Below are 144179 nucleotides of genomic sequence, written 5' to 3'. Positions count from 1 at the left end.
CAGCTATAATCAAAAAACTCAATGAGGTAGAGAGAAAGATAGAGAAACAAGCCGAGTTCTGGAGTTACTTCACAAAAGAGATTGAAATCATAAAGAAGAATGAAACAGAATTACTTGAGATGAAAAACACAATTGACCAGATAAAACAGAATACGGATTCCCTGAATGCCCCTGTAGACAACATAGAGGAGAAAATTAGCATAATCGAAGATAGACAGGCTGAATGGCACCAGACAGAGGAAGAAAGAGAACTAAGAATTTAAAAAAATGAGGAAAATCTCCGAGAGACAATGGATTCAATGAGGAGTAAGAACATAAGGATCATAGGAATTCCCGAGAATATGGAAAAGGAAAATGGAGCAGAAAGTGTGCTTAACAAAATTATTGAAGAGAACTTCCCAAATCTAGGGATCGATGGAGAAATGTGTGTAGAGGAAGGTTTTAGATCTCCTAGATTTGTCAATGTAAAAAGACCTACTGCAAGGCACATAGTAGTAAAGTTGGCAAAAAGGGAAGATAAGGAAAGAATACTCAGGGAAGTAAGGGGAAAAAAAGAGAATAACCTATAAAGGAGCCCCTATCAGACTGTCAGCGGATTTCTCTGCAGAAACCCTACAAGCTAGGAGAGAATGGAGTGACATATTCAAAGCTTTAAAGGATAAAAATCTTCAGCCAAGAATACTCTATCCAGCAAGAATTTCCTTCAGATATGAGGGAGAAATTAAATCTTTTCCAGACAAACAAAAGTTAAGGTAATTTGTAACCAAAAGCCCTCCACTACAAGAAATCCTTAAGAAGGCTCTCATACCTGAAAAAAGAAAAAAGGGAGAAAGGAGACACAATCCACAGACTAGGGAGACTGATGGATAGAACCAGAACAGGATAGCAAATATTCAACAAGAGCATTAGGGTAAAGGTAAGGAAACTACCAAAACAAGGACGATCTTAGCACTCTAACTACCAATTAATAAGACGAGTTGGAATAAAAAATGAAAATAATTATTTAGGAGGGGAAGAGCAAAGGGTCTAAATCAGTATTGGTCAAGTAAGTAAGAGACCACCAGAGAATAGACTATATTATACACGAGATTCTAAATACAAACTTCAAGGTAGACTCTAAAATAAAGTACAGAACAGAGTCACAAATCATAAATAAGGAAAAATCTAAGAAACCCAGCATAAGAAATTGCAGTATTAAGTGGGTAGTCTAAAGCAAACAGGAAAAGAAATGCAGGAAAACAAGATAATGAGCGACAGATTAACAGCACTAAGTCCACATGCATCAATAATCACTCTCAATGTGAACGGATTGAACTCTCCAATAAGAAGACACAGAGTGGCAAAATGGATTAAAGAACACGATCCAACAATTTGTTGCCTCCAGGAAACACACCTCAGCCCCAAGGACAAACACAGACTCAGGGTGAAGAGGTGGAGGACAATACTTCAAGCAAATAGCAAGGAAAAAAAGGCAGGTGTTGCAATTCTCATATCAGACCAAGTGGACTTCAAAATAAGACAGGTAAAGAGAGACACAGAGGGACAATATATAATGATCAAAGGGACACTTCATCAAGAAGAAATAACGCTTATAAATATCTATGCACCCAACACAGGAGCACCAAGATTCATAAAGCAACTATTAACAGACCTAAAGGAAGATGTTAAAAACAACACAATAATAGTAGGGGACCTCAACACCCCACTCACATCAATGGACAGATCATCCAGACAGAAAATCAACAAGGAAATAGTGGAGCTGAATGAAAAACTAAAACAATTGGACTTAATAGACATATATAGATCACTCCACCCTGAAGGAGCTGAATACACATTCTTCTCAAGTGCACATGGAACATTCTCTAGGATAGACCATATGTTGGGAAACAAGGCAAGCCTCTACAAATTTAAAAAAATTGAAATAAAAACAAGCATCTTCTCAGATCATAGTTCTATAAGGCTAGAAATTAATTACAAGAAAAAAGTTGAGAAAGGCACAAAGATGTGGAGACTAAACAACACACTACTGAACAAGCAATGGATCATTGAACAAATTAAAGAAGAAATTAAAAAATACCTGGAAACAAATGAAAATGATAGCATGCCATACCAACTCATATGGGATACAGCAAAAGCTGTATTAAGAGGAAAATTCATTGCAATACAGGCACATCTTAACAAACAAGAAAAATCCCAAATAAGCAACCTTAAAGCACACCTAACTGAACTAGAGAAAAAAGAACAAATGAAGCCCAGAGTCAGCAGAAGGAGAGAAATAATAAAAATCAGAGCAGAAATAAATACTATTGAAACGAAAAAGGCAGTAGAAAGGATCAATGAGACAAAAAGCTGGTTTTTTGAGAAGATAAATAAAATTGACAAACCACTAGCCAGACTTACAAAGAAAAAAAGGGAGAAAGCTCAAATAAACAAAATCAGAAATGAGCGAGGAGAAATAACAAGAGACTGCAGAAATACAACAGATTATAAGAGAATACTACAAAAAACTATATGCCAACAGAATGGATAACCTAGAGGAAATGGATAAATTCTTGGACTCCTACAATCTCCCAAAGCTCACTCAAGAAGAGGCAGACAATTTGAACAGACCAATCACAAGGAAAGAGATTGAAACAGCAATCAAAAACATCCCAAAGAATAAAACCCCAGGACCAGATGGCTTTCCTGGTGAATTCTACCAAACTTTCAGAGAGGATTTAATACCTATCCTTTTCAAGCTATTCCAAAAAATTAGGGAAGATGGAACACTTCCTAACACATTCTATGAGGCCAACATCACGCTGATACCAAAACCTGAAAAGGACACCACGAAAAAAGAGAACTACAGGCCAATATCACTGATGGACATAGACGCAAAAATTCTAAACAAAATTTTGGCAACCAGAATTCAGCAATTCATCAAAAGAATCATACATCATGATTAGGTGGGATTCATACCAGGGACACAGGGATGGTTCAACATCCACAAATCAATCAATGTGATACACCACATCAACAAACTGAGGAATAAAAACCACATGATCATCTCAATAGATGCAGAGAAGGCATTTGACAAGATCCAACAGCCATTTATGATAAAAACTCTGAACAAAATGGGCATAGAAGGAAACTACCTCAACATAATAAAGGCCATATATGACAAACCCATAGCCAACATCATACTCAATGGGCAAAAACTGAACGCGATCCCCCTGAAAACAGGAACGAGACAAGGATGCCCTCTATCACCACTCTTATTTAACATAGTACTGGAGGTCCTGGCCAGAGCAACCAGGCAAGAAAAAGGAATAAATGGAATCCAAATAGGGAGGGAAGAAGTGAAACTCTCACTGTTTGCAGACGACATGATCTTATGTATAGAAAACCCCAAAGAATCCATTGGAAAACTGTTAGAAGTAATCAACAACTACAGCAAAGTTGCAGGGTATAAAATCAATTTGCATAAATCAGTAGCATTTCTATACTCCAGTAATGAACCAACAGAAAAAGAACTCAAGAATACAATACCATTCACAATCGCAACAAAAAGAATAAAATACCTTGGGGTAAATTTAACTAAGGAAGTGAAGGACCTGTATAATGAAAATTACAAGGCCTTTCTGAGAGAATTGGATGACGACATAAGGAGATGGAAAGACATTCCACGTACGTGGATTGGAAGAACAAACATAGTTAAAATGTCCATTCTACCTAAAGCAATCTACAGATTCAACACCATCCCAATCAGAATCCCAATGACATTCTTTACAGAATTAGAACAAAGAATCCTAAAATTCACATGGGGCAACAAAAGACCCCAAATTGCTAAAGCAATCCTGAGAAAAAAGAACAAAATGGGAGGCATCACAATCCCTGACTTCAAAACATACTACAAAGCTACAGTAATCAAAACAGCATGGTACTGGTACAAAAACAGGTCAAATGGAACAGAATTGAAAGCCCAGAAATAAAACCACACATCTATGGACAGCTTATCTTTGACAAAGGAGCTGAGGGCATACAATGGAGAAAAGAAAGTCTTTTCAACAAATGGTGCTGGGAAAACTGGAAAGCCACATGTAAAAGAATGAAAATTGACCATTCTTTTTCACCATTCACCAAAATAAACTCAAAATGGATCAAAGACCTAAAGGTGAGACCTGAAACCATAAGGCTTCTGGAAGAAAACGTAGGCAATACACTCTTTGACATCAGTATTAAAAGGATCTTTTTGGACACCATGCCTTCTCAGAGAAGGGAAACAATAGAAAGAATAAACAAATGGGACTTCATCAGATTAAAGAGCTTCTTCAAGGCAAATGAAAACAGGATTGAAACAAAAAAACAACCCACTAACTGGGAAAAAAATTTTGCAAGTCATATATCTGACAAAGGCTTAATATCCATAATATATAAAGAACTCTCGCAACTCAACAACAAAACATCAAACAACCCAATCAAAAAATGGGCTGAGACATGAACAGACATTTCTCCAAAGAAGATATACAGGTGGCCAATAGGCACATGAAAAGATGCTCATCATCGCTGATCATCAGGGAAATGCAAATCAAAACTACACTAAGATATCACCTTACACCCGTTAGAACGACAAAAATATCTAAAACTAATAGCAACAAATGTTGGAGAGGTTTCGGAGAAAAAGGAACCCTCATACACTGCTGGTGGGAATGCAAACTGGTGCAGCCACTATGGAAAACAGTATGGAGATTCCTCAAAAGATTAAAAATAGAACTACCATACGATCCAGCCATCCCACTACTGGGTATTTATCCAAAGAGCTTGAAGTCAGCAATCTCAAAAGTCCTATGCACCCCAATGTTCATTGCAGCACTGTTTACAATAGCCAAGACGTGGAAGCAACCTAAGTGTCCAGCAACAGACGAATGGATAAAGAAGATGTGGCACATATATACAATGGAATACTACTCAGCTGCAAAATAGAACAAAATCATTCCATTTGCAATAACATGGATGAACCTTGAGAGAATTATGTTAAGTGAAATAAGCCAGCGAGAGAAGGATAATCTGTGTATGACTCCACTCATATGAGGAATTTAAAATTATGGACTAAGAACAGTTTAATGGATACCAGGGGAAAGGTGGGGTGGGGGGTGGGCACAAAGGGTGAAGTGGTGCACCTACAACATGACTGACAAACATTAATGTACAGCTGAAATTTCACAAGATTGTAACCTATCAATAACTCAATAAAAAAAATCATCAAATCAAAAAGGAAGAGAGCAAGAAAGGAATAAAGGAATTACAAAACAGCCAGAAAACAATTAACAAAATGACAACAATAAGTCCACAGCTAGCAATAATTGCTTAAATATAAATAACTCAATCCTCCAATCAAAAGACATAGAGTGGCTGATATGGATAAAAAACTAAGACTCAAATGTATGCTGGCTACAAGAGACTCACTTCAGCTGTAAGGATACACACAGACTAGAAGTGAAGAGATGGGAAAAGATACTCCACGCAAATGGAAACCAAAAGAAAGCAGAAGTAGCTATACTTAGGCAAAATAGACTTTAAGTCAAAGACTGTAACAAAGACAAAGAAGGTCATCATATAACAATTAAGGGGCAATCCCAGAAGAGGATATAACATTTGCAAATATTTATGCACCCAACATAGACATACCTAAATATATAAAGCTAATAATAACAGATATGAAGAGAGAAACAGACAACAATACAACAATAGTAGAGGACTTCAATACCCCACTTTCAACAGTGGATAATCCACCATATAGAAAATCAATAAGGAAACATTGGACCTAAACTACACATTAGCCCAGATGGACTTAACAGACATTTATAGAACATTCCATCCAACAATAGTACAATACACATTCTTCTCAAGCACACATGAAACATTATCCATGATAGATCAGATATTAGGCCACAAAACAATTCTTAATAAATGTAAGAAGACTAAAATCATATCAAGCATCTTTTCCGACCACAATGATATTGAACTAGAAATCAAGTACAAAAAGAAAAGTGGAAATGCACAAATATGTGGAGATTAAACAACATGCTGTTGAACAAAAATTAGGTCAAAGAAAAAATCAAGAGAAACCAAAAAATACCTTGAGACAAATGAGAATGGAAATACACCATAACAAAACTTATGGGATTCAGGAAAAGCAGTTCTAGGAGGGAAGTTTATAGCAATAAACCCCTATCTTAAGAAAAAAGAAAGATCTCAAATAAACAACCTAGCTTTACACATCAAGGAACTAGAAAAAGAAGAACTAAGTAAGGACAAAGTTAGTATAAGGAAGGAAATAACAAAAATCAGAGTGAAATTAACAAAATAGAGACTAAAATGACAATAGAAAAGATCAACAAAACTAAAAGCTGTATTTTTTTGAAAAGATAAACAAACCTTTAGCTAGACTCACCGAGAAAAAAAGAGAGGATTCAAATTGAGTAGTTTAGTAAAAGCATGAGTTTGTTTAATCAGAAATGTAAAATAGAGGGTAATTACTACTGCTACAAGTGCATTGAAGCTAACAGAAGGTTTCAAGAACTGCAAAAATTGTGATTCTGGCTCACATCTTCCCACTCTGTCTATAAGGTAAAATATAGAGCAGGATGCCTCATGTATTTGCACCACACAAACATCAGGAAATCACTTAGAGAAACAGACTCTTATCACATACATGCTCCCCAACCTAGGAGAGCTTCATATGAGACCAAACAGCAGACATTTATTATCAGAAGGGAGAAGGATCTCCATGAGATACTCATAGGGATTCCACCATAGAATGGGATAAGAAGAAGTTAGCTAAAATATTAGGGAGAAAAAGGTCTACTGCCTACCACATCAGTTTAGAATAAGTGGGAGCTCCTGACACAAGGAGAGTTCATATTTGCTCACCAGCTCTTCTCCATGATCCCCTACTTGGTGCTCCTGAAAGAGATTGGGGACATGGCAGGAAACTGGAGAGAGCTCATTGGGGCAGATATGCAGGAGGTGATTGGCTGCTGTGAGGGGATAGGTGTAAAACACCACCCTATTCCTCAGATCTTTCACTCACACTAAGCAACAGCCATAAGCCACTGAAGGAGAAGCAGCAAACCTCGTCATCCCAAAGACCTAAATAAACATCCACTGTTTTTGGTAAAGGGGTAAAAATTTACTGTTTCTTGTAGCGAGGTGGAAGCAAAAGTCATCTTCCACAGGAGACGGCCAGGATCATCTACTAACGTAAAGCAGAGTTCTGCTACCACTGGAGGAGGGGGAGGTAAATCTCCTGCCCAAGACATGAGCGGAGTTTAGCCACCACCAAGGGAGGGGCAGGAATGCAGAGAAGGTCCAACCCAGAAGTTCAGGCACCCAGGCCCTGCCTAAGTTTGGACAAGAAGAACTGATAAGGAGCTGCACCCTACCATGAGCATTGCATCAAAGAATAGGAAACATCAGTTTACTGGTAGGGCAGGAGCAAGAGCATGAAGAGAGATTCTCTTTGTGTTGTAGGCATGTAAGGTTCTCTGAAAGCTGGGTTTGAGGGGATGTCCAGAACACTGAGAAAAACCCTCTAGCATCCCAGAATCCAAGCTAAGCACAAGGCAACAGCAGCCCACTGCTGGCAGAATTTGAAAACTTTCATGTGCCAAAGACAGGGATAGACACAAAAAAAAACAAATCCAGCTCAACTACCAACTATGCTCCCCTACTACTAACTATACTAACTAACCCCACTGACCTGACAGAAGAAAAGATGTGCCCATTTCTTGGTGTAAATATTTTTTACCTTGGGCTCTTCTGTTTTTCTACACACAATATTTAGCATTCAATCAGAAATTGCAAAACATGCAGAAAAGCAAGAAAAAAGATGACCCATTGTCAAGAGATAAAGCAATCAACAGAACAGACTCAGAGATGAGCCAGTTGTTGCAACCAGTAAATGAGGCTTTAAAATAATTATGATTAAGGGTATAGTTGAAAAAATGAACACCATGCATGAACAGATGGGGAATTTCAGTAGAAAAGTAGAAACTTTAAAAAGAATCAAAAGGAGACTATTAAAAACATATTATCATAGATGAATTTCTTTGACTGATTTATATGTAAACTGGACACAGCTGAAGAAAGAAATAGTGAAACCAAACATAGAGAATAGAAGTTGTTCAAATGAAACAAAAAAAAATTTAAAAGTTTAAAAATTTTGAAGTGCATAGCATCCAAGAGTTGTGGTCTAACATAAGTGCAATTAGAACCCCAAAAGGGGAAGAAAGAGAAGGGGACCAAAGAAACATCCAAAATAACAATAGCCAAGAATTTTCTAAAATGCTTTTGTAAAGGTAAATTTACAAATAATAGCTAACACAAAATTGAAAAAGTTCTAAGAGGAATATCATACCCTTCCAGATATCAGGAAGAAATCTAAAGCTATAATAATAAAGAGTAAGTTATGGTAGGAATCAATTTATTTATTTTTAGTGGTACAGAATAGCGATTTCTGGAGCCAAATCATGAAGATGGGAACTGACATACGATGGCTGTGACACTCTAAATCAGTAGAGAAGGGACAGAACAGTCAGTAAACACTGGGGGACAGATAGCTTTCCCAATATTTATACTTACTTTGTACCAATTATATGCAAAAAGCTCACATCGGATGGATTGTAAACTAAAACTTTCAAACTCTTAGACAAGTGTCTAAGCTTGAAATTGGGAAAATTTGCTTAAGCATAATACAATTCATACAAACAATAGAGGAGAAAAGTATGAATTCGGCTACATCAGAGATTAAAATTCACATATGACAAAACACCAAAAATAATTATAAAAGGGACACGAAAAACTGAATAAAATATTTGCTATATATAACCAAAATGGATTACTATGTAAAATATACAAAGATCTCTTATTAATCAATAAATTTAAAAATCAATAAAGAAGTAAATGCTATGACCAGGCAATTTATCCCATAATAAAAATAGCTGCATTACATCTTTTTTTTTCTTTTTTCTTCTTTTTTTCTTTCTTTTTATTTATTTTTTGTGTGTGTGTGTGAGGATTGTCCCTGAGCTAACATCTGTTGCCAATCTTTCCTCTTTCTGCTTGAGGAAGATTTTCACTGAGCTAACATCTGTGCCAATCTTCCTCTGTTTTATGTGGGATACTGCCACAGCGTGGTTTGACAAGCAGTACTAGATCCACACCAGGGATCCGAACCTGCAAACCCTGGGCTACCAAAGCAGAGTGCACAAACCTAACCACTACACCACCAGGCCAGCCGGCTTCGTTACATCTTGAGTGAGTACTATGTGCCATTACTGAAGAAATTAACCTCATTACAGTTAAATGTTGAGCAAAATGCCAACTGAGAAAAACAATCATATTGTCAGCAAACTATTTCTTTTATATTTTACTTGACATATATTTTTAATTCTTTCAAATGAATGCTACCTGCAAACATTACAGATATTCATTTGAATTTAGCTGAACTTTAAAATATTTTCCCTGCCTTGAGCATTTCAAGTTCCCCCACTCCCCTGATTATCACAGCACATTCCTTAGTTCTTACATGTCATCTTAGACTGTATCATGTGTTTAAAAAAATCCTGTAATTGAATGTGTTGAGAAACTGCAGAGCGTGGGTGCCATGCTAACTGACCTATGTGCCATTTTTTTCTTCCTGCAGTGTAGAGCTTAATTAACTAGAGAGTGGTATTTTCAAACTCTGAGCATGTCATCTTTTTACACTCAATATTGTGTATTCTATTGTATCAAACTCACTTAATCTCCACAATAACCATTGAGGCTGGTTACCCTCATTTTACAGATGAAGGAACCGAAGCACAAGATGGTGTAGTAACGCGATAAGCTCCCCCAATAGGTAAGTGAAGGAAATGGGACTTACTCCCGGCAGGTGGCCCCAGAGGCTGATCATGCAATAGAGACCACCTCTCAAAAGGAAATCTGAAAAGTTTCAAGGTCATGGAATACAAGGGAAAACCAAGAAACTGTCACAGATTGGCAAAGACTAAGGAGACATGACAACTAAATTTAATGTGGGATCTGGGACTGGATCCTGGAACAGAAAGAGGACATTAATGAAAAAAGCAGAGAAATCCAAATACATCTGAATAAAGTCTGCAGTTTACTTAATATTATTGTACCAATGTTAATTTCTCAGTTTTGATAAATGTACCTTGATCATGTAAGATGTTAATATTAGGGGAATCTGGGCCAAGAGTATACAGGAACTCTGTACTATCTATCAACTCTTTCATACATCCAAGTTATTTCAAAAAAAATTTAAGACAATCTAAATGCCAAAAAAACAGAATAGTTCAAAAGTTGCTGAACATCACCAAAAATCGTGTGGATGCAAATTAAAATTAAAATGAAATACTCTGTTTACCCATCAGATTAGCAATAATTAAAAATGCTGGCAACCACATTTTGACTTGGATGTGCAATCAGGTCTTTCCACTTACTGCTGGTGGCAATTCAAATGGGTTATTCACTCTGGAAGTTTCTATCAAAATTGATGACGAGGGGGCCAGCCCCATGGCCACTGGTTAAAGTCCTGCATGCTCTGTTTTGGCAATCCAGGTTTGCGGTTTTGGATCCCAGGCGCAGACGTCCTCCATTCATCAGCTGTGCTGTGGAGGCATCCCACATACAAAATAGAGGAAGACTGGTATGGATGTTAGCTCAGGGAAAATCTTCTTCAACAACAACAAAAAATTGATGATGAGAACGTCCTGTGACCAGCACTCTTCTTCTGAGTATTATTCCAAGAGAATCCTTCGCACTTGTGCTCAAAAGTAGAAGATGGTCTTTTCAACATTGTTTCTAATAGTTTGAACAAAGAATAACATTAGTACCCTCTTTGAAAAATAAAATATGAAATCAGAAATATGGAGTAACTACTTGTTTATAAAAATTCTTCATTTACTCAGGTGCTTGTTGTGAATTGATTTTCTCTATGTTGATAACAAGCAACTGAAAGTTGAATGTTTATGTCTCAGTAAGTTAAAGAAAGAGCTTTATTTTTTTTTTGACTAATCCTAGTGAGGTGAAGGATGAAAGTAAAATTGACTGTTTTATACGTTAAACACTTTCTCTGTTTTGTTTCCTGAACTTTATTGTAAAAAAGTCTCTATTGTTGTTAAATGACTTATCTTCAAATCCTGCTCTCACCTTCCTGAGCCCTGTGTTTTATGAATTTAATATTTTTGCAATGTGTCTTAAATTACTGGATGGAGTCATAAAAATCAGCCCCTACAGGAGTTAATGGAAGTTTATAAAATGTATCTATTATACATAATTTAACATACAAATGAACTCCCACTGGCATTTTTTTCCCATCTTGAAGCACATAGTTTGCTTTTCTTTTTCTTATGCTCTCTCCCCCTCTCTCTGACTTCTTACCCACCTGCAACACACACAGGCACACACACATTGTAAAATATTATAAAAAACTAGGGGAAAAGGCTGATCTACTCTGATCTACTTACAAATGTACCAATATGACTAAATCAGAAAAGCTTACTGTTAAGTGAAAATAATGAAGTGGTATAGGTAAATACATATCTGTGGGGAACTGCCTCATGGCTAACTGGTTAAGTTCATGCACTCCACTTGGGTGGCCCGAATTTCACCGAATCAGATCCTGAGCATGGACCTACACAGCACTCATCAAGCCATGCTGTGGAGGCATCCCACATAGAAGAACTAGAATGACCTACAACTAGGATATACAACTATATACTGGGGTTTTGGGGAGAAAAGAAAAGAGGAAGATTGGCAACAGATGCTAGCTCAGGGCCAATTTTTCTCACCAAAAAAAATACATCTATGTATATATACCCATAATATGTATGTGTGGGTAGGCAGATAGATAGATAGATAGATAGATAGATAGATAGATAGATAGATAGACACCATCCATGAAAGCAGAAATGGACATATAAACCAACATTATTTATTTCTCTGGGCGCATGTATACACAAAAATGGCATGTAGTAGTAAAATGAGATACTGTATGTGGCTCTCATGATTTTATTTGATTCTGGGAATGAGGTGGAAAAGGAAGAAAGTGACTGGAAATAATCAAAACTATTTTAGCTTTTTCTTTACAGTTATATTTCTCTTTTAAATGAAACTATATAACTACATTTTATAATTTTAAAAAATTATGACCTGTGAAAAATTTTAGCCGCATATCACAGTACATCAACAGTTATTCATTTTGAGTGATAGAGCTATTTAGTGTTTCCATATATGTCTTAAATTTCTCAAAATATAAAACTTAAAGCAAAGAAAGAATAAACTGAAGAAAAAATGTCAAGGAGTAAATACACCAAATTGTTAACAGTGATTTCTCTGGCTGATATGATTTTAATTTCAGTTTGTATTATTCTTCATTTTCAAAAATTTCTACAAAGGCTATATATGCTTCAAAGCAGTATAAGAGCTGTTAATGTAAATGTTAAACATTTTAATCTTCAAGGCAGCATATGTTGATGAGACAAGATGTTAACATCAATAATGTTAATGGGAATTATTGGCCTGCTTTTCCAAACTTCAGTTTCCACATCAAGAATTCAGACCAGCTTCCTAAAGGTTGTAGGCATGTGGACAGAGGGGTGGGTAACAGTTTTAATATTGCCTTTGGAGAATATTAACAAAATTCTCCTTAGACATCCCACACATACACACACACACACACACACACACACACAATCCAGTTCTAAAATCCTTTTGTAGAAAATTGTGGGTAAGGTTCCACATTGCTTTTGTATTAGCCTTATCACTTCCATCACAAATGAGACCTGTCTTCTCCCATTCTCATTCTGGTTAGCAGCCCATATTGCTGATGAAGTGTTTGATGCCGTGTATTGTTTGGAATAGGATTTTCTTTACAACTCTGAAGTTGGGCTTGTTATTTTTCTTGAGTTTGGAATTGGTTACATGAGTCCTCAATTTAATTACTCACCCTGAACAGCTAAAGTTTATAAACTTTCTCAATGAGTTGATTATGTTCCACAAAAAAAAAAATGAAGGGCTTTTGGTTTTTGTTTTTCTTGAAGACAAAATAGAGGGAAAACATTGTCAACAACGGTATTAAGCCAGAGCCCTTTTCAAGAGTGTAAAATCAATTCTCCAACATTCTTTTTAGAGTTTGGAGCATAGCAAGAACAAAATTCCCTATGAATTTCTTTAGCTGTAATTTGATAAAAATAAATGAAGTAGATTTTCCTTTAAGAGGGGAAAACTGATAGACCTACTTTTCGTGTGGTTATCCCTCAAAAGAAGTTCTCGTTTTGCAAGAGTTTAATTTATTCCTCGGTTCTTTTAACCTTTTTTGAAAATATCTTCGAAAGACCATATGTACTTTTAGTCGAAGTTCTCCACAAAAGAAACCATGTATGATCGTTGAAAAGTACATGGATGTAAGATGTTAGGCTTTTGACCATCCGCTAATATGGCTATCAAACCTTGAATAAATATCAAAAGCATTACCACATCCTTGAGACCCAATCTCTCACCTTGCTTGTAGACAGTCTGACCTTGATCCCTGTTCTCTTTGCTGTTACTGTGCTCTGCCTTAGTACTCGCCATTTTCTCTCATTGGAATGATCTACTCCAGATATACTCACGGCTCACTCTTCTATTCAGGTCTTTGCCCAAAAGGCCACTCTGGAAGAGTCTTTCTAAACAATTTACTCTAAAATATACCCATATATCACCATCATTTGTCCTACGTATGTGTGTGTGTGTATGTGTGTGTAATCCCGTCAAGAATTTAGGCTCTACAGGGGAAAGGACTTTGGTCACCATTTCATATCCCCAGCTCATAGAAGTCTGCCTGGCATATGATAGACAACTAGGAAACACTTGTGAATAAATATCTATGAGTACACTGAGCTGAATACATTCTTTCCTAGTTTTCACCATGAAATTGAAGCTAAGAGAGTTTAAGTAATTTTTTTCAGGGTCATACAAGATAGAAAGAGGTAGAAATGAGTTTAAAATCACTAAAAGAGAATTATTTGATGTACCCAATCTCAAAGACACATTTCCAGCAAAACCGAATTCTGCGATGCAAAAACTTGACTCTAATAACTTCAATAGGAATGGAAAGGAAGATTCATCTGGTGTAGGTGACAGAGGAGATTAAAAATGCAATGCAAACAAAAGTAATGTGGATTTGACCATGAATCATATGCTTTATTGGAGAAGCAAAAGAATAGACATATAGACATACCAAAGGGCTCACAGGATAGAGATCACCACCCAGATCACAGACAGACAGACGGCAAAGCGAGATCAGCTGATGATCCTGCTGCTCGTCTTCCAACAACGTGGTATCATTTTGAGGAACCAAGCCTTTTCTCTGCCAGCTGTCAACCTGGGCGAGAGGTTAGGGAAGATGCAGTCTGCTACCATGGCTAAAGAGAAGACGATGGAATCCTGGGACTAAGAAGAGCCTGAATCTTGTCATTTCATGGTCTTGATGAATTCTGGTGCAGTTACTTCCTCTTGGGTGGACACTTCTGCTGACAGGGCGGGTATGGTTGCACAGGAGGGCATTTCGGCTGGCATAGTGGAGGTGGACACTGCACCGGTGGGCATGGAGGAGGTGGACATGGTTCTGGGCACCTTGGAGGCGGACAAGGCTCAGGACACTTCAGAGGGGGGCAAGGCTTAAGACACTTCAGAGGTGGGCATGGTTCTGGGCACTTTGGTGGTGGGCAAGGCTCTGGGCACTTTGGTGGTGGGCAAGGCTCTGGGCACTTTGGTGGTGGGCAAGGCTGAGGACACTTAGGTGTGAACACAGGAGGTGGCTGGCAGGGCTGCTTGCACTGCTGCTGCTGGTAAGACATCTTTCCTGGGTCTCAAGGAAACTGAAATATAAACAGACAACAGTGTTCAAAGCAGAGACAGTCCTGTTGGTAGAATAATTAGCTGGGCCATCAACCCTCCAGTCTCCAAGGACCCTCTGTAATCCCTAATACAGTCTTTATGATTTTGTGTAGCTTCTTCATCCTTCCCTTTTAGCACTTCTTGCCCTCAGCTCTTCAGTCTTTTCTGGCTAATCTCTATTCTATCACTCTCCAAAGACAAAATTTCCAACACAGGTGCTGTGCGAATATGAACATTAGCTGGAGAATAAAAACTCAGATACTAAAATTCTAGCCAATCCCAAACCAAACCTCTACTCATGTCTCTGTTGAGGTACTGGTTGCTGGTCTAACTGACCTGACTGTGGCTCTTTTGTGGACTTTTGAGGAGGACGGCAAAGGCTCAAAGTCTGCACTCAAGGGGATTGAACTCTGAGAGGGAGACATGTGGAACTCATATGGAGCAGGTGGCAGGACAACATTTCATCTCTCTTACATTCCTTCTGTTTAAGACTATACCTCTGACTCCATTTTTCTCATCGCCTTCAAGCTCGTCTACCAAACACCAGCTAAATACCCCCAAAACCTCATTATCTTCTTTTCCCTACATGAGAATTAATTGGTTAAAATAAATAGTCATTTCTGCCCCCCGTTAAATCTTAACACTGTCCGAGTGCCAAGAAAGGCCTCTAAGATTTGTACTCACCTGAGCCTTCAAAGAAGGTCTAGGACTGAGTGTCAAGATGATGGCATCAGTGTGGTGGAGAGTCCTTTTATAAGGGCCAGGTGGCCCCACGCATGAGAAACAGCCCAGAACTGCAATGATGCACTAATTTCCCAACCAAAATACCATCTGCATGTAATTTCAAAAGTGACTTGCCACACTCACGCTGATAGCACGAAACTTCCTTGTCCACGATCCACCTCATCCCTCTCCGGGGAAGTGCACAGTGATTCACTTGGAACCTTGGCTCACACTTCGCATGCCATGTCAGGTGGCAATTAAGGAGTGTAAGAAATTCTTTGACAACCGTGATGCTTTTCCGTAGTCAGAGATGGTGCTTTCTCTACTCCTCAGCTTCCCAAGCATCCGGTATGTAAGACTTATTTCCTCATTCAATTTCATCTGCTCAGTTTTGTTCCCTTTGATAATGGAGACCAGGGTGTGCTAACCCTGCAGCCTGGCCATATCTCACCCTCACCCACAGTTTTACTTTACAACTAACTTCCCCTTTGATCATATCCTACTGGTCTCTAGGTTTTTCTTGACAATTGATTGACTTGAACTGAGCCACAGAGTCTTACCTTAGTTTCCTAGGTGCTGACAGTCCCATGCTGGGTGTGTTTTCACATGGCTCCATTAATGGGCTTAAACAGGACAGCATCATCCCTCAGTTTTCTAAGTCATAAGAGTCACAGGTTGGGGCTCCTCCCTAAAGCTCCACATTTGCAGATTTACACACTGACCTGGTCTCTGTGTCCCTCGTGACCATGAGTGACTCGTGGTCTACTAGAAACCCAAATTCATCTGCTCTCATTTTCTTCAAAACTGATTCAATGTCTGGGTTGCATCCATTTAGAAGCTTTCTCACTCATACTCCCCAAATATTGTGTGCTACCTTCTCCTACATATGTTAATTCAACTGACTCCTTATCAGGCCCTCTCTTTTAAAGGCACTTAGTGGGATTTTCAGTCTCTCTTAATGCAGTCAAAGAATGAAGTTCCATAAGCTATTTACCCCACCATTCAATTCATAGGTATTTTTACCTAAATAAATAAAATGTGGCTGACACAGAACCCATTGATAATTTCTTAGTACAATTTATTGAATCACAGTAACACTTCGGCTAGTATGATTCACTATGCCTAGTAGGGGGAAACTTGAGTGTCTTGGCTATGCAGACATCTATGGGCACCACTATTTTATGACATTAAATATTTCCTACCTTCCCTCGAGATCAGTTTACACATCTGTAAATTAAAAATAAGAACTATCCCTACCTCAAATTTTGCTGAAAAAACTCAAAGAAATGCATAACATAAAGGACACTACATGGTAGGTCTTCAAGAAAGATCAGCTCTCTATACATCCAATAAAAGGTTAATTTCCAAAATGTATAAGGAACTCCTACAACTCAATAGCAAAAAAAACTAATAACCTTAATTTTAAAATGGGCAAAGTTCTTGAATAGAATTTCTTCAAAGAAGATATACAAATGGCCAACAGATACATGAAAAGGTGCTCAACATCAATAATCATCAAGGAAATACAAAAGCCACAATGAGATGTTACTTTAACCTGTTAAGATGGTTATTATCAAAAAAACAAAAGACAACAAAAAGTGTTGGTTAGGTAGTAGAGAAAAGACACCCCTTATATATTGTTGGTGGGAATGCAAAAAGGCATAGCCACTGTGGAAAACAGTATGAAGGTTCCTCAAAAAATTAAAAATAGAACTTCCATGTGATCCAGCAATCCTACATCTTGGTATTTACCCAAAAGAATTTAAATCAGGATCTCAAGGAGGTATCTGCATCCCCATGTTTATTGCAGCATTATTCACAACAACCGAGATGTGGAAATAACCTAAATATCCATCCACAGATGAATGGATAAAGAAAATGTGGTAAAAAAACACATAGCATTGGAGATTGGACTGGTGGTTACCATTGGGGAAGGGGGGAGGGGGGAGGGGGGAAGGCAAAAGGGGTGATTAGGCTCACGTGTGAGGGGGTGCACTATAATTAGTGTTCATGTGGTGAACATGATGTAATGTATACAGAATTCGAAATATGATGTACATCCGAAAAAAATAAAAATTAAAAAAAAAGAAAATGTGGTATGCACATAGAATGGAATATTATTCAATCCTTAAAAAGAAGGAAATCTGCCTTTTGTGGCAACGTGGATCCTGAAGGACATTATGCCAAGAAAAACAAGCCAGTTACAGAGGGACAAACACTGCGTGATTCCACTTATATGTGGTATCTAAAACAGTCAAACTCATGGAAGTAAAGAATATAACTTCTTGCTTGGGGCTGGAGGGAGAGGAAAACAGAGAGTTGCTAATCAACAGGTGTAAAGTTTCAGTCATGCAAGATGAATAAGTTCTAGAGATCTGCCGTACAACATCATGCATATAGTTAACAATACTGTATTGTACACTTAAAAATCTGTGAAGGGGGTAGATCTCATGCTAAGTGTTCTTACCACAATTAAATTTTTTAGAAAAGAAAAGACATGTGAGCTCTGAAAGATAGAAAAACTACTGAGAATAATGAATAACTAATCAATAACTAATTAATAATGTCAACCATGTCAAAAAAATGTAATAAAGAATGGGATTGTGTAGCGTAAAGCCTATCTAGCTAAGATCCTTGCCCTGCTCCCCTTTCTTCCAGCTGATGTCACTGCTAAATAGAAGGTGACAGTCTGATAGCACCTTCAGTGTCCAAGCCTTCTTATTCAGGAGAAGGGCCCTCCTTACTGCCTGAGGGAGGATTTCATGCCCATGCTCTTTCCTGGAAGAATGCTGAGCAGCATCTGCAATTTTTCAAACTTGATTGGGCTGGTATGGTACGGAAAATAAATCAGTGGCCTAACCTGGGGAACTGAAGAAGTGGGAACTTCTTGGGTTTGAGCCCTGCTCCTGATCTCTTTCTCAGCATCTCAGAGGACCAACACCAGGCCGGTTGTTCCTTCCTTGCACTCTGAGATTAAACGCTGAAGTCATCCAGATCACTATGAGGAAACTGACATCTTTCAGGGATGCCAGAAGGAAGAGGGATGCTCTTGGGATGGGTGAGGTGCTTTCACCACATTCTATTCAGGTTGAAATCCTAGGAACTAGAAGTGGTGCCTGCCAGTATAAAGGAATTATCCAAGGATCACGTGACTTAGAGCAGTTCTACTGACAAAATGTTACACTTACTTTTCTTTGCCTTGTGAATTACTAATTGGCTCCAAAGTTATTTTTACCAATAAGTTATTTGGGTTATCATTTATGTTTGCTAAACTGAAGGAGGATCAGGCTTTCTTAAGAAAAGAATGCTTAATGAGGTTTGTCAACTTTAGAAAGAGAGATAATTATCTCTTGACGTACAGAGAAAATGACTAAAGAATTTCTCACAAATATTGGGTACTTGAAGCATCCTGTGAAAATTATATCTCTGCAAATCATGTAATATCTACATGAGAGTTTACTAGATTTTACTTAGAAGCTAGTAACAGTGGTTATCTAGGAGAGGAGTTGAGTATCTGGAGGATACGAGTGGGAGGGAGACTAACTTTTCACTGTATGACTTTTTTCTTTACCTTTTGAATTCTTATATCATGTGTACTTTTTACCTATTTAAAATGTTTAAATATTTAAACATCTTTAAACAAAATATATAACAATAATTATATAGAATTAATTAATGACAAATAAAATATATAAAGAAATCCGTGAGCAAATACTGTGTTAGTAAATTGGCATGGTATAAACGCAATGAGTGAGTGTTAATCCAGGCTATTTGTCTTATTAAGTGTGTAACTTTGACCAATATTCTCAACATTTCTACGGTTCTCAGTCTCCTCATTGGGAAAATGGGAATAACAGTGTCTCTCTGACAGAGGTTTTTGTAAGGTGCGAATAAGATCATTTAAATAACAAACCTAGGGGGCTAAATGTGTACGGTGATGGAGATGGCTGGTAATTAGTTTTTGGGTGATGAACATGATGTATCGGCACAGAAATCAAAATATAATGATGTACACCTGAATTTTATATAGTGTGATAAGCCAAAGTTACCTTAAGAAATAAATAAAATGTTCTAAAAAAATAAAATTAAACTTAAGAAAACAAGCAAACAAATAAGTAAATAACAAGCCTAGTAAAACAGTTGTTGGAGGCTGGAAATCAGGAGGCTGAATGACTTCATGCCTAAGTTCCTAGTTTGCCAAAAGATTTAAACAGAGTTATTTTATGGGAATCAGAGAAACGAAGAAAGGAAGGAAGGTCGTGAGGGAGGAGGATAAGGGAGCAGGAAAAAGAGGAAAGAGAGATGGTTCTATTTCCCAAGGGCCATTTTGATTCTATTCAAGTGAACATTTATAGCCTAGATCTTTATGTTCCCAATAAAACTATTTCCATTTTGAATAATAATAAATTAAAACGTGCTGGTACTAAAAATACATCTTTAAGTTCCAGAGAATATAGCATCACAAAATAATAGAATTCAAAATGAGCAGAGCCTCAGAGATAACAGAGTCCAACTCTGCCTTATTTTATTAATGAGGGAAGTGGAGCCCAAAAAATGAGAAGTCCAGTGTTCTACAGAGTCACATCTAGGAGCCAGATCTTACAAATCTAAGTGCATTGGATTGTTTTCTATTATCTTTTTTTAATTAAATGATAATCATTAAGAAATTGGTCCTTCTCTGGGACACTGACAAGAATATTCTTATTTCCCTGATTATGAGAACATATGTCTGAGTCCTTGCCCCACTTGTTCCACTAATAATGTGATTTTGGATAAAATTCTTATCATCTGGGGGTCATATTCCTCATAAGTACCACAAAGGGATTTGATGGCACAGTTCTAAGACACATCCAGATTGGTACTTTGTTTTCAGATTGGGCTGAGATTTAAATTTGTTGAAGAAGAGCCTGAGTCTATGTCTCCCCCTCTCCCCTGCACACCTAACACTGCAGTGACCCTCATCCTCATCTATGTCGTCTCTGGGGACGGTCATGTTTCCCTCTCAGACTCTGTCATTCTGACGTGGTTCTCATTTGCTCTACTGTGAATATTCAGCAGAAACAGGTGGTGGACATACAGCAATGAACTAACATTATGGCTGAAGAAAATGACCTGAACCTGAGGTTAAATCTACCTTTACTCAAGTGAAGTTGAGGTGGAAATCCAAGCCAGTGTTCAAGGCCAATTGCGCTTCCTGGGGTACAGAGTGAATACTCTGCTTGAAACAGTCCTGGTCAGATTTTTCTTACCACCCCTCAGTGAAACCCAGCATGTTAAAATATTATACTAGCTTACCCAGAAACAAAATTAGCAGAAAAGCAATAACAGGAAGAATGGACAAAAATGGGCCCAGAATAGCAAAATACAATTGCCAAATATTTTTGTTGATACAACTCCTGAATGAGAAAGTTAGGGGTGGAAATAACTTACATATCCCTTCAAGACTAAACAAGCCATGGGTCAAAAAGAACTCATCAGCAGCTCTGTATGCTGGAAGACCAGGGAGCAATGCTTTCAAAATTCAATGGGAAAATGTTTTTGAACCTACAATTTTACATGCAATCAAACTATTAATCAAATACGAATGAAAAATAATATAATTTCCAGAAATACAAAGATCCAGTTTTCTCTTTTCTGATGTAGCTTCTTGAGGTTTTGCTCCAACAAAATAAAGGCAAAAATCAAAAAAGGGAAAGATCTGAAATGCAAAAAACTATAGAATAATTGAGAGTAATTAGGACAATAAAAGCCCTAGGATTACAACCATTTGGGAGACCTACAGATCAAGCAGATTCTACTGAAACACATTTTTTGAGGACTCCATGAAGCATATTTCTAATTAAAAACTGATCTAGTGACCAGCACCATGGCCAAGTGGTTAAAGTTCTGTGCGTTCCGCTTTAGTGGCCTAGGTTCAGATACCGGGTGCAGACCTACTCCACTCGCCAGCCACACTATGGAGGTATCCCATGTACAAGAAGATAGAGGAAGATTGTCATGGATGTTAACTCAGCGCTAATCTTCCTCAGGAAAAAAAAAAAGCTGATCTCGTACAAGAGAGAACGAACAAGCAAGAGGCTAGTTAATTTTAAGATGCAGTCAGTAGTGTGCTGGTCAATGATTACCAACCAGTTCTCTAGGGGAAAAAAAAACTGTATGTATCAACACTGCTATTCACAACGTAAGAGCTACAGACACCATAAGCTTTTAAATTCACTCTTAGTTATTAACATTTTCTTTGTCACTTTCTTAAGTCCAGACAATCAGCCAAACAATAAATCAAGTTCTAATCTGTAGCATTTGCCAACAATTGGCTCTCATGAGCTGGAAAGGGTGCACCACTTGATTTAGGGAAAGGGTATGTTAATTTCCCAAAAGAAAGAGGAAAAGAGGAGGAGAAGGTAGGGGCAACTTAAGAGGGCCAAAACAAAAATCTAATACAGAAAAGGCATAGGTTAACTACAAAGCAAACTATGGGATTATCACGACCCTAATGGGAAAAATGTTTTTCCTTTAACGGTTTTCTTTTCATAGTTTAAAAAAGTAATAATACTAACAAGCTGCTTAGTTATACAGGGAACAGCGCTTCTGTACTTACAATAATATCTGATATTCGTTGTACTTTCTGTGAGCCAGGCACCATTCTAAATGCTTTATATGCACTTATGAATTTAATGCTCAAAAGAGAACTATAAGTACTATTATTATTCCCATTTCAAACATGGAATCGAGGAAATCGAGACAAAGAGAAGTTAAGTAAATTATCCAAAGTCACACAGTTATGAAACAGCAGAACCGTGGAGTGAACTCAACAAGGCTGGCAACAGAATCGGGGATCTCAAAAACTGCTGTGGGTATCAGTAATGGAATTGCCTTTCACAGGTGTCCAAATTTTTAAATCAACATATGGATAAATTATATAGAATTTGATTATAGATACAGAGTAGAAGGCAAATGTTATTAATCTTAACAACATAAGAGTAAAAATATAGTTGCTGAAATTTGGGAGATGGTAGAGGAAAGAACAGAAGCACTAATATCCTCATCTCATATGGTAGGAAATCAGATAAACTGTCTAAATTTTGTAGAACAAGAAATACACTGCAATATTTAAATCTATAAGGATAAATGATATAAGAACTAAAAATGTAACTGCAAAAATTTGGAGAAGGAAAGTGAAGATATGGTAAGGGAAACAAGTGCTCAATTTCATTTTCATAGCAGTGAGGAAATAGGTTTTATATAAATTTGATAAAACAAAAAAATTACAAATCACAAAGAAATTACTTCAGTTACCACTGAAGACTGGAAGTGGGATGGGGAGAGGACAAGAGGGAAACTGGTACTTTTCATTATAACACTTTTATACCATTTGATTCATTTTTTAACCATGAACACTTTTAAACACAAACACCCAAGCACGCTCACAAACGTCGTCACACAGGCTGACCCATCCACCTGTGCCAGTAGCCTCATCTCCAACCACTCCAGAGCTTTTCTCTCTTAGCCCTCTGAATTTACCCAACTTTTCCTCTCTGGGTGGCACATCACCATCATCCTGTAAGCAAGCGTAAAGTCTCTCCCACTCGAAAATCCCTCTCTTGGGCCTGAGATGCTATGTGGTTACAATCCAATATCTCTCATCTCTTCGTGTAAGTGTCATCTACGCTGGCTGCCTTGTCTATTCCACATGTCGTTTACACCTCTGCCCATGGCAATCTGGCTTCACCCCACCCTTCTACTGAAATTACTCTTTCTAACATCTATAACATCTAACTGTCAGATAAATTATTTCCCAGTTGTTGCCTGAGCCTCTCCCATGTATACATGTTATAAAGTTTTGTTTAATTTTCTCCTGCTATTCTATCTCATGTGAGTTTAATTTGTTCTCTGGCCAGACGAACCCAGAGACGGTAGAGGAAATGTCTTCCTCCCCTACATCCGCACCCGGGATCCAAACTGGCGAATCCCGCCATGCGCACTTAACCACTGTGCCACCTGGCCGGCCCCAATTTCCCAGTTTTTATCTTTCTAGATTTCTTTTCTGCATTTCACAACATCAATCATTCCATCTTTCTTTAAACTTTCTACTTGTTGATTTCTGTGACATCCATTTAACTGTTTCACTACCCCTGTGCTTGGTCTTTCTTCTCTTTGATCTGAACCTCTTCCTGTAAATGTCAAATAGAGCCCCTGGCCCATGGATCTTACTAGTTTCTGTCTTCTCCAGTCATAATCCCAATGACTCCTATGGATTCAACAATCACAAATCTGCTAACTCACACATCTACAGAACTCACTTTGAAATTAAAAATCCCCTTGCTCTCTGGACATCTCAATCCACATATCCTCCAAGTATCAACAAACTGATCGTATCCCCACAAATATCTTGAACCTCTAGTATTTTCCATCTTATACACTTCACGCTTCCCATCACCTAGTAACTGGAGTTATCTTGACTTTTTTTTCCCTCTACTATATACTACCCATCTAATCAAACACCAAGTTATGCCAAATTTGACAGCCTAAATATTTCTGGCATCCATTTACATCCCTCCATGCTAACCACTATGGCCTTAGTTCACGGCCTTCTCATCTCTTGTTTGATTATTACCACATCTTCCTAATATGTCTCCCTTGCCAGTCTTGTCTGACTCAAACCTATCTCCCACATTGCAGTCAGAGCAATCCATTAAAACATCAAGGCTGACTATGCCAGTTGCGTGCTTAAAACTCTTTAGTTTACAAGGGTAAGCCCCAGGTCTGATGCACAGCCCTTCCCTCCCATTCAGCCTCATTCTTTATTGTTGCATGCCTTGAACTGTATGCTGTTGCAATATCAAACTGCTTGTAATTTTTCTCACTCACCATTGTTTTCTCTCCTCGGTGCATTTATTCACTATTTTTACCTGGCTAGTTTCTACGCAGTTTTCAACAAGGGTGTCAATTCAATGAGAAGCCTTTCTGGATCCCTTCCACTAGGACATGCGCCCCACCTGAGAGTTCCCTGACACACTCTGAGCTTCAGTTATTAAATCCATCTCCATTTGGTGGACTTTCCACTCACCTGCTTCTCCCTCAAGTCCGCAAGCTCTTTGCACAGTGGGGCAGCCTCTTCACCACTTCATCTTTGGGGCACATGACCCCAGACCTGGAACATATTATATGCTGATTAAATATTTGTTGAATAAATACATTATTTTAGGTTCCTAAATTTTATTATCTTACATAAGCTTCACAACAATCTTGTGAGCAAGAAAATTGTATTACCTCTGTAACGGGAAAAAAATAACATTTAACTAGGCACTGCTTTCTCTATCCTTCCTCATTCCCACACCCCACCGCTCGCTGCCCACTGCTGACTGAATTCTTTTGTGTTATTGAAATGGATAGTGGATAAAGAAGATGACTAAAAGAATACCATAAATCCAAGGTCGATTAACACTAAGAAGGACAGAAAACCACTTGGAGAAGAAATAGTTGAACCGGAAATGTTGACGGATGGGGCAGGGAGAGAGAAACAAAGCAAACAGTGAGTCATTCTGAAAAGTTTAAAGGAGCAATTGAGGGAGGAGAAATAGAGGAGAGAGAGAATAGAAGAAAAAGGGAAGGCGGGCGTGGGGGCAGAAAGAGGAGGGAGAGGAGGATTGAAGAGGAGAGAGGAGGGGCAGGGATGGGAAGGCAGGGGAGAGGTCAGGAGGGGAGAGGAGGAAAAGTCAGAGGGAAGTTAAGGGCAATTACTATGCAGAGATGAATACAAATTTGGGGACATAGGTAAAGAGGATTTTAAGCTATTTTGTTGCAACATAATTCCAGTTTGCCGTTTTTTAAAGAAATGTCAGCATGTATTTAAACTGATTTTTAATTTTTTGGTTTTTAGAACTCAGTTTGGTATTTGTTTTGAAGGCAACCCTGTGCTAAGGCCAGAACACGATTGTTCAGCTTTATTCAAAGTATATTTTATGAATTATTGCTCTGCTTTTAGAACCTAAGGTGCAAGTTTCATGTATATCTTGAATTAAGTCATTACCCCAGGACTCAGCTAGAAGCCCCTGCTACCTTTAGCTGGGCCGCTGGATTTATGGAGCAAAGGAGTGAGACTGACCATACACTAACTGAATATTCTTAGAAATCAGATGGACAGAAGTTATAAAGACTACTCAAAAAGTAGAAATATATCCTCAGGGAATATGCAGGCTTTGCAAATCCTCACATCAAAAGGAGAATGGGGGGGTATGGCCTCATGGCCTAGTGATTAAGTTTGGCATGCTCTGCTTCAGTGGCCTGGGTTTGGTTTCCGGGCACGGACCTGCACCACAGTGCGGCAGCCATGCTGTCATGGAGACTCACATCAAAATAGAGGAAGATTGGCAAAGATGTTAGCTCAGGACAAATCTTCCTGAGCAAAAAAAAAATGGAGAATGGGCCCCAGTGTTAAGTGACGTTTCTATATAGACAAGGTCTAAAATCTCCCTCATGACATTAGAGGATAGGAAATTGCATTTCACCCAGTGTCGACAGATATCAATAGTCTTAAGGAATGAGTGTCCCTTGTGGAATGGAGAGAGGACCTGCCTAAAGAAATCCAAGCTCTTTGCCCTCCAGCTATAGCTGAGCCAGGACACTCTGGACCCTCTGCTGCTGCTATAGGGCTTACCATGAACCGGTGAGATCCTGCGCCAGGGACAAGGGAGGAGATGGAATTGTGGTTAGCTCAGCGCACTGAAATAGTCCGAGCCCAAGGCCCTGGCCTTAGAGTAGCTCGATGACCATAGAGAAGGTGAGGGACTGCAGGGTCTTCCACAGGACACATTCGTGGAATGGGAGCCTCAGACTCCTCAGCCTGACCACCCCAGGCTTCTGACTCAGATCAGAGATTAAGTCTTCCAGGAATCCTCTCCTGACCACAGCCAACCTGTGTTGGATTAAATGCCTTTATTGGTGAACTGTGCATCTTTATCATTGTACTTGCCAATGTTATATTTCAATTTTCTATGTGTCTTTATATTTTTCATAAAACACTGCGAGCCCCTTAGGACAGGGATTGTGTTTTACTCAGCCTTGGGCCTCCAATGTCTACCACAGGGATTGGTACAAAATAAGGATCAAATAAGTAAATAATCATTGGCTGTAATGTCTGAATGACTACAGAAAATCTTCCCTCATGACTGGTAGGTTCAACGATAATAACGATGGGAGGCAGAACTGGGTTTTAATTATCCGTTCAATCAATAATTGTACTATATGGAAAATACAGTACAAAATGGCCAGGATGCCGAGATGAAATCTTCATAGCCCTGATCTTGAAAAAAGTGCAGTCTAGTGGGAAAGCAGACTTTCCTGTGGAAGATCAAAGCACTTGGGGACTGGCATCAGAATGAAAGCATGAAAAGAATGATGCATGGGGTAAGCATGGCTGTGTTCACATGTAATGTATGAAAATGTAACTGAGGGAGGAATTAACAGACAAACTGTCTCATGGATGAGATTGTTTTCCCAAAAAATAGAATGCAATGTGTTATACTTCCCAAAAAGGAGGCCACCTATGCCAAAGGCATATGGCTTTTCAGACATCTCGTCTTTCTACTACATTAGCCCTCCCCAAAAAAGTACCCACCTATAGCTATTGAAATTACAGTGGATGGAGACTTGACTCTTTTTGAGGCTCACATATGTGGATACTCCATGGCAATTTTTCCCAATGCATATGATTGCTGAATAATTTTGTATACAGCATGTATCTTGCCCGTGGATAAAGGACGGAATTGTCTGGAGACTTTTGAAAGGCACTGATATTGCAGGAATTCTTCAGTTCATATCAGTGGACTTATATACACAGGACACGAGGGAGAAGAAGACCATACCAAAATGTTAGTGCTGGAGGAGCCACATAGGAAGGAAGTCCTCAAAATGTTACCTGGATAGCAGTATTTACCTATCCCAAAGCAAATAGCACATGGAGAGGAGTGTCCCAGCCTCTTCAGAGCCTAAAATAAAGCCCTCAAATCCCCTGAACCTTGGCGTTTGTCCTCAGCTCAGTCTTTTGTACTCGCCTAGTCCCTTTAATTGTCCACCTCCTTTCTTCACCTCATCTGTGCACTTTCCCTGACCTGGATTTGTGTCTCAACCCTGTGGAGGGATCAGAGCTCCAAGTCACATTTCTAAATACTCAATTGACATCTCCACCTAGATTCTCATGCGCTTCAACACAGTGTATTCACAAAAAATTCATCCCCCTCCCTCATAACCCTGCCCTCTTCTGGGAGACCAAAACTCTGTGTCAACATCGTCTATTCTGTCTCCAAGAGTCTAAATTTTAGAGTCATCTGAAATATCCCCACATTTCTCAATCCTCACAAATACTGTCAATACCATTTCATACTAATATAAAATAATATCAATAGTATCAATACTGTTAGAAAGGAAACCTTCTAATCTCACTCAGAGAGTTTGTTCAATCTCTCCTTATTTAATTTATCCTACACTCTGGGTTATGAAATATTTTCATTATCAACTGCATTTTCAAATAGCAATTACTTTTTACATAATTTTAATATAACGGAAAATGTTTGATAAACAAAGTTTGATGAACAAAATCATTCACAACCCAAAGGATGGTGATAAAGATAATTTAAGCACCCTTGGAGATGAAGAAGCAGAGGTCCCTTCTGACGGGCTGACTCCAGCAATGGGCTGCTGGACTATGAGGAAAGGGAGCGGGAACGAGCTAGGTGCAGTACTCCTGGAAGTTTTGCCCAATCAGCAACTACATCCCTGAGAATAGTCAATGAGTCTAGAAGTCCTAATCCAATGCTACTGGGTGGGCAGAGGCTCCGAAAAGAAGTCTGAAGAGAGGAGGGGAGAAAAAAGTGAGTGTCTCTGTTGTTTAAACATGACTTAAGCACCAAGTACAAATAGCGGATCTATAAGATCCCCTCAAGCTAGAGAAGGAAAGTTGAAGGATAAGATTTACTCCCTCTACACAATATCTCTTCATTGCTCCCTGATGCAAATCTTTTAGGAAATTCTTTTTGTTTCCGTCAATCAAGTTGATCCAAGATAAAAGTTACTTGAGTCCTCTGAGAACATGAGCAACTTGAAGAGAATAATGAATAAAACGATTCTGCCCGGCAGGAGGAGCATTCATCCCACAGATCTTTGATAGATTCCGCTTGAGCCTAAAAAGGAAATCCAGTACATTTTAACCCAGTCAGCTTCCAGGGTAGGATTCAGAAGGAAAATATGAAAGGATGGATGGATGGATGGATGGATGGATGGATAGATGGATGGGTAAATGGATGATGAAAATATGGGTAGATCTTAAATATTGATAGATATTGAAATAATAGTATAAGTAAGATATTCTAAGTGGAAGAAATTTCAAAATTCATTAGTCCAAACACAGAGGGAGCCTACTACACAGCATGAAACTGAAGCCCAGAGCAGATAACTGACTTCACAACAACTATCTCACACCTAGATTATGAAAAAGACAGAACTCCCCATGTTCCAGAGCTTGGCTCCTTTTTCTGCATTTTCTGACTCATTTGCCCAGCTTGCAATATAAGTCCCTGGCTCCTCAGAAGCATCAAATAGAGATTCAGGGGCCATTATCCTAACACCAAACTGCACATGGATGCAGCTGGGACACATTCCTAGTGTTATGTTTTCTCCTCTCTGGGGCTCCTTTGGTCCAGGGATTAAAAGGATAATATACAAAAAGTCTTGAGAATGCAGCGTGTACCACGGCAGGCAAGTACCAGAAACAAGTGACAAATCTAGGGCAAGATGTTATATGACACAGTCCTGGAAATATAGTTTGGGAGGTAAATCGGAGTCCTACAGCTGATGAGTAACACCCTCCAGGCCTGTTGAGTATCTTTGTGACTGCATATAAAACCTTGTTTAGAGATTAAAAACTCAATTCTAACTTTAAAGCCCTTCTTGAGTGTGAGGCAGAGGCTTTACGTCTCCACCAGTGACAGTCCCAGCCTTGGGGGCAGCTCTGACTCAGAAATGTCTTTCTTGTTCTGTGTTGCAATCTCCTGGAACCTCTCTCCCTGGGGCTGCAGAGGGTGACATCTCTGCTCTCTGTTCAAGGCTCAGCTGTTTGGATGGTGCTGCTAATGCCCTTACTCACCTGAGTCACCCCTTTCCCAGTCAAGCACCTCCAGGGCCTCACATGACAAAATTTCTAGCTCCTTCCCTGCCTGGTCTCCCTCCTTGGACTTGCATGTTGAGTAGATTGATAGGGCAGATCCAGCGAACCATTCCTAACCTGTGTGCAGGCAGAGACTGTCCATGGACATCCTCAGGGAGAACAGGCTTTCTGTTTCTCCTGGTACATGGAGGTTCCTATGCTGTAGTTTTAGTCCTGGTTACGGTAGAGGGACATGGAAAGTTTTTAGTCAATGACACTGAAGAAGGTATTGAGTGTTTGTTAGCCTCTCCTCTTTGGGTATTTAAGTTAGGCACCTAGGCTTTTGTTGTTTAACTGAGAAAGAGCCATATTTGAAAAGCCTGTTTCTACAGCCTTTCTGTTGTTGTTGTTGCTGTTTTTCTCTTAGTCCCAAGGAAGTCTTCCTAATGTCAGCAGCAACAAAAAAAAATGCTGCCCCCTTCTTTGATACCTAAGCCCTGACTGCATCCTCAAATAAACAAAACTGGTCCTCTGGACAGCACAGGACAGCTCAACAGACTAGAAGTAATACATTTGCTGTCTCCCTTCTCACAATCTCCTTCATGGGGCTGAAGACCCCCAAGAACAGATCCGTCATTTCAGTCATCGGTCACTCCCATATTAGCCCATAGTATCAAGATCTGTAAGAACAAAGATGGCCTTCGAATCTGTAAAAGAACAGTCCTACTCAAACTCCCCTGGGACACTGATGCCATCCACAAAGGGACAGGAAATATCCTGATATGCTCAGCACTATAGGAAGTTCAGGAGTGCTGGACTCTATTGTGAGAGCAGTTAGAGAACTACCATAAAAATCCATTTGAGAATTGACAGAAATCTACAAATGCAATGTAAGTGGGACTCCACAACCATGGCATAAATAATCAAAGTGGACTCTGAGACAGTCCACTTTGATTCCACTAACACCACCACAATCCTTTCAAAATGCATGAGATGTATAGACTCTTAAAAACCTTGGCGTGTCTTGCTATAACCAATGATGTGAGGAGATAAATAAGAGGTTCTTTTACAAAAGACAAAAAATCCCTAAACTATGCAGGGTAAATTACAGTAAGTTATTTTGATATGTTTACTCTCTCAGTACCATGTAGTTTGGTTTTACAATTGTGTTGCAACTAGAGATTAGGAGGGTGGAACTTAATGTTACTGTGCTGCTGATAGTATAATTTATTGTACCTTAATTTGCTGGCGTTGAGAACAGAATTTCTGAATTGCATCTTCTACTCACCATATTGTTTTGGGGTGCTTACTATGTGCCAGACACTGTGTTGGATGTTGGGTATACAATGGAGGATAAACCAGGAAATATTCCTGTCCTCAGAGCTGATATTCTCATGGAAGATATAAGCCAAAATACATAAACTTACAAGTAAATAAAACGATATCAAAGTTTAATAACGTTTTTCGGATCTTGTTTATTGCATTATTATGTGGGCCAAAAGCCATATGTACACTGCACTATAATAATATAGTAATTTTTTTAATAAGATCCAACAAAAACTGCATCCTATCCAATTGTAAGTTTGCTAATGATGCTATGACAACTGTTTTAATACATTAGCCTAATATCTTCCAACCCACCTTCCACAGAATACTAAAACCTGAGCACAAATGGTTCCATGATCCTATGAGTAGGAGAAATTCTGCATTCTGGATCACCATCTTGGAGCTCTGAGTAGTGCCTCAATAAAAAAAGAATCTGCTTTACTTTGAAATTTCAAAAACAATATTATTAGGAGAGAAGAAATCTTTATCTGACACCAATTAGGGAAGCAGGATGCTAGCCTGTTGAACAGACACTGTCAGTACTATCAGGAACACTCAGCTCCTCAGAAGGACCTCTTAGGCCAAAGGGCTCAGCGCAGTGCCTGGGCCACACCGGTCTAGCTTTGTCTATTTTCAAAAGGCAATCTGGGACTGGTTCTCGCAAAGCTCCACCCCATTGTGTCTTGACAGATCTGCCCCTTCATCTTACATCACGTGGGAGAACATGCGGAACTTAGTACAGCACAGAGCTTCAGTTTTGCAGCAAGACATGGGTAGGAATCCCAGAGTTACCATTCACTAAGTGTCTTTAAAGGAAGCTATTTAGCCTCTCTGAGCTTCAGTTCCCTTACCTATAAAATGTGGACAATAATGCTACCTACTGCAGTAAATTGTTAAGAGAAATAAATCAATGAGTGCCTAGTGCAGCACCCAGCTCATAAACCCTCAACAATGTTAGCTATTTTTTAATAGCATCAGGTATGGATGAACTGACTCGAATCTTCTCTGTTTTATGTTTGGGCAACTGTCATCCTCATCATCTGGCTTCTAGCTCCAGGTTTGAAAAAGATCATGGGGAACCAAAAGGATAAAGAAAACTTGGCTGAGTTGGCAAGATTGTTGATGCCATTAAATAAGAAAGTGCTATGAAATGCCACTGATACTGATAGGTGGGGAGATACCATATCAAACACAACATTTGAGACCATATTAAGGATTTTAAGCAAGGACAGACCATGATGAAATTTACCATTTGAAGAGCTCCCTCTGAGTGGCAAAGGGTGTGTTGGTGGGGCCAGAGAGGAAGCAGGGAGATGCTATGTGACACTGTGAAGGGAGTTCAGGTGAGAGAAGACGGTGAGTTGGATTAGAGTGGAGGCCATAAAGAGAGTGAAAAAGTAAGAAGAGTTCACGCATATTTTGGAGGTAGCATCAACAACATTTACTGAGGGGATGGATGAGTTGATAGAAGGGAAGAAGTCAAGAATGACTTTCACATACTTGGCAAAACAATTTTATATATGGTGATGAGAGAGATGGAAAAGCATGTTTTGGGGGGAAATTAAGGTTTCAATTTTAGACTAGTTGGATTTGAGATACCTGAAAAGCTAGCAAGTAGAAATATAAGATAAACAGTTGAGATTATATTGTTTATAAAATTCTGTACCCTAATTTTTTTTTTGAGGAAGACTGGCCCTGAGCTAACATCTATGCCCGTCTTCCTCTATTTTATATGTGGGATGCCTACCACAGCATGGCTTGATGAGCGGTGCGTAGGTCCATGCCCAGGATCCAAACCGGTGAGCCCTGGGTCACTGAAGCAGAGTGCATGAACCCAACTGCTATGCCCCTCTGTACCCTAATTTTTATATAAAATTGTATCATAACCATTTCTTCATGCCATCATATAATTGTCATCGATACTACTATTCGCTACATGATATTAAATTGAAAGAATGAACCATAATTTATCCAATCCTTCAACTCTTGTCATATATTTATGTGAGTACTTCATTATTTAGATAGCATTTGTGGTAGGCAGAATACCGGCCCCTCTCAAGGTGTCCACATCCTAATCTCTGGAAACTATGAATATGGCAAAGGGGAAGTAAGGTTGCAGATGGAATTAAGTTGCTAATCAGTTGACTTTGAGATGGGGAGATTGGCCTGGACTATTCCAGTGGGCCCTATGTAATCACAAGGGTCCTTATAAGTGGTAGAGGGAAGCAGAAGAGACAGGAGCAGGGAGATAACATAATGAAAAGGACTGGGCCCAACCTTGCTGTCTCTGATGATGGAGGAATGGGGCCATTAGCCAAGGAATGTAGGCAGCCTCTGGAAGCTGGAGGAGACAGAAATCTAGGATTCTTCCCTAGAGCCGTCAGAAGGAATGCATGTTTGCTGATATCTTGATTTTAGCCCTGTGAGACCCATTTCAGACTTCTTAGCTCCAGAATGGAAGATAGTAAATTTGTTTTGTTTCAAGCTACTGAGTTTACAGTCATTCGTTAGAGCTGCAGTAGGAAATTAATACAACTCTGTAATATTCCTCTTTTTTTTTTTTTTAAAAGATTTTATTTTTTCCTTTTTCTCCCCAAAGCCCCCCGGTACATAGTTGTGTATTCTTCGTTGTGGGTTCCTCTAGTTGTGGCATGTGGGACGCTGCCTCAGCGTGGTCTGACGAGCAGTGCCATGTCCGCGCCCAGGATTCGAACCGACGAAACACTGGGCCACCTGCAGCGGAGCGCGCGAACTTAACCACTCGGCCACGGGGCCAGCCCCTGTAATATTCCTCTTTAAGCCCTTGTTATCATTGCAGATTGTTTAAATGATATTCACATTGTGAAATGGTATTTTTGAGTCAAAAACAGAAGTATATTTAAAATACATAACATTAATTTCCAAAATGTCTTAATCAAATGACATGCCACCAATAATACATGATAGTGCCTATTTCACTTTCTTTTTAATAAATTTAAGGTGTGGTTCTATCAGTCCAAAATTTTACACATGGTTAGTAAGCAAGCCTCAGATCTGTCTGTTCTTGATAACTGTTTCACGCTCTATCACAGTATGGAAAAATCTGCAGCAAGCAATTCAAAACTGCCAGCAGCTCCTATTTAGCCTTTCAGTCTGTGTTATCAGGTGTGAGTATTGGCCTCATATTACAAGAGTATTACGAGAACATTGTATTACACTCTTTTGAGTGTTACAAGTGAGTATTACAATACTCAAATGTGTATTACAAGAGTATTGGCCTCATATAAAGACTCTTAGCTATTTGACTCTTAGAAAATCTGCACTTTGACACTTCCTCAAGAATTGGCAGTACAGAATAATACTCACGGGTGGTGAATGCAAGACATCTTTAGAAAAAATCCTCCCAATCCTTTTTTAGTTATATCTAAAACATTTGAAATCACTCGAAAATGAACTGAATGTATGTCTCCATGTAAATATTTGCCCATACCCTAATGGCATGTTTTTACAAACAGGCACAAGGGGATGTCCCAATAGGTGGTATCTGGCTCACTACTAACTCAGAAACATGTCTTTGACACGTACTCTCTAGAGTCCATTCGGCTTGGATTAAATTACTCCGGATATGACGGTGCCTAGCAGTGATCTGGAGTCCTTTCAGCGCTCCAAAGTAGTCTACTTTTTTAAAACCTCACTATAATATCTTGCTACGAATTTCTCATAGAATATTACGAAGAGGCCCTGCTTAGGATCAGATAACCCAAAGAAGCATTGTTCTGCTTCTTGTCCTGGCTGTGCAATTGAGGGATAGCGTCTGCTTTGAAAACTTCCCAGTCCAAGCTCGTGTCTGCCGTGCTTTACAGAGCGAGCTCCTCTGGGCTCAACTGGCACCTGGTAATACATAGTTCTGGACCCATTTGTCAAGGAAATGCAGGCTTTGCCTACAGGTACCCTAGAGACACACCTCCAAGCAGAGGAAGTCAACCCTCCTTCTAGATGTGAATGTAAACACAAGTGCCCCATTTTTGCAGGAGAAGACCACCTCTGCCAGAGGCTCACCTGATTTCACTTAAACTCACCCTCCATTAAAAATATAGGATACCATGGGGCCGGCCCCATGACCAAGTGGTTAAGTTCACATGCTCTGCTTTGGTGGCCCAGGGTTTTCCGGGTTCGGATCCTGGGTGGGGACCTAGCACCACTCATTAAGCCATGCTGAGGCAGCCTCCCACATAGCACAACCAGAAGGACCTGCAACTAGAATACACAACTATGTATTGGGGGACTTTGAGGAGAAGAAGAAGAAGAAGAAAAGAAAAAGAAGATTGGCAACAGATATTAGTTCAGGTGCCAATCTTTAAAAATATAGAGAGAGAATTCCAGATTACAGTTTCAAATTGGCTGATAGCTGTCTGATTTCTAGTCCCTTTTGAAGATGTGTAAGAGAAGTTGTAGCAAGATAAATTTGTCTAAACTAGGACATGCAATCAATTTACTCTCCTAAATACTATAAATATCCATGATTTAAGTTATACCACAAGAAACCTGCATGCTCAGGCAGCATTAACTCCACAGATAACCATCTCCACTATGTTGTTTTTTCACGTTATGCTTCTGGTTTTCTTTTGTTTTAAACAAAAGTTACTATAAGAAATAATCATATGAAAACTGTCACTGAGTGTGCTATAGTAGTGCTGTTAATAACATCCATGAAAATTCAACATGATCAATTTAAATCTAAGTAATTACACTCCTCTGTTTGGGGTTCACTGACAGGAAGTTAAGAGACAAATTTATTTATTTATTTATTTATTTTTTTGGTGAGGATGATTGGCCCTGAGCTAACATCTGTTGCCAAGCTCCCTCTACTTTATATGTCAGATGCTGCCACAGCATGGCTGTTGAGTGGCATGTGGGACATGCCCAGGATCCAGCCCTGCGAACCCCAGGCCGCCAAAGTGGAGCACACAAACCCACTACACCACCAGGCAGGCCCCAGTTGAGAGACAATTTTAAAGCCTGACCAAAACAAGTTGTTAGCCCTTTTGTCTAGAATATTTGTTTTCTTCTTTTTCAAGACACTGATTCTCAGTTTTCGTTGTGTTATAGCATTGTATACGTCTCATTGTGGGGTATTTTACACCCTTTGTGGATGGCAGGCTATAAAATGGTTAATACGAATTAAATCCTGGCCTCTTTTCTCTCCCATTCATCCTCCTCACTGCCAGACATGAATCACATTGCTGTTCTCAGAAATTCTCCATGGCACTCCAACACATAAATATGTGACAATTGCAGTGTCATTTCTGAGTCCTGAGTCTGGCATTCAGGACTTCCATTAGTTGCCTCTCCAGTTCACCCTGTAATTACTCTTCTGGCTCCACAAGCTTCCTGGCAGTGCCTCTGCCCAGACACGCTCCTTTCTCTGGAATGTCCAGGCCACTCTTCAGCCTCCCCATCTTTCAAGGCGCATCTTAAATGAGACTTAATGTACAAAACACTACAATGGGAATTAATTTCTCACACATTCCCATGCAATTCTGCACCTATATTTTGCTATTTATAATAGTCTGATTTTGATTATTTTAATTCTTATGATAGCAGAATCATAACAGTTAATTGGTAATATAATTAATCATTGGTATATTAAAAGCTTAGTATCTGCTAGGGACTGTACTAATTGCTTTTACTTTATATTATCTCATCTAAACTTCTTGCATTTCAAAAAGATTTTAAAGGGATTACATAAGAGTGTGAATGATCCAGTGGAACGGCATTGATATGTTCTTAGAGCCAGGGGAAGACAACATTAAAGTATACTAGAAGACTCAGAGAAATGAAGAATCCGAATAAGTAGTGAAAGGAGTTTAGATAGAACCTGGGGAGGAAGATACAGATTTTGGTAAGACAGAATTCTTGGTTAATATGCAGTTTGAAACAGGAAGGCATAGGTTATGAGAACTTCCATTTGGGCGCCAATCCGTGTTGGCTTGGTCACTATATTCTCTCTTTCTCTTTCCATCTCTCCCTCTAGATGGATAGATACGTACACATACACATACATATCTCTCCATCTCTATCTCTGTGTGTGGGTTTATGTGTGTGTTTGGTACTTCAAATATTTATGAAGTTCGGCATGTTAGATTAGTGTCACAGTTTACATTAAAGTGCAACTGATTAATTTATAAGTGACTTTAAGTTGCAAGGTATAATAAAATTTAGCTAGGCTTCTAAACGGTATTGAAATATTTAAGAAAGCATGAGAATCAAAATATATACAGATTTTTTCAAGTATGTGTTTGGGATGTATTTGTCAGAGAGTTAATGTACTTTAAAATTGGGTGTATCATCTTTGCAGCTAGTTTAAGTATTTACGAAAGGTTAATGAACTCAAGTTGGTAAATGGGCCAAGCATTGCTCCAAGGCCCTCTTGAAGAAAAAAATTATTAAAGTTTCTAGAATCTGATGAGGAAGGACTTCATTCACAAGCATCTGGTCAAGGTACCAGGTAGGTGGCGGTTGCCCACTGAGCATTCCTGGGCTGGCAGTGGGAGGCTCTGCAGTGCTGTCCAGTGGCTGTTGCTTTGGACATCCAGGCTGGAACAGGGTCTCCTCTTGCAACTCAGTGAGTCACATGGAGTCTAGTTAGTGCCTGTCCAAGTTGACTCTGACTCTCCAAATGTGAGTGCTCTACCCCCAAATCTGGCTTCCAGATTGCTGACTTACTCATCCAGTTCCTGATTATTTCAAGGGATGTTGTTCCTACGTATGCGAATCTGCTCCACCTCACTCATTCTTTCTGATACCTGTAACTCGGATTCTCAAACACACCCAAAGACTCACCCCCTCCACTTTTATTGTCTCAATCAATCCTCTTCCATTCACTGAGTGCCCAATCCGTGCCAGGAAGGGGATGAGAGGATTCACAGTGCCTGGCTTGGGGCATTTACAGTCTTTTAGAGGGATGTACCTCATTCCCCACCCCACCCCTTATACAAACACACATACACACCCATGCACAATAGATGGGGAGTCTCCCAGAGTAACACACGAAAGCTGACCCACTGCATTCCCAGGTTAAAAACTGTTTGCTTCACACATAGTATGGCAGGAACTACAGGAAGTGAAGGCTGGAAAGCACACCACCCCATCTTCCTGGAGTATAAAAATGTTATAATGAAATGAAACATCATAGAGTTGTCAACTGCACATTCATATATTTGTGCATATATTTATATTTATATAAAAAATATGTTTCTTTTTTACGTTACTGGGAGACAAAGCAAACTTTCCTGCAGCAGTATAAAAAGAGATGTCTTTTCCTTAAATTGTGAAACGAAATAATGAAAAAACCATGAGCATTTGGTATAACTCCAGCAATTTTGATACATTTGATCATAACATTTTTACCTGATTGCATTCCATAGAATTATAAAGTCTATTTGAAAAATGTTTTACCCTAAAAGTCTTATGATCCTAAATGTCTTTTTGTTTAATTGGTAGACAGGTATACTGTCATATCCATGTAAACAGTGCCTCCTAACACCAAAACCAACTAACCAAGCAAACAAATAGAAAAAAATGTATTCTACTCATGCTGTGTTTATTAGTCAACATAGCCTAGCTACTATAACAAACACCCCCTAAACTGTTGTGTCTCAACCCAGTGGAAGTTATTTCTTGCTCATATCCAAGTCTTGTGTGGGTTGACAAGGTCCTTGCTCCACGCAGCCATAAAAGAAGCCAGATTCCTTCCCTCATATAGTCTCACCATCCTTGAGTGCCTTGTCCTCTTCTGAATTCAGGTACAAGAACAGGGAAACAAATTGAGTTTAGAGAAGACGCCCCTGCACTACCTGGAATCAAAGATGACCTACATGCCTTCTGTTCTTTTGGCTTGAGTAGAACTTGGTTACATGGCCCTATCTACCTTACAAAGTCAAGAAATGTAGTTTACCAGTGAGCCCTTCAAGCGTCTGCCACAGTCTACCCTTCTGATCCTCAAACATCCAGTTACTCCTTTTGTCTTGTAAGCAGAACACAATCCCCCAAGGAAGAAATCCCATAGTCTGAACCAGCTCAAAATATAGGGTCTCCAAGTAACATGTAATTCTCTCTATCATGTCTTCCTATGGCTCCTATTTGTTCAGCAAACTATGAGATAAACATATGACCATTTCTTCCTGTTACCCAGCATCCAACGGTCACTCAGGTGCAGGAAAACTAATAGAAACTACCATCTGCAAGGGAAAATAATGGGCGAAAAATGGCAGTCACTAGGCCTTAGTTTTCTGAGATCAGCTGGGCAAGCACTATGAAGTCATATTCTTCCCCACTCCAACATCCAGAAGTGATACAAGTTCTGTGTTAAGGTCTTGATTCAGCTTTCTGGAAAGAACTCCTTTTTCCTTTGTTACTCATCATTCTGCCATTGGTAGTATTATTCCCTTCGTAGATTGTGCCCTCTTTGATAAGGTAACTTTTGCAACTCACTTTCTAACCAAGTGTAGTTTTAGGGTCTTGGAAAGAGTCTTGTTTTGTTTTGTTTTGTTTGGGGTTTTGCCTGTGGTTACCTTGGGGATATGATTCCTCAAAAACGTCATAGACTTCTACATGCTTCCAGTCAGTTCTACATGCCAGTACCCATACCCAGATTTCTTTCCCAGCAAACATTCTTATGTTTATCTTATTTATTTGCTTCACTTTCTCAAGGTCTTTCTTGCTCAACTGTAGCTTCTTTGACACTTTTTGGAAAAAATAAACTTACACGGGAAGGCATTAGACCTTAATTTAATCTTGACTGAAAACCTCAGTCTGAATTCTTTCCAAACCATTCTCGATTTTATCTTTTTCTATTTATTATCTAGAAGTTAACCAAGTTTCTCAGTCCTGCGGTTCTCCAGCTTCCTGGTTTCCCTCTGTTCCCTTGCATTTCTGCCTGCAAAAGAGGCAATTTTTTTAACAGCTTTATTGAGATAGAATTCACATACCAAAAGTTCACCCTTTTAAAATGTGCATTTTGGTAGTTATTAGTACAATCACAGAGATATATAAGTATTACCACTTTCTAGTTCCCGAATACTTTAATGACTTCGAAAAGGAGCTCCATATGGATGAGCTGTCACTCCCCATTCCCCCTTCCCCTAGGCTCTGGCAAACATTAGTCCACTTTCTGTGTCTATGGATTTGCCTAATCTGGACACTGCACATAAATGGTATCAAACAATATGTGGCCTTTTGTGCCTTATTCTTTAACCTAGTATAATGTTTTAAATGTTGATCTGTGCTGTCGCATATATTACTATTTCACTCCTTTTTATTGCCAAATAATATTGCAGTAGATGGATATACCACATTCATCAGCTGATGCACATTTGGGTCGTTTACATATATTGGCTATTATGAATAATGCTTCTAGGAACATTCTCATACAAGTTTGACATGAACATTTGATTTCAATTCTCTTGGGTATATAGCTAGAAGTGGAACTGTTGTGTCCTATGGTAACTCTATGTTTCACTTTTTGAGGAAACAAAGAAATGTTTTCCAAAGTAGCTGCACCATTTTACATTCCAACCAGTGATGTACAAAGGTTCTAATTTCTCCTCATACTGAATGAGACTTGTTATTGTCTGTCTTTTCTTATAGCCACCCTGGTGGATGCAAAGTGGTATCTCATTATGGTTTTTGTTTACATTTCCTGAGTGAGTACTGATGGCAAACATCTTTTCACATGCTTATTGCCCATTTGTATAGAGAAATGCTTATTCAAATCCTTTGTGCATTGTTAATTGGGTTATTTTTCATTTTATTGTTAAGTTGTAAGAGTTCTTTACCTACTCTGGATAAAAGTCCTTAATCAGATACATGATTCATAAGTAATCTCCCATTCTGTGGGTTATATTTTCATTCTCTTAATGGTGTCCTTTGAAATACAAAAGTTTTTAAATTTTGATAAGGTCTCTTCTTGTTTCCTATACCAGTTATTACTGAGGCACTTTCCTGCTGCAACAAACATGGTCGTGATGTTGGTGAGGGTGATGACTGAGCGTGATGGACACAAGGGTGATCTGCTGCCTTACTGAGTGCTAAGCTGTGTCAGGCACTGAGGCAACTAAATTACACATATTCACTCATTTTTATGCCTAAGACAACTTGGTAACATAAATATGATTTTTCCCATGTTGTAATAGAAAGATTGAAATCCTGACAAATTAAATAATTTGTTCCTCATATCAAAAAGTAATTAGGGAAAATAACATGGATTTGAAATGATATAGAAATAGTGTTTAGTATGGCCCAAAATTCAGACAACACTGATTGTGAGAGCCTGAGCCTCAGGATCAAAGAAGGACAGAAATAAACTAAAATGATGATATGATATTGCTAACAAGCAGATTTTAAAAGGAAGAAAACATATATCCCATCACAAAAAAAAATGTCACTTTATTCAGGAAATGGAAGAAAAGAAACAATTGCCCAGGTGATAGAAACCCCTGCCCAGGGGACAGACAGACACAGAAGACATCAAGAGCCTCCCCTGCTGGCACCCAGGAAGAGAGCTGCTGCTCTTCCTCCTGAAGCTCTGGGATGCTGGCACAGCTGAGGATGCCCTTCCTCAGCTCCCTCCCGGAGAGGAGCAGTGTGACAGCCTCAGGAAGGAAGGCTTTTGCTGTCAGGAGTCACACAGGCATTTTACAGGCTGAAGGATGGAAAAGCCACTTCTGTATCCATGATAGGCTCAGAAGAGCAGGTGAAGGTGGAGCTGTGGAAGCAGGCGAGCCAATGGTCCTTCTCTTTTCCAGATCCTGATGCTGCTGAAGCTGTTACTTGCTCTTGGGTGGGCACTTCTGCTGGCATGGTGGAGGAGGTTGCACAGGAGGGCATTTCTGCTGGCACTGTGGGGGTGGGCACGGCTCAGGGCATTTTGGGGGTGGGCATGGCTCTGGGCACTTTGGGGGTGGGCACGGCTCTGGGCACTTAGGTGGGCACACAGGAGGGGGCTGGCAGGGCTGCTTGCACTGCTGCTGTTGAGAAGACATCTTTCTGGAGTCTTAGGAGCTGAAAGAAATTAGAGATAGTGTTCACAAGAAGGGACTCCTCCAGAGAGAGAAACCAGGGCTTATAGAATACCATGAGATGTTCCCCCTCCCATTCCCAAGATTGTGCTTTAATCTCTTAACTCACTTTTTAATAAATTTATGGCTTCTCCCTTCCTCTTTAGCAAAATGCTCCATCAGCATTGGGAAAAAAACCCTCTTTTCTCCTAGCACTTTTCTAAAAAAAATCTGTTTGAAAGAACCAAGTCATGTTATTTGTATGAAAATAACATCTTCAAGAAAGGCCATCAAGAATTCTGAAACAACCTCACAAGCAATTGTTATCATCATGATCTCTCCTGAGATCCCAGTAGGCTGACTTAGGTACAGAGCAAACAGCCATCAGGAAGAATGCAAGGCCTCACACCTACTAAGACATAAGCTTTTGAAATCCCAGCAGAAGGAAAAGGACCTCAAAAAGATAGACAAAAGTACTTTGGTCTTTCCTCTTCTTCACATCAAACCTTTCCTATGAATTTCTTGTCCATACAGGACGTCAAACTAGCTACCAAAACACAAGTCAGAACAAGATATCATAGTGCCCCAAGGCTAAGCTTCCATCACCTAAGCAGCATCAAACCCACCATAGTATCTATGGACCCACCAAACTTGCTGTCTCCAGACCAAATTCAACATCTGAGAGCACCAAAAAACAGATGAATGGAAGAAATCAGACTCACCACGTTCTCCAAAGGAGGACGGGACTCGAGTACCAGGAGGATGACAGTCGTGCAGCAGAGCACCTCTTTATAGGGCTTGGCGCTCCCCCCTCCCATGGGGAAGTGCAGCTTCCAAAAACTGGCCTATCCAAGAATTTCCCAACCAAAATGCAAATCCATCCATAACTGGCTTGACAGGGATACTGGAAACAGGAAATATCCTGCTCCAGGATCTCCTCACTGGATTAGGTGCTCATGACTCATGAAGGTCCCACCTTAGCTCTCAGTGTCAGTGACTTATGACGGGGAGACTTTGGAGATTCTCTAACTGGTGGTCAAAGGCTTTCTTTGATTGGTGAAGATGACCCTTTCCTATCTTTCACCTTCCTTGAATCATAAAACTGCCTGCTCTGTGCCACTTTAGCTGACTGCCATTTTGCTATACTTGCTGGGTTGAAAAGAGACTGGCTACCTGATGACACCTTTCTCTTTAGCCCAAGTCCTTCTGACAATGCATTTTCCCTGGATCCATGGCTTGCTAATCTACTCTCCTTTCTTCTTCTAAAACGAACTGATGTAAGGCTGCAGATCAGCTTAATAGCCTTCCCACGATAATACTTAGAAATATTCAGTAAAATGGTGACTTCTAGGGTCCTATTTTCACTGCTTTGGTCCTTCAAATAGAGGACATAAAGCTGATTCCGGTGGCTTTTATAAATCTGTACGAACCTGGGCCACATGGAATCCACAGGACCACAACATCACCTATTGTAATTCAGATGTTCTGGTAGCTCTGTCCCTGGACCTACAACAGAAAGCAAACTCTGCTCATAATTCACCAACATGACATACTACCTGCTCCTGCACAATTTCTCCCAACTGACCTCTTTCTACTTCTTCAACTTTTGAAGATAAGTTGGGGGATTGTTCAAATTTCCTTGCTTCCTATGTCTTTGAAATCACTGGAAATTCAATCCAATAAGCAATGCCTTTCAAACAGCTAATTTTATGTGTATTTTACATTTATTATTTAAATACATTTTGTTTGACATAGAATCTATTGGTAAGTTCAAGACAAAGTTAAATCACGTTATTAATAATTCACTCACTGAAGTTAATTGCCAGTCATTTACAACTTCTTAATCATTAACAGTAATTTCATTATAATTTTTACTTATTTTTAGGATTTTCCACATTGATCACAGAAATCTATTGCCATCTCTGCTTTTTTCGTATAATTTGTCAGTGTAGTAGAAGGAAGATGTGATGGTTAATTTATGTGTCAACTTGACTGGCCATAGGGTGCCCAGGTATTTGGTCGAACATTATTCTGAGTGTTTTGTGAGAGTGTTTTGGGTGAGATTAATATTTAAGTCAGTAGACTGAGTAAAGAAGATTATCCTCTATAAAGTAGGTGAGCCTCATCCAATCATTTGAAGACCTGAATTGAACAAAAGGCTGGCCCTCCCCAGAGCAAGAGATAATTCCCTTCCTTGATAGTATTCAAACTGGAACATTGGCTCTGCAGATTTTGGACTTGCCAGCCTTCATAATCATGTGAGCTAATTCTTATATAAATCTCTCTCTCCATCCCTCCCACCCTCCCTCCTTCTCTCTCTCTCTCTCTCAGCCCTGGTGGTCTAGTGCTTAAGATTCAACACTCTCATCACTGTAGCCCAGGTTAGTTTCCTGGTCACAGAATCACACCACTCATTTGTTGGCTGTCACACTGTGGCAGCTGCATGTTGCTATGATGCTGAAAGCTAAGCCACCGGCATTTCAAATACCAGCAGGTTCACTCATGAAGGACAGCTTTCAGCGGAGCTTCCAGACTACACAGAGTAGGAAGAAAGACCTGGTCACCTACTTCCAAAAAATTGGCCATGAAAATCCTATGAATAGCAGTGAACATTGTCTGATACAATGCCAGAAGATGAGAGGATGGTGCCAAAAGACCAGGCAGGATTGTGCTCTGCTGTAGACAGGTTCACTAGGAGTCAAAATCCACTCAATGACTAACAAAAATGTACAACTGAAATCTCACAAGGTTGTAATCTATCATAACATTAATAAAAAAAAAAATCCACTCAATGACACTAACAACATATGTATATATATATCTCCTATCTCCTGTATGTTTTGTTTCTCTGGAGAACCCTGACTAATACAGAAGGAGAGACCTGAAAAAGAACGGAGTATGTCTGGTCCCATTTCTATCTTTGACAAGCCATGTGACTATGGGCAGGTCACTTCTCCTGTCTGGCTTTGAATCTTTCCCTACACATAGGGGCAAATAATACCTGCCTCTTGGGGTGGGGGCTAATGGCATTGGGCCTTATCTTGACTCTGTTCAAGCCTGAAATTCTCTCCTCCTCCTCTTTCTTTCCTCCCATAGAACCACAAATTTGACCTATATTCCCTGCTTCTTTGAAGCTGTCTTCTCCACCCCGTTCCTAAAGGCACCTCTCTCCCAGGACAGATTTCAGAGTGGGATCCAGTCTCCTCAGCACTTTTCCTCCTTGCTGCCCTCAAAGATGTACACTTGAGCTCTTTTATGCTTAAAACATGTGCTCTTAGTCACCACTTTAAGAAAATGGAAAGAAGTGCACCAAAGTCAGAAGCATTTATTCAAAATCTGTTTATTGAACCACATCTGTGTGGTTCCCTCTGATATTTCTCTTCAAGGAAGACACCCTCCCAGGCAAGGCTACTCATGTTGTCAGAGGCTACTTGGTCACACCTGCCTTAAATGCCAGCATGACTGAAGTGTTGAAGCTCCTCCATCTACATTTTAACCTTAATTTCCCCAGGCAATTAGTTCCCCAGAATATTAGCAAGTAAACACTCTTCCCCACCCTTTACTCAGCAGTCCTGGGACTACCTGAAATACACACGAATCTTACCATACACAAACACTAAACTCCAGAAAAAAGTAAATAACAGCTAGAGCTGCTGTGGAGTTGATAGAATGCATGAGAACATTGAAGACTCCTGGACTGCAAGAGCCTTTAGAACCCATTCACCTCCCCGTGATCACTCTGCTGTGCCCATTCCTCAAGCTGACATTGAAAAACTTGGGGCAAACTGACTTTTGTGATCATGCTACACATCTGTTCAGCACCTGAAACTCCACTGCACATGCAACTTTCCTCCTGCTTGCCACTCCCACCCCACCAAGCCTACTGCCACTCTGGGTGTTCCTTCAATAGGTAATGGCTTACTTTTTCTACTGGCTCAGGCTCAGGTATCATGCACCAAAATGCTGGAAATTAACTGGAAACCCTTGATCTCTAGTGAACCACCTCTCAACTTCCCAGTTGCCAATAGATGGTAGTCCCATTTCCCTGGCACATACACTGAAACATTTCTTTCTTTCCACCTGTTTACAGGCCTATAAGTACAGCTTTTCCTACCAGGCAACACAGCAAGGCAAACACATCACCCAGTGTGTAGTGGTTGTCTCAGCAACACCGAAGGACCACCATTGTCCTCTCTAGCTGTACCCAGTGCCTTCTTCCCTCCCCTGACAGGTCCCCTGACTCTCCACCCTATACTCCAACTATCAGTATCTACCTCTGTCCCTTGACTATGTCCTACAGCTTCAAGTGACATACTATACTCCAACATCCTCCTGAATCCTGAATCCATTGAATGATTGACAGCCAAACAATGCTCCATGAGAGAAAACTGGGAATTGGTTCTCACTGAACTTTACTTCCCACTTTCCAGGGTCTGTTAAGACTCCCTGACTGACAAAACATTTTTAAAATCATAACTGTGAAAGTCATGGTCTACTTCACCAAATGGTCTCATTTAGCTTTTTCTAATAGCCTTTTTATCCATCAAATCCACACAATTCTTTCCTGGCAGTGCCTACCACGATACGTGGTCTGGACTCATGGGGTTTACACTTTCTATAGCATTAAAACATGATAAATTCAAGTCTTCGGCTATTTACCTACCACTCAAAGGCCTTGCGTCCCACGGTCCATTCATTACACCACCCCATGGCTGCCCACCACTCACTGAGAGCCCCAGAGGCACTGTGGGAAATGGCCCCTGTGTTCCATTCCTCCCAGGGTGCCCTTCCCAAGGAGATGAAAACCTTGTTAGTCACTCAGTACCAGCCAAACTGGAGATCTCTATACAAAGAAGCAGTTACACAAGTCATCTTAGAACCTGGAGTGAGACGCCCAAGGAAGAGGAAACTGGGAAAAATCCCTTTGCTTTATTTAGGTCTGACTGAGCTTGGAATCAAAAGTGCAAGATTGAGGCCTTCTTTATGCCACTTGGATCCTCTGAAGGGGGAAGCAGCCTGGAGAGATAGGTGATTGAGATATCTCTGAAAAGATGGAAGAATTCCCTTAAGGTTTGGGATAGCCTCCGCCTGAGCTGGAAGATCGTCACGTGGCTGCACCTATAGTGAAGTTTCCTTCTAGGTGGAGTTTCAGAGAAATAGGATAGCTAGGTACATAGACATACATGTAGATAGACATCATGTTAATTCTAGGATTAACTTTGGAAATCATCAAATCAAAAATCTTTCATATAAGAAATGAAGAAATTAGGTCATGGAGATATTGAGTGATTTGACAAAGATCGTAGAGCTGGTTAAGGTCAGAATAAAGCTAACAACCAGATCTCCTCGTTTCCATCTCATGTTCCTTCTGCAATACCAAGAGACTTTGTTTCACTTGGATTTGAGGCCAAAGCCCAGCTGTCCAGAAACAACAACGAACAGTCTTCAAGTAAGGTCACAGATCCAAGAATTTGAGCTAAGCCTTGGGACAAAGTGTGAGTAACACTTCTGGAAACCCCAGACTTATGATATTCTATTACCACCTGGCTCCCCTTCAGGGCCAGTGGTGTGGACAATGAGATGGGAGAGAGAACTTTATAAAACATCCTGAGAGTGAGTAGATGGAGGTTGTCCTGCAGAGAGGGAGAAATTAATAGAAGAAGATGGATACCGTAAAAGGAAGCCAGAAACAAAAAATAAGAAGTCTAAGATAAGAATAGGAATCCGGAATCAGAAGTATGTTTTGAACAAACATCTGCTCTAAAATACTTCCTGAGGAATCATCTTCCCTCCTTTTCTTGAACTCTGCCAGCAATAGGAGGTGCAGTACATTGTAGGCAACCAGTCTTAGTAAAATGGAATTACTCAAAAATGATCTCCTTTATTGGACTAAAATGTGCTTCCCAATAACTTCTGTTCCTTAATGAGACTTCTGCTCTGGAATGCAGAATAATTCTACTTTCTCTCTGTTGTTTACATATAATTCTCATATCGGCTCAAATTTTTTGTTCCCCAAGTTAAGCATCCTCTTTTTGCTCTCTCAATCCTAGGAGTAGCACACACACACTGGAAGCTCTAGTCAGTGTTGGCTGAAAAAGCAGCACAATTCCTAGACCTTTTCCCTTCTAGTCCCAAGGACAACTCTTGGCCTGGGGATCAATGTTCTCATGAGAGTGAGGAGACAGATCAGAGCACCAGTATTCTGATGGATCTGACATAATCAGAAAAAGGGAACACTTCCAACTCAAAGCTACACAAGGAACCACAACTGAGCAGCTTAAAGAACATCCTTTCTCCAGATAGCCCCACAGGTGATTCCCGAGGTGCTGGGGGTTATCATCTTCCAGAGAAACCTGGTCAATGGGTAATAGTTAAGGGCACTGGCTCTGGGGTCAGGGAGTATAAACCTGGTTCCCCCAGTTACTAGTTTTTACACTTTAGGTAAGTCATCTAACCTTTCTGCACCTTCTCTACATATAAAATGGAGGCAATAATTGTTCCATCTCATAGGATTGTGATAAGGATTAACAAAGAAAATCGTTGACATACTTAGCATAGCACTAGCTATATAAACACTCACTAAATGTTAGAAATTATTTTTTTATCATTAAATGAAACTAGGAAAATCTGAGTCATAGAATAGGATGATGGAAGCTATAGGTAAAAGGGATTTTCTCTACTCTAGAGGTTAGAATTCTTTATGGCAATTGCTCTACTATTTTAAACTTTATGGATGCCAAATCTGAAAATATTTCTCTCCTGTTTATCCAGTGTTTCCTTAAACCTGGGAAGGATGTCCTCTCTGCAGCAGCAACAGTGCTAAGCCCCACCCCAAGGCAGTGAGCCCTGAGCCCTGCTCTTACCATGGCCAGCGGAAGTACTGCCTATGTTGAGTGCCCCCATGTCAGCAGGAATACCTCTGTATTCCTCTGTGACAGCCTCTGGCACCGACCTCTTTTCTCAACCTGAATAGAGATTCTCTCCCCAGTTCCCAACAGACACTGCTTCCATCAACGCCACGGGGCCCCAGAAGGGGCCACTGGTTATCAAACATAAGGAAATACAATATTCAAATCTGAGTGGAGCCCTCAGGTCATCTCCCAGAAGACAGGAGGGATTGGACAGAAGTGACCCGTTTAAGACCAGACACGCCTGTCCTGCTGCTGCTATCATCTGCTCAGGAAAGAATAAGCCTAGGTCCGCCACTGCCACCTCGACCACCATCTCCTCTTCCTCGCCACTTCTACAAATTTCTCCCTCTAAAAGCTGGAGAAGGTTACCAAGGAGGACAGAAGTTTTCGTCTTCTCTATTTTGCAAAAGCTCCAGTTCTCGAGGAACAAACTAAGGAGGGTTGACAAAGGGTCTTTTTTTGATGAGCTTAGAACTATCTAGACTTTAGGGATACCTTTTCTCCAAACAAACAGATCCTCAGGGAGACTGCAATAGCTCTCCTGGCTGACTTGGCCTGGGGAACTTCAAGACTGACAGGACCAGGGATTCTCACCTATAAAAAAAGGAAGTTTATTTCAAAATTGGGGAGATGTGATTTCTGAATATTTTTACCTCTTGTATTTCACAGGTTTACTTAGATCCAAGAAAGACATCCTTTCAACAGCAGTGACAAAACAAGGTCCCCTTTCAGTCATTTCCCCAGATCCCTGAGCCTGGTAGACCCAAGGGCCCTAAACTCTGCCCCGATCTCATAGCCAGGTGACGTACACCCCATATCAGGAGGACTACCTATCTTAGCAGAAGTGATATCCTCAGAATTAATTACAAAGCAAACCAAATCATAGTTTATAATTTTTCTTGGGAGTATCTCCCATAAGAAATAAAAATAACATACTTTCAAGATCTTCCCTCATGGCCAGACACAGCTGCCTTTATCTTATCATCTTCTGTGGTCAACACAGTCAGTTCTTCTAGCTGCTGGATGGGGAAAATCTTCAGGAGAGAGGTTTAATTCTTTCCTTTAGATCTCATCCCATTTGAACAAAAGTGCCCCAAGATATGGACAACTCAATAAAAGGCTGTGCATATTAGGTCCCTTCCCCACCTTCATAGAGAGCTAAATCTATCCTTTGCATACTCCCCATCACCTCAACCAGCTGTCCAGAGACCCCAGAGCTGGCTCCTCTCTGCTTTCTCCAATAAAACATGGTTCCCTGAGAGGCCCAGCCTCCTGTTCACTTGGCATCCATTCTCAGCACATTCTCTTGTGGGAGAGTGGAATTTAAGACTAGGAAGGGGAGACCCTAATGGAAAGAGGAGGGAGTGCCCAGAGAAGGAAGAGAGGTGAAGAAGTGACAGAGGGAAGACCATAGGAGACTCTGGAGACCCAGACTGTTAAAAAAAAAGGAGAAGGAGCAGAAGAAGGAGGAGGAGGAGGAGGAGATGTGGAGATAGAGTGGAGACCTTGATGGCAGCACTTCTGCTGACTGCGAGATGCAGCAGGACTCACGTTTTGAGTGGACAGATTCCAGGATGTGGGGACTCTGTACTGCTGCTGCTCCAACTGAAGCGGCCTTCCCCAGGATTAAGAAACCTGCCAGAAATGGGAGAGCCTCTTTTTTTTCAGTTAGTACTTTTCTCATTTAAGCTTGAATGTAAGGGCACTTCATCCTCTCATCTCCTTTTTCAGCCTCAGGGACCAAAACTTCTATCACCACCATCAGCCACTAAGAGCTATCACAAGCTGGGAATAACACCAATAAAATAACTATCATTTTTTGAGCACTTCCTGTGAGCCACATCTTTACTTGTGTTAGATAATTGAATCCTCACGATCACCCATGACTGACCTTTTAAATTATTTATGGCTCAGTATTAAGTAATATGAGACAAACTGTACATTTAGAAAAGATAGACTCAAGATATGAATTAGATTACTTTACTGGGAGCATATTGCCTTTCTAATAAATGCGATTATCTCTGAGATTAGGTAACTTGCCTCAGGTTAGTCTGTCTGATTCCAACCCTGTCTACTGTCTGTGTAGGAGAGGAGAAAGGCCAACAGATTGGGTCATATGTGGAAATACAGAGGCAACAGAATTGCTTAACCTGGAGAAGAGAAGATTTTGATGGGAAAGAGAGCAGAGATCGATGCCTATAGGTCCTGCAGGAGTATGCACAAGTTCTTTATTTACGAGCTACCAGTGGTAGATGGAGGGACAGCAAGCACAAGTTATAGGAGGCAGATTCCACCTTGGTATAAGACAGGCATTTCCTATAAGCAGATCTTCTCCCATTGGGGTGGCTTTCTTGAAAAGCAGTTACCTCCTTAGAGATGTTGTAGCAGAGCTACCAGTCCTGAGTCTGGGACTCTCCAGTGGGCTCCTTGCCTGGGGTGGAGGTGGCTGGACTGAAGTCTCCCCTTAGCTTCCAGAATTATTTCTTTCTTTTTTTTTTTTTTTTAAAGATTTTTTTATTTTTTTCCTTTTTCTCCCCAAAGCCCCCCAGTACATAGTTGTATATTCTTCGTTGTGGGTCCTTCCAGTTGTGGCACGTGGGACGCTGCCTCAGCGTGGTCTGATGAGCAGTGCCATGTCCGCGCCCAGGATTCGAACCAACGAAACACTGGGCCGCCTGCAGCGGAGCGCGCGAACTTAACCACTCGGCCACGGGGCCAGCCCCTTCCAGAATTATTTCTACCTTGGATCTTCCCCACCAGGGCCTCTCTCCTATGTGTTCACGACTTTCTCAGGAAATTTCAGAGATCTTTCCTCACCTCGAAAATATGAGGCAGGAAAGATTCACTCAGTAGTTCAGAGGCATGCACACTTTTTATTTTGCTGTTTTTGGATTTTTGCAGATGAGCTCAGAAATTCTATGTGATAATCTAGTGAAATAGTTTCTTTGGAATATTATAGAGATATACATTTCTCTTATTTGTTGATAAATGTTTGTCATAACCCCTAGGTAGGCCAAGTACGAACAGAAGCTTTGATCAGACCTACTTTTCCTATTCAGCCATACTTCCAAGGATCCCAGTTTCATGATGTCATTTTAATGAAATTTAAAGATCAGCTTAATACTGTGTAATTAATAAAGTACTGTTTTATATCAGCTGGGGATATTAACTACAAGCAACAGAAGCCCACTTTGGCTGACTAAGCAGAAAAAAAGCTTATTGAAAAGCTGTTGGGTGGATTACAGAACTGCTGGGAGGGCTGAAGAACCAGGCTTGAGACTAAGTATCGAGGAACAATGCCCAAAACCACACCACAGAACTGGCCTGGTGAAGAAGGTGCTGCCACTGCCACGCCACCAATGCAACATCTGTGCCAGGAACACACCCTTGCATTCTTGGCCAATGGAAAAGAGAGCCACCACCCTTGCCAGTAAAATGTATTCTACAAAGAATGCTCTCTTCTGGAGCAAGTTCTAATTGATAGAGCCCAGGTCACATGGTTGTGCCCCGGCTGCAAAGGAGACTCTGAGACTTATTTTCTGGGCTCTACTTTGGGCAGAAGGCACGCATAAGTCTATAATAGCCCATACATAGTGAAGGTGTTAAAAGCGTATTGGAACTTAAGGAAAAAGATTACCTATATTTGCCACAGCACAAATTAGAATTGGATTTACGTCCAGGCAAGCTGAGATAACATCTGGCAATGTCAGTCAAATACATGAAACATCTGTCAGGGGGTCCAGTTTTGCTAGCTGGAAATTGCCTGAATGTTCCTTTTTTTTTTTTTCAGTGGAACACTGAATTTCTCAGGCAGGCTGCAACTGAGTAAGGTAGACCTAACTGAATTTATTAGTTGTGCTATAATTTTGACTGCGGGGATGTTATTATGGGTACCAGACCCAGGGAATTATTAGATTGCTCAGAGCTAATACTGTGAGCTTAACAGTTCCACCTAATTATTGCCTCTATTTCTCCCATTTACCTTTCTCCATCTCACTCATGCTACCTTCACCCAAGTACCACCAGTTCTCACCTGGCCTAATTGTAAGAGCCTCTTAACTGGGCTTCTTCAACATCTGAGGCCCCATAAGCCATTCATCATGCCTCAGCCAGAAGGCTCTTTCAAAATGCAAGTGGGATTGTGTTATTTCTCTGCTTGATATCTTTCCAAGGCCTCCCGCTGTTCTGAGAGAAATACCTGACCTCCTCAGCATTGGCCTGTAAGACTTGGATTGTTAGGCTGTCCCAATGTATCCAGCCCCATGCAGACTCCTCTCCCCTGGCTTCTAGTCACACCAGCCTCTCTGTGCCTTGTGAGTGCCAGCTTCCTTCCCTCTGATCCTCCACACACGCTGGTCTCTCAGCCAGCAGCTATCTTTCCCTGGCTGACTTTCATGCCTTGTCCAGGGTTCAGGCTAACTCTCATTGCTTCTTCCCGATGAGGTTACTTCTTCCTGTTTTATGCTCTTTTTAACTTGAATCACTCCTTCATACCACACATAATCATGGTAATTAAATAATTATTGATGTAACCACTTGCTTTATCTCTGTTGTCCTTGCTGGATTTAAGTTCCATGTATTACTCACTGTTGTATGCCCAGCACCTAACCGTTCCCGGGACATAGGAGGAACTCAATAAATATTTGTGGAATGACTCTTACAATCTGGTCAACTTCTCTTTCCTCTGGAAACCAAGGTTTGGCCATGCATGACAAGAGAGCTGATAGTGCCACAGAAAGAACAGGGCACTCTCAACCAGGTTACTGGGTCCCAATATTCACTGTGTGACCCTAGACACATTATTTTACATTTCTAGACCTTGATTCAGCCATTGGAACACAGAACATACAAACTTAAAATCTTGCTTGAACTCCCTCTGTACTCTATTGGCTTATCACCCACACATACGTTTACCCCTCCATCCATGTCTTCTTGTCAGTCTCAGTTACCTCCAGCCCCACACCTTGCCCCTAGAATCACCCCATCTGTCGTTCTGTCCAAGCTGTCCTCAGAAGATCCCAATGGCAAGAAGAGGATGGGCTTGGGACCTTTTATCCTAGACTCAACTGGTCTGGAGCAAGTATCAAGTCTTTCCCCAACAATTCTGATTCACATCAGTTCCTGAAAACTAACTCCTGCCTTTCAAAGAAAACTCCACTATGGCAAATATACAGGTACTAACATTTTTCTCTCACCTGGAAGAATAGCCACAGAGGAGAAAGATGTCTGTATGGGTATGAGAAAGATTACTTTTTCTAGCACCTCTGGAGCTTTCAGAGAAGGTATTTATTGAGGGACAAGAAGAAAGCAGACTTAGATTTTATGTAGCAGTTCTTGTAGCTGCGGTGAGTAAAAATGAAAAAGTAAAGTAATAGTACATCATTTCATTAAAGTTCATGCAGATAATATGATTCAAGTATGCAGACTTCTGGTAGAATAACTTTACCTCAACAAAGAACTTAGAGAACAAGAGAAATGGATAGACACCATGATCTTAACATAACAGGTAGCCCCTGTAACATCCGAGCACAGGAGGATATAAAAGATTTCCAGTATCCCTTTCTAGTAAATCACCTATCAAAGGTATCCACTTTTCAGATTCCTAAAACCATGTTAGTTTTGCTTATTCTAGAACTTCACACAAATGGAATCATGCAGAACATACTCTGCTGTGTTTAACTTCTTTGGCTAAATAAATTTTTGATATTCATCATGTTATTGCTTTTGTCAGTAGCTTGTTTAGGTTTTTTATTGCTATTCCAGTGTGTGAATTATCCACAATTTGTTCATCCTTTCTGTGTTGATGGACATCTGGGGTGTTTCAATTTGGGGCTACCTGAACATTGTTACAATGAATATTTATGCATGAGTGTTTTGTAAACATATGTTTTATTTCTCTTAAATAAATATATGAGTAGAGCTTCTTGGTCACAGCACAGATGTATGTTTAACTGTATAAGAAACTGCCAAATTGTTTTCTAAATTGGTTATGCCATTTTGCACTCCCACCAGCATTGTGTGAGAGTTCCAAACGTTCTACATCCTTGTCACACTTCTTGAGTCATTTATTATCATCTTAGCCATTTTTGCAGATCTGAAATGGTATCTCATGGGGCTTCTTAACTTCATTTTCCTGAGTTGTAATATTGTTTAGTATTTTTTCATATACTTTTCAGTCATTTATACATTTTACTTGACCATAAATGTGGGATCTATTTCTGAATTCTTTATACTGTTCCATTAATCTATGTGTATATCCATATAACAAAACCACACTTTTTTTTTCAGATTATGTGTAGTTTAACTGTTTTATTGAGATCCTATTGGCTTACAACATTGTATAAATTTCAGGTGTGCATTATTATATTTCAGTTTCTGTATAGACTGCATCATGTTCACCACCAATAGTCTAGTTTTATCTGTCACCATACACATGTGCCCCTTTACCCGTCTCTCCACCCCCTTCCCTCTCTCAAACACCAATCTGTTCTCTTTATCTATGTATTTGTTTGGCAAACCACACATTCTTGATTGATGAACCTTCATAGTACGTCTTAAATCAGATAATGTGAGGCCCACAGCTTTGTTCTTTTCCAAGATTGTTTGGACTACTCTAAATTCTTTACATTTATGTAAAAATTTTAAATTTGGGCTGTTAATTTCTCCAAAAAAGCCAGCTGGGATTTTTATTGAGATTTCAAGGAATCAATAGATCAATATAAGAGGACTGATATCTTTTAAATAACGTGTTTTCTAATATGTGAACACTGTATATCTCTTCATTTATTTATATCTTCTTTTGTTTTTCTCTAGATTGTTTTATAGTTTCCAGCATAAAAGTCTTGCACATTTTTGTTAATTATGCTGCTAATACTTTATTATTTTTACGCTGTTATGATTTTATTTTTATTTCATTTCCAATTGTTTAGTGATGGTATACAGAAATGTAATTGATTTCTACATAGTGACCTTGTATTCTGAGGCATTGCTGAAGTCACTTAGTTCCAGCGTATATTTTTGCAGATTCCTCAGGAATTTCTACATAGGCAATTATATCATCTGTGAATAAAGACATCTGTGCTTCCTCTTTTCCAATTCATGCCTTTATTTCTTTTTCTTGCCTTATTGCAGTGACTGGAACTTCCAGTAAATGTTGAATAGAAGTAGTGAGTTGGGATATATTTGCCTTGTTCCAGACATTAGGGGGAAAATATTTCACAGTTAATATAACATTAGTTGTAGGTTTTTCATAGATGACCTTCATTGGAGAGAGAAAAATTCCACTCTATTCCTAGTTTTCAGAATTTTACCTTAAGTGAATAATGAATTTTGTCAAATGCTTTCTCTACATCTATTGAGATGATAATATAATTTTTCTCCTTTGTTCAATTAATGTTGGTGAATTACATTGACTTATTTTAGAATATTAAATAAATCTTGTATTCTTGTGATAAATCCTCGTGATATATTGCAGGACTCAGTTTACTAATATTTTGTTAAGGACTTTTGCTTCTATGTTCATGAGGGATACTGGTCTGTAATTTTCCCTTGTGTAATGTCCTCGTCAAGTTTCGAAATCAGAGCTATGCTACCTTCAAAAAGATTTGATGAGTATTCCCTCTTTCTTTGTTTTCTGAAAGAGATTATGTATGATTAATATTTTTTCTTCCTTAAGTATTTGATATAACTCACGAGTTAAGCCATTTGGGCCTGGAGATTTCTATATGGGAAGACTTTAAATTATGAGTTAAATTTCTGTAACAATTATAAAGGTTGTTTCATTCAGGGCTCAACCAGAGGAACAGCATCAGTAGGAGATATACACTAAGAGATTTATTGCAAGAACTTGGCTTACATGATTATGAGGCTGGGTAGACAAGTCCAAAATCTGTAAGGCAGGACATCAGGAAGGGCAGGCTGAAACCCTCTGGCATGGGCTGAAGCTACTGTATATACAAAGAATTTCTTCTTCAGTGAAGCGTCTGCTCTGCTCTTAAGGCCTTCCAACTGATTGAATCAGACCAACTCAGGTTTTCTATGATATTCTCTCTTACTTAAAGCCAACTGACTATGGACTTTAATCAGATCTACCTTCACAGCAGCACCTAGACTAGGTTTGAATAGCTAGGGAGTGTGGCCTAGGCAAGCTGACACATCAAAAGTTCATCACAGGGCTATCTAAGTTTTCTTTTACATGTTACTTTTTGTTAGTTGTATTTTCAAGGAATTTGTCTTTTTCATCTAAGTTGTAGATTTATTGTTATGAAGTTATTCATAATATGTGCTCATTATCCTTTTTATGTAATAATGTCATGTCTACCTTTTGTGGAATATTTTCTCTCTACTTCTTTTTTAATTGAGATATAACTGACATATAACATTATATTAGTTTCAAGTGTACAATATAATGATTCAGTATATATTGCAAAATGACCACCACAGTAAGTCTAGTTAACATCTGTCACCATACATACTTACAAAACATTTTTTTTCTTGTGATGAGAACTTTTAAGATATAGATCTTAGCAACTTTCAAATATGCAGCATTTTCAAATATGCAGTACAGTATTATTAACTGTAGTCACCATGCTGTACATTATATCCTCATGACTTATTTATTTTATAACTGGAAGTTTGTACCTTTGGAACCCCTTCACCCATTTCACTCATTCCGCACCCCTCATCTCTGGCAACCAATATGTTCTCTGTGTTTATGAGCTCAGGTTTTTTGTTTTGTTTTTCAGATTCCACATATAAGTGAAATCACGTGGTATTTGTTTTTCTCTGCCTGACTTATTTCCCTTAGCATAATGCCCTCAAAGTTCATCCATGTTGTCACAAATGGGGGGATTTCCTTCTTTTTTATGGCTGAATAATATACCACATCTTCTTTATCCATTCATCCATTGATGGACACTTAGGTTGTTTCCATATCTTGACTATTGTCAATAATACTTTCTATCCACTTTTAATATACACAACAATGTCGCCTTGTGTGTAAATGTGCTCAAGCCACAAACAATAATAATAATAATTTTAAAGTAATAAGGATAATAATTTTAAAGTAATAACAATTTTAAAGTAATAATAACTTTAAAAGCCTAGGATTTATCTCTGATTCCTCTTTTTCTTACCTCATACATAAAATTTCTCCCAAAGTCCTAAAGTTCTGTCTTAAGAATAGAACCACTTCTCACCTTCTCATCTCCAATGTTCTGACCCCAATTAGAGCCACTGTTATCCTTTGTCCGAACCACTGCAAAAGTCTCCTGTCTTGTTTCCTCTTCCAATTTTGTACCACAACAATCCCTTATCAGAGCAACTGCAGCAATAATATAAAAACATAAATAACATTGTACCTTGTCTTTATTGAAATTATTGAATATCTTCCCATTGCAACTAGAATAAAATCCAAAGTCTTTACTGTCCTACAAAACATTCCTGTGATGGTACTATTTTGCTGACCTGATCATAGGTCTCTTTGTTCACTCTATTGCAGGAAAACTAGCATTCTTTTCTTTAAAGTAACCTTTCAATTGAACTAAATTTGAAGTATAAATTGAGAACACAACTGAATACAGCTCAATAAAGTTTCACTAGCTTAACAACCATGTAACCAATACACAGATGAAGAAAGAGCATGTTACCAGCATCCCAGTAGTCCACCTAGTGGACAGGCCCTCAAACATCACCATTATCCTGACATCTAACACCATAGGTTTGCTTTTCTTGTTCTTGAAATTTATATAAAGGGAATTATACAGTAGGAATTCTTTGTTGCCTGGATTTTTTTCCCCCAAAATTGTGTTTGTGAGATTCATTCCTTTTCTAGCATGTAGCTGTAGTTTGTCTCTTTGCAGTATAGTCTTTCTTTGTGGGAATATACCATTCTTTCATTACATTTTCCATTAACAAGGAATCCCTTCTAAAATTTGGGATATAGGATATGCCAAATTACTTGGGGATTTAGACCCTTTGTTCTACCCACACCATCAAGACTTTCTCAGTACCGTAAGAAATCCTGAGCTACCAGCTGGGAAGAAGAGGTGCCCAGGACTCTGAGCGCATTGGCCTGTATGCAGAAAAGGAGCCCCAAGGATGAAAGGACAAATAAGGAGGGTCAGTGACCAAGGGGGAGGTTCACATTTTATTCCTTGGAAATAGAGGATACAATATAAGGTCCTTGTATATCAATTGGTTCTAAAGAAGGGGAGAAGAGAGTGGATGATAGTTGGGAGCAGGATGATATGAAGCTGGTAGAGGAGGGTTAAGTCAACCTCCAGAGTTCAGGACAATCTCTAGAAGGAGAAAGAATGCCTGGTATAGGAGAGTCCCCTTCCACATAAAGTCCCAGTTGGCAGACCTGTAGTACGCTGATCAACTGTCTGCCATATTGCACTGTCCCTTCACTCTGCATATTCACATCTGTCTCCTACTAGACTATGAACATTTCTTGGGCCTGGGTGGGGTCTTATTCATTATTCTTTCCTCCCCTACTCACAGACCTGGCCCCTAGTAGGTACTCAATGGTCTTTGGGTAAATGATCTTAATTTTATTTGACCCCAAACATCAGTGCTAATGGTGGAGTATATGTGGTGTGGATGGTAATGTCATTCACTCTATATAAAATGTGGGGAGGAGACACTAGGATGGAATATGAAGTGCGTTAAGATCCAGCCCTGGCATTCCTGGAAAAGACTCTCTCTCTGCACATTTCAGCCCAGAGACTTTTTTCCTCCTGTCTCCTCATATCCATCCCAACTCCACTGAAGGACCCAGGTACACTTGAAGAAAATGCATGTATCCCTATATCCCTCTGCCGCACCCATTACACACCATACTAAATCCTCCCAGAAGAAATGCAAATGCTATTATTCATGCAAAAGCTGCCAAACTGGAGTTTTTCATGCATAGAAGGAGTTTAGCAAGTGTTTTCAAGAACTGAATGAGACATCGGGACACCAGGAAATAGTGGGGAAACTCCTTTAGTTTCCTCCTGCGCAGGCTGAGCCCAGGATAAAAGGACCCTGTTCTGGGCTTCTCCACACACTTGAATCCCTGAAGCCTGGAACAGCCTGGAAAGGCAGGTGAGTGGGGAGGCTCTGTTCTGTGGGAGAGGAAGCCCTCTAAGGGGCCATCAGTAGGTTCCCACTAAAGGGAATGAGGAGATTGTGTAGAGTTATGGGCTAGGGTGGGATGCAGAAAAGGAAAGACGGATGCCCAGAAACAGCAATAGGAACAGACAAGCAAAACAGACCAGAAAACAAAGACCAGGAGGGAAAGACAGCAAGCAGGGAGAAGTGAGATGAGTGTGATGCAGAAAGTCGGGGGTCTAAAGCAGGTAACGGTACACTAAGGTCCACAGGCCGAGTCCAGCCCACCACCATTCTTATAAATAACAGTCATGCCCATCTGTTTACATACTGTCTATGCCTTTTTTACACAGCAATGGCAGAGTTGAATAGTTGTGACAGAGACTGGTTGGCCTGAAAAGTCTAAAATATTTACTATCTGGCCCTTTACAGAAAAGGTTTACCTACCTCTGTTCTAAAATAGAAGGTAATTTGAGATTCATGTGATTAAAGGTAGAGATGATAAAGCTCCAGGTCAGCCAAATGGATATTGGTAAAGCTGAGGCCAGAATTTAGCTTTCATAACCTCCATCTTTGTTCTTTCCTGTGCTCCTCCTCAAATATCTCTCTCTTTTCATGGTCAGGCTTCTGACCCTGGGTTAGGGCATGATGAGCCATCCAGTGGGGCTCTGAGCCGGATGCCTGGCTGGGGTTTCCTGCTGACTCTGACTCTGCTCCTGGTTCCAACTCTTAAGACAGCCATCACGAAGGGACATTCATTATCCTTGAAGAAGTAGTGACTAGGTTTAAAGTAGTCAGGAATGACACAGAGGACCAGAGAAGTTGCCTAAGAGGGCAAAGAGGAAGAAATGCCTCAGCAGTGAAGAGGGCACAGTCCTAGAGGAAGGAAATATTTCATGGTATCTGGAAGAAATATAGTCCAATCTCTCCAAATTGGACCCTGCATCAACAGGTCCTACAGAATTTAGCAGGTGCTCTCTTGCCTCCCAGTCCTCTTTTCTTCAAGGTGATGATTCTAAAGACATTTTACCTTTAATTTTCAGGGACATTTCCCAGATGCTTTCCAAATCTTCTCTTTCTCCTGTCTCCCTGTAGAGTGAGCATGCTCTCTTTAAAGGACAGAGCACAGTCTGGGCACCAACTCTCCGGGTGGGACAGACAGAGCAGACACTGAGCATCGGCAGGGCGGGCCCCAAGAAAATCCTCTTTGTTGACCACTGTGATCCATGGAGGCTTCTGTGGGTTGGGTGGTCTCGGGAGAGAGTAAAATAGGATGGTCATAGCACCGACATGAAAGAAAGAAGTTATAGGAGAGAAGGCTTCCCCCTTGTGCTCCTTTGGAAATAATCTCCCCCACTGATCTTGTCTCATTCTAAAGTGCTTTTCTTCTTTCTTTCAGTTGATCTACAATCTAAAGAAAATGTCCTATCAGCAGCAGCAACAATGCAAAGTTCCCTGCCAGCCCCCTCCCCAGGTCCCTGAGCCCTGCCCTCCCAAGGTGCCTGTGCCTTGCCCTCCCAAGGTGCCTGAGCCGTGTCCCCCACCTCCTGGCCAGCAGGAGTATCCCCCTGTTAAGTGCCCCCCTGGCCAGCAAAAATACCCGCCGAAGTAGAAGTGACACCTCTGAAGCCACCCTCTCCGACCTGGTCATGAAGCACCCCCTTGCTCACTCCTGCCCCATCACTTCCAGCAACAACAGGGAGCACACACAACCTAGAAGATGCTGCCTCTCTTGAGACTCAAGAAGAAAGATATTGTCATAGTCTACTGGATTTTCCTCCTCCAATCAACGACTCCTCCCAGCTCCTCTCCCAGGAAGCCACACGATTTAGACAGAAGTGCCATGTTCTCAGACCCTTCCCTAGAGGCCATATGTGTTCTTGCCCTTCTCCATCCACTGTCCTGGTCGGGACCAGGCCAGACTTTCCAGCTGCCATCTCCTCTACCACATTGCCTTCTGCTGGTTGTACAAGCTCACTACAAGGACACAGATTTCCTTGCTCAGCAATCTGCCTCCGTGGGTTTCAACTCCATGAAAGTTTCTAGGAGCAAACATGATTGAAAAATTAAAACAAGGGAACTGTTTAAATCAATTGAAAGTTTCCTAGAGTTCTTCACAGCACAACTGCACACTCTTTAGCGAAGAGAACGAGGTCTTCTGTTTGTTATTTCCCACAACCCCTAAGAAAGCTCACCCCTCCCTCTGGACTCTGACTCCATTAAAATGACTCCATGCTCTATGATGCTCCTTCCTCCCTGCTTCTCAATAAAAAATATTCATCCCTGATTGGCCAAGTCTCTGCTCTCTTGCTGGGATTGGGCGTAAGCCACAGAAGGAGAAATCAGGGCCCACGAAAGGAAGCAAAGACTAAGTGGGAAATCCTTGGAGGAGATCAGGGGCCACAAGAGAAGGAGATGGGCACCCTGCGCAAGACAGCAGGTCTCCTTTTCCTTTCTGGTCACCCATTCTCAGTGCCCCAAAGGGCCACATGTCTCCCAAGCCCACCTCTACACCCAGCACCTATCTTTTCCACAGAAGGACTTACCATGCAGGGGAAGTGGAGAGGGTTGACAATGGAGCCACCAATCAGGTCAGGGCTGCAGGATGGGCTGAGCATGAGATGGGCTCTGCAAGGTCCAGGGAGGTCCATGGGACCAGTACTTGGGACAAGAATTGCCAACCAGGCCCTGTGTGGAGACTGTCCTGGAGGGGATGGACCCCAGAGAGTGTTACCTACTGCAGCGGTTCTTAAGCTGCTTGGTCCTTGGGAAAGATTTACACTCTTAAAATTATTGAAGAATAATTTAGCACTTTAGTTATTGTGAATTTTATCAATTGATATTTCTCTTATTGGAAATTAAAACTGAGAATATTTTAAAACACACTATACACAAGTAGGCATTGCACTAGCTGTCAGAGTGATAATATCACCACATGTCATGTTGTCTCTTCTGTCATTTCTACCGTAGACTTATAGATAAAAGAGAGTGAAAAAGTCAAACAACATCTGAACATCATTATGAAAATAGTTTTAACCCACGGACCTCACTGAAAGCACCTTGAGAACCCCCAGGGTGTTCACACCACACTTTGAGGACTGCTGGCTTAGACAGTCACTGTGGGGTGGGCCTCCAGTGTCCCTGAGCCTGAGCCTGAGACAGGTGTGGAAGGACTAAGGAAGTCCTGCTTGCATTTCAGCCTCAGCTTACAGGTAGGGTTATTTATGTCTGTCCTTTACTCTGATAAATCAAGTTCTGTACTCTAACTCAACAATCATTGATTAGCACCAATGAAATGTCTGGAACTGATAAAACCCAGAGATAAAGAAAAGAAGATAATGAGACTCTCTAGAGAAGCCTCCTCAGTGGTCTGCTGAGATGGTGGGGACTGATACATGCCTCGTGGACCATTAGATCATATCTGACAAGGGCAGAGGGTGTGCTGGGGTGATGTGTGGAATATGGAAGGTGAAGAAGAAGGAAGAGCAGATGATGACTCCTTGGTTTCTTGCCTGGACTTCTCCCTTGGGCTCTTAAGTGCCACAGGCAAGACCTTTCTTGAGAGCTAATCATATCCAGTGATGATGGAAGTTTGAGTTTAATCACATTCCATGTTTTCCCCAATTCTCCTCCCACCAGCCTCATAGTAGCCTCTCTCTTACTTCCATGGAGGTAAAATTAGGTCACAGTCAATTGAAAAATATATGTGCAAAGTAAGAAATTTCAAGAACAATTGAGAGAAAGTGTAGAAGAGAGAGGCTAAGGACTAATTTTACCTACAGTAGGACTGAGAAGAGTTGTGAGTCTTTCCCCCAAACTCCACCCATTCCCCTTCCTCCCAGTTGATTGCAGGTTCCTGGGTCCATTCATTGTGCCCAGGAATATCCGTGGTGGTTAATTTCAGATTCCGAAACAGAGAGAGACCAGAAGAAGCTCTGGTTCTGGTTCTAAGTCTTGTTACTGATCTCTTCCACTGGCCCTAAATTGTTCTCATGCCGGCTCTGCTTTGTAGGTGTATAGAATGCATTTTCTCCACAGTTTTCAAAGCTTGGAGTCCTTTTTAAAGATCAACAGGAAGAATTTCTTAAATAACTTTAGGCTAAAACTATTACTTGGGTAAGTAAGGATGTCCATTCATCCACTGGCCTGCCCAAACCCCTAAGGTGTTTCAGCAGCTGGGAACTGGCAGTATGGAAAGACCAGAGACTCCTGGGCTGTGCCCAGGTACGGAGCACAAGGTGAGTGCCTTTGTGGGGAGCAGACTGAGCAGGATGAGGTTTCCATTTCTTTATTTTGAGAGATTAAGCATGACAAACCTTCTCCTGGCCCGCTGACCAGTCCAGGAATCCGTCTCTTCCTGGTGAAGAAAGCAAAGCGTGCAGTATCCATCCATGAAGATAGCTGAAGAATGGAAGACTGGATAAACTGCCAATGGAAGGTCAATGGATAGGAAAGTTCTGGAATGAGACATCATCCCCCGAGGTGACACCTCCCCAGGAAGGTTTCTGTGATCAACCAACTTCCTCCTACTGGGCTTCCACAGCATGGTGATGAGACTTCTGTCATGCTTCTGTACTTTCACTCTGTCTAAACATCTGTAACACACTCACCCTGCCCCACACAGACTGTGAGGTCCTCCAGGGCTCTCTGCATCTTCACACCCCGACACTGCCCCCTGACACACACATGCACACATGAGGGCCTGGTCTCTGGTTGGAGCTCAAGGACTGTTTAACTAAACTATTTAAACTCCATTTGATCCTAAAGCTCGGAGCTGGAGGTGGTATTGTTGATGTTGATAGTAATTTCATTTCAAGAATCTGAAAGAGATAGTGGGATTGTACTGGGGGTTAGGAAAGATGCTGAGTCCCAGCCCTGGGATCCCTGCAGAATGCCTGTTTCCTGGGGATGTGGAGCTCAGCGAGTCCTTTCTGCTCATCTCCTTGCAGACGCCAGGATCTCCTGAATGCCTCAGTGAAGCTGCCAAGTAGGGGTCCCCCTGGGGCTTAGAGCAACAATATCTCTGCAGGGCTGTGAGCACTGCACAGACAACAGAGCCTCCTGTCACACCACGTGGGCACCATGCTCACACTGGCAGCTGTAGATAAGGGAACCAGGGCCCCAGACCACAGACAGTGTTCTGGTAGACCTGGACTAGAACTTAATTTCCTTGGAGACTGTACTTTTCTCCTCCTTCTGCAATCATCTTCAGCTTGTGCTCAGGCTAATGTAACAAAAGCCTGTGGTTTTACTGACTGTTTTTTCTGATGTTCAATTTTGACTTTTAATTGGCCAATTCAAATTGGCTTGTATTAACTTCACTGAAGAAACAGAGGTCAGGTGTTAAAGTAACCAGGGATAGCATAGATGGAGAAGAGAAATAGCCAATAAGTCTAGGGGGAAAGACAAAATATCTTCATAACTGGCACAGATCAAAAGACAGGAAAATTTGCATGACAGACTAAAACCATCAGTCCCGCATCCCACCAAACTAAATATTCTTAATTGAACTTAATTAAACAGTTTTGGGCCAGAGAACTCACTAACTTAGGAAGTGCTGCTAAATTTGGGTAAGAATAGGGTGGCAGGGACTTCATCTTTACCTCCTAGCACTTCCCTCCACTCATCCTGTTCCCACTCTCTGGAACATTCGGGAGCATGTCTCTATGAGGAATAGCTGTGAACTATGCGCAGTCTTAACCCCTCAAACCTTTGCTTCCTCAGACTAAAAACCCCCCACTCATTTTTTCCCGTTTCTTAACAGGCACTACGTTTCGGTGTCCCCCAAAAGTTTTGCTTTTTCTCTGAGTCATTGCGATGCGAGCATGATCCTCTTACAGGGCAGAACCCTCGAGGGCTGGGGTAGCTGTGGGCAGACATGGGGCATCTTAGTGCAGCCCCAGAGGACTCCCCTTGGTTGAGAACCTGCTCCTTGGAGGCTACAGTGGGCTGGGAGTGAGTGGGAAAGATGAGACGATCTTCGTCCCAGAGAATGAGGAAGCGGGTGGAGGAAAGGGAGCTTCTCCCATGTGAATACTCAGGATTAAGTTCTTCCACTGTTGTTGCTGCAGATTAGAAGTTTATCTCCTGTTTCTTGCAGGTTCTCATCAACCCAGGAACGCTGTCCTGCAGCAGCAACAACAGCACACAATCGCCTGCAGCTCCCTCCCAGGGCCCAGAGCCCTGCTCCCCACCCCCAGTTGGCAGAAGTGCACCCCCTCCCCATGCTAACAGGAAGACCACCAAAGTGGAAATGGCTCTTCCACAGTACCCCATCTTCAAATAGCTTGGAATTTGTTGCTCCCCCGCCCCTCTCCAGTCCCTTTCTTCCAGCACCAAGAGAGAATGCCACACAGCCCAGAAGTTACTTCTCATCTACTTGAAGAGAAAGTTCTTCACAGATCACTAATTTGACTGCATTTCATCAACAGCTCCCCCCAGCAACTTTCTAGGAAACAGTGAGGATTGGACAAGGGGGCCACGTTTTAGGTGTCTTTCCTGGACGCAAGACCTGTTCTCCATTCTCTATTTTGACCCTGCTGTGGTCAGGACCAGTTAGTTCTTCTAGCTGCTGCTTCCACCCTCTCTGTTGCCCCCTGCTGGCTCATGAGGACACTTCAAGGTACAGAATAGTGCTTCCTTAGCTCTCTGCACACCTGGGTTTCACCATTTTGGGGAATCTTGAATAACAAGATTAAAATTTTTTTTAAGTAAAACTACCTTAAACAATGGAAAATTCTTCAGAATTTCTTTACGTTCCAATTCTTCACCCTCAATCAAGACAGTGTTATATTTCCTATTAATCACCTCCTCCTCTGCTAAGACAGCTGACTCCTCACTCTGCCCCTGAGGCCGTTCTGGACCTTTACGTCCCCCCGTTCATGCTCCCTTCAATGAAAGCAACATCTCTGAACAAACCTGACTCTCCTCTCTTGCTGGGCCCAGGGAAGAATGTTTCCTTCCAGGAAGGAGTGACCTGGGCAGGCAACAGATCCTTAAGGGAGGTCCTTAAAAGACTCTAGAGACGGTCATGGGCCACTGAAGAGTGAAGTAGAGATGCAGCTAAATTAGGAACACCCCATTGGCCCACAGAGACTCCCTTCAATATCCCACAAGAGGACCAGCTGCCTCCCTCCCAAGTCCCCATTTCCTGAGGAAGGACCTGGCAGGCAGGGACAGTGGGAAGTGCTGACATTGGAACTACTAACCCCAGGGCTGTAGGGATGCTGGGCAAGAGGAAGGCTTTGCAGACTCAGTGGGTGGGAGCTACAGGTCTGAGCCAAGACCCTGAAGTGTGAACTGATCCTGCCTGGAACCTACCCTGGAGGAGACTGTCAACTGAGCAATCCCTTCAGCTACGTTTCTAGGCTGTCCAAACCTAAGAAAGGCATAGAATCCAGGAAGTCCAATTCTGCAGGGAGATTTCAGAGAACAGGCTCATTAATGAGGCTCCTCTGATTTCATAAATTAACACTTGTATCTTCCGGGCATTTCACTATTTTTGTCTTTTGATTTCACTGTTAAGTTGTGTCTGGTCCACTCAAATGACAGCAATTTATTGAACATCTACTATGCTCATCCTGAGCCGGGTGCTGGGAGTGTAGAGAAAAATAGACGAGCATCACATAAAAAAAGTCACTAATCTTTTAGGTCAAGGGAATAATCCTGCACTGGCTATTACAGGGCAGTCAGTCCAGAGAGTGAAATGAGGGTGACAAGTGTGATGAGACTGATGGGGGCAGTGTAGATTTTGTGGAGGAGCCAGGACCAGTGAGATACTAAAAAGGATTCTGCAGGGTGAACCAAATGTTGATGGTCAGAGAAGGATGGAAGGGCATTCCATGCAGAGGAAACAACCCATGAAAACTAAATCAATCATCATTTCCTACATTCATTCAGAATTGATCCTATGACTTCATCCAATAAGTATCAACTAAAGGCCAAGTTTTTCCTGACTCTGTTCTCAGAACTGGATACTGAGCATCACTGTGAAATTGGATGTGAGGTGACAAGAAAAGGAGGGAGCTGACAGCTTGAATGCTTCAGTACAGCAGCCAGATGCCCAGCCAAACCAATACCAGAGTCAAGCGATAATTGGAATTTTGACCTGTGCTTATCCAGTGGTACTGAAATCAATCCTAGGTTTATTCCCCCACGTCCTGAATGACTTGTTGGAACAGAGAACCTCAACAATTGGAAGAATTTGCAAATTGGATCCTTCACTTTGGGTAAGGGCTATTATGGAAAAAAAAGACAAAGGAAGTCCCTGGAACTCAACCTCCCCATCAAAATTATAAGCCAAAACCAAAATTTCATGCCTGGAGAGACTGCAGAGATTGGCCAGCCTTAAAATGCTTGAAAGGCACAGGGATAGCCATCCCTGTTATGTCTCCATTGAATCCCCAGGCTAGGCCAGGCCAAATGTGTAGCTCTTGGAGACTGATAGCAAATTATCTTGAACCCACTGTCCCCACTGTGGCCTCTTTGCTGGGGCAAATCAACACAGCCCTAGATCCTGGGATAGCATGTTGGAGAGTAGCCTGGTCAGCTACAGGTGGATTAGAGAAGAGGCGCAAAATTGCTGGAGAAGCTGAAGTTATGTCTCAGCTCTGAACTGGGGTCACAGACATGAAAGGATGGGTTGAAGAGCCCAGAGACAATGGGATCTAATGTGTCACCAGATTAGAATCTCTTCAACAAGGCTTTAATCTGTCACAAACTGCTGTCTGAACACTTCCTGGGCCAGGATGTTCAACTTTAGGTAGGGATCCTGGCAATGGTGGTCACAGTAAACAGTCTCTTTAGGTAATTATGGGTCTTCTTTCCCACACTCACCAAATTCTGCCCCAGGAACTGTACAAAACAGTCCGGCTCCCTGCAAGGGGTGGCCCCCCAGGGCTGTACAGACAGTCTGGGGCTGGACTTTCCTCCACCTGTTCCACCATCTTTACCTCCCCTATTGTCTGCTGTTGGCCAGACAAATTCCTTAGGACAAGGACTAAAGTCCTAAAGTTGCAACAATCCATGTCATAACAATTGTTAGTGTCTTGAAGATCAAAGAAGAGTGAGTTAATAGAATGGAACAGTGGCTAAACAAAGTAAACCATGGATGTGTTTATCTGGCAACCTGTACAGTCAGGACCAGGTTCTGGGAAGACAGTCCTGGCTCTTCCCTGGGAATCAGCAGCACCTTCCCCTATGTGCCTTCTCCCACTCTCTGCTCCCTGACACAAAGCCCTGACTAACGGCTCTGTACACCCATATGCTTATCTGCCCTCCTTGCAGATCAGTGGGCCACACTGAACAAGCTGGCCTGCCCTTCTTTGTGTCTTCATGGTGAGGTCTGGGGCCCAGAACATAGCAGGTGCTCAGTAGATGGTTACTGATTACCCAGAAATTTTAGAGAAGAATAGAAATAGATCCACATATAATGCCCATCTATGAAGCCCATCTATGAAGTAATATGACAAGCCCATCTATGAAGTAATATGACACAGTCCTCATATTTCTTATTGAAAATCTCAGGGCTGTGGACTCCTGGCATGATGGAGTCTGTTCCCAGCACAGAGACCTCAGAGACCGGGGTCCATGATGCCTCCTTGGACAGAGAGGGTCAGGCTCACAATTATGAATCTAGCCCCAAAACCAGACTTCCATGAACCCTGAAAACTCCACTTCTTGCTCAGTTCAGTAGCACCCTGACACTGCCACCTACAACACCAATACTCCCCATCTTTCCTGCCTGGTGCACCTGCCCTGAGGAAAGGAGGAAGGTCTCTGGGGCTATTAGTGGACCTGCGGCCAGCTGCCAAGCAGTGCGGACCCAGACAGAGTGCAGATGGGGGTCTGGATGCCCCAGTTCCAGGAAACCCCTGTATCTCCTTCCTGTGGCCTCCTGGTTGCCCCCTGGTGGCCTTTCCAAGCACCCACACACTCCCTGGCTCTGCTTCCAGGCCCAGGATGCTCCTCTTCCACCAGTGACCTTCTCCCCTTCCCTTCCCAGCACCAGCCAGTGCGCAGAGTCAGACCCAGCCAGAAACAACTGAATTTATTGAAGGAAGTGGGAAGAAGGAAGTCACAGCATCACAGGGTTGGGAATGTCCAGGCTCAGGGACAGAGCAAGAGTCAGCTGTCTTTGGAGATGAAGAAGTAAGCAGGGAGGTGATAGGAAACAGAAGACCTCATCGCCATAACTGAAGAGTGTAGGAAGAGAGGGAACTAGGGGTAATTTTCCATTTACTTAAATCAGTTACTTAAAAGATATCAGCTTCTCAAAACCTCAAAAACTTTGGAAAAAGGCAGGAGGCAGTGGCAAAGGAGGACACTTCCATCATTCTGATGATCTCAGGCCAACAGAGGCAGCAGAGGCACAGAGGCAGCAGCTAAAGGAACTGGCCTGCCCTGGCCACAGCAGATATAAACATATGGTTCCAGGGAAGGCCTTTGTAACTCCGGTCCAATCCCTGCTGGTTTCTGGATGTTGACGCTGAGAGGAATCAGTTGAACAATCACTCGAAAACCTGTGAACGCAGCTGTCATTCTCCTTTGAGTCAGTTGAGAGGTAGATTCTCCTGGGGCTGTGTGGTGTTTCCTATAGTTGCTGGAACGAAGGAGTCTGAGGTGGGCAGAGAAAGGATACAGCAGCTCCGTGCCCAAAGTTAAGGTGTGGTGGTTTAAGAGGTGTCACTTCTGCTTTGACATGCATTCCTGCTGGCAAGAGGGATGCTGCACAGGGGGGCATTTCTGCTGGCTTGGGGGTGGAGGGCAGGGCTCAGGTCCCTTGGGAGGGCAAGGCTCAGGCACCCTGGGAGGGCAGGGCACAGAGACTTGTGGAGGCCAGGGCACAGGGACCTGGGGAGGTAGCTGGCAGGGCACTTTGCATTGTTGCTGCTGCTGATAGGACATCCTTTCTGGATTGATGAAAGCCTGCAAGAAACAGGAGATGAGCACTTTTAGCTGGCAGAAAACTATGCAAGTTCTCCCAGGGATGACCTCTATCTCTCCCTACTCCTGTGTAACTCTCAGACCCAGGCCTTCCCACCTTGCTTACTGCCATGATAGTCAGTCCCAGGGGCCTCTCCACTGATCACGCTGACTACAAAATATTCACCCTGCGGCTGCCCAAAGTGAGCTTGTTGCAGAGGATAGAGGTCCACCTCAGGCTCAGTCCTCAAGAAGGACATGCTCACAGTGGATCAAGTCATGGAAAGGCCAGTAGGAATGGCCTAGAACCAAAATATTGTGCCACGAAAGAAAACATAAAGAAGCTGGGGTTGTTCATCCTGGAAAAAAAAAATTGGTTTGAGAGGCAACAATGCAGCCTGCATTTACCCCAAGAGCTGCCCCTCATGGGAAACAAGACCCATCTGCGGGTCTGCAGTGGGCATAACAGCATGGAGTGAGGGGTCGGGAAAGAGTTCCCTCTCACTCTGGACTGGCCCAAGGCTGGAACACCTGTGCAGGGTTCCCGAAGCCCTGTTGATGCAGAGATTCTGATTCAGTGGGGCTTGCAACATGCCATGAAATTCTCCTGCCATTGGGTGTACACCTGTAATTGATGGAGGCATTTCTCTCTTCTTCTGCTCTATCTCGTCTCCCCACCATACTCTCCAGACTGAATCATGGTGACTCCTGGCGGGGGAGGACCCATGTTCATGGTCCAAATAAAGAGTCAGAAACAAAATCAAAGGTAGTTATCCATGGAAAATCTCAGCCACTGTTTATCCAAGAACCAGAATATGGTTCAGTCCTTCAGCTCAGTCATGCGTCTGATGGCATGTCATACTTGGGACAGGGGCAAGAAGCTCTACCCAAAGAAATAATCATGGTGATCAAGAAAAATAATGATGGAAAGGGAGCTATGAAAGAGAAGTTCCGGAGGCAACCCTGGTAGCCTAGTGGTTAAAGTTTAGCGTGTTCCACTTGAGTGGCCCAGGTTTGGTTCCTGGGTGCAGAAACCACAACACTTTTCTGTCAGTAGCCATGCTATGGTGGTGGCTCACATAGAAGAACCAGAAGGACCTAGAACTAGAATATACAACTATGTACTGAGGCTTTGGGGAGGAAAGAAAAAGAGAGCGAGATTGGCAATAGATGTTAGCTTAGGGCAGCTTTTTCCCAGCAAAGAAAAAAAGAGAAGTTCCAGGGCCAGTCTCACCACAAACCACTGGTATGACGCAGGACATAACTCTACTCATCTAGAACTTTCATCACATTGAAAACCAGGACCTCACATTCCATCCCTCGCCGTGGTTTGCTCACCGCTCCCCCCCCCCTCCCATTTAGCAATTCTCTTTCTTTCTGCAACTGTTTTCCTGATGGTTCTCTGGGTTTTCTCTTCTCTCTCTCTCCCTCTCCCTCTCTCTCTGTCTAACACTCTGTATCTATAAATTCACACAGTGTTGCATGTCAATCTCAATAAAATTAGAAAAATAAATTCACTCTTGCAGCAAATCCTAATCAATTAACTGATTAATTAAAATATCTTTAACAAGGAAAAAATAAAATAAATAAATTCTCCTCATTACCAAAAAAGAATGCCAACCCACAGGCCACTGCAGGGCCTCACCCCAGAGGGCAGAGCTCTCTCACTCACCTGCCTCCCACTGCTCCAGGACTCAGGGATCCAAGTGGCACCAACAGGGCCACACCAGGACCCTTTTATCCTGGGCGCAGCAGGACAAGGAGGAAACGGGATTTCCCAACAGATTTCTTATTCTCAGGTCCCTGAAAACAGTTGTCAAACTCCCACATTGCTCTAAAAACTCCAGTTTGGCAGCTTCCTGATGATTATGCACATTGTCAAGCATTCTAGAAGGATTTCCTCTAGAGTGCGAGAGCATTGGACTCAGATCGTCAGCCTTCGGGGGGAGGCTGTGAGAGAGAGAAGGACAAGACTCCTGGATCCCGCTCCCCGGGGAACAGGCCATCTTTAAACATCTTGGGGCTGGGTTTTACACTATTTTTATCATCACCCATTTCTCTCTGTCTCCTCATTCTCATCCTGGAGGATCAGGAACCCTCCCGGGGCCTGTGGCAGACTGCCATGTCCCTCCCTATCTCTCCAGGATGTTCCAAGCCTCAGAGATTTTAAGTCATGAAGAGAGGAACGATCTTCATTTTTCCCAGTTTCAGTCAGGAATATGTCAAGAGACAGTCCACAAATATTCATTAATTCTTCAAATATTTATTAAGGGGAAAAGGGAACGGTGCTGTTGGGCAATCCCCACACAGATTACCCTGTGACTCCATGTCCTCCTCTGGTTCCTCCCGAAGACCTCTCCCCTGGTCTCCACGTGTTCCCATTCTCATTCACTCTTAAAGTGACATGGTGACGTACCCCCCTTCTAAGCTGCAATCTGGGTCTCTTAGATCTCAATTTGGGTTTTGGTTTCGAGGAAGCCAGTAGGAATGACAGCTCCACATGTGGCTGAGTTTGTCCTGAACTGGCTCAGGGACAGAGGGAGGAACTTGCCTTCTCACTGGTGGGGAGGTGATGCTGGAAGATGTTAAGCAGGAGAACTGTGGACCAGTGATGAAGATTTTCTTAGTGGGCAGTATGAAAACCCTGAAGAGTTTTTATGTAACTAAGGAAAGCTCTATGCTTTAATTCCACAGTCAGTTTGCTCCTCAGGTCTATAATATAGAAAGCCGAGAGCTAGGGAATGAGGTCTCTTTTTAACGAACTTCTCTGGCTGCCAGAGGCACACGTGCTGGTGAGGAGCCCGGTGGGCAGCAAACGGCCCTGTGTGCACACACCTGCTAGAGGGGAGCAGCTCTGTCAGGAGCAGCTCCAGGAGAAGGTCAGGTCAGTGCTTGAAGAGACAGGTGTAGGCTCACTCCTCCCTTTGGGAAACCACTTAGTTTGACTCAAGTGCCAGAAACCACTTGGTGACCTGGGGATTCAGTTTCAGAAACTAACTTTGCTCCCATTAAATAGAGGCTCTCAAGTGTCTGCCTCAGTCCACACACTGTCTGTTTGGCTCATTCGGTCTCTCTCACCTTTACACCCTGTCACTGTTCTTTCTCCATTTCTGTTAGTCTCTGGTTATGGTCACACCACCACCCGTTTCTCCCTATCCTCTCCTGTCTCCTCCCTCCCTCTCTCTCCCTGTCCTTCTTGATTCATCATTCTCATGTTGGATAATCAGGAACCCTCCTCAGCCATGTCCAACCATGGGTAGAGTACCATCTCCCTCCTTATATCTCCAGGCTATTCCAGGCCTCAGAGATTTTAGATCTCATGAAGAGAGGACCAATGCTTGTTTTCACCAGTTTTCTGTTTTAGCAAGAGGAAGTCAGCAGTCAGTCTGCAAATACTGATTAAGTCTCCATGGTGTGCCAGTTACTGCTCCAGGCACTGGAACACACAGAGTCCCTGTCCTCAAGACATTTATATTCCAAAGCAGAAGGAAGGACATAGACATGTAATATGTAAAGAATGAACAATGTAATGTTAAGAGGTTTCTTACTACTTCCTGGTTGTGGAATATTCACCTCCAATACCTGAAAACACTGACAAAATCTGGCTATGCTCCAAAACACCAAATCTGACATCCCCAATGGCAACATTTGCATTTCCCTTGGAAGGTCTTTCTGTAGCACGCCTCAGGCCTTCAGGGCAGTTGGACAGGTGTGAAGAGACAAAAAGAGTGGGGTCTCCTGAGAGTCTGGGCTTCCTGGGCTGGGACTAAGACTCTTTCTCTTCCCCTACTCTCTTCTCCAAGGGTTTTAAGCAGAAAGAAAGAGGTCGCAGAGACATGAATCACTGCGCCCACGACTCTGACAGTAGGTATCAGGTGCTCCTGCGGGCCACTTTAGACGCAGTCATGATGTGCCTACAATGTGCCAGGCTGTGAACCACGAGCAAGGACAGGGCTGTGCCAGAAACACATCTCTGCCCTAGAACTCACAGTCCAGGAGAGAGGACACGTATAAATAGACAATGAGATGAGATATATGTGAACAGCGAAATTACGCTCAGGGCGCCGTGGAAGCACAGAGCCCAATTTGAGGCAAGGGGCTACTCCTGGGGCAGATTTGCCCTGAGGCTGGGAGGAAAGCCTGAACAGGCTGAGACAGCAGGCATGGCCTCCCGATGTGACACTGCCACTACCTGTGCTTTCCCCTCAGTGGAATAATCCCCTGCAAAGCTGGCCTGTGCTCCAGAACCAGCCACTCCCCTTCCCAGAGCTCCACATGTCTCTCACCTTCTCCATGGGCATCCTCAAGCTGACTTGCCCCTTTGACCCCTCTTTCTGCAAGTCTCTCTGGGTCAGTCCAAGGAGCTGGGATGACTCCTCTCATGTCTGCAAGGGCATGGAGAAAAACACAAGACCAACCCTTTCCCCCCCCTTTCCCCTGTGCCTTATAAGGCCTTACAACTTCTTTCTTGTGTGCTGGGGGGCAGTTCCTCTCTTGCGCTCCTTTTCTCAGAACAGTACAGGGGTCTGAGCCTGGGGACCACTAGTTCACAGTTGCCGGCTCAGAGCATCTTACTGAGCTGTGAAGACATCACAGGCATGCAGAAGAAGGGTTAAGAGGACAGTTCGTGCCTGCCCCGAGCAATATCTTGAGCCAAAAGTGCATCAGAAACTCTGGACTCCCAAGCTCCATAAGTAACTCTTAACCATTGAATATTCAAAGGAAAATCTAAACCATTACTTTGCAATGGAAGGTCAAAATCTGGGATTAATGATAAGCGTGATAAAGAGAGAGAGAGAAGTAATAGCAGCTTATTTCTGTATTTGTCTGTGTTGTCAGATCATGAAACCAAAGATCAGAGCCATTCCTGGACCTAAGAGGCCCCGAATGCTGATGCTTGGGCAGTGTCTTGAGGGAAAGCAAGAAGTACAGGGCAGAACACTGAATCACTTTCGAAAATTATGAATTTTATTCAAGGGTCTTCAACTTCCACCTTCTATCACACTAGGCTTTGCCCTGGAATTTATAGTGTGTGTGTGGGTGGGAGTGCGCATGTGTGTATGAATGTGTGTGTGAGTGTATGTGTTTCTCAAGTCACTAGTGGGATTGAGGATTGCCTGATTTCACCTGCTGTGACGCTTAATTTTCGTGTCAACTTAGCTGGACCACAATACCCAGATATTTAGTCAAACATTATTCTAGATATTTCTGAGAAGGTATTTTTTAGGTGAGATTAATATATAAATCAGTGGTGTTTGAGTAAAACAGATCATGCCCCGTAATGTGGGTGTGCCTCATCCTGTTAGGTAAACATTGTAATAGAAAAAAGACCGACCAAATTCTATGAGCAGACTGCCTTTGGACTTTGAACTGCAGCTATCCCTAGGTCTCCAGCCTGCCTGCCTACTCTGCAGATTTTGGATTTGCTAAGCCTTCACAATCACATGGGCCAATTCCTTAAAAAATACATATGCACATCATATTGGTTCTTTTTCTCTGGAGACTCCTGATTAATAGACCTTCTCAAAATGCAAGGTGGAGAGGCAGGTGTTCAGCAAGGGATTTAAAAGGAATCTTGATCATGGCACAAAAGAAGAAGCATGGAGAGTGGAGGATTGAGTGAAATTGGATGATATGGCCCAGCCTCCAAGAATCCAGCCCCATGAAGACCCTTCACCTTGGCTTTCCACACTCAAGTGAACTGCCCTCTTGAAACCTGAGGAGATGACCATGGGCTGATACACACATGAAACATCCATCTCATCTTGGGCTATCCTTCCTGCAGAGAAGGAAATGCCATTACTCACTGGGTAATACCAAAGTAGGGTTTCCTCTTCAGAGAAGGAGTTTGGCAAGTGTTTTCAGGAACTGGAGAGCTACATCTGGAACCAGGAAGTCAGGAGGGAATCCCGGGTGTTCCCTCAGCTCAGGCTGAATCCACAATAAAAGGGCGAGGGTCGGAGCCTCCTCAGCTCACTTGGGTCCATCCTCCCAAGACAGGCACACTTGGAGAGGCAGGTGAGTGAAATGGCTCAGCCAGTTAGGGAGAGCTGCTGGGGAGCCCAGGCTGCTCTGGGGCTGCAGACAGGGGATGCTGAACGTGGACCTTGACTCTGGTTTTTCATTGTGTTTGATGGGAACTGGAAAGGTTGGTATTGATAAAGATGGGTGAGTTAATGGATAGACTTGCAGGCATCTCATGAATGGAACTTATAGAATAATTTTCTTTAAGAAATTTGGAGATTGTTCATTATATTGTAACAAGTTTCAGGTGAAACAAAATGCATGCTAGAAATATTAAGTGGCTTATCCAAAGTTCCAAAGGGAATACGTGGAAACTCAGGACAAACTAGACAACAGATGACCCCATTTTTACTCCAGGTCTCCTTCATTTTCCTTAGTTTGCATGCAGTCACAGGCTAGACAAGAAAGTGGGCTTGGGTAGGACCATTAAGTTAAAAAGAAAAAAAACTAAGATAGTGTTCTAATATTCTTATATTCTAGAATTTGGGATGTTTAGAGGTAAGATGGCCCTTGCTTTCTTGCTTACAGCTTGCTTGATTTGGACACTGAAGTCAGGGGGAGAGTTTATAATACCCCCCTCATAAATTGTTACTGAGTGAGCTAAGAAATGGGGTAACAGGAAAGAGAGGAAAGGTTAGAGACTGGCCACAGGGCAGGCATGTGAGCAGGAGGAATGGCCATCCTGAGGCAGGAAGGACCAGATCCTTCATCTTGTCCACGGTCAGAGACTACCTGCTGGGGAGAAGCCCTGGAGAGAGAGAGTGCAGCCTCCGTCCTCGGCAGAGTGAGGCTGAAAGCATCTAGATGAAGGACGTGTGGACCTCCAAAAGTATCTGAGGAGGGCAAATCAGGCTAGGGGAGCCTTCCTCTGTCATCAACCCATCGAGGACGTTTCTGATCATGTCTAATGTGAATTGCTCTGCTATCTCTGCTGGAAAGTTCTACACCCACACCCCTCAGTGGGGTGGCCTTTCAGGTATTGACAGGAAGCTCTCTTGTCCCTCGTGTCCTCCACTCCTCTCTACCCCAGGATGAGCATGACCCTTTATTCCCCACAAACACCATGATATGATTTCTGGGGTTTTTCTCCTTGTCTTCTTCTCTTGAACTAGCAGCAGAGCACTCACAGAGTACCTGCCTCTCTATCAAATTTATCTCTCTAATTCCTACAACAGTCTTAGGATGTGGTCAGTATTAGCCCCATTTCAAGGGGGAGGCTGAGGAAAAGTGAAGGGAGTTGGTTTGCTCCTCTTCACACAGCAAGTAGGTGACGATACAGGGGCCAACAGCCAAGTCTCTCTGACCTAAGTCCTCTTGTTCCTCATCTCTACACTTGGCTATGCCAATGCTGGACCTGCTGGTCCCCCTCCCCTGAACAGGGCACCACCTAGATGTCAGAGCCTGAGGTGTGCCATACATCCCAGGAGTGGTCACCTCAGGCCACATAGAGGAGCTGGCCACAGAAAAACCCTCCTAAAGCCCCAAATTGTTTCCTTATTTGGCAGCTGCTAGTGCTGAGTCCTGTGACATGGCAGATGTGCCAGAAAGTCTGATGGAAGGTCACCCCTGAGGGTGATGGTAGGGCTGCGATGGTTTAGTTGAGAAGTACCAACAACAAAATAAAAAGTATCTCCTATTTCTTACAGAATCTCTTCAACCAAGAAAGATGTCTTATCAGCAACAGCAACAATGCAAAGTCCCCTGCCAGCCCCCTCCCCAGATCCCTGTGCCCCGCCCTCCCCAGGTCCCTGTGCCCTGCCCTCCCAAGGGACCTGAGCCTTGCTCTCCACCCCTCAGCCAGCAAAAATGCCCCCCTGTGCAGCATCCCCCATGCCAGCAGGAGTATCTGCCAAAGCAGAAGTGATCCTTCTGAAGCCACCCTCCCCAACCTGCTCACGAGGTAACTGGATTCTCTTCTCTCTTCATCCAATAACATGAACCACATTTAGCCCCAGAAAAGACTACTTCCCCAAACTCATGGTGAATCATGAAGCCTCCACAGTTAATCCCCAACCTCTGCGATCTACACCCAACAGACAGCAGAGGTTGGCCGGCTGTGACATGTGCTCAGGGAGCTCCTTGGAGCCTGGACAGGTGTGTTCTCTTCTAGCTACCATCACCTGAAGTGGTCAAAACAAGGTCATTCTTCCACCACTGCACCTCTACCCACAACACTGTTGGTCTCTCTCTGACAACTTCTACCTCTGGAGCCTGAAGAAGAATCCCATAAAGGAAAGAAAACATTAGTTTTTCCTCATATTTCACAAAGAAAAATGGAATTCTCCAAAATGATCTTAAAATTTATTTGAGAAGCCATTCTCCTCTCCTCCATGCCTCAGAGAAGTTTTGAAGCCAGTTGCCTTCCTTACCCCTTGAGCTCCCCGCAGCCCGCCATTTCTTACTGCTAGTTGGACCCTTCCCAGGACTGACACTGGCTCTGAGCCCCTCCCCCAATCCTGCTGGCATCATGCTGCAGCCTCTCTGTTTGACTCATTAAAAATATTACTACTAGGGAAACTGGACTTTCATTCAGTTAATGCCCAGACCATTGTGGATGTAAAGGGCTGGGTTTGGGGGGCTTGGGAATGGCAGGAGTTATAGGAAAGAGAGTATTGGCTTAGCCAAGGAAACAGGGCATGGGTAAATGAATTGAAACTCCTTCCCTCTGGGGCCCCCTTCCCTAGTCTCCAAACCCAGCCAACTAGCCCCCAAAACAAGCTCTACCCTCAGCTCCTCAGCCTCCTTTCCAGAGGAAAGACACACCAGGGAGAGAAGGCAAGCTCGTTGGTGAGGGAGTTACTGAAGGTCCGTGAAGAGATAGACGCTGGGTCTGCAGGACACTGAGGGGAGGGGAGAGTAAATACTTCCTGTGAATTATATTTAGATTATTATATCACACTTCAGCTACAATGCCAAATGAAAAGAAGAGATTCAAAGCAATCTTAGACCTCTATTGTGTACAGTTATAAGGTATGTATTTCTAACTCAAAGACCAAACCCCACTCCTACATTGGATATTCTAAGGTTCATTCTGATACAAGGAATGGGACTTCTAACGCAAGGAATAGCTAAAAGAAAAGAAACAAAATAATTTCAAAACTGCTCCTGAAGCACTGAGGGGTGGGCACCCTCAATGAGTGATACTTACGTAAGTTCTGTTTCTTACTAAATTTTTATGGAGATGCTAATATAAGGCACAAAACTTTGTAGAGGAGACCAGCAAATATAAGAGCCATCAGAACTCTAAGTCATGTATATTTGTGATGGCTATAACCTTGTGGTAGGATAAACAACGGCCCCCAAAGATGTCCACATCCTAATCCCCAGATTTGTGAATATGTTACCATACCTGGTAAAAGTGACTTTGTAGATGGGATTAAGTTAAGGATTGTGAGATGGGGAGAGTGTCCTGGATTATCTAGGGCCCAATGTACTCACAAGGGTTCTTATAAGAGAGGCAGGAGGATCAGCTTGAGTGGTAGTACAGGTGATGATGGAAGAAAGAGGTTGGAGCAATATGAACAAGGCGCCATAGGCCGAGGAATGCAGGCAGCCTCTAAAAGCTAGAAAAGGCAAGGAAACAGATTCTCCCTTGAAGGGTCCAGAAGGAACACAGCCTTGCCAATACCTTGATTTTAGACTTCTGACCTCTAAAACTGTAAGAGAATAAAACTGTGTTGTTTTAAACCAAGTTTATGGTAATTTGTTATAATTAATAGAAAACTTAAAGACACTTCATTCCTTCTGCTTAATGTTCCTGAAGGAGACACAGATGGGAGGACTGGCAGGGGGAGGGGGCATAAAAGACACTTAGTTTGTCAGCCTTCGAGCCCTCGGTCTAAGCCCAGTGGCGTGGTGGAGATGACACCCATGAGAGCTGACTGCTCAATATCCAGAATTTTGGAAGCCAGTTGTTCAATCATTAGTAGCTTGAAATTCTCCATGGTTGGAGGATTTATACTCAGAAAAGCAGCAAATGTTCCATACACACCAGGGCTTTCCCACCCCTCCCCCAGCAGGTTTACCAGACACTATTGGTTAGACCCAGACTGGGGGGCTGATGAATTCAGCAATACCACTGTGTGAACCACCTATGGAGAGGGCCAGGTGGCAGGGGACTGTGGGTGGCTTCTCGGGGCTGAGGACTTCAATCCTACAACTGCAAGGAACTGGATCCTGCCAGTGACCAAGTCAGCTTGGAAGAGGACCCTGGCTCCAGAAAGGAACACAGGAGCCAACACCTTGATTGCAGCCTCCAGAGACCCCGAGCAGAGGGTCCAGCTAAGCTGTGCCCAGACCCCAGACCTGTGGAAACCAGGAGATAATAAATGTGTGTGTTTAAGCTGCTGAGTTGTATGATTTGTTATGCAGCAATAGAAAACTAATCAGCTTCTATAAAGTTTCTTGCCCTCCCAAACATTGTCTTCCCCAGGTTAACCATCCCAATCCTTCTTTTTTTTAAGTGTTTTTTACATGGCCTGATTTCCTGCTTCTTCATCTCTGTCATCTTGAGTCATTCCAGAATGACAATATTCCTCTTACTCTAAGGAGTTTTGCAAAATAAGTGGACCTGACAGGACAAACACAATGATAAATGTCTCTAGGAAGTGAACACAGGACCCACATTCTGAACTGGATTTGGGGCAGCTGTGGCCATGGTGTCTCCTGTGACTGTGGTGAAATCCAATGGAAAGATCATAATCACAGAGGGTGAAGGGACAGTGTGCCACTCCCTGCCCTTCCCCGCCCCCCATGCTTGGGTTTACTCTCCCTCATGGATGTTGTTAAATTGTGAGATCTTGGCCTACAAATGAAAGACTCCTGTTTCTTGCAGAGTTCCCATAGAGCTGAGAGAGAGGTCTTATCACAAAGGACAAGTCAGCAAGAAAGGAAAGTCCCCTACCAGCCTCCTCCCCAGGTCTCTGAGCACTGCCCACCCTTCCCAGCCAGCATGGACACTCTGCGTGCAATGCCCATCACACCAGCAGGAATGCCCACCAAAGCAGACATGACAGCCTCTGAAGCCACCAGCACCCAAATCCAGACTTGAGGCTCACCACATGCACCTCCTTCCCCTACCCCAACCCTGAGCACCCCGTAACACCACAAAATCCCAACTCTCATGAACTCCAAGGATAAAATATTCACAGCCCACTGGTGAATTTCCACCGGTGGTTAAGTGACTCTTCCTAGATTCTTCCCAGAAAACAGCAGAGATTAGACACAAATTCTCTCAGGATTGTCCCTGGAGCCGGATGTGCCCGTCCTTCCCATTCCCCTTTCCTCTGCTACATCAGACAGGGCTGGTTCTTCCAGCCTCTGCTGTCCCATTAGGAAAACAGAGTTCTCTGCCTCCTCCCATTTTATCAAAAACTATGAAGACGCTGTAAAGCACAGTTGGTTCAGAAACTAAAAAGCACTGTCTTAAATCACCTGAAAATTCCCCCAGAATTTCCTGACTTTGCAGTACCACATTCCACAAAGGAAATTGGTCCTGAGTCTTTGACTAGGTGCACGGATTTCTCCCTCTGCACTCTGAGCCTGCAGAAGGTACTTCCAACACTCTGAGGGGGTTTCTCTTCAACTCTGCTCTCTCCATTAAAACATCTGTCCCGGTCTGATCCCAGTTTATGCCCTCTTGCAGGGAGCTGAGAAGGTGACAGAGCCACAGGAGCAGGCAGGAAAGAGAAGCTGGTTGGGAAAAGCCTTAGGAAATGCCCTGAGGAGAGTATAGGTCACAGAGGAGGGAACCGGGGGCTTCACTCAAGAGAATGACTCCCATCTACCCACTGCCTCACAGACCCCACACCCAGCTGCCGCCCTTCCGAGCCCACCCCATCCCCTGTCTTCCCGTTACTTCTGAAGAAGTCCTCACCAGGCAGGAAATTTGAGTGTGTACTGGGGGCCAGGGGCAGTTCAGGGCAAGGGAGACACTAGCTCCAGGGAAGGGGAGATGGAGACTCAAGGCTGGAGCCTGATGTGTGAGCCCATCTCTGCTTGGCACCCGACCCAGATGGGAGCTGCATCCTGGACAAATTGAGTGGTCTGGGACTTCCAGTGCATAACACCCAAAGGTGCCTGCCTCCTGGAGTCTCTGGACTGATACAGATATATTGATGATGGAAGCTGACCCCTGAAGACAGACCTCCTCATTGTAACCTCCACCTGCACGAAGTCAGATCTCCCTCCTCTGACAGATAGTTCATTTTATTCTTAACTCCCCTGCTAGATTTTTCTTGTATATCTATTTGTTTATTCCCCAAACATTCATGGAGCATCTGTTACATATCAGACCCTGGGCCAGCCCTAAAGATGCAAAGAAGAATAAGAAGGCCCCTCCCTGGAGCTGGCCCCTGTGTGAGGCAGGAGATGGAATGGACAGGGCCATCACCTGCCAGCAGAACAGGTGATGGCATCCAGCTGTAGGGAATACATGGGAGATGTTCAGAGATGGCATATTTTGACCACAGCAGGGTGGGGACCAGGGAGGTCTGCATGGAAGGCAGGGTTCTCAAGATGAGTTTAGAAGGTGGAAACAAATAAATATCAATCAGACAAGGGGGAAGACATTCCAGTTTGACAGAAAAGCAATGTCAAAGTGATTGAGATAATATTATTGCATCTCTTCCTTGACAATAAGCATTAATTATTGAGTGACTAAGACGTGCTGGGCCATGTCCTGGGCACTAGAGGTACAGAGATAAAAATAAGTGGTTCCTGACCTTCTAGACTAGCCCATCACATGAGGAAGAAAAATTGGGAAATAAATAACTACAAAATATGAGGATAAAATCTCAGAACGAGCTTGGCTCAGGCAACTAACAGCCTGGGATGGTCAGACAAATCATGCCCAGGGCAAACTCCCTATGAGTTCAAGGTTGGAGGAAGGAAGAAGGAGGAGATGACTGGCAGAGAAAAAAGCACATGAAAAATCCCAGCACATTTTGACAACCACAAGTAGTTTAGCCCCAGAATCTATGGTAAAGAGAGAAGACTGAGCTAAAAGAATCTTGTAGACCCAACTAACAACCTTGGGCCTCATCTTAAATTCAATGGTAAATTAGGCTTTGCGTGTGTGTGTGTGAGTGTGTGTGTGTGTGTGAGGAACATTGGTCCTAAGCTAACATCTGTTGCCAATCATCCTCTTTTTGCTTGAGGAAGATTGTCACTGAGCCAACATCTGTACCAATCTGCCTCTATTTTGTATGTGGGACACCACCACAGCATGGCTTGGTGAACAGTGTGTAGGTCCTTGTCTGGAATCTGAACCCATGAACCCGGGACCAACAAAGCAGAGCATGCAAACTTAACCACTATGCCACCAGCGGGCCCCAAATTAGACTTTTGTCTTATAAAATTCACTGTCACGGTGCTGTGGAGTATGAGGTAGAGCTGGGCACTGTGGGAGACCTGTGACAATGACAACAGCGGTGGCTGTGAGGGTGATGGGCAATTGACTCGACTGACTCGAGAGAGACATCCAAACACCAGCCTGGGTGGGGAGCCTGTGGTTTAGGAAATAGAACTGGAAGATCCTAGGAGCACATTTTGTGTGGGGGTGAGTGGCGGGCAGGAGGTTTGGAGGTTCCTGGGTTTCTGGCTGAGAGGTCTTGGTGAATGGGGACCCTACTGACAGAGCTGGAGTACACAAGAGGGGCACGTTAGAAAAGATGTGGAAAGGGATGAATTCTGATTTTCTGAAATCAGTTTGAGGTACCAGAGTACATGTGATGGATGTTAATATCTGGACCTAAAGAAGAGGCAGAGTGTGGGCTTGGGATTCTTTGGCATAGAGTTGGTAGTTAGAGCAACAGCGGAGAAAGAGATCGGCAGCAAGTGTGTAAACTGAAAGGAGCCAGGTGAAGTCGAAAGGATTCAGCAAAGGAGGAAGAGATCATGGAGGAGAGTAGATGAGGCCAGAGAAAGAAAGAGACACTATTCAGGCAGTAGAGGAAGCCAAGGAGAAAGGGGTAAAAAAGAGGACACAACAGTGCCAAATACTATGGTAAAGACAAATTGGATAAATACCGAACCATGTTCATGAAGCTATCATAGAACTTCCCTTGCCTAATACATAAAGAATGAACAGAAATACATAAACATCAGGAAAACATCACCAACAGTAACTGATGAACTATGAAAGGGGAAAATTGTGAGTTTTCCCCTTGGGCCAGATACAGCCCCCAGGAGAGGGAGAGCTGGCTCTCTGGGCTGCGTAAAACCACATTCAAGAGGGACACCTGGAAGTGAGGTAATCCCAGCAGAGAGAGGCTGGAGGAGGGCTGCTAACGCCTGGGCACTGCGGGAGCCATTCACAGCCAGCGAGAAGAGTAGACCAATGTTGAAGAACTACCATCAAAACCCCAGCGGAGGGTGGGGGCGCTGAAGAACACATTCAAGTTCCCCAAACCTTGTGAAAGACAACATCAGCTTTTACCACCTGCCAAGCCCAGAAAGCTCCTAGGTATCAGGAGATCCAAACAGTATCAATCAGGTCAGAACTTTCCTGCTCCTTCTCTCTCCTCCCTCTGCCGCTCCTATCCCAAAACCAGGGCCAGCTGAGTGAGTGAAGGAAGAGGACAAATGCCAAATAACAAATAGAGAAGAGGCTCTCCTTTCTGGTCCCAAGAGGGAAAGGGAAAGAAATCCAACATTCAGGAAATACACCTTCCTATTACTGAAATAAGAGTGTTTATGTAAATAGAAGTGACCCGAGAACTTCTTATTGTCCCAGCATGATCCTAAAAGTCAACAGCATCCAGGGGCTGGCCCCGTGGCCGAGTGGTTAAGTTCGCCCGCTCCGCTGCAGGTGGCCCAGTGTTTCGTTGGTTCGAATCCTGGGCGCGGACATGGCACTGCTCATCAAACCACGCTAAGGCAGCGTCCCACATGCCACAACTAGAAGGACCCACAATGAAGAATATACAACTATGTACCAGGGGGCTTTGGGGAGAAAAAGGAAAAAAATAAAATCTTTAAAAAAAAAAAAAGTCAACAGCATCTGTTGGAGATTTCATCCCAGGAGGAAGGGAAAAGCCAGCCCCACAGAAGATTTTTAAGAAGAACCAAGGGGAGGAATAAAGTTATTTTCTGACTTTATCTTGTGAGTCCTGCCTATTCAATAAGAACTATGCAGAGAAATAGAAAAAGACAGAAAAAAAGAAAGACTTCACCTACAAAACAGAGAGGGGAATCCAAGTGAAGTTAAAATGGCTGCCACAGAATTCCCTGACACAATATACAGGGCCTACAAGCTCACAAGGAGATACCACTGAATGGTCTGCTGACTTTTTTGGCCTTAGTGAATATTTAAATTACTGTCTTTTATTATAACACTTATGTTAACTCTCCTTACTCAAAACTGAAATCATCCATTAACAGTTAATACTGAAATATCTAATCTTCCTGTGAATACCACCAGGAGATTTGGCTGGAAGGTGGAAAAAAATGATACGGGAAAGTGGGATTTAAAGACCAAGATCAGAAAATGAGACAGAGAGAGATTAAGGGAGAGATCCAGCAAGCCACGGGACGACGAAGCCAGGAAAGCAGTGACAAAAACACTAACTCATATGTATAGCGAACATTTATCAGGGGCTCCTCTTCATACGTAGAATCTCATTTAGTCTTTACAACAACCTATGAGAACAGTGAGGCAGTATGATGGATGAGAGTGTAGGCTTTTCACTTGGAAGTGTGCCTGGCCTGTTATAAGCACTCAATATATGTTACATATTATCCTAAGATAGGTGCTTCTATCACATTTTATAGATGAGGGAATTGAGATTCACAAAGGTTAAGTAAAGTACGAGGGGTCATTTTGTAAGTAAAGGATGAAGGTAGGATTTGAACCCAGGAATCTAATTTCCAGGTCCTCACTCTTAAACTGGGGGCTTTGATACCTATGCATCTCCCCCTTCCAGTCTCTCTCCTTCTGAGACCCAGCCACTCAAGAAGACTGTTCTGTGTTTCATCTCGGTAGTGCCTTGATGCCAGCCAGCTGCCAACCAAACCCTAAACCAAAGGAGAGGCTGGTAACTGGGATACCAAATGTAACATTGCCAGGAGTCCTGAGCTTTAAAGGAGGGTTTTAAAGACCGAAGATAATAGGCAAATTTCCTGGTGGAAGTCCAATGAATGATACTCTTTCTTTCAGTGGGAATTTCTTGAATAAGAAATAAGAGAGGGAAGAAAGGAGAGAGAAAAAGATACAACAGCCAACAATGGCCAGTGGAAATAACTACATCTTTTGACATCACTGTCACAAATGACTGCCTTCTCCATATCCAGATTGCTAGCTTTGGTCCAGAACTAAACAGCAGCTGGGGCTGAGTCTCCTGAGATGGCTGTGGGAACTGCTGCTCAACAGCTTTGATGAGATAAATCTTATGAACAAAATTATGGAGGAAGGAAAATGAGTTGAGAGAAGTGGGCTGCACTAAGACAATGGGTCTAACACTAGTTATCCCAGTGGCATGGAATTAAATTCTGACCCACCCTCCCCTTTCATTTAGGTTCACTTGTGTTTCAATTGTATATGACATTCTTTATCCACTGTGAATAGCAAATAAACCCTGTATTGGGATTCTTCATTCTCCCCAGTACATTTCTCTTCTCTCCCTCAATCCTCTCTCTGGACCAGCTCTTTCTCAACCACTCAGTAATCAAAAGTTGGACTGAAATGAACTCAAGTTCTCAGGTCTGCCCAGTGGTACAAGGGCCAGAGCCGTATTTCCAATAACCATTCAAGATGCTGCACTGCAATCACATTCAACATTCTCAGACTCAAACCCATCTTCTTCTAACACAAACCTGTTCTGTTTCCTCAGTGCCCATTAACAATAACACCTGGGAGTCAACTTTTTAAATTTTCTTTTTAATTTTCCATTAACCAAATCCCATAAATTTGCATCTCTGATGATGTTTCTCTCATTGCCACCCTCTTTCCATCACCACCACTGACTTCCTTCAGACTTGGGTATTTTCATAATTTCTTCAAAAGTCCCCAGTTCTACTTTCACTCCACCATTCCATCCCCCAATCCATCCCACCCTTTGCTGTTAGAAATATCTTCCAACACCTTAGACATGATCATATCACAATTTTAACCAAAAGTCACTGTGATTCGTCAGTGAATGACTGCCAAGATGAACTTTCTGGATCTGAGTTTAGGGCACTATGTGTCTAAGCCTCAGTTGCCTTTCCCACACCAAACTCCTATTACCACCCCAGACACACCCCTATTCCAGCCACCAAGACCCACTGGCCAGGTCTTTGAAAAGTCAAGGAAGGAACTTTCTCAGAGGCAAACCTTTCTACTCTAAGACAGGATCTGAGCTTAACCCAAGAGGTCAGGACTGGTCAGGAACATCAAACTCAATTTCTCTTAATAGGCTGCATTTGCCTTGGATATCAAGGGTGGCCACTCCCTGATTGAAAAAAACAATCACAGAACCAAACAAACAGTGAATTATAGACAGACCTTGAAAAAAAGAGCTAAAATAATCCTTGGACTTGAGCCATGGAGTGTCAGGTGGTAAGAAGAGCTTTCAGAACCTCATATTACAAAAATAGGAAGGAGAGGAGAGTTAAAATGGCTGTGACCAATCCAGAGAAGCTCTCCTAGAAAGGTGGAGAAGGAGCAAGTTCAAAGCAGCTAAATTTGGGAGGCTGGGGGAGGAAAGAGAGACCATGTGTAAACAGAGCTTTTCTGCTCCTAGCAACAATGAACCTCCCTATGCTTAGGGTTCTGTAGTCTTCACCATAGCCTGATTTCATCAGCAGGAATTTTGAGGGACCCAGGAAGGGAACGAGATGATCAAGGGTGTGATTAATCATAGTCTATTCTCATGTTCAAGGGCTTGAGTTGAGCTGGGAGCTCTGGAGTCACACAACAATCGCTACTTGATGATGCAGTGATGAGGTCACAAGTGGGACTCCCCTTTCCCCCAGCCCCTGGCTTCCTCAGAGCTGGGCAGAGGAACTAGAGGGAAAATCCACCTTCCCAAGCACAGCCATACCATCCACCTCACTCGACTACTTGTCAAGTTCACTACCAACACAAAGGGGTGAGTTGCATTTGGACAACTGGAAATGCCCCCTCTTTTACCTCTTCTTTTCCTTGGGTGACCTACAGCACCCCAGGCATTGAACAGAGTTGAGATGATGGCTATGTTTGGGTGAAAGTTTCCTCTCATTTTCAGTAGCAAGAACTGAAGAACAATTCATCTGAAAGAGAGATTCTTAACAATTTTGGAGTACTAGTTAATGATCTACCTCTCCAGAGAGCCATACTGACTTTAAAACTAAATTAGATAAAATTTTACTTCTATATTGTTAAAGGAAATCAAAGGTGTGCCAATTAGATGCAACTTGCAAGTATTGTCAGAACTCAAAAGCCCTGTCTGCATCTAGAAGTCAAACTTTCCATAGAGGAAGACCCAGCTCAAGACAAAACTCAACAAAGGGGAAAAGGAATTCCTCCTTAAAATTATCTTTTGTGGCTCTAACATTCATATTTTCAGAGGAATTAGAATTTCCCAGTTCATCGCCTCCTTTCCTGACTTCCTCCCTTACCCTCATCCCCTGGAGGGAAGGAGTTCCTAGAGTGGTTCACAGGAGCCCAGCTGTGGTAGGGATTCAGCTATCTTCCCATCCCCAGTCCTCAGTGAAGAGAGCAATTCTCAGGGTTTTGAGGGCTTAGGCAGGACATAGGATTTAGAGAGTGTCCTGGGTCCCTAAGTCCACTAAGATACCCTCTTTCCATCTCCTTTTCCAGAAGGATAGGGCAGTGGTCTTACAGGTCTTTAAAATGTTTATTGTGCCATGGATGTCTTTAGCAGTCTGATCAAACTTATGGACTGTTCAGAAAAATGTTTTTAAATGAATTAAATAAAATACATGGGGTTGCAGAAGATACCAAATATAGTGATAAATACATCGTTAAATACAGTTCTTATTGTTGGGGCGGGGGGGGGGGGGGGTGCGCCAGGACCCTAGGTTAAGAACTCCTGCTAGATGCTATGGAAAGGAAACAAGAGTAAGTGAAAAGAAGGCAGGGCAAGGTAGGAAAGATCAAGAAATGTCATCATCAATCCACTACAAGGACAAGAGGACAGTCCTTAAACGAGAATTTGGTCTAGGGCCTGAACACATCCTGGGACAGGCTTTCTTAAGAACAAAGATGGGCAGCAGATGTGAGTGAGGAGGTACTGGTCCTCTCTCCCTTTGCAGTATAGTCTCCCACATACAACCTGTCCCATATTTCTTTGCAGGGCCCAGAAAATCAAGAAAGAATGTCGAGTGATGATAAAAATAAATCTAGCGAATCCAAGAATGAGCCCAAGAACTGTGAACCCAGGTGTGAACAAAAGTGTGAGAACAAATGCCAGCCTAGCTGTTTAAAGAAGCTGCTGCAACGGTGCTCTGAAAAGTGCCCACGGGAAAGGTGCCCAGCACCACCGAAGTGCTCACTGTGCCCCCCACCATGCCCACCACCGTGCCCTCCACCGTGCCCTCCAACGTGCCCTCCACCATGCCCAGCTCCCTGCCCTCCCAAGCCCTGTGTCAAGCCCTGTCCTCCTAAATGCCCACCGCCCTGCCCGCCCCCAGAGTGAGGCACCAAGAGCATCAGCAGCCCACTACCTCCATCGTCTCCACCATGTTCATCACCTGGGGCTGAGAGCTGAAGCCATGAACTGACAAGTAAACGTGTTCCTCTGCTGTGCAAGACTTTCTTCTCTTAGTTTCCTGGCAGTTTTTGGTTTATTTGGTTTTTTCAAAGTGCTAAACCACCAAGAAGCGATCCCTGGGGAGTGAGGCTAGGACCCCAGCCCTTCAATGTCTTTGAAGACAGCCTCCCCTCTGACCCTGCCTGCTGTGTGGAGGGATTGGATACCTTCTGAGGGGTGCACCCAGGTAACAACGCCCCTATTAGAGCCCAGGCTGAGAGAGCCAGAAATAGGGCTGTTAGAGTGGCTAACCCCAGGAACCCAAGTGGGCGTCAGAAAGGAAGAGAGCGTGAGGGGGAAAGAGAAATGGGACATTGAGGAAAGATCCAAGGAGGCTCAGGAAAAGAATTCTACCCTTTGCTATTAATTTCATTGCATAATGCTTAGGAAGAACACTCTGAAAATAGGCTTCACGGGTTTACTCTATCTCTGTTCCCTAATGACTTTGTGACCTTAAGTTGCTTTAGTTTCATTCTCTCTGTAAAAGGAAAGATGAGGCTAACAGTACTGGTGGCTTAAGGAGATAACACCAAGTGCCTGGTTTGCTTGGACACAGCAAGTGTTCGGTGAGGGGAACATGTTGCACCTGCCCAGGTGTCACACATCACACCCCAACTTAATTGCCCTGTGCATCTCCTCCTCCTCGGGCTCTAAGTCTCCTGAGTGCAATAATGGGGTTCCAACTCCTCCCTGTAAGGACAGCTAAGCATTCTTTTAACAAATAAAAAAGGAGTCGTGGATTCCACCCATGTCAGTTGGCTGGCTTTGACACTGAGCTATAGTTATGTAACATAACCATTAAGAGAATTCCAGGGAACGGCACATGGGATCTCTATTTTTGAAACCTTCCATGAAGCTATAAAATTCCCAAGAAAAACTTAAGTACAAAAAAGAACAGAAAAGGATAAATCTGGAAGGACTTCAATTAGGAATGGGGAATAGGAAAAGCATTCACAGCTGATATGTTAGTCGGAATTATTTACAGGCAGCTAGGGAGAGTTCACGTCAAACTGGCTTAATTCAACAAAGGAAGCTTATAGTTCATATTGCTGGGAGGAATATTAGGGTTGGGACAGGGGCACAGAACTATAGGAAGCAGGACTTCAGGACCTGGGAGCCTGGACTCAGTGCTACCATTTCAATCTTTCTCATCTCCACCAGACTCCACTCCTCTTCAGGGTGGGTCTCCTCCTCTTCTAAGGCCCCCTCCATGTGGTAAGGTCCTTGGCCACTGAAGATCCAGCTTTTGACAGGTTGGCAATGAGGCACTCCTCATTTCCAGGAAAAGAACTTGATTGCCTAGGAGGGCATAAGCCCACCCCTGCGACCAAGTGGATAGAGAGCCTTGCCCCACAGATAAAACCAGGTCATTCCAGCCCAGAACATTCAGGTGGAAGTAGGTTTAGGATTTTCTGCTATCACAGTAAGGTCATAAAAGAGGCCAAATCAGGGGTGCTCACTATGGAATCATGGCAAATAAACAGCTTCCCATCCTTCTGAGTCTGGAAGATGGTTCAGGACAACAAAGGGTGTAGTAAGTACAGATAGTCCAAAATGTGCCCAAGCAAAGACACCTGGGATCCCCGCCAGACCAAGGTCCACAATCACGTAGTTACAGAAGCAGATTTTTAGGACACAAGAGCTAAGACAAGGCCTTTAGGGCACAACCCCCTCATTTTCCAGATGTAAAAACCAGTAGTTACTTCTCTGACATGAGGAGGCCTTGGGGTCTCAGGGTCTCCCGGCAGGAATGGGAGCCTGGCACCAAGGTTCCCACATTCTAGAGCCCTGCAGAGAGCAGCCTCCTGGATGCTGGCAACCTCTGGAATCCCAGGTTAGGGCATTAGGGGACCTGTGGTCAACTATTGATAACAAGTGGAAAACTCTTCCATGTCACTAGAAATCAAAAAGAAGGAAGGGAGGGAGAGAGGGAGGGAAGGGAAGAGGAGGAAGGAAGGAAAGAAGAAAGGAATGAAGGGAGTGAGAGGGGGAGGGAAAGGAAGAAGGAGGAAGGAAGGAAGGAAAGAAGAAAGGAATGAAGGGAGGGAGAGAGGGAGGGAAGGGAAGAGGGAAGAAGGAAGGAAAGAAGAAAGGAATGAAGGGAGGGAGAGGGGGAGGGAGGAAAGATGGAGGAGGGGAGAGAGACGGAGAGGAAATAGACCAATAATGGGACATCCTCTTTCATCTAACGATCACTGTTAAATAATAAATCTCAGAATCCCAGTGCTAAAGAGTGTGCCACTGTTAGTGAGAGTGGAAATAGACAAAAATCATTTTAGAAATAACTTGAGGAATATGGAAACATGTATCAAAAGCATAAAGCAGATGAACCCTTTGATCCAATTGTTCCACCTCTTGGAATCTATGCAAAGAAAAATAATCCCAAAACGGAAAAAAAGGCTGTATAAAGCTGATTATCACAGTGTGACTTAGAAACGGTTTAAATGTCTAACAGGGATTTGATTAAATAAATTTGAACCTATTACTGGATGGAACATTACGCAACCATTAAAATGTATTAAAGGGAAAAAAGTAAGGCCCCAATCGAACATATGGCGTAAAGCAACTATGTTTAACCAAAAATTTCTATGAATAGTATTGATGATGATAATAATAATAGAAGAAAATTTGTTGACATCCTAGTTATTTTAGGACAAGGGGATTATGGGTAACCATTAGAGTATTTCTATTTTCACTAGTTTCTGGGTTTTCATTAATAGGCTTTTATTTCTTTTGTAACAGAAAAAAAGATATAATCATGAATATTTCAGAGAATCCCAGAGTTCTTTTATTTACTTAATGAGCAAAAAAGGAAAAGAAGGAAGAACATTTTCCTACACCTGAGCACGCACCATGAGCACGCACCATGAGCACGCGCCATATGCACGCGCCGTGTAGAAGCCCTCCACCTTTGGTGCCTTCCTTCAAAATGTGGCATCTCAGTCCCAGGTCTCCAAGTGGCTCCATGGCAGTGTGGGTCAGGAGCTGGTGCTCTCCCAGGTGGCTCTGAGGACTCTGGACACAGACTGGATGGAGGCCAACTGGGAGAACGTGAAACCATCTATTTGACAATTTAGTACTCTTTTCTCCCATGTAAATGAAACCAAAGATAGACATCTCTTAATGGCTACTTTCCCAGCAGAAACCTGGATCAAAGGCAATTCCAGGGAAGATGCTAGAATGTGATGAGTGTGCCACCTCCCTGCAGAATACCATAATTACTCCCAGCCCCAGTGGCAGTCACAGGGGCCTTGCCCCAAATGGCAGAGGGTTGTATAAATAAATAAGCAACACTGAAGATTGCCACTACAAGAATCTGTGGGGTGCCAGGCTTGACGGCCCACAGACAGTGGGATGGGGCAGGACTAGGCCCTCTCCTTTCATGGAAAGGCAGTTCTGAGAGTCCATTAGGATGACAACAAGAGAAGACTCTTCCACAGGCCCCCTTGCTTCAAGCTTTCTCAAGAATCAGGCAGCGTACAGCCAGCCTTGAAACAGGACTTCTAAGTCCTTCCAACCCAGGCCAGCTAGGGCAACCAGCCATGCGGTGGACCAGTGCTAGGGAAGGGCTGGCAAAGAATCATTTGAGTGTCTTGCTTTGAAGCTCTGGAGCTGGAAGGAAACTTAGAGATCATTTTCATGCATCTCCCACCTCCACATGGAAACGGCAATGGAAGAGATGGCAGGAAGTAACCAGTTACCAAACTTGTCCTATTTTTCCTGTCCTCCTTCCATATGACCAAATATTCTACCCAGGGACTTGAGAACAGGCACATCCTTGGAGGCTGTATTGACGATGACAAGCCATAACTGATTCTATGCCACAGCTGCTGATGCTCAGCAAATAAAGAGACCAGTGAACACATTAAGTCATTTGCCAAACACATAAAGATTCTAAGACAAACAGATTGTAAAATGCATACCAGGGTATTTTCAGCAGCACCTGTCTTCCAGGTACATGAAACCTCAGATGTCTCACCTCCAGAGCTCTACGCTCTCTCCTAGGCTCAGCAGAAATTCTGTTCAGACTGATGGCTCATGGCTTTTTCCACCAGAAATGCCCTCATCTCTCACCTACACCACTCAGAACCTCCTAACTGGTTCTGAAGCTCCAGGCTCACCTCCCTCTAATCCTCCCACCAATGGAAGGCAGCCAAGACAGTCTTGTTAAAACTCAAATCTAGACATGTCAATCTCTTGTTTAAAACCCTTAAAAGGCTTCTCTTTGCCTAGAGAACAACTCAAATGACTTAACCTGTCACACAAACCTTTCAGGATCTGGCCCTGCCTCCTTCTCTAGCTTTATCTCGCCACTTCTCCATCTTCTTCTAGAACTTTGCAGCCCAGCAACAGGTAACTGTTAGCAATTCTTGGCACACAGCAGAAAGCATCTGGCCTTTACAACTTTGCACTTTCTTCCCTCTGTCATTCTTCCTTCTTCCACTGAATCCTCCTCTGAATGATCCACTTGGGCGAGTCCTCATCTCTGAACCCAACTCAAGGGTCACCTGCTCAAAGAAACTTCCCCAACCTTCCACCCACAGGCTGGTTAGATGCCCCTTTCTGGAGTCTCAGAGAATCCATGCCTTTCTCTCCTGTAACGTTTACCATGCCATATTCTGGTCATCTGTTTATACTGGACTGTAAGCTATTTGAGAAAAGAGACTGCCTGGCATGCATAGCAGATATTCAATAATAATACATGAGTGAAGGCTCAGTGCCATTAGAGGCACTTTTTCAAAGAGGAAGGGATTATTCTGGGCTGAGCCCCTCTCCATTGCGTTTCCTACACTCACCACATGGTGTCAATCCCAGAATTCACATGTGGGGAGAGGGAGAATGGGCAGAATATGGGTGGCCTGGGGCTGAGAGAAAGGCATCCCTGGCCTTGGTCACCTTCCCCTTAGACCACAAGTTGCAGATCCTGCTAGCCCTCCCCCTGGCCTCACCTGGGAGGTACTGCCTGCCTCCAAGTGGGCTTCTCACCTTGGAAAGCAGCATGGTAAAGTGAAAGGGCTTGTCACCACACAGATGTGGATTTGAAGTGAGCTCTACACTCCCAGCTGTGTAGCTGGGACAAGTTATTCCACCTCAGTGGGAGAAGGAGTCTCAGCTTCTTCACCTGAAGAATGGGAAGAAAAGTCTCACCAAGGTTTGGAGAAAAGTGACTAGGTAAGAGGATATATGCAAAGGCCCAGCATGGGAAACTGAGCTTAGAAAGCCCAGATGAAGCAGCACTCGAGAACCTTGATCAACACTTGGAGTCATCACTCATCACCCATTGTAGCAAGAGCTTCTTGCCATCTGCTGTGTGAGGCAATGGCTTTGAGGGAGGAAGAGAGAGTTCCAGGAAGGGAAAGCAAGTATCTTTGAAAGCAGGTAGAGTTAGGGGTCCATCCCTTCCATCCCATTCCTAAGCTGAGACCCTGGAGACCATGAATTACATTAGGAGCCAGCAGGGGCCTTTGCATCACTGAATATGAGAGCCTATAGGGCATTTAATAGACCCTCAGTGTCTAGGAAGGAAACTAAGCTCCGGAGAGGGAAGAATCTTAACCAAAGTCACAGTGAGTTGCTTGTTGGAAAAGTCTAGGATTTCTAACCTCAATTTGGGCAAAGATGAGCCAGGACTCAGATTCAAAGGGGAAGAAGATTGAAGACCAACATCAAAACTAAACAATTTGGGAACATCCTTTGTCTCTATTTTCTGTGTCAGTGGTCTTTAACCTGGGGGCCATGAACCCCCTGAAGGTGAAGGCATGTACATATGTATATTTCCTCCTCACTCCAAAACTGTTAAGAACTACCAACTGGTCTGCATCTTTGTTGCGTCCTTGAAGTTTATAAAGAATCCCTAACACAGTGGTCTCCTAAATGTTTTTACGTGGACCAGTGCCAAGTCCAGACACAAGCTCACCACGTGACCTCGAACAAGGCCGACAACATTTTTGCACTTCAGTTTCCTCATCTAAAAAATGCAGTATATAAATGTCATGCCTCCTGTTTAAAGCACATGCTGGGTTAAAACAAAGAGGTGGAATCAGGTGGCCTCTCATGTCCTCTCTGGGCTCAGTGGCCTGTGATCCACAACCCCTCCCACAAACTCTAATTCAGACTCCCTGTGCTGGTGACACAGGAGGAAGAGAAGTGAAAGGAGTGGTGGACTCTCGCCCAGGAACCCACAAGCTCAGTAAGCTCTCCAGAGGCACCTGTTCCCCAGGAAACAGGATGGGCCACATTCTGCACCATTCAGCTTTATCATAGTCATTGCCCTGTAATATGCAGATGGAGCCAGCAGAGTGAATCAAAGAAGTCTGGAAACTTTCATGATCTGAACAAAGGAGATAGTTATTTAATGGGAACGGGGAAAAAAAAAAAAAAAAAAAGCGATGTCCTGCACACACCTGACTCTCTTCTGCTGACCCTGTGTAATTACACCCTGGCTCCCAATAATGACAGCTGCAGAAATCTAAAATCTGAAATTTCAGATAGCATTAAATCAGATTAGCCCCAATCTTGCTTGAGGGCTGGGGATGGTTAGAGAAACTATTTAGTCACTTTATCTTAAGATGTGAGGTGGGACAATCTCCCCAAAGCCATTCAAGCCACAGTCCAAGATACTGGGCCACTAAGGTTGATTTTTGAGGGCTCAGATCCCAAATACTCCCTCTTTGCACCTAGGAAATGATAGGTCACCTAAGGTCATTCGTTCACCCACCCAGCTGGGACACTGCCATGTGCAGAAGACAGAAGACTGAATCTACTTGTGGGTGGATTACCTAATCAAGGAGGAAGAGCTCCCACACACACATGCACCCACATACTGACAAGGTCATATAGACACCCAGGGTAATCATTCATGATCACATTCATAGTATCACAAAGCTGGCATGGACCTGATTGATTCCCAGTCTAACTTTCCTATTTTAAAGATGATGAAACTGAGGTCAGAGTCAGGGACTTGCCTGAGGGCACATATCTTATTAGGGACAGAGCCAGGTCTTCCGGGCACAGTGCGTAAAAAAGTATAAGTCAAAGACTGCATGCTGGAGGACAGGGTAGAGGAGCTGGAACAAGGAGAATGGGGTGTATCAGGAAGGCTTGGTGAAGGAGCTGTGTCCTGAACAGATTCAGATTGCACCAACATTTTCTAAGGAGCTTGATGGCCCTAAGTGTTGGTGCATATGTTCTCTAATTTATTCTTCATAAGAAATCTGTGAAAAAGTATCACAGTATCTCAACAAGAGGAAATTGAGGCTCTGAAACACTAAGCAGCTTATCCAATATTACACATACTCTATGTAGTGGAGTCAGCCCTAGCTCAGTGGGATCCTGCGTCCAGTTCTTTTTCCATACGCTACCAAAACCTAGTCTTTGATTGAGGGGCTGAAATGACGAGTAGGTATATCCTTCAATGAGAGAGTGCTAAGCTGGGATTTTACTTCTTCATTTGAGCCTTCTCTCCTCCAGAGTTGCCAAGAGTTTCAGATATTGGGAAGATGTGTTAATCTTCTATTGCTGCTGTCACAAGTTGCCATAACTTTAGTGGCTCAAAACAACAGAAACGAATTATCTTACAGCTTTGGAAGTCAGACACAAGTCTCTCTGGCCTACAATCAAGATGCCGACAGAGTTACATTTCTTTCTGGAGGCTCTAGGGGAGAATCTGTTTCCTTGCCTTTTCCAGCTTCTAGACATTGTCCGCATTCCTGGCTCAGGGTCTCCTCCCATCTTCAAAACCACCAATAGCCAGTCAGGTCTTTCTCACGTCACATCACTCTGACACTGATTCTCCTGCCCCCTCTTCCATACTGAAGGACCCTTGTAATCACTTTGAGCCCCTTCAATGTAATCAACTCAATGCTAATCAGAGAGTCCTTTGAGAGGTGTTGAATTCTGGGCTCTTCCTAACCGCATTCACCCACCTCTATGAGAACACGACCTGGCTTCTCCATTGTTCTGCACATCCCTGTTTGGTCTCTTTCTCCTTAGGCTCAGCCAAAGACACAGAAATGCATGCGGCATGAACAAGGTCATCTCATGCACCCTGTTGTAGAAAACCTCTGGAAATCTCAACCAAGCGGGACTCTTTCCCCAGTCTCTCACCCGTCGCTTTCCTGAGTCAGCCTCAGGCTCTCCTCTCTTCTCAACAGGCTCTTAAGAAGGATTCTTTCTTCCAGGCTGCCTGGAATGCCCTTGTCCACCCTCCTTGCCTATGTAATTCCTTGTGTCCAGTGGAACACAGAAATCTCCTCCCCCAGGAACCTTCCAGGATCTTCCACTCAAAACTAATGAAGGGGCCTCCTTCTGGAAAGCGAGGGCTTACCTCTGCCCATCTTCTCAATGCGTCTGGTAACCCCTTGAAAGCAAGCCAAAGAATGAATGAATAAACACAGTGAAGGAGGATTCCTTGCTTCCCAGGACTCCAGAGAGTTGCTCTGTCTCTTAGGCAACATTCCACAGAAAAGATGGAGGAGATGAAGGGGGAGAGGAGAAACGGAAGGAGGAGATGAAAAAGAAGGAAAAGGAAAAGGAGGAGGAGAGTCTCCCATCCTATACCTGATCCCCCAGTTCCCAGATTTCCCAAATGACTTTTTCTCTTCAGATACACCCATGTGTCTTCCATTCCTCTCCATCATCCCACACAGCCCCACTCCCACCCCAGCCTCCAGAAGATCATGTGCCTCACAGGAACATCAGCACAACTCCCCTGGGCCAGCCTCTGACCCCTCCCTGCCCAGGCATCTGTCTCTTACTAGGACACTGAAGGGGCCATGTACAAGGTGCCACATCAATCATCCATGCACCTGTCCTAAAGGCCAAAATGTCACCTAGTCTCCCCCAGCTCACTTTTTAAACTTTTTAGGAATCAAGCATCCAAAAACTGTGTAAACCTTTGAAGGAATTTCTGATTTTAGCCAAATATCTCTCTTAGAAAATGACCTAAATGTACCTCTTCAAGTTAAAGGGGCCAACATCATCTTTAAAGTCCCTGGAATTTAGTCAACTTTAGCAAACAAGCACAAGGCCACCACTTTACTGTCTGGGGGCTCTTTTCATTAACGAATCTTTTCCCATTTTCCATTACACGAGATCCTCCTCTACTCCCAGTTGTCTCCCACATTAACCTTCTTCATTCCTTAATTAATGCATTTACTCCATCAATAATCTTTTATCTTCCACTTGCTCCATCTATGGCACAGTCCTAACCCTCTAGGAACCTACAACCCAGAATAGTAATAAGATCTTGAACATAAATAACTAGAATTACTAATGACAATAGTAAATGTCATAGAAATAACCCAAGCAATAGATGCTATGAAAGTCCAGAAAGAGGTGAATTCATTTCTGGTTTAGAGTAATCAGAAAAGGCTCTTAGGGGCTGGCCCGGAGGCACAGCGGTTAAGTTCTCACATTCCGCTTTGGCGGCCGGGGGTTCACCAGTTCGGATCCCGGGTGCGGACGGGGCACCAGCTGGCAGGTCATGCTGTGGTAGGCGTCCCACATATAAAGTAGAGGAAGATGGGAGTGGATGTTAGCTCAGGGCCAGTCTTCCTCAGCAAAAAAAAGAGGAGGATTGGCAGCAGTTAGCTCAGGGCGAATCTTCCTTAAAAAAAAAAAAAAGAAAAAGCTCTTAGAAGGTGACAGACTTGAGTGGAGCTTTGACAAATGCTTAGGACTACAGCAAGCACAGAGAGGGAAGGCACACAAGATAGAAGTGACAGCCCAAGCAGAGACTTAGAAGTAGAGAAAACTGGGTGTGTTTGCTTTGAAACTTTTCCTTTCATCTCCTTGGCTTTTATTGACCTGAGTGTTAAGAAAAAGTTTTCCAGAAGGCAAAGAGACAGACCAAACTTGTTCCATCATGTTTTCTTGGTTACTATGAAAACTCTGTGAGTAACTCCGCTTTTAGAAGTGTCATAAATCAATGTTGAGAAGATGACGATTACCTGCCTTCTCCCTCCTCTCTCTTCTTCTCCATCCTACTTCATAACCCAAGAGTAACAAACGACTCTAATTTCACTCAAGACCCCTGTGCAAGAAAATCACTTTCTCCAGGAGCCTATGGGTCCTTTGTTTGCTTGAGACCACAGGACAATCCCTCTTCCTTGGGTCTGGAAGTGTGACTTTCCAGGTTCAGTGAAGAAGCATCCAGTGGAAATGTCTAAAAGAGGCCATGTGTGCCCTTGACCCAGACAGACCCCAGGCCTTAGGCACAAAGTCTTCCCATGGGTGAAGATGAGATGAGCAAGGCGGATCTTATCTCTCACCATATCCTGAACCAGTTTGGGCAGACAAGGAACCCAATCCTAGTTTAACAGACTGAGATAACGTTCTATGAACATTCCTTTGCTGCTGCCTCTAATGAGAGAGATCTGAGAGGAGCCCCTCCCTGCTGAGGTCTGGTGAGGACCCAGAGGCCAAAATGGAGCCTGATTAATAGGCATCCCAAGCAGTGACTCAAACTATGGGCAATTTCAGAGGAAGCTCATTATAGTGACCCCACAATTAGGACCTCAGCCCACGTGGTCAGTCAGTCCTGTGGGAGGCTGAACCAAGCGCTATATAAAAGTCCCTACCTGGCTGGGCTCCACAGTCCACATCATTGTTGAGTCTTACTGAAGATCAGGTAAGTGGGGATGCCTGCACCCTCTCTCTCCCTAGCTGCTATGTCTCCAGGAGAGTTTACTGTTGTTCTCTTCCTCCACTGGACTGTAGTTTCTACTGATTTTTGAAGTCATTTGCCATTTCTTGGGCCTCTCAAACCATCTTGTGTATTCTATCTAGTCTCTTGCACCTGATTTTCAAAAAGATTAGACAAATAGAAGAGAAGGAAAAGACCTGTGGTAGGACTGGGGTTTGAGGCTATGGATATCCAGACAAAAGCTCTGAGAGCATCTCCACGTAAGAGATGAGTGTCAGAGGAAGCTGAAGTAGGGATAGAAAAGAAGAAGGGTAAACTGCAGCAGAGAACTAAGTTCTTAGAGTTGCTAATCATTCACTCCCCATTCCCCTCTATCAACACTTCATTCCCCAGTTCCCAGCCTGATACTGTTTAATGCAGATCATTCAAATCTGTGTTTGTTTCAGGTTCTGCAAATCACCCTAGGATGTCTTTTAATGAGCAGCAGTGCAAGCAGCCATGCGCGCCTCCTCCGTGTCTTCAGAAGATCCAAGAGCAGTGCCAGGCAAAGACTGAGGAGGTGTGCCTCCCCCCACGCCAAGACCCCTGCCAAGAAAAGTGCCCAGTGCAAGCTCAGCAGGTGTGTCTTCCTCAGTGCCAGGAGTTAAACCAAGAAAACTGCCCACAGCAAGGCCAAGATCCATGCCTACCTCCATGCCAAGACCAATGCCCACCTCAGTGTGTGGAGCCATGCCAGGAGCTATCTCAGACAAAATGTGTGGAGGTTTGCCCACAGAAAGTCCAGGAGAAGTGCTTACCCCCTGGCAAGGGAAAGTAGCTGCTTATAATGCCATCTGGGGTCAAGAAGATGGCCAAGAGATGAAAACCCATCCCCAGCCCATGCAATGGTGACCTTCTCCTGTGGGTACCTCTGTGTGCACCCTGTTCTTGCCTCCAGACTTCCTCAGTGTTTCAGGACTTGCTCTGTGTCTCTGAAGACAGTTCTTTCTGTATTTCATGGACCTCTGTGAATAAGTATTGTTCTCAGCAGTCTAGTAGAAAGTCTCAACTGTAGGAAGATTATGGTTGTCAGAGGAGACCACAGAAGCCTAGTTCAGCTCCCTTGGGGCAAAAATTCACCCATCCCTGGGTGTGTAACAGCCAAGGATGCCTCCATTCATCTTTCAGAGAGTCAGCCTCTCAATCGAGCCTCAAAACAAACTGAATTTCAATGGACTTTGCACTGATCACTGACTCCCACCATGGGTGTGGGGAAGAGGTGGGTGGTGTTGCAAAAATCAAAAATTGGGTAATTTTGTCTCTGCTTCCTAAAAAAGAACAGCAAATGATTGGATGGGTTGTGCTTTAAAAAAAAAAATGAAACAAATTATGTAAATGATTGAATCCCAACAGTCAATCAGGAAGGATGAGATGGAATGTTTGGGGTCCTGGTTGGTCTTTGTGCTTCACAGCTGGTTTGCTTTGGACCCTTCATTTCTGCCATGTACATTCTTTAGAGATGCGATTTGTGTATGTGTGGTGCAGGCTGGTCTGCTCTCCAGCTTCCTTGCCTTCTTCTCCCTGGTGAAGGTAAAATACAGAATAAAGCTGATCCTAAAGCTGATGTCTGACTTGACGTGTGCTCTTTCCTCTCCGGTACCCAATTATCTGCTATCCTTGTCACGATTATGTTTTCCTTTTTGTTTTTTTTTTTGGAGAATCCAGAGTAGGAATAAAAAATATACTTCACAGATGCATAAAACAGCAATCCTGGAAGAAGTCTCCTTAAGCGTCACCTGGACCACCCCACCCCCAACCCCAATGTAGCATAGGCTCACCTATGCACACACTTTACACCTGAGAAAATCCAGCAGTACCTGGGACCTGCCTACATGCAAAGCTTCAGGTCCAGGATTCCTTCCACTATAGCATCTTTCCTCTCTGATCCTTGCTTTCCAGAGAAAGGGGCTAAAATGAGGAGCAGGAGAGTTGTGTGAAAGAAGGGGTCCTCAATCAATCCGTGACACCTGTGAGCATAGCATCCCTGTTAGAAGGAAGAACTAAGTGTGCTTCTGAGATGAACACAGACTCAAGGACCATAATTGTCTGCCTTGCCATCTGGTCAGATTTCAGGACAGCCTGGCAGCTTGCTTTCCCTCCCTGCACTCTGTTGCCCCTCCATCTGTGGAGGAAACACAAGGCTGTGGACTCTGGGGTTGTGTGAAAGGGCCAAGGAGGAGCAAGCTTCACACAAGAGGACCAATAGTGGCTTCCTCAGCCATGCCCTGAGCTCTGACCTGGGCCCAAAGGCCCAGCCTCCTGAGGGGTAGAGGGGGTCCTCATTCATTCCCCTGGGACCCCTTCCTACTCAGTCATATGTGTGTGCCCCATTAGAGGGTTGTTTGGCTGAACTCAGGGCCTCCTGCCACTCGGATCCCCCTAGTCTCTCAATCTTAGAGCTTTTCTAAGGCAGAGAGAACTAGGGGATGACTTGGGAAGATTTCAACAGGGAGCCCTCAGGCACTCACTGAGTCTGTAGATGACAAGCACCAGGCCCTGAGCTCTACACACATTCTCTAAGAGAATCCTGACAGTAGCCTCATACAGTTCATATGTTGCCCCTTTGTTAAGGAACTGATCTGGCCTCACAAAGCGAGTAAGTGGTGAAGTCAGGATTCTAAGCAGAGTCCCTCTTGACTCCAGAGCAGAGCTCTCACTTGCATGAGGAAGTGCCCGGGGTACACAGAACAGATTTCCAGATTTCCGGAAGCTGTCTTCTTCTCATTCATTCGTTCACCCACTAACAAGTGCTCACTGATCACCTACCAAGTGCCAGGCACTATGCCAGGTGCTGGAGAGACAGCAGTGACCCAGGCAGGCAGTGTCCCTGCGCAGAGCTAGAGAGCTTCTTTCCACAGGCCATGCATGCCAAGGGAGCCTTTCCAAAAGCTCTGGATTCCCTGAACATCTCCAGGTGCCTGAAGCACAGTTCTCCTGCCTCCCTACCTGAGTAGAGTAAGTTTTCTCTTCCATTTTCCAGATTTGGAATAAGTAGCTGCTCCCTAGTGCCCCAGCCTGCACAGAGGCCCCACAGAGCCTTCCTCACAGTGAAGCTTCTGCCTGGGCTGAGGGAGACTCAAGCACACTTCTCCAGCCTGGCTCAAGTCCAAGAAATGTCTTTATTCTCAGCAGTAAAGGTGTGCGTAGATTGGTATCCAAGATCAGACGCTCGGAGACAGAGAGGAAGCACAGGGCTGACGAGCAAGGAGAGTCCAGCCACATCAGAGAAAGGACAACCCGCTGATTACAGAGGAGCCCTCAGCAGATGGAAAGGAGACAAACATGCAGATCATAGATAGGGGAACAGACGTCAAGGAGCCACAGGCCTCCATCAAGCTCTGTCATGGGAACCGCACACCTTTCTCGTGATCAGAGCTCCGACGTAGGCCCTGGCTGCACCGCTGCTGCCGTGCCCAGGGCCCTACTGACACAGACCTGGGAACAGCAAGGACCAAGCACATGGCAACCAGACTCCCCCAACTGTTTATACCTGTGCTGCAGGCTTTCGGAAAGAGGGGGAGGGGCTTTACCAAGGAAAGTCCCAGCTGGTAGAAGTTTGGGTTGAGAAGTGTTAAAGAAAAAACAAAAATAGAGGCCATGGTTTTAATATACTCCTAGACCAAACACCCATAGCCACATTACCAAAACTTAAAACGATCCTGATTTCCCCAAAATGTTGTCTCTGACCACAACGGAACTTAAGCTTCCCTCACATCAGCACGATCTCATAGCTTCCCAGTCAATCAGCTACAAACAAGTAAGCTATGCAGCACTGTTACCCAAAAAGGAATGTAGGCTTCTAGCAGCCACTTATAATCAAGATCAACCGACCTCCTTATTTATATAAAAGGAGCTATAACCTTCCTTTTCTGAGCTTCTTGCCACTTTAGCTTGATGTCTTCCAGTTTCACAAACTGTTCCTTTATATGCACAACAAACTTTCAAATTTTCTCTATCTGGATTTAATTTTAATTTTCGACACAGCTAAGTCACTGTGCGACAAGAGTGGACCTATGGGCTCCATGCACCAAGAAGAAAAGATGCAAACTGACGGGAGTTGAAAGGACGATGGTGTGGGGTCACCTGCTCATTCCGTCGTTGTTTATGGAAAACTTGCTGTGAGCAAGACAGCGCGCCAGGCTCCAGAGACCTGGTGGCAGGGGACGTGCGGTAGAGCAGGAGCTTGAAGACTTCCAGATTAGAAACTATTGAAATACGTTTGGTCTAGAGAAGGAAATACCCGAGGGAGCAGAATAGCTGTTCCCAAGTATTTTAAGTGCTTTTGTGAAGGACGGATTAGATTTCCATGAGGTTCCAAAGGACAAAGTTGGAACCAACGGACAGAAGTTAAGGACTTGGGTTCAGTTTAAGAACTTCCTTATGATGAGATCTGTTTGCTGGTGACAGGAGCTGCCTTTGGACATGTCACATTCCCGTGAACTGGAGGTAGGCAAGTGGGGGTGATAACCAGTGTGAACTCAACAGCACCATCTACTGGCCATAGAGGCACTGGGCCTTCAGTGGGCCATACCCAGGCGGGCCTGAATCAGACACTGAGGCCCGGCCAATGCTAGGTGCTGGTGGAGGCAAAAGCAATGGTGTAGCTTCTAACAGAATGGGAGGTAGGCTAAATACGCAACACAAAGTTAAATAACGTAAATAACGGGATAGGGACAACGTGCATAGGAGTTCAGGACGTAGGCTCAGGAATCAAACTGCCAGGATTCAAATCTAGACTCTATCGCTTCTATTCTTTCCTTTAAAAACATTACTGAGAGCTCTGTATGTTTCAAGCACTGTTCCAAGCACTGGAGATACAGTGGTGAACTAGACACATAGAGTTCCTGCCTCCCAGAGCTTACAGGAAGGGGAAGACAGACAAAAAATAACAAAGCAAATGCCTAAGTAAGAAAATGTAGAAACTGAAACAGGCTGACAAGAGGTGCTCTCTAGTCGGGTGGGCTGGAAAAGCCAGTCTGAGCAGGTGAGTCTCAGTGGAAACATGAAGGATCTGAAGGAGCTAGCCCTGTGGAGGAAGCGGCCGAGAGTTAGCACAGCTGGGTCAGCAACTGCAAGGAGCTCTGCAGGCCAATGGCCCCTGGGGTCTGATTCCAGACACAGCTTTTGAAGGTGGACACTGACCGATGCTTAGTCCATCCAAATGAATAGGAGCAGAAAAGAGAGTTCCCTGGGCACCTTGTCATGTGAGCTGTGACTGAAAGATGGGGCATTTCATCGGAGATGAGAAGACTGTGGGGGCACACGACGGCTGTCTTCAGGCCTTTCAAAGGTGATCCCAGAGGGAAGAGCGTGGATCACTGAGGTCCAGGTACAGGAAGGCAGATTGCTGCTCACATCAGGAATAAAATGGCCCAGCAAGGGAATAGGTTGCTCGTGCAATAATGAGTTCACCATGATTGAAAGTATGCAAGCAGAGGCCAAATGACTAAACAAGAAGGTTATAGGAGGGGCCGGCCCCGTAGCACAGTGGTTAAGTTCGCATGTTCCCCTTCAGCGGCCCGGGGTGCACCGGTTTGGATCTGGTGTATGGACATGGCACCGCTTGTCAAGCCATGCTGTGATAGGCATCCCACATAGAAAGTAGAGGAAGATGGGCACGGATGTTAGCTCAGGGCCACTCTTCCTCAGCAACAAGAGGAGGATTGGTGGCAGATGTTAGCTGAGGGATAATCTTCCTCAAAAAAAAAATTTAAAAAAAGGTTATAGGAAGTTTGGGCTAGATTTCTTTTCTTTTAATCTTTTAAGTCCCTCCTACTTTTGCACTTGAATTACTTACAGGTTGCTCTGAGTGTAGTGAAAACAGCCTTTGCCAGCCAGCCACTGAAAGGTCAACTGTCCCAGGGCCCCAGGACCAGGAAGACACCACACTGGGGCAGAAAACTGGGCATTGGATACAGACCACACTTCTCAAACCCAGGGCAGACCCAGGCAAAGAAGGGAAGTCCTCATCTCCCCTCTCGGTCTTCTCCCCACTCCCTTTCCCCTGTCACAGCGCAGAAGGCAGGAACCTCCTCCTCTAGAGTGGTTTTCCTGAGAAAAAAGTAGTCTAAGCTGTTAGAGAAAATATCCTACTCTTCCCAAGTGTTGGAACTCTTTATGTTGCACTTCCTGATAGTAAAAAATATTTTGGCATGACCAATAAACATATAAAAAAGATGTTCAGTCTCATTATTCATCAGAGAAATACAAATTAAAACCTCAATGGGACACCACAACAGACCCACTGAAGTGATAAAAACTGAAAAGACAGAATACACAGTGTTGGTGAGCTTGTGGGAGTACAAATTGGTACAACCACTTTGGAAAACTCTTTGGCAGCAATTTGAAGCCAAATATATGAATATGTGAGCCAATGACTGAGCAGGTCATCTCCTAGGCATATACCCTGCAAAAAGTCAGATATTAGAATGCTCACTTCGGAATTATTCATGATAGCCAAATATCAGAAAGTGACCATCAACATATAAATTGTGGTATATTCATGCAATGGACTACCACACAGCAATGTGTATGAATGATACATACAACGGTTCGGATGAATCTCACAAATATAAATTAAGTTGGGGGGAGGGGACACAGACATACACAAAAAGTATTAGGATGAATTATATGAAGTTGCCTTTATGGAAGTCAAAAAGTTGAATATTGACAATTGCATATGGTTCAACATAAAACATACTGCATGGTTCTATTTATATCCTTTATATAACATCCAAAAACTGACAAAGCAAGTCTCTGTTGTGGAGGTGAGGATAGCTGTTACACTTGAGTTGGGGGCAGGATGGTAGTAACTGGAAGTGAGCAGGAGGGAGTCTTGTGTCCCTGGTAATATTCTGTTTCTTGATCTAGGGGCTGCTTGCCATGATGTGCTCAGTTTGTGAAAATTTATTGAAGTGTGCACTTATGATATTTACACTTTTCTGAATGTATACTTTAATGAAAAGTTTAAAGTTTTGTTTGCGCTCATCATACAATTCATTATATATTATTATGCAACATCATGTAAGTGATATTGACACAAAATAACTGATACTGAACCCCTTAATCTCAAGTTCGTGTGCCGGATGTGCAGCAAGCCAAACACTGAGACCTCCGTGCTGGGAGATGGAGAAAGATTTATTCCAATTGTCCAAAAAGAGTAGGTGGGAGCCTGGGTTCGCTCAAATCCACCTCCCCAAGAACAGAAAGCAGGGGAGTTTTATAGAGGTTGTCAGGAGGGGCTTCAGGGAAACAAAGGGGTCACTCCCAGTAAGCCTCAGGGCAATCTGACTTCTGGGCTTGAACAGCTGCTGAGGGCCAGCCGTCTCCATCCAGTGATCACAATCTCCCCAAAGGCATTCTCTTTCACCTGCAAAACAAGCTCACAAATCCTCAAGACCCCTGAGTCACCCTCCAGTTAAACAGGAAAAACAGCAAATTGACTTAATATCTATAGTACCCTTCAGGTGCCTGGCTTCATAACCAATAACCATTCTATAGGTGAGAGAAATAAGGTGAGTTTTACTTGAGCCAGAGTGAGGATTATAACCCGGGAAGGCCTTAGAAAGCGTTCCAGAGAAGCATGGTTTTCAGGACAGTCACCTTTTCAGAACAAAGAACATACATTAAACAAACCCAGGATACTTCAAAGTTTCGAAGAGGTGTTTAGTTGCAAATTAGCACGTCAACATGACCCTGATTTTCGAAAGGGACTAATATGGACCTTACCAACGGGCATAGGAGGGGAAGTAAGGATTCTTACTGACAAATAAAAATGGCAAGCAATAGGATATATTGGAGAATATGAGGAAGCCATTTGGTGTAAACCTAATTCGGCCTGACCTTGTCTTTCCAAAAGGGCCTGACCTCAGCCATTGAGCATGCATTGTATATCTGCTTTAGATATTCCCTATGGTAAGAACAAAGGCCCTTGAGATAAAGGTGCAACTTCCCTCCCCCTCCCAATGTTGGCATTTCCTTAAGGATTAAGCATCTTTCCTTAGGCTGGGAACTGATTGCTGCGCTCACCTGCGACCACCCAGCTCGAGACAATAGAATTGCCTCCTGCTAAGCCCACCGAGATAGCAGACCCACTACCTGCTGTGCCCATCAAGTGCTGAGCTTCAAATCCAGACTGTGGCTGGAGAGTCTGTATTATACTTAAAATAGATGTTCTCCATATTACCTTCCAACACTGATGCTAACATTCATAATCTCTTCCCATTCAGTAAAGCTCAGTCTGATATCAAATAAACTTCCTTCACTAATCTACTCTTCAACAAATACTTCTGAATACCAATTACGTGCCAGGCACTATACTGGGTACTGGGTATGCCAGACACAATGGGTCCCAAACCCCTAACAATAAGGTTATCTTGGCATGGGGACATCATGGCTAGGGAGAGTATGTGCACGCATATGTATATGCTTGTTTATATGAATAAATATGCACCTACCTGACCACATATCCCACCAGACCTCAAACAACAAGACCTCAACCCAATGATGTTAGGGTTTTATTCAAAGTACAATGGAAAGACCATGAGGGTTTTAAGCAGAGAAGAAACATGTGATTTGATTCAAGGCTTTAAAAGATGACTCCATCTGCAAAGTGGATAAAGGATGAATGATAGAGCAAGCATGAAAGGATGTGCTGCTGTAGTTATGGATAAAGATGACAGATGGCAGCCATGGAGACAGAGAGAAGAGGATGAGTCTGAGAAGTGTTTTATAGGAAAATTAACAGGATTAACAGGTGGATTTGATGTGTGGAGCAAAGGAGAAGAAAAAATACAGAAATACTCTCAGGTTTCTGGCTTGGGTGGATGGTGAAGCATTCACCGAAAGGTGAAGACTAGAAGGTATTTGGATATATGCCTGGAGTTCAGAGACGTGTGGACCAGAAACATAAATTTGAGAATCGTCATCACATAAAAGGTGTTTATAGATGTGGGAGTGGCTGAGATCAGCCAAGGAGAAGAGAAGCGGGCCCCAATGAACAGGGGACACTGCAAGATCTCAAGGTTGGACAGCGAAGGAAGAGCCCATAGGGCCAGCTGATAAGGAGCATCCAGTGAAGGGGTTGTAGGGGTTTGAAGAGACAGGAGAAGAGAGGAGTGCAAGAAAGAAGGAGAGTCATTTGGGTCAAACAACACTAGTAGGTCAAGAAACACAGAAGTGGCTGGCACCCTTGGCAAGAGTAGTCTGAGTGATGGCACAAAAGCCAGAACAGAATGTGGGTAGGGGTCTGAGAAACAAAAGGGAGGTGCTGAGGCAAGGATGGTCCATGTGGGCTGTTCTTTCAAGATGCTTGACTGTGAACAGGAGCAGAGAAATGGAGTGATAGCCAGAGGGAAAACAGTAGTCAAGGAAACTTTCATTGCTTGTTTTTTCTTAGGATAAGTGACACTAAGAAATGATCCAGTAGAGAGGGGAAGATTAAGGATAGAGAGGGAGGGGGAAACTGCGGAGTGGTGTACTGAGAAAAGAGACCTGGAAGCCTCACTGTTTAGGTCTCAGTTCACATGATAATTCTTCAGAAATGTCTTCCATGGCCTCCCAACTACACATACACACACTCACACACACGCACACACCCCACCCCCATCATCATCATCACCCTTATCATTGTGATTCTGTCTTCTATGTATTGAATTTATTTTCTTCTTAGCACTTATCTGAAACAATATTTTTTGTTTGCGTGTTTATTGTCTGACTTTTCCCACTAGAATATGATCTCCAAGAGGGCATGAATTTCTTGACCTTGCTCATGACTATATCCCCACCATCAGAGGAGTGGCTGTGCGTGAATGGAAGTGCCCATGTGGAGGGACAGGCCTGGAGGAGGAGAAGGGGCACCTGCTGGGTCGTAACTGGAGGGAGGATGAGGAAGACAAGCGAAAAGGTAGATGGGCTGGTTGATTTGGCGGTGGGGAGACAAGGGAATTCTCAGCTAAAAACTTCTGTTTTCTTTTTTTTTCTTTTTGGTGAGGAAGATTGTCCCTGAGTTAACATCTCTGCCAATCTTCCTCTATTTTTTGCATGTGGGATGCTGCCACCACATGGCTTGATGAGCGGTGTGTAGGTCCACACCCAGGATCTGAACCCACGAACCACAGGCCACCAAAGTGGAATGTGTGAACTTAACCACTGCACCACCAGGCCAGCCCCAAAGCTTCTATGTTCTTAATGAAGCACCATTGGGGTCCAAAGTCATGGGCTGAGAGTAGGGGCAGGGAGTGCAGGAGTTGAGGAGAGAGAAGGTATGAAAGACTCATCCAATAAGCAGTGACCAATGGCCCTAACTATTCTAAACTACTGGAAGTTTTTAGAATATATTACACTTTGCATATATTCTTCCCTCTGCTAGGAATGGTCTTTTCCCTACTTGTCCGCCAGGCAAATACATTTGAGTCTTGGCAAGAATGTCACATCCTCTGTGGGGATCTCCCAACAGGACCACTTCTCCTGACAGCCTGAGCTCTGCTCATCCTCTCTGTGTCCCCATTGCACCTGTTCAAACACACTCCATTTCTTGGAGGTCACCCCACTGGATGCAATGTGTTTTTGTTGGCATGGCAGTCTCCCCACTGGGCTGTGAGCCCCTGGAGAGCAGAGCCTGTCATTTTCTCCCCTCCATCCCAAAGGTCTGCACGGGCCTGGCACATAGCGGTGTTAAATACAGGGTCTCCAGATTGGATTGGATTAGTTTGCCATTCGAAGAAAACCCCAGACCAGAGCTATCCTGGGACATAAGAGGCCTTAATGAAAGATGTCTGGCTGCCGGGGTCAGGCGTAGGCAGGCTACTGAGCAGAAGCATGGCTGAGCAGCCGCTCCTCAAAGCTAGGGAAGAGGCCAACACTAAAGCCTGGGCTCTCATTTATAGGGCTTCCATGGGTGGACCTGGAACTTGCATGACCGCTGTGCCCCGGTTACAAATGCAGCCCTGCCTGAGCCTTCTAAACTGAGAGGCTGAATCAGGCCTAAATAGCAACTGTGCTTCAGGCCGTAGTCAGATTCCACATGGGGCTGCACCACAGAGTTCACCTGGCCCAAACCCACCTCTCCACCCCCACTATGTCCTCCTAGAAGAGCCTCACATAGACATGAGGTCTACACACTGCATCCCCTCACACCGTATGCCACACACACAAACACACACAGACACACACCCTCCATGGGTACACACACACACACACATATGTACAAAGCACACACACATCCATACGTATACAAAACACACACACGCACATACACACAACTGGCCCTCCCCCAGAGCCAGTGCAGATGACTCTGGGTGCTGGGACCATGCCTGCTCCCTTGTCCTTTGCCTACTGCCTGAGCCTAAGCACAGGCCATGTTGGCCACAGAGGCAGAAGGAAAGGGACCGTTCTGCCTTTTGGCAATGAACCTCTACCGTTTTGTCCATCACAGGGTCCTTAGTCTAAGGCTGAGTGTCCACAGATTTCATCTGGTGTTGGAGGAATCATTCCATCTGATGGTCCAGCCCTTCCCATCAGGAACCTCAGTTTGAAGAAGGGACACAGCTAACCTCAGGGAGACCCCATCCCCGCCCTACAGAGCCTCCAGAGTGAGTGGAGTGACATGGTCCCTGCCTTAAGGCCACAGCCAGGGGCAAGGAAAAGTGCTTGGCCTCAGAAGACACCGGCATGCTAATGTCTCTATAAAGTTTGAGAGTACCCATCTCACACACCCTCATCCTCGTCCTCACCCTGTCCAAACTTTGGTCTTTATGAAGACATGGTATAAAAAACGAAATTCGAGACAAAACAAAACAAAAACCCTGACTAACTTCTTATTCAAGAGCCCTGTCCAAAATACGGTAGGTGTTTTTCCACCCATATATTAAATAGTCAGCTGAGGTCTAACCCAGGCTGGGATTGAAACACTGGTTCTGACACTCCCCGACCTTATATCGTTGCAGTGCAATCTAACTACCACCAACACCATCTCATGTTTACTTTGACCCAATTTTAAACGCAAGAATTTTTGTGTCAGAGGTAGAGGGGGAGTCAAGAATTGGGGATGGGGCCCAGAATGTGGGCCTGTCCTGAGCTCACACACCCCTGATAAAGCCCTCACCAGGACCACCATACTCCAGTTCCCTGCCCCCACCCCCAGCTCTCCAGACCCCGGTGACACTGCTAAGGCCACATCCACTTGAGTGTTGACACTGCTCAGTGAAGCTGACTCATAGAATGAGTTGGCCCAAGTGCATCTGAAAGAAGAGGACAGTTGTGCAAGGTGTATTTTGACAGACTGTGAAGAGGGGCCAGACGTGAGCAAGAAGGAGGACCAGCTGATAATTATCATTGCTTCTGCTAGAATCTCCAGGTGACAAACTTACCTTGGTGCCCAGAGCCCCAGATGTTGCTAAAGCCAAAAGTAGGTGGGTCTCATTGGCTATTCCACCCACGGCCTCAAAGAGTATAAGGATCACTGCGCTTCAGCTTTATCTGAAACCAAATCAGCAATCCCACCTGCCTGCCCTCGGGTTCCAGCTCAAGGTAGGTAGGTATGAAAGCTGGGACATAAAGCCAATTCAGCCCCTTAACTGAGAAAAGAGGGGATTGCACAAGAAGCCCTACAAGGTCCCTTCTACTTTTGACGTCAGAGGCTATAAGTAGGAGGCAGGAAGGACCCTGGAGTGGGAAATCACCCATACATATATGAAACAATAGGGAAACCCAGTCAAAGCACCCAGGTACAAGGTCCTGAGAGAGGAAGGCCCACTCTCCAGTTCCACACTGCAGACTAGTGGCAAATGCCTGGCATAAAGAATGCTTGGCAGTTAAATAGGAAGGCAAAGATTACACATGAAACCCACATGGCACACCCATTCATCTGTTCATTCATTCAATACGCAGCTAATGGGAGAGCCTTCTGTGCCTGGCCCTAGGAATTCAGAAAAAATAAGACAAAGTTGCTGCCTTCTAGGGATTCAAAGTCTACTAGGAGAGGCAAACACAGAAACAGAAAAAAATTGCACCATGATGAAAGAAATATGATGGAAGAAAAATGTCTAGCTTAAAAGGTGGCCACGGGAAGGAGTGAGCAACTCTGCCCAGATGGGTGAGGAAATGAATTCACAAAAGTAGGGATAGTTGAGCTGTGACTTAAAAAACAATTGGACCTGGGACCCTAGCTTGCACTTGACCTCGAATTCCTGGTACTTGTGACTATGTGGAAGTTACTTACACTCTCAGTGTCCTGGTTTATGAGAGGAAGGCATGTGCTAAAGGATATGCCCACAAAGCTTTTGTCCAGGTCATAAAGTTCCGAACATCAGTGAATCAATGCATTGACTCCGAGCCCAGGCACGGAGCCGAAAACACAAATATGATTCAGTCTACGGGTCAAAATCAGCCATGAGCTCAGGCACCAAAGAAGTTTAAGGTGTGTTCAATCCTTAACATTTGGCAACATTCAAATCTCAATATAACCACAACATTTTAGGTGCAGGACATTTCCAAGTGTTCGTACCTATGCAATGTTTTAGCATCCCCTTCATAATTATACTATTAATGTAATAACACTTGTGGATGCACCATAATGAATTTATGCCTTCAGGCCATACATTGAAAGAGGAATGATGTATTATAACAACCTGATTCAAGTAAGGCCTCAAGGGACTAGATTCTAGAATCTAATTACTGCCAGAGAGCATGATCAATATTAACTGATCATTACTGAAAATGCTCATTTTTGGCAAATTTTTTCCAGAATTCAGTTGACTCAATAATTCCACGAGGCAAACTTGTACATTCTCCTAGAAAGAGGAGCAATAGGGAGGGGATGGTGATGGGAGACAATTTTGATGCTAATTCAAAACCAAGGGGTCCTGAGAGAAGCCAGGCCACTCAGCACCAGGGGAGCATTGCTAAGATATTTCTGTAATCAAACTTTTTGTTTTCAAGACAAATTAATTCTGCTTGTGCTCTGGGACAGAAGACTGGGGACTCAGCCAAGGACCTCTGTAAGAGTTAGAGCTGAGCCTAAGTGGTTTCCTGGGGAAAACCCAGCCTTATCTGCAGGTGGCCCCAAAGCCTGGCTCCATACAGAGGCAAGCAGCCTTCCATGTAGGTTCGAGCACTGGTTTGACTTCCCAATTGTTGTCATAGATTATCAAGCCTGCTCCCTACTCATCTGATTTCCAAATTCTGTGCAAATACAGTCACCAGGACTTGAGATGTGCGTCTGAGAGTGTACTTTCTAATCTCAGGGGTCTAGAACCCATCAGAAGGCTCAACTGAGAAAATAATAATGGTGACCATAACTAACAATGTCATTCATTTGCCACGTGCCGTCTCATCTGATCCACACCACACCTCTCTACAGCAGGGGCTATCACTTCCTCCATCTGAGATAGGACTCTACCATTTAGAGACGTCCAAGTCAGAGACCTGGTGGAGCCAGCACTGGAAGCCAGGCAGTTTGCCTTTAAACCTTTACTCCTAAACCCTGGAAAGGTAGTCTAGGAGGTTGCTATCTAAGCACTCCTCTCCTCTAAGCCCCATCTGGGAGACAAGTGAGGCAAGCACAGGACTAAATTGTCAAATGCATTAACCTAGCTGCTCAAAAAATAACCCTCCTTGGTCTGAAACTTAATGTGCTGACCTGGGATTTTATGCAGGTCTAAATAAAAGAAGGCCACAAGAAACTATTTCTGTATATGTTACCACACTCTTGATGGGGACTGGGTGCTCCATGTCACCCAATGCCTCTTCTGTAAGGTCCCACAGGTAGACATTTCTTTAAAAAGAAGGGTTTCCCCTGAGGAAGACGAGAGCTCGGTAACTTACTCTGATCTCCTTTTTGCCCTAGCTACCATGACCTAAAAAACAATGTCGAATCACCAAACAAACCCAAATTGAGGAAGGTTCCACAAAATACCTGACCAGCACTCCTCAAAACAGTCGAGATCATCAAAAAGAAGGAAAGTCTGAGAAACTGTCACAGTGTAGTGTAGCCTAAGGAGACATGGAGACTCATGGTATCCTGAGTGGGATGGTGGGACAGAAAAAAGCACATTAGGAGAAAACTCATGAAATTCAAATAAAGTACAGAGGTTAGTTAATAATAAGCTATATCAATATGGGTTCATTAGTTGTGACAAATGTGCTATGATAATGTAAGACGTTAACAGCAGGAAAAACTGGGAGTAGGGAATACAAGAACAATTTTTCTATAAATCTAAAACTATTCTAAAATTAAAAGTTTATTTTAAAATATCTTGATTAAATAAGAAATAACTTTCATGTTTCCAGGTAGGAAAGCAGTAAAAATATCAATTCTCCCCAAAGTAATTTGTAAAATGAATGCAATCCTAACCAAAATCAGTATTCTCAGAAGTGACAAAATTATTCCAGAGTTTATTTATAGAAATAATCAGATGATAATAGCCAAGAAAGTATTTTCAAAAAAATTACCAAAAGAGGGCTTGTATCAATAGATACTAAAGTATTTTGGAAAGCTACAAAAAAATTAAAATACAAGCATAGGAAAAGACGTAGAGATTAATGGAACAGAAGAGACAGCCAAGAAACAAACCAAGTATATGTAATTTAGTCTATAATAATTCATCAATAAATAATTAAACAAAAAGTGGGGAAATTAACTATTAAATTTCCAAATTCATTTGAATTCAAAAGGTAAGAGTAAAAAATTATTAAAAAATTAAAAACTGGAAAAAGATAACTTATGGTGGACTTTTCAGTGTATAAGTGTAGGCAAGAACAACAAGGTAAAATACAATACTTTCTGTGTCCACAAACAGAAACAAAACTAAACAGCACAGGAAAAACTGGATAAAATATATTTACAATATCCATGACCAGCAAAAGATTAATATCCTTAATATGTTAACAGAAATCTGTAAGAAAAAGATGAGCGATCTACCCAACACAGGAAAAAAATCATGAACAAGAAATTCACTAATGAATTAATAAATACTAATAAGACGTCAAAGAATGCTCATCACTCGTAATCAAAGTAAAATTAAAGCAACAGGTTTGCCTATGAGGTTGGCAAGCAATGAGATAATAAGAGGAATGACAATACCCAGTGTTGATGAGGGTGTGTGGAAATGAACACTCTCATACAATGCTTGTGGGAGTTAAAATTTGGACTCTCTTCAGGACAAGTTGGCCACGCTAACAACAATAATATTAACGAGAACAGCCGAGAGTGCCGTGCTTGCTGGGCCAGGCCACGATCTAAGGGATTGCCCTGTATTAAAGCCACATGTGTCTCATAGCAACTCAGTAAAGGAAGTACTGTTACTAACCACACTCACCAGGGAGGAAACTGCAGTCCTGCAAGATCCTCCAGGGCCCTTCAACTGGCAGGTGGCAGAGCGGGGAATCAATCCTATGTGGTCTGCCTCCAGAGCCTGTGTCGTGCCTGTACAGAAAACATGATGGATGTGCTCTGATCCAGGGATCCTGCTTCTAGAAACTTACCCTAAGAAAACAATCCCAATGTTTGTAAACTTAGATGTATAAGGATGTTTATTGCAACAATTTTATAAATGCAGCAGAGGCAATAATGTGAATTATCAGCAGGAGAGAACTAATTAAATAAATTGAGGTAAATCCATACATTGGGATACTTATTACTCAGTCTTTAAAACATCCTGTAGAAAAATGACATATTATTAAGTAAAACACATAGGCTTTAAAATAATAAATATGGAATTATATACTCTAATCCCAACGTAATTTAGGCCTATAGATTATTTTTATTTCATTATTAATGTTTTCTATATTTTACACATGTTCTAAGCAAGCATGCATTGCTTTTATAACAGAAAGTTAAATGCTTTTTCTCTACCTTGGAGAAACTATCATAACATAAACATAAGGATTATGATATTATGATGTCATGATATCAAGCATAAGGAGTCATATATAAAAAGCTACATGGAAGCCTTGTTTGGAATAGTGAAAATCAGAGAAATCTGTATGTCCATAAGACATTGAGAAATGGCTAATAGACTGTGGCAAATCCAACCTATAAGGCCTACAAACCTTGAAGGCCAGGACCACCAGCCTCTCGGTTGAGGTGCTGTGGTGGGGCAGTTACAAGTGACAGAGCTCCTAAGCTTTCCGGTCCACATGGGGCAGTGTTATCCAACTTTCACACTGCACTGAGCCTGTATTCCTGAAAGGATGTCCCTAGAGGCATGTGGTACTTTATAGTCTATCAAACACATTCATGCCCATTATCTCAACCATCCTGGGAGCAACCTGCTCAGCACTGCTGTAACCAGGTCCTTGTTGCCAAGTTCTCTGCTGTCTCCCCAGCATCCAGAACAGCACCTGTCTGTGTGCAATGAATGGCAATGGACACGGCATCAGATGGATGTTAATGGTAGTGTGCATCCTATATTCTCACCTGTTAAATGGAGAGATCAGTACCTACTTCTCAGGGTTATTGTAGAGATAAAATCAGGTCCTGATTGTAAAACCCTTGTCAAGGTGGCCAGCCTGTTGTATGGGGTAAATGAAAGTAACTGAAAAAACAAAGAATTGAAGTGCAGAAGGCATCCCACTTTCCTGAATTCAGTGGCGTGGCTCCTACAGAGTTTCTGGGAGAGACCCAGCTCCTGATGTGGCAGGAAGCCTTGCAGGGTGCGGCGCAATTGCACTCCATTTCACCACAGCCCCCTCCACTGATTTATTCTTACCACTGAGCAGTTAAGAAATCCCTTTTTTTTTGGTCACCAAAGCTTTGCAGAAGAAAGGCAGCACCTGAGGGGCCAGGTGGTCAACAGGCCCTGCTGAGCTTTGTTGGCAGAGTCAAGAGTGTCCTGCAAGCAGTTCTTTCAGGAAGGATGATCGATTTGTGCTGATCTAGCCTTTCCTTTGTGATGAAAGCCACAGCCCCCTCATTCCCCCGGAACCCTGCTGCCTCACCTGCTGCCTCCATCCTGGGGGACAGAGAAACCCCCAGAGAACACGCCAGCTCTCTGGGTCTCCCCACATCCCTCTTCCTCAGCAGGACATCTGGTCATCGCCTCAGACACCAGATGAGGCCCCATGGGGCTGCTTTGCACAGAATGAGTCGTCTCAGGGCACAGCTGCTTTCTGCAGCTGCACAAAGTGATGCTCCATTTGGGAACTCAGCACAGTCAACTCACTTCTCCTGGCCACTGAGGATGGCTCTCCAGCAAAGGAGCCCTGGGTTGCGTACTCCAGCACTCACATACTACGTGGTTTGAAACAACTTCCTCAACCTCCCTGAGCCTTCATTTACTCAGCTGCATGAAGGGAGTCACACCAATGCCAAAACTGCAAGTTATTGTAAAGATTAAATGAAACAATTCTGTGATTACTGGTCAGGGCAAAGGTATTCAATGATTTGTTTGTTCCACACGACATCGTCAGACAAGCCAATGGAGCCAGTCAAACCCGGTCATCATCACAAGATCCACCCCCTAGCATTTTCCAGGGCCACTGGCAGCTGCTGCCTGGAACCCATTCCCACTGTGCTCGCTCTCCCACAAACCCACTCCCACCTCAAGGGAGCTCAGCTTTTCCTTGGCCAATATTTGAAGAAAAAACTTGGCTTGTAAAGCTAAGATATAATCATGCCTCTTTCCTTTCTAAAAAAAACCTGTGGTGGCTCTCTATATCCCTTAAGGTAAAAGTCGAAACTCCTTAACAGGGCTTTCAGCCCCCTCCATGATGCGACCCCGTGACACCGCACCCCTCCACTCCTCACATAAACCATGCACGCCATCCTTCTAAACCCCTGCACTGGCTGCCCGTGCCCTGCTGTGTTACACCCACACCTTTGCACATGCTTTTCCCTCCACCTCAAATTCTTCCCCCGTCCTTTTTGTCCCTCTGACTTGTTCTGAAGGATTCTAACTCCAGGAAAGCTCCACCACACCGTATGCACCTCTAGAGTGTGTCCCTGTGCATCACCCCACAGTGCAATCATTTGTCCACGTCTGTCCTCCGGACCACAACATCACCTCCTAGAGCGGTTGCGTCTTCTTCAACTTTATATCTCCAGCTTCTATCGCAGAGTGAATGTTCAGTGAGTGAGTGAATGCCATTTTCTTTTTACTCCAGCACATTTTCTGAGTCAGAAGGAAATTCCTTTTCCAGTCTGCCTCCAACACCCCAACATCTCAAACCAGCTGATCTGTTCTCCTCAAGTCCCAGGTACAGGGTTCCCACATTAATCTCTTTCCTGGGCATCCAACATAACTCAACTCCTCATTCACCAGTTCCTGCTCCAGCACAAGTGAGAAATGATATGCATCCACATTTGCATTCAACTATATTTACATTTATCTTATCTGTGGGCAAACACAGGGATGCTAATTATGGCAACTTTCTCAGCAGGTCCCCTCAAAGATTAAGAATGTGGTCTGTGGCTATAGAAGAGAAAAGGTAGATGGGTCAACTGAGGCTTGAAACCACAGTTTCATTATCGTTTTGTTAAGATAAATGAAGTGACCCCAGAGATGAGCTCCCTCACAATCTGAGGGTAGTGAGGGTAATAGGGACAACAGTAATTCCATGGGCCTAATAATCACCTGTCACCACTAGAATAATGCTAACGTTTATTGAATGTTTTCTATGTGTTGAGCAGAATACTGAGAAGTTTACAGGGACTGACTGACTTAACATCCATACCTTTATAAAGGATCTGCCACTTAGAGTTGTGCGACCCTGAGTAAGTATGTTACTTCTTTTTGCCTCCATTTCTTCAGGAGTAAAATGGGACTCGTCATGGTACCTACAACATAGTGATTAAATGAGTTATTATATACAAATGCTTAGTAAGCCTCCCCAGAATCTGGCCCCATCCCCAAAGTTAATCTGAACCTGAGGTTATTGGTCCTAATCATTGGGGTCTAATACCTCAGAGCTGCTATGTGGCCCAGGATGCCCAAGGGAGTAGAACCAAAGCCAGCAGGTGGGAGGAAAGAAGGCAGATAGCTAGTCATTATCATCATGTTTTTCTAATAAAGCCTTTAAAGTGATAAATGCAGCAATTCTACTTCTTCTCTACCTTGGAGAAACTATCATAACATAAACATAAGGACTATGATATTATGATATCATGACATCAAACATAAGGAGGCATATATAAAATGCTACGTGGAAGACTTGTTTGGAATAGTGAAAATCAGAGAAATCTATATGTCCATAAGACATTTAGAAATGGCTACATAGACTGTAGCAGATCCAACCTATAAATTACTAAGGAATAGTTGCAAGCACGAATGTGACTTTACACCTGTCAGCAGGCTTGCGAGGCATTGTTCCAAGTGCTTACACAAATTAACTCATTTGATTCTCACAAGAACCTTATAGAATAGGGATACTATAATTACAATTCTCAAGGAAGGAAACTGAGGGAGGTTTAATAATTTAGATCATGCAACTAACAAGTGACAAAGCTGTGATTTGAATACAGACGGTCTGGCTCCAGAGACCATTCTCTTAATCATTCTGCTAATTTATTGTTGACTGAAAAAAAAAAAAGCAAAGGGCAAAAAGACACAAAGTATGCTATTTGTGTAAAATATACACGCAATACAAAACTATATTGTTTCTAAATATGTACATAAAGGCAAGAAAATGATCTACAAAAAAAAATCACACCAAATTATAACACTAGTTGCCCGTGTGAAGGCAACAGGGATTTAGGAAGATGGATTGGGTGACCAGGAAGAACTTCACCCTGACCTAAAATGTTTTAAATTTTTAAAAGAGAATGTATTTCTGTATTGCAGAATGATTTGAAACTTATAAAATGAAAATAACCAGAAGGAACCAACTACTTCAGGATTAGATGTGTTTTCCAATACTAAAAGAAATATGTAGCTTAGATTGTCACTCTTCAGGGATTCTGGAGAGTAGATCCAAGCGTCAGCGAGTGACTGGACTGGAAAACCATCTACTGGACCACCCTATCTGGTTGTCACCTTAGACAAACTCAACATCTTCCAAATTACTCATCATCTTTTATAGTCAAACTTCTTACCCCTCTTGTCTCTTGTAGGTCCATGAAAAGCATTGCTTACATTTACCCAAATATAATTATAATCCCTTAAAATTTCTGTCCATTTTTCTAACTCTAACTTCTTTATCCATGCTAAGTAACTTCAATTATTCTTCTACAGCCTTTTAGTCATTTGAAGATGGCTATTCATCAACTCCTAAGTCTTCTCTCCACACTAGTTGTGGTGGTGAGAATGAGTAGCAATAGTGATGATGGTGGTGATGGCAGTGGTGGTAATAGCGAGAATGAATCATGGTAACAGTAGTGGTGATAATGATAGTGGTGGTGGTATTAGTGATGGTGAGAATGAGTAGAAGAGGCAGTACAGTAGTTAAGTACAGTAGTTATGGTTATGATGGTGGTGATAGTGGTAGTGGTGAAGATGGTGGAGGTGATGGTGGTGATGACAGTTGTAGTAGTGCCAAAGGCAGAGGATACCATGGTGCTGGTAGCAGTGGTGGTGACAATAAGGATGTTAAAGGTGGTGGTTGTGGAATTGACAGTGGTAGCAGTGATGGTGAGAATTAGTGGAGGTAGTAGTGGTAGTACTTGTAATTGTGGTGGTGCTGGTGGTAGTGGTGAAGGTGATGGAGCTGGTGGAGGTGGTAATAGCAATGATGAGATTGAGCAGAGGTTGTAGTGGTAGTAGTGGGGACAGTGGTAATGATGATGCTGTTGTAGCAGATGATAACACAGTATTTGGCATTTGATGAGTACTGAAAGTAACAGCAATATAGCCATGGTGGCAATAGTGTTGGAGATGATGAAAACAGAGGTGTTGAATTCAAGCTAAGCACACAGCAAAAAGCAATTCTAGATCTAGGGCTGATTACCTGGCTGCTGAGACCAAAGCCCCTCCTCCATTTTTGCTACTGCCATTTGGCAAGACAAGCAGAGGGAAGGTCACGTGGAAGGGTACTTGGAAGGATACGTGGCCTGGAATGACAGCAGCAAATAGGATGATACTTCCCAGGCTGGGTGGTCTATAGGACTCTACTTGCTACTTCCCAGCCATAGCAGTTTGTTCCAAATCTCAGCCTTCCACGTCTACTTCATTTTGGATTTGTCCATGATGGCAATTTCCTATGTGCATTTGAGAGAAGGAAAAATGGGAAGAAAGTAGAGAGTAAAGTAAGTCCACAAAAGTAAGCTCTTAGTCTCTTTTAGCCCACCCCAGGCAAGCCTTGGCCAGACCTGTCAGAGTCCGGCCCTACTAGTTGCCATTGCCCATGTAGAGAGGTCAAGAAGTAGGAGTATGAGGCCACATTCCAACAGTGGTGGCAAGGCCCCATCAGCCACACCTGACCCAACACTCCCACAGACACTGAGTCCTGCTGAGGGACACTTGGCCTGTTCTGCCACAGATAGCAAGGTGAGCAATTAGGTTCAGGAATCAGAAAACAATTTATTTAAAAAAAAAAAAAATACTGCAGTGCCTACAACAGCCTGTTCAAACAGAGTAACCATAACAGCATGGCATCTCTGGAACTCAGTGGCATTTCCGAAACTCATTCCAGCAAAGATAACAAGTACTTTGGACTTGAACCAGGCCAATTCCATCCCCATCAGCCAAAAGTTTGGCCAAAGCACCTCCATTGTCTCACATTTGATTCACTAGGGGATTAGGCACAATGAGTAGCAATTAATGTCACCCCGTTCTCAACTCTTCCTGGTGCCTTCCTCTGGATTTTATTGGGTTTCCCAGATCTGACACTACACTAAGCAGGTCTCAGGGTTAAGTGGGGCTTCCATATGTCCTGTCTGCAGCCAAGTCTTAAGTGTTGACGATAATGATGGTGATGGTAGTGGTGCCACTAAGGCTCCCAAGCAGGACTGGATGACCTACTTACCAGGGCAAGCTCATCTTCCAAAGAAATAATATCCTCCTAGGTCCACAAATGCCAAGCATCTCCTAAAATTATTACTCTTTTCTCTTCTTCTTCCTCTTATTCTCTCAAAAGTCTGGTTACCTGCTCCCTACTGAGTACAGTCACCTTGATTATGATGTTTCCCCTTAGTTTGGTTAACCACATTTATAGGGCACCACTGCAAGACAGACACTGGGCTAACTACTGGAGGTTCAAGGTTCAGTTAGTTTTAGTCCTACCCTCAAGGAGTTCTTAGTCCAGCAAGTGAGACAAACACTAACACATAAGGTAAACACAATGTGGCAAGTGACTTTTTAAAAATAACAAGAAGAAGAAGTCGAGAAGGATTGTAGGGGCTCCAAAAGGGGGCACATAACCTCTTGGAATGGGTAGATCTAGCTTGGCTGAGAACCTTCTTACCATTCATCCCAACGCAAAGTTGACTTGGGGTCTCAAAGCCTGTCATCCCTTGCTGAAGGGAGCCACAACAGTGTCCCTCATTCTATCATGGAAGCTTAATAAATCAGCTGTAATTCCAGCTTCTAAAGGTCCTTACTTTTCTGGGTTCCTCAGAGATCTCAGCCAGGAAGATCCCCAGTGATGTAGGACCACACCAACAAAGTGATCTTCAGGCCTGAAGTTTCTTTGGTTGAATTCTCCACATGCTCCCTCAACCCAGTGCCAGTGCCCTTGATGGGAGAACATCCATCAGCAAAGGGGCAAATGAGGTTGCCAGCATTTTTGTGCAAGGAACTACGAGAGATGAGAAGCATCTAGCCCTTCCCTCGTGAAGTTTATAGTCTTATCAAGGAACTTTGGAGATCAGCCATCCCAGTCTACTCATCATATAGATGAGGGAACTCTGGTCAGATAGCAGGGAACGAGCTGCCCAGCACTGCATCAAGCCCAGTCCTTGTCCTGTTGTGCTAGAATGTGTGTTCCACAGGGCAAGGGATTTTTGAGTATGTGTTTTGTCCCTGTCTAGGGCAATGTGTGACAACAGGACAGCTCTCAGAAAATATTCACTGATGCCAACATTGATACAGAATTGAATCACACAGGATAGCAGAGTTTAAAAAGCATGGGCTTTGGAATCAAACAGACCTGCCTGTAATCCTGGCTCAGTTTCTTTTGAGTGTGTGACCTTGCACAAATTCTTCATGCTCCTCAGACCTCAATTTTGTCATCTATAATATGTAGATCATAGTCTCACAGGGTGTGGTGAGGTTTAAACGCAGTAACACCAGAGCATTAAACACAGTGCTTGTCACATAAGCATGTGCTCAGCAAGTGGCATCTGTCATCATCAGGAATAACAGTATTAAGCAGGCAATGAGTAACTCAGAGAAGAACATGGGGACAAACTGGACAAAAGTGACAAGACTAGCCAGACCCCTAATCCAACATCAACCACAGAGAAAGCAAACCCACTGGAGAAATCTGCCTCTGAAAGATTTCCCCTGATCACGTCTCCACTCCCTTCATTAACACCTGACATTTTGCCATAAGAGGTACACCCTTTTGACTATAATTCCAACCCTTATAACTGTGTGCCTCCTGGATGAAGACTGACTTTGAACTACGATCAGATGTCCACACTCTAATGTAAATGAACTGTACGATCTTTCCTTGAGTTCCGTGAACACTTAATCAAACACCTACTATTTTCCAACAGCTTTCTCAAATCTCAGATCTTGTTTAATCCTCACAACATCCTCAGAAATTCCGCAAATCCAACCATTTTACACATAAAGACACAAGTTCAAAAAGGTTAAGTAACATCTGTGTGGTCCCACAGCTGGCAAGTGGTATAACCAGGATTCCACCTCAGGTCTCCTGAGACCAATTCAGTCACCAAAGGCTCACCACAACCTAGGGATCATTTTCGATAATGAGTTGGAGGCAGAATGCAAGAGGCTGGAGGGCTAACCATAGGACTAGGGGCTCAGAGGACACATTACCTACTTCACAGCGTGCCTCTGGCCTGCCTCCAAACACAGATGCTCTGGGTCAGCGCCCTCAGGTCCAGTGATCTGCTTCAGCACGGAGAGAGATGGATCTGTGCTGACTCTTCTGAACCCTCCCCTACCCTTATCTGAGCATGCAGGCAGGACCCCTACGCCACCATCTGTATTTCCCAGGAGGAAGTTCGGAACCCTCCAAAGGGAAACAGCAGGGCCTATGTTGTAATGTAGGGTTTCTGAAAACTCAATAATTCACATACCTCCTTCATAGTTCTGCCCTAATCCATGCACCACCTGTATTATTATTTATTTAATACATTTCCCTAGATCAGTTCACTATTTTTACTTAGCCAAATTTATTCTAAAAGGTGTATTACCACAGTATTACTTTCTTTCACCTCATCCTAAGCAATAATATCCATAAAAATCTTAAATCTGAAGTGCTTGTTCTAAAACACATTAAAAATAGAACATAACTATAGATAAACAATTCCAGAAAATATATCAAATTTTATAAAAATATTGCCTTTGTATTCTATTCATGGCATGAAGAGATGATTAAAATAAAATTTAATTTTGACAATCTATTCAAATTGGCAAATGAATGAAAATATTAAACCCATTAAGTTTTTCGAAGGTCAAAAGTAACATTGTAATAGCATTTTATTCATTCCCATTGCAAATTATCATCCAGTCCTACATTTACATGTGTATAGTAAATGTTTTCTACCTCTAGCCACAGTCCTCAAACATGAACAAGTCATTCTCTCCTTCAAAAGGAGAGAAAAGGTTGCGGGGGGTGGGGGGAACCTCTTTGCTTTTTCTCTTCATTCTCAGATGCTCAGATGAGTGGTTTATATTCCCAGATTCCATTTCCTAGTCTTTTCCTCTAATTAGAAATGTTCACTCCATGGTCCAGGGTTGGAACTTGATTCTCTCATATACTAACCCAAGAATTATGAGATTGAAATTCTTTTATACCCTGTTTTAAGGTATGGTCAAATGACTTGACTCAAATTCCAAGACTAGTAAGGAAAGAACTCAGGCTCCAAATACACAGGCTAGCACAAACTTCAATATTTTCCTAAGGGGGAAAAAAGCATGCATAGCTTTAAAATAAGGAAGGTTTGTGATTCACCAGTGGCAAGCACGCCTCACTTTATGTAACTCTTCTGTAATCCACACAGGATCCAGCAGGGATTATGAGGAGTAAAATGTCCTAATTAATCCTGGAGAGTAATTAAATACCATGAATAATTTAATCAGATATAGTTGTCACAATCATATTGATAATTAAATCATAGGCAATAATTCAGAAACCTGTCCTGACATCTGCTTAAAAACTTCTAAAATGATGTAATCTCGATTATCTACCCCTTTGGGGGCCAAACAGGCTTCGTAATTTCTTGGAGTTACCAGAATTAGATCAGAGAACCCAGAGTTGGGGAAGCAAAGTCATTATTCTGACTAGACTTAAACCATCATTTTTACAAACCCTGAAACAATTCTTCTGTCCTTCCTACCTTCCTTTTCTCTCCCCCTCCCTCCACTCTTTCCTCCATTCTTTCTTTTTTTCCTTTCCTTCAACAAACACTGACTTAGTACCTAGTGTGTCCATGGGCTCCAGATTTACCTAGAGCTGCAATGCCGTCCCTGCCCTCCAGGAGCAAGCAATCTTGTTGGGAGGTGAAAATAGGACAGAGAATTAATATCCTCCCCTCTCAGGCCACTGACAATCCCAGAAATGGGCAGATGTGGAGCAGTTCATTCACTCATCCATCCTTTCTTCCAGCATTCACCGTGGGCTACGCCAGGCATTGTGCTGGATGCTTGAGATATAGGACAAGGGACAAGACTCAGCTCCCTCTCCAAGGAGACCTCGGTCTGGTGGAAGACAGGATCGCTGCACTGCAAGATGAAGTGCTCTCCCCATCAGACTAGGGTGTTGGGGAAGGTTTCCTGGGAGGAGTGATGTCTGATACAGTATTGAAAGGAAAAGAGAAGTTAGACAAATTAAGGAAAGGAGGCATTCACAGATGCAGGGAAAAGCAGAGGTAAAAATATGAAAGCAACAAATACAGCCTGGCTCATTGGGGGTGGTAGTTTGTTGAGTTTGTCTGGAGCAAAATGCTTCTATAGGGAAACAGTCAAAGATGAACCACAAAAGGCCCTTTGGACTGAGAAATCTGGGCTTCGTCCTGATGTGGGGACACTGAAGAGTTTCAGCAGAAGAATGGCAATCAAGACAAATCCACTGCCATGGCTAGAGACACAGGTCATGGAGAATGACATGGGTCAGTCCCACACACGATGCAGTTGCTGTGGACACCAAGGGGTGTCTCACCCGAGTGAGGGTGAGAGAGCAATCCTGGGGCCCAAGAGGAGCAACTGTAACCCCTCCCAGGAGAGAGGGAACAGGTTCTGTGAGAAAGAGTCGGACGTGAGGTTATTGAAGTCTGTGGAAGGCAGAGCTTCTGAGGAGAGGAGACACACACTCACACACACACACACACACACACACATCACGTGTGCACACATATACACCTACACATGAAGGTAATATGATAGCCAAAACCCAGATCTGGAGAAACTTATTCGCAATTTTTACTGTTTTCCAATCCTAACTCAAAACTCACCTCTTCCAGGACGGTTTTTCCAGTTGCTTCTTTTCTCTGCTTCCCCGTGTCCCTTGGGCACTCAGTTAGCATTGCACTCAAGCATCCTAAGTGACTCCTTTACCAAATGCCCCACTGAACTGTGGACTCATTCTCTGCCCTCTCCCCATACTCTCTCTCACACTAAACGGGGCTGCTTCAGGCCACACATTCCCAAAGGAATCCAGGCCCAGAAGCCTGTGAAGAGAAGACAGGAGGGAAACGACATCGGGGGACAACAAGGATTCTGTGGAGTTAGCGTCTAGGGGAAGTGCATCACTAGATTCCGCAGAAGGAGAGTCAGGGGAGACAAGAAGTAAAGGGTTGAGGCAGGGGGTCCTCACACAACAAACCTTGCTCCTCACCTACTATGCGGCCACACTGCAGGTAAGGGGAGATACAGTTCCTGCCAGCAGTCCGTCTGGGAGACAAGCGAGACCCAACGAAATTCAACGCTGAGTTCTTGAGGGTACAGTGGTTACAAGACAGTGGGGAAGTCTAAGCAGTAACAGCAGGAGTGGACAATGGAGCACAGCCATCAGAACGAACGGTTACAGAAGCCTCAGAAGGACCTGGGGATATGTGTGTGATAACAATGTCACATGGAAAATCAGAGCCCAAAACTAAGAGTTTATATAAACAGGAAGTATAAATGAAAAGGAAAAAGAGCAATACACAAATATCAAAGCTTTAACATCAGTTGTATTTGGATACTGGAGTTACAGGTGCCTTTTTTGCTTTGCTTTTCAAACTATTTGTAGTGAGGCTACTTTTTTTTCTTTGCATTTTTACAGCAGAATGACTTACCAGAGGGTAAGGGGGCCGGTTCCACCATCAGGGGATTCACTGCCAAGGAGCATTCAGGAGCCAAATTAATCCTTCTCTGGCATCCCAAGTGACATATGCTAATTTGCAGGAGGATCTAAGGCAAGGCAACCTGCCCACATGCCTTTCTTAATCCTGTGCAATTATATCCACCCTGGGTAATGATACTCTGCAAAAGTTACTCATAGCACAGGCCGACTTTCCTCCCCAGGCCCTCCTGCTGTGCCCCGCTCCTCCTCCTCCTCCATAGTCAGCTCAGGTGGGGAAACACTGTCGGGGGGGAAAAGTTTCCCAACCGTCTCTGATTTGAGCCCAAGGACGACACCCAGGGAGGTATGAGAGTTTCCATGCTTTTTTCCCAAAGGCCATTCCATCTGGTTTCTTCCCTGTCAATGCCTCTGACCCTGCTCGTCTCTCCCTCCTCTCTGTCCAGAAAGGGGCCATGGGAAGGAGGGGCCAAAAGGAAATCAAGATAGGAGGAAGTCAGAATGACTCTATAGGTAGAACTGAGGTCTAGGGAAGAGTGCCTTGCCCAAGCTCACGGGTCATTGTGCTTGAACCAGATTTAGAGTATAAGCCCCCCCAAGACCCAAAGACCTCAGAAGAGGAAAGATTCTGATCTCTACCTTTCAGAACAGACCAGAGACTAGAAGTTCCCCTGGTGCTGTTTCAGGCCTGACCAGAAAGCTGACCACTGCACACCATAGGTGGTCAGGGTCTCAGGGAGGCATGATCCAAAGGATATTCTGAAAAACAAACAGCAGGAGGCAATGGGGGAATCAGGCACCTTGGATGAAGGTGGACAATGGCAGGGGAGAGCAGTTTGCTGTGGCCAATATATTTAAGCTACTTTCCACGGAAAACTAAATCAGATTGTGTTTGCCTTGGGATATGAGACTAATTCTCATCATCTCTTTGGCTAATCAACAAATAGTTATCAGATCTTCACTCTGAGGCCCAGCCCTGAGTTATATGGGGATATGGAGATTTAGGGGGATCCGATCTTGCCTGGCTGGTGCTCCCAGCCCAGGAGGGAAGGCCCTAGGAACCTATACCAGATGTGGACAATGGTTCCATAGTCCCTCACCTTGGGATTCTCTGAAGACGTGGTTGGAGCCAAATGAAGAAGTCACTAGAAACCCACCAACGAAAGTGTGATCATTTCCACTTTTTTAAGTAATGGGAAGGCTTGTCCCAAGTTATCCAATAATTTTAACAGCTTCAGCTATTGAAATACAGAGTATAGTCTGAAAAATGAGCAACAATTAAGGATAATCAGCAAGTCTGAGGAACAAAGTTTACTGGTCAAGAAGGAGACTGGATCCAGATTCTGGTCTTCAGTGGGAAATCTTATCACTATTGGGTGGGTGAGAGACAAGTCACACCCAAAGCCTAGTGTAGCCAGCCCCAGGGAATTTCTGAAAGTAGCACTTACTATCAAAAGTGGATTTGAAACCAAAATGGAAATAACACTTACTTTGCCTTCCTTTTCAATGTCCTCCATAAAGGAGAAGCACATTGCCAATCATCTAAAGCAGCACACGGCCTGAAAAGCTTGGGTTAAAGTTTTGGACCAAAAAACCTAAAAGGCCATATGTTTAAAATGCTTGTAGTTTTTCTTTGGGTCATATTGATTTCCAGATTCCATTTGATTGGGCTTCAGTTAAAACAACATAGATTATCCACCCTTGGATATCAGTGGTCGGGCTAGTCAAGGAGCCTACGTTCTTGGACCACCACCCACCACCATGCACAAAAGTCGTGATGCAACATTGACTATCTCAGAGCAGGACTGGGGCCCACAAATGCTGCTCACTGCTCCTCCCTGCTCATAAAGTTTGCATACAAGCTCAGGAGGCAGGCCCCGAGCCCACAATCTACGTAGCAGCAGCCCCTCTATGAAAGGGCCTTGTGATATTAGCACATTTCTTCCAGGACCCAGGGCTAGATGCCCAGGCCTAGCAGCTTCCTTGAGCATGTCTGCTCAGCTATAAAACTCTTTTACTATCATTTTAACTACTTTCTGGTCTCAATGCCATCACCTGGAGATACTCTTATCAGGAGAAAGCAGAAAACCACAATCTGAATCTACAGTAGCAGGAGTATTGAGGCCAGAGATCCAGATTCTAGTCTTGGCCCTGCTGTGTGGCCTAGGGAAGTGGTTTAGCCCCTCTGGGCCTTGGGTTCTTCATTTACCTCTATCAGTGCATAGAATTGTCCCTGAGGAATTGGGAACATCCACAGGCTAGGACCAGAGCCTGACTAGGGGCCGCCCTTCATCCTGCCTATATTGATCCAAAAAGAAGAGGTATGTAGTGCTTGGAAAAAATGTAAGATTTAGAATCAAAAGAACTGAGTCTGAATCCTGGGTGTGCCACTTAGAGGCTGCGGGAATTTAAGCAATTACATTAGTTTTTGTAAGTTGCTTCCTCATGTGGGAAATGAGAATAAGACATCACTGAGCACACAGTACCATTGTAAGAAATGAACAAGACATGTATGCAACAGTGGTCCATGAACCAATGTGTCTGTCCACACTGTTGCTAGTCAATGTTAGTCAATGAGTCTCAAGAACTCCCTCCAATTCCACCAGGATTTACTGAGCACCTCATGATGCCTAGCACCATCCTGGACACTATGAAACATTTGCTTTATGGCCCATCCCCTCTAAGGGTACAGGATAGGCAGGAACCACGATGTAATATGTGAGGCTGCAGAATTCAGACATACTAGCAGGGACACATTCAGGGTTAAGTGTCTAAAAGATATAAATCTTAAAAAATCTGATATACCAAGTCTTACACAACTCCAAATACCTAAGTTTAATAATTCTACAAACTCCCATCATTTCCTCATTGGTATGATAAAATGTGGTCATCAATAGCTATTTGTACAGATACCCCACTACTTCTTGTCTAGAGGGATAAAATAAAGAACGAAGTTCAGATATTCGCACCTCAAGCAAGGTTCACTTAGAGCCACGAGATCTAGCACTGCTGTCAATACTATGTTGCACCAGCCTCTTCCATATGTTAATAAAGTAGATGTACTAGTTAGGAGGTTTTCCTTACTAAATGCTCTAGCAGGTGGCAGAGGCAGGCATGGAGTACCCCTCCCCCAAATCTACCAAGGAGAGCTGTGCACAGCTTCAGAAAGGTTCCTGGCTCTTCCCTGATGCTTCACCTTGTGCCAGTACCCGAGTGTTGGCTGGATCAATGAATTAGGCATTAGAATCTTCAACCTGATAGAAAGAAAGAAAATGTCATACTTTTCTTACAAAAACATGACCCTCCAAACCAACATGGACAATCTGAAGATTATTAGCTCTTTGGGGTCACCCGCACTTGAGCTTCCCAAACTTGGGAATTTCACAGAGAAGTAAGATGTCCGTCAAAGAAAAGTGATAACTATTATATGATTGCCAAATTTTCATTTTTACAAGTAAGAACATGAAAGAAACAACTACAACCTCTGTCACCATCACCTTAAAAAACATAGGCCATGATTTCAGAATTAAAGACTTTCCTTCTCAAGAATGCACTGCTGATGTCCTTTCACTTATGTTTTCCTAAGAACTAGAGAAAACAGTAATGAGCCAACTTGGGCCCACAGAGCAGTGCTGGAACCATGGTGCACACACCTTCTCCCCTTCCCCAGTGCGGCCCAGCTAAATAACACTGTTCTTTGTTATACCTGTGGCAATCACCTAGTTGGAGCCTGCTTCCCCCCAAAACCTCCATGGGGCCTCAGCTTCAAGCTGAGAACCCCTCCTATTCCAACAGATCCTGGAGCCTGCCTCCTGGCTATTCTCTGAGGGGGGAGCTCCTGGGTTCATGCCATCTAAACTAAAACTAGTGCCACCAGTTTCTGAAGGACACAGTCTAATGGGGATCATCTGGATCATTAAAACTTCACCATAATTAACAGTCAATTTAATATTGGAATTGTCATTTCAACACACAGCTGGGTGGAACAAAGTTCAAACGTAGTGTCTTAAACAACCACAGTTGAGTTCCAGTGATGAGAGAAGGAGGGAGCATGCTGTTCTTCATACACAGAGGTGATGCTACAGGCCTAGGGTCAACAGGGTATTTTTGAGTTAATTTTCTAGATAAGAGCTTGCCTCAAGCCATTCATGGACTCCCTTCTGGCCTTGGGTGTCCAAGGGCAGGCCAAACTGGAGATAAGAATATGCTGTTATGGGAGAAAACAATAAAAAGGACAGCATCACTTTCTACACTTTACATAACAGTTCTCTCTTTACAGGCCTATGAAACATTACTATTGCTATTTGATAGACAAGTAACTGAGCATCAGAAAGTTTGTTCATTCAACAGTCAATAAACACTTACCGAGGGGCTTCTATATGCGGCCACTGAGTAAGGTGCTGTGACTCTGCCCAAGGTGACACTGTTGGCAAGTAGAAAAGGGAGCACCCAAAACCAGTCACCTAACCTCAAGTCTATTCCATTCCACAGCTGCCTCTTAGGCTGGGGTCAGTCTTGACGCAGAAGACCACAGACCCCAGAGCCAAAGGAAAGACCACATGGTCAATCTCTTTAGGTTGCTCCTCTGCAGGGAAAGTCAGGACCAATGTACAATTTTCTCAGACACTTGCTGTCTCCAAGAACAAATCAAAGGAGCTACGGAGTTCCATTAGTTATAGCAGCATCCATGGTATGCGGCCCAGAACTGGGTGCCGGGGGCTCTCGCACTCTCTCAAACGCAAGGGCAAGACAGAAATACCCCAGCAAAGCACACATGAAATCTTGGGGGAGAAACTTTTGCCAAAAGAGAGACAGGCTCTCTCTAAAGTTCCGAGGGTTTCCAAGCAATGGGATCAGAAGCCAAACAGTGAGATTTGAAAGGTCCTACTCCTTGGGCCAAGGACTGAGATGTCCAGCATGACCCTCTAGGCCACCTTCAGAATATGGAACCTATTCCTCAAGCCCAGCCCTCTGGTTATGGCACGCATCCCATGCCAGAGGCTTTGGAAACAATGTCTGCCATCCACTCTGGCTGGCTGTCCCTGCTGGCCAGCCTGTCACACAGTTGCATCAGAGAAGGGACCAGTCACACATGAGGCTGCCCATCTCAAGAATGCCAAAATCTTCATGAATGGGCCACCCTGTGCCTGCAATCACAGGCAGGTGGGGCAACAGCCAAATGTGAGAGGCTGGCCGGAATCAATAGATGAGTCAGGGCTCAATGTATAAAACCTTGGGAGCTCCAGTGCTCCTCACATAGCCAGCATCTTCTCTCTTCACTCACCCTTCCTGGTGCTTTGGGTAAGTGTGGGTTCTCCTGGCTCTCATCTTCCCAGGTGATCTTGCCCAGGCCTGCAGAGACTAGGCAGACCAGGGGACAATGGACAGGCAAGGCCCTTACCCCTTCAGGAGCTACTGGACCTCTGCTTCCCAGCTGCATTCATGTTGAGAGGGAATTCAGGCAGGAAAGAGACAAGGGCTGAGCTGCTGCTGTGCAGATGGTGTTTCTGGTCTTCTGGCTAGAATGTAAACTCCACAAAGAGAAGACTATCTCCTGTCTCTCCAGCACCCCTGGAGTGGCAGGCCCCCAGTGCTGGGCAGAGGGGCACTCTGCAGAGACTGTCCCATGCAGCCTGTGAAGGGGCTAAAAGGACCTCAGGAGGTCCTGTGGGGAGGAGAGGTTGAGCCTACTCTAGAGAGTGGGGAGAAGGAGAATGATTCAGAGATTGCTGCAGGTGGGAGAAATTTTAGGATCCAAGGGAACCCAATGCCTGTTTTACAGAGAGATGTTCTGAGAGGAAAATGACTTGTGAGATGCTGAGACACGGGTTCCTACTATTTATAGTCCCCTTAACCAAGCTTGGACTTTAGCAAATAGAAAGGGCGATGGCTGATGTCTTCTGGCCAGAGATGCTGGTCCAAAGGGTCGTTAGAGTCCAGACAGGACCATGGGAGAGCCTGCCTTTTCTGATAACTGGACTGGGATCAGGCTGAGCTCAGTGGGATAGACCAAGAGTCTGAACTAAGGACTTTTGCAGAGAAAGGGGTGCAACCCAACCCTCCAACATTCCGACAAACCTCCCTCTGTTGTGTCAGGGATGAGTCAAATCTCCGACCCTAGGTGGAGGTTTGTGTAATTTTCTGTTTGCGCTCAGAGAATCAGCGTTGGAGATCTGAGAGATGAAGCGCACGAACCCTCGCATTTTACAGAAGTGAGGAAACAGGCCGCAGGATGGGATATCTGCCCCCAAAATCACACAGCAGAGGCCAGACGCAGAGCTAGGCGAGAGAAATGGGCACCACTAAGCTGGCGATGTAAAGCTTGGTAAAGACTTTCGGCGAGGGAGTGCAACTCTTTTCTAAAAGTACAATCCTAGGAGTCCCAGCGGAGAGCTCTCCCGGATCTGAGCAGAGAGAACTTCAAGCCTGGCCCAGGCAGTGCTGCTCCAGATGATGGGTGTTACCTGGTGCAACTGCCTCCTCCCCGCATCCTCCTGCCGCTGGTCCAGTGATGCTCTCTGCTTTCTTTCCAGGCTTCCCTCCCTCCTTAGACAAGATGTCTCACCAGAAAAAGCAACCCACTCCCCAGCCCCCAGTGGGCTGCGGGAAGATCTCCGGCGGTGGCGGCGGTGGCGGCGGCGGCGGCAGCGGAGGCGGCTCTGGCGGCTGCGGTTTCTATAGCGGCGGCGGCGGCGGAGGCGGTGGCTCTGGCGGCTGCGGCGGCGGCAGTGGCGGCAGTTCCGGAGGGAACATCAAGTACTCCGGCGGCGGCTCCTCCGGCGGCGGCAGCGGCTGCTACTCCAGCGGCGGCGGCTCCAGCTGCGGCGGCGGCTCCTCCGGGGGCAGCAGTGGCTTCTACTCCGGCGGCGGCGGCGGCGGCAGCTCGGGCCAGCAGGTGCAGTGCCAGAGCTACGGAGGCATTTCTAGCGGCGGTTCCTCCGGGGGCGACTCCAGCTGCGGCGGCGGCTCCTCCGGTGGCGGCTCCAGCTGCGGGGGCGGTTACTCCGGCGGCGGCGGCTCCAGCTGCGGCGGGGGCTCCTCTGGCGGCGGCCCCGGCTATTTCTCGTCGCAGCAATCCACCCAGACCTCCTGCGCGCCCCAGCCGAGCTACGGAGGAGGGTCGTCTGGCTGCAGCGGCTCCTCCGGGGGCGGCAGCGGCTGCTTTTCCAGCGGCGGGGGCGGCGGGGGCTCCGGCTGCGGCGGCGGCTCCTCCGGAGGTGGCAGCGGCTGCTTCTCCAGCGGTGGGGGCTCCTCCGGGGGCGGCGGCGGCTGCTTCTCCAGCGGTGGGGGCTCCTCCGGGGCCAGCGGCTCCTCCGGGGGTGGCTCCGGGAGTGGCAAGGGCGTCCCGGTCTACCACCAGACCCAGCAGAAGCAGGCACCCACCTGGCCAAGCAAATAAGGCCCCCTTGGACGCCAAGGAGGCGAAGGAGATGGAGGTGTTCTCCGTGGGCGCCGATGGGCTTAGCGCTCTCATGATATTGCCCTGAAGTTTCCGTTTTCTTTATGTCTTAACTCACCTGGAAGAAGCCATTGAGCTCTCAGGCTGCATCTTGTTCTGCAGTTTTTCTCCTTGGTTTCTGTACAACTGCCTCCCAATCCCAGTGCCTCCTCAGTCAATAAATTTGCAATTCATGAGAATATTTGGGTTTCCAGGAGTCTTTGCAGCTTCCAAGTTCATTCATTCCATTCCTGTCCTTTCCTCCATTTCCTCATCCACAGGTACATTCATTCAACAAATATATTTATTCTGTTGGGGAGAGGTTGGATCGGCAGATAGGAGTCACGGGCTTAGGGGTTGAGTAGCCACCGTGGGTCTCCTCATTGAGCTCAATGCTTTCTTAAGACAGGGCTACCCTGGGAAGATGCTGTCTTTCATAGTCCAGAGCCTGCTCTGCAAGGTCTGAAAGCAGGGTGGCTGCACATTAGGAGCACCAGCTTATGCTACCCAGACTCTCAGGAGAAAGGATACCTATATCCGATATTTATGAGCCTCTACAGTGTGTAAGACCCTTTACTAGGCAGCTATAGGGACAAGAGGAAGTAGAGGAGCTATTTCCTGCTCTCTTGAAGGAGTTTCACCCAACTTAGGAAAATACAGCAGAAGTGTATGAAATGTTCAATACCAGTACCACAGCGATCAGGGGAAACACAGGAAGCTTTCCAGTTAACAAGGAGGAAGCTCAGTTGCTCTGTTAATTGCATGACATAGAACGTCAAAAGGGATGTAGAACATCAGTCTGGACAGGAATTCTCCAGGCTCCGTTTCATATCCTGATTCTACCAGCCCTAACTGAATGCCAATTTATTGATTTACTCAAAATAAAACACCTGCTACATCAAAAAGTCAAGGAATTCTCCCTACCCAGTCACTGCTGGAGACAAAAAGACAAGTTATCCCCCCCCCCCCAACTCTTCCATTTACAGGGTCAGCACCGCCTTCATAATTTTTCAATGGTAGCTTATGGAGATCAAAACAGGTAGCAGCCTTAAAGATCCAATGTCCAACTACTGCATTATTTTTATATGTTTTGTTTAAATGAAAGTAGAATTTTTAATTCTGTACCAGAGAGTAGATGCATTTTTCCCTGTTGCTCCTGCTAAGTATAAGTAAAATATTTGGACATCATATATAAAACAAACATGGAAGAGTCTGAAAAGTGGAGAGAAGAAGGCGGAGTAGCTGGAGTCTTCAGAACGTGAGGACTGACACAGTGGTGAGTTCCCTGGGTTTTCTTTTTGCCTCCTAAATAGCCCAGATTGGGCACTAGAAAGTCTGCAACCAAGAAATGCCAAAAAGTGCAGACAAAAAATAGCCCCAAGAAAATCTTAGGGAAAAAGGTGACCAAGCAAGGCAGAAATCTTTTCTGACACTATCCACCCTACTTTAGTCAGACATCTTGGGGGAGAAATGATTGGGAATATTGGACTTCCAGCTGTCACCCGGGAAGAGGTAATAGCCCCCACACACACTTCACTGGTGCAGTATTAGCAGAGGCTTGCTATAGTAAAAAATTTAAGTAAGATCCGGGGTGTCGCAACATAACACTAAAAGTGTCCAACACAATTAAAAGTCACTCATCAGACTAAGAACCAGGAAAATCTCGACCTGAATGAGAAAAAACACACTCTATATACTAACGCTGAAATGATACAGATTTTGGGATTATCTGATAGGGATTTTAAAGAAAACATTATAAATATGCTTCCACAAGAAATTATAAACACACTTGAAACAAATGAAAAAACAGAAAGTCTTGGCAAAGAAATAGAAGAGATAAGAATCAAGTGGAAAGTTTAGAACTAAAAAATATAATAACCAATTGTAGAACTGAATTTTAGAATTGAAAAATATAAAACTAGCTGAGTGGGCTCAGCAGCAGAATGGAGATCACGGAGTAAAGAATCAGTGAACTCAAAAATAGATTAATAAAAATTATCCAATCTCAACAAAAGAGAGAAAATAGGGTGAAAAAAAAAGAACAGAGCCTCAAGAATCGGTGGGACAACAAAAGAACTAGTGCTCATATAATTGGAGTCCCAGAAGGAGAGGAGAGTGTGGGACTGAAAAATATTAGAAGAAATAATCACTCAAAATTACCCAAATTTGGTGAAAGGCATAAACCTACAGATTCAAGATATATTAATCTCAAACAGGATAAACCCAGAGAAATCCACTCCAATATATCACTCACAAAAATGAACTCTAAATAGATTAAAAATGCTTAAAACTTAAGACCTGAAACTAGGAGAAGAAGAAAACATGGGGTAAAAGCCCTTTGACATTGGTTTCAGAAGCAGTTTCCTGGATATAACAGCAAAAGCACAAGCAACTAAACCAAAAATAGACAAGTGGGACTACATCAAACTGAAAAGCCTCTGCACAACATAGGAAACAATCAACAAAATGAAAAAGCAACCTACAGCATGGGAAAAAATATTTGCAAACTATCTAACTGGTAAGGGGTTAATATCCAAAACCTATAAAAAACTCATTCAACTCAATAGCAAAAAAACTGATAATCTGATTTTAAAAGGGGCAGAGGAACTGAATAGACAGTTTTCCAAAGAAGATATACATAACCAACAAGTACATGAAAAGGTGCTCAACATTGCTCATCATCAGGGAAGTGTAAATCAAAACCACAATGAGATATCACCTCACACCTGTTAGAATCATTTTCATCTGAAAGACAAGAGATAACATGTGCTGGGGAGGGTGTGGAGAAAAGGAAACCTTTGTGCACTGTTCCTGGCAGTGTCAGTTGGTACAGACATTTTGGAAAACCATATGGAGATTCCTCAAAAAATTAAAAATAGAACTGCATATGATCCAGCAATTCCACTTCTGGGTATTTATCTGAAGAAAATGAAAACACTAACTTGAAAAGATACATGCACTCCCATGTTCTTTGCAGCATAATTTGCAATAGCAAAGATATAGAAATAACTGAAATGTCCATGGATGGATTAATGATAAATAAAATGTAGTGCATATCATATATATATATATGATGGAATATTATTCAGCACTAAAAAAGAATAAAATCCTTTGATTTATGACAACATGGATGGACCTTGAGGGCATTATCCTAAGTGAAATAAGTCAGACAGAGAAAGACAAATAGCAGATGATCTCACTTATACATGAAATCTGAAAAAGAACAAAACAAGCTCATAAATACAGAGAAGAGATTGGTGGTTGTGGCAGGGAGGAGATGAAATGAGTGAAGGGAGTCGAAAGGTACAAACTTCCAATTATAAAATAAGTTATGGGGATATAATGTACAACATGGCGATTATAATTAATAACACTGTGTTGCGTATTTGAAAGTTGCTAAAAGAGTAAATCTTCAAAGATGCCGCACAAGAAAAAAAATTTGTTACTATATATGGTGACAGATGTTAACTAGTCTTATTGTGGTGATCATTCTGCAATATATACAAATATCTAATCATTATATTGTACACCTGAAACTAATATAGTATAGTATGCCAATTATACCTCAATGAAAAATAAATAAATAAATAACTACTATCTGATCTGCAAATCCCACTTCTGAGTATACATCCAAAGGAATTGGCATCAGGATCTGCCAGAGATATCTGAACTCCCATGTTGATTGCAGCATTACTAATAATAGCCAAGATATGAAAGTAACCTAAGTGTTCATCAACAGATGAATGTATAAAGAAGATGAGGTATATATATATATATACACACACACATACACACACACACACACACACAATGGAATACTATTCAGCAGTGAGAAAGAAGGAAATCCTGCTACTTGTGACAACTTGCATGGACCTCGAGGGCGTTATGCTAAGTGAAATAAGTCAGACAGAAAAAGACAAATACTGTATGCTATTACTTATATGTAAAATCTAAAAAAGACAAACTCACAGACACAGAGAGTAGAGTGGTGGTTACCAGGGGTTGGAGGGTGGGGGAAATGGGAAGATATTGGTCAAAGGGTACAACTTGCAGTTATAAGATTAACAAGTTTGGGGAATCTAATGTACAGCATGGTGATGATAGCTAATAATACTGTATCATATACTTGAATGTTGCTAAGAGAGTAAATCTTAAATGTTCTCATCACAAAAAAGAAATGGTAACTATTTGACAGGATGGAGGTAGTAGTTAATATCATGGTGGTAATCATTTTGCAATTTATAAATGTATCAAATCAACACATTGTACACCTTACCATTATGTGTCAATTATATCTCAATAAAGCCGGGGAAAAAACATATAATAAAGATGTTAAGGAGAGTTGCACATCATAAGAAAAGAAAAGAAATCCACACCAAGAAACATCGTAATCAAACTTCTGAAAACTAAATACAAAGAAAAAGATCATGAAAGCAAGTGGTGAGAAATGGCACGTCATCTATAGGGAAACTGCAACCTGAATGACAGCAGATTTCTCATCAGAAACCGTGAAGTTCAGAAAGAAGTGGCACAGAATCTTTCAAGTGCTGAAAGAAAAGAACTGTCAACGCAGAATTCTATGTCCAGCGAAAATATTCTTCAGGAATGCAGATGAAATAAAGACAGTCTCAGATGAAAGACAACTAAGAAAATCTGTTGCCAGCAGATCTATCCTAAAAGAATGGCTAATGGAAGTTCTTCGAACAAAAGGAAATGATGAAAGAAGACATTGTAAAACATGAGGAATAAGGAACAATATAAAGTATAAAATTACGGGTCTATATAAGACAGTATCTTTCTTCTCTCAAGTTTTTTAAAATTATGTTTGACAGTTAAAGCAACAACCATAACATTGATGTAGTTCTCAGTGTAGGTAAAGGAAATGTTTAAGACTATTATATTCTAAATGGGGAGAGTAAAGGACCTAAATGGAGGTAAGATCTACATTTCACTCAGAGATAAAATTTCAATACCAATACACTGTGGTAAGGTGTGTATATATTATACCATATCTACAGCAACCACTAAAAAAAAACTATACAGAGATATACTTAAAAACACTATAGATAAAAGAAAATTCTAAAAAAAGAGAAAGTAAATTTTTATCGTAGTACAGCATACAAGTGCACAAAATACAAGCAAAAGCCCAGTTAATTTTTACCAAGTAAGCTCATCCCAATCACTAAACCTCAGAAACCTTCCTTACACCCCTCTCAGTCACTAGCTCCTGGAAGGTAACATTATTCTGACTTCTGTTATCATGGATTAATTTTACTGATTTTTGAAGTCTACATAAATGTAATCATGTGGTATATATTTTGGTGTGTGTCTGGCTTCTTTTGCTCAGTATTATGTTTGTGAAATTCACTCATGTGTTTGCTTTGAGCTTTTTATTTTTCGTAGTCATATAGTTTACCAGTGTATGAATATATCATACTTTGTCTTTTCTGCTGTTGATTGACATTTGGATTGTTTCCAGTTTTCTGCTATCACAATATTTGTACATGTTCAGCTTTATGGATATTGTCAGTTTTCCAAAGTGCTGCATCAGAATTCCCGATGGTGATGGTTTGCATCTCACCAACACTTGGTTTTGTCTCCTTTTGTTACAGCCTTGAGACTCTCAGAGTCAGTGATCTATAGTTAGCTTTCCCCAAATCAAATCTTAAAATGTTATGTTCTCATTATCATTCATTACAAAATATTTTAATATTTTTTGTGATTTTTTTCCTTAACCCATGAATTATTAGGCATGTATTACCTAATCTCTAAATATTTGGGGATTTTGTAGATATGCTAATATTATTAATTTCCAATTTAATTTCATTGTGGTCAGAGAACACATTCTGTATGATTTCAATTCTTAAAAATTTATACACGGAGGGGCTGGCCCCGTGGCCGAGTGGTTAAGTTTGCGCACTCCGCTACAGGTGGCCCAGTGTTTCGTTGGTTCGAATCCTGGGCGCGGACATGGCACTGCTCATCAAACCACACTGAGGCAGCGTCCCACATGCCACAACTAGAAGGACCCACAACGAAGAATATACAACTATGTACCGGGGGGCTTTGGGGAGAAAAAGGAAAAAAATAATAAAATCTTTAAAAAAAAAATTTATACACGGAGATGTTTTGTGGCCCAGACTATGATCTATCTTGAAGAATGTTTCATGTGCATTTAAAAATTCTTTTAAAAGAACTTATAGTTGTTGGGTGTTTAAGTCAAGTTGATTATGGTTAATAGTGTTGTTTAATTTTTCTGAATCTACTGATTTTTGCTGCTGGTTCTATCAATTACTGAGAGAAGGATGTTGCAATCACCTACCATGATTAACTACACATTCATTTAAAATTGTTATAGCTTCCAGATGAAACATCATGAAATATTTCCCTTTCTCTATCATAATTTCTTGTCTTGAAGTCTACTTTATTTGATAAGAAAACTCCAGTTTTCTTATGCTTTCTCTTTGCAAAGTATATCTTTCTTCATATTATTACTTTCATCCTCTCTGCATCTTTATATTTAAAATGCATCCCTTATAAATATCATATAGGAGGGTCATGTTTTTTAATCCAGTCTGAGAATCTCTGCTTATGATTGTTCCCCTGAAGGTAATGTGTCCCCTTTCTTTAACTGACTTTTAAACCCTATCTTTTCATCTTTGGTTTTCAGTAGTTTGACTAAAATAGGCCTAGGTATGGTCTCCTTTGCATTTATTCTGACTGGCATTCTCCAAGTTTCTTTTATCTATGGTTTGATGTCTTTCATTAACTTTTTATTTTTTTAACATTATCTCCTCAAAGATTTAGTCTACTCCTTCTCCCCTGCCTCTTTCCCTCTTTTTCTGGGACTCTAATCACACATTTGTTAGATGATTTGATATTAT

General features: G+C 43.1%; 6 protein-coding genes and 1 long non-coding RNA gene across 13 annotated transcripts; 5 read left to right on the top strand and 2 right to left on the bottom strand.

Annotated features, from left to right (window-relative positions):
* Positions 1–14201: 14201 nt before the first annotated feature.
* LOC138924280 (uncharacterized) lies at positions 14202–16237 on the bottom strand. The gene is made up of 2 exons (XR_011439197.1): positions 15607–16237; positions 14202–14903 (listed from the first exon to the last, which is right to left on the bottom strand). It is a non-coding gene; the product is annotated as an uncharacterized lncRNA (long non-coding RNA).
* Positions 16238–41765: 25528 nt separating this feature from the next.
* On the bottom strand, positions 41766–134361 carry LOC102148193 (small proline-rich protein 2E). 6 transcript variants are annotated; one of them, XR_011439194.1, is made up of 4 exons: positions 123393–123642; positions 121185–121287; positions 117830–117936; positions 116426–116532 (listed from the first exon to the last, which is right to left on the bottom strand). XR_011439194.1 is itself a non-coding variant. In XM_070268226.1 (2 exons), exon 2 carries the CDS (start codon positions 42130–42132, stop codon positions 41917–41919), a length of 216 nt encoding a protein of 71 aa, XP_070124327.1. In that variant the 5' UTR covers positions 42133–42151; positions 134223–134337; the 3' UTR covers positions 41766–41916. The 6 variants fall into 6 exon arrangements, 2 of the variants coding, with proteins under 2 accessions (XP_070124327.1, XP_014595445.2); XR_011439195.1 differs by lacking the exons at positions 121185–121287; positions 123393–123642 and adding an exon at positions 134223–134336; XM_070268226.1 differs by lacking the exons at positions 116426–116532; positions 117830–117936; positions 121185–121287; positions 123393–123642 and adding exons at positions 41766–42151; positions 134223–134337.
* LOC102148133 (small proline-rich protein 2A) lies at positions 60060–62439 on the top strand. Its single transcript, XM_014739960.2, has 2 exons — positions 60060–60146; positions 61552–62439. The coding sequence occupies exon 2, from the start codon at positions 61573–61575 to the stop codon at positions 61762–61764; it is 192 nt and encodes a 63-aa protein (XP_014595446.1). The 5' UTR covers positions 60060–60146; positions 61552–61572; the 3' UTR covers positions 61765–62439.
* Positions 78766–78963, top strand: LOC111773393 (small proline-rich protein 2E-like). Its single transcript, XM_023640297.2, has one exon. It carries the CDS (start codon positions 78766–78768, stop codon positions 78961–78963), a length of 198 nt encoding a protein of 65 aa, XP_023496065.1.
* On the top strand, positions 88821–96692 carry LELP1 (late cornified envelope like proline rich 1). 2 transcript variants are annotated; one of them, XR_011439192.1, is made up of 3 exons: positions 88821–89167; positions 90374–91016; positions 93572–96692. XR_011439192.1 is itself a non-coding variant. In XM_005610115.4 (2 exons), the coding sequence occupies exon 2, from the start codon at positions 90395–90397 to the stop codon at positions 90713–90715; it is 321 nt and encodes a 106-aa protein (XP_005610172.2). In that variant the 5' UTR covers positions 89030–89167; positions 90374–90394; the 3' UTR covers positions 90716–90828. The 2 variants fall into 2 exon arrangements, 1 of the variants encoding a protein (XP_005610172.2); XM_005610115.4 differs by lacking the exon at positions 93572–96692 and having other exon boundaries at positions 89030–89167; positions 90374–90828.
* PRR9 (proline rich 9) lies at positions 101333–103077 on the top strand. Its single transcript, XM_014739986.2, has 2 exons — positions 101333–101459; positions 101921–103077. Exon 2 carries the CDS (start codon positions 101941–101943, stop codon positions 102289–102291), a length of 351 nt encoding a protein of 116 aa, XP_014595472.2. The 5' UTR covers positions 101333–101459; positions 101921–101940; the 3' UTR covers positions 102292–103077.
* Positions 134362–135039: 678 nt separating the features above from the next.
* On the top strand, positions 135040–137495 carry LORICRIN (loricrin cornified envelope precursor protein). Its single transcript, XM_005614728.4, has 2 exons — positions 135040–135158; positions 136391–137495. Exon 2 carries the CDS (start codon positions 136414–136416, stop codon positions 137254–137256), a length of 843 nt encoding a protein of 280 aa, XP_005614785.3. The 5' UTR covers positions 135040–135158; positions 136391–136413; the 3' UTR covers positions 137257–137495.
* The last annotated feature ends 6684 nt before the right edge of the window (positions 137496–144179 follow it).

The sequence above is a fragment of the Equus caballus genome, chromosome 5 (genome assembly GCF_041296265.1).
Source record: "Equus caballus isolate H_3958 breed thoroughbred chromosome 5, TB-T2T, whole genome shotgun sequence".
NCBI classification, from domain to species: Eukaryota; Metazoa; Chordata; class Mammalia; order Perissodactyla; family Equidae; genus Equus; species Equus caballus.
Note: the sequence above shows the minus strand (reverse complement) of the source record. Positions and strands in the feature narration are given on the sequence as shown.

Excerpts from the sequence above, each read along its gene's own strand:
- LOC102148133 (XM_014739960.2), top strand. The coding sequence starts at position 61,573 with ATGTCCTATCAGCAGCAGCAACAATGCAAAGTTCCCTGCCAGCCCCCT.
- LELP1 (XM_005610115.4), top strand. The coding sequence starts at position 90,395 with ATGTCGAGTGATGATAAAAATAAATCTAGCGAATCCAAGAATGAGCCC.
- LOC111773393 (XM_023640297.2), top strand. The coding sequence starts at position 78,766 with ATGTCTTATCAGCAACAGCAACAATGCAAAGTCCCCTGCCAGCCCCCT.
- LORICRIN (XM_005614728.4), top strand. The coding sequence starts at position 136,414 with ATGTCTCACCAGAAAAAGCAACCCACTCCCCAGCCCCCAGTGGGCTGC.
- PRR9 (XM_014739986.2), top strand. The coding sequence starts at position 101,941 with ATGTCTTTTAATGAGCAGCAGTGCAAGCAGCCATGCGCGCCTCCTCCG.
- LOC102148193 (XM_070268226.1), bottom strand. The coding sequence starts at position 42,132 with ATGTCTTCTCAACAGCAGCAGTGCAAGCAGCCCTGCCAGCCCCCTCCT.